We start from the raw sequence: 144,179 nt of genomic DNA, 5'->3' as shown, positions 1-144,179 counted from the left end.
TGTCATCTAGGCTGTAATGATAATGGTAGATTTATTTAATGCAAAATAGATGAGTACCTTTCTAACAGTAATATGCCAACATATTACAGGTGGCAGCAGGGAAATACATTTAAACTGCACAGTGCTTTCATAAATACTAAAATTACTATACTTTGTTGGATTTTTTTATCTACTGTTATTTTAGGGTCATTGATCTAATGTCTTGAAATCATATCTTGATCTATATGAGATGTCATAGACCCCATATTCAAATGTGATATATTTTCATATGAATCCAATTCAGTTCATATTTGTAACTCATTCAGGTTTACAATAGTACAATACGTACAGTATGTTAAAATATGCAGTATGCTATGCTTTTTTTGTTTATGCTAAAAGAGAGATACAAGAGACAAATAAGCTGCTTCTGTTTACTTCCATTTCATCAATTGTTACCTATATATTCCAGGTCAATGTTTAGCTGAGAGGATCCGTGTGATATCCAGGCAACTAGCATTTTCATTAGAACATAACAGGTTTCCTTTAAAAAGGTATGAACTTATTTTCACTAGAAAGTCTTCATTACATGACATTACTTTTTTATGGATCCATATGAGTAAAGGAGCATGGCTTACTGTAGAACGTATATAAGCCTAATTGATTATGTGAAAATTTTCAACAACTTTCATTGAGTTTTAAAAATTTGTATTTAGTATCTGATTCCCTTGCACTATGATTTGTCAGTTTACCTATTAGTTGTGCATATATTGAACTGTAAATAGTTGATCTGTACTGCATATGATTGAGTACATAAGATATATTTCAGGAAAAAGTTATCTGTATTAAAATATTACCAATACACAAAATGTTTGCATATTTACTAGTCTTTGTATCCTTCCCAGATGCAAAGATTTGTTATGTACGTATATGTTATCCTTTTTGATATTTTTATGAACAATGAGTTACTGGATTTTTGACTTTCCATAGGCCATAATATTTATGACAGCTAAGTGCATGTTATTTTAAATAAAAAAAAAAAATGTAAAAAATAGATCAGCATGTGCAATCGAAAGATCAAACCTGAATGGAAATAATTGTGTAATTGTTTGTATAGGCAATCCTGCTCATCTGTTTTTTTTTTTTTTTTAAATAATAATAATGAATAGTATTTGGAAATATTAAAAAAAAGTTGACACATTGTCTTAAATTCCGTTTTGTTGACAATATTCTGAAACAGGCTTTAAAGCTCAAGACACAAAGGAATGTAAACTGTGTTATAGTAAGCAAATGTACATTAATTACAGTATGCTATAGTTCAGTGGTCTCAAAATTGTGGGCCGGGTTCGGATGTTGCCCTTTGTTTGCCTTTATCTTGCCCTTGGGGCACTATTCTACCAATTGACACCAATGATGAAGCATCATTCCCCCTACTAACACCATTATTGGGACACTATTCTTCTCATTGATATCAACAATGGGGCACTATTCCTCCTATTAAAACCAATGATGGGGCACTGATGCATGGGCATTTTCTACTCCCAATGGCTACATTTTGGCCCCCTAATGCCTAAAGAACAGTCAAACCGGCCCTTTGCTTAGAAAGTTTGGAGACCCCTGCTATAGTTTGATCAAATCCAGTTAACCACTGCCGGACTGCCCGCCGCAGTTATACGCCGCTACTTTGACGTTAAATATCGGGGTTATAGCAGCAGATAGCTTATTTTTTTTTACAGGGTGGGCGGTCCTCTTTCTCATAAAGTGGTCCCAGCGACAGATTCACTGTGGGATCACTTTTATGGGCGGCAGGAGAGGTTAACCCCCCCCCCCCCGCTCTTGCCGCTTCCCTGTCATTTTCCTTGCTTACCAGAGCTGTCGGTAGTGGGGAAAACAATCCGGTCCTCTCCCTTTCTAGGCAGGAAATCGAGTGAGGGCATGCTGGCCTCCACTCAACTCTATGGCCTTGGAGGACTGGAGCAACATCATATGTTGCTTCCTCCCGATGGCCTTAAAGAGCCCATTTTTTTTCATGATAAAAAAAATGACTTTTTTTTTGCTTTTTTTTTAGTGTAGATGTGAGATCTGAGCTCTTTTTGACCCCAGATCTCACATTAAAGAGGACCTGTCCTGCCTATTTCTATTACAAGGGATGTTTACAGTCCTTGTAATAGGAATAAAAGTGATCAAGATTTTTTTTTTTAAAGGGACAGTGTAAAAATAAAAAATTAATATAAAATAAATAAGAAAAAAAAAAGTAAAGCGCCCTGTCCCTCCGAGCTTGCACGCAGAAGCGGTGTTCAAACCACAAATGTGAGGTATCACCAAGATCGTTAGAGTAAGAGCAATAATTCTAGCACTAGACTTCCTCTGTAACTCTAAACTTGTAACCTGTAAAAAATTTTAAAATGTCGCCTATGGAGATTTTTAAGAACCAATGTTTGCCGCCATTCTACGAGCGTGCACAATTTTTAAGCATGACATGTTGGGTATCTATTTACTTGGCATAACATTATCTTTCACATTATAGAAAAAAATTGGGCTTAGAACCCCCAAACATTATATATAATGTTTGGGGGTTCTAAGTAATTTTCTACCAAAAAATACTGATTTTTAACTTGTAAACAACAAGTGTCAGAAATAGGCCTGGTCCTTAAAGCGGAGTTCCTCCCCCCTTAAAAAAAAAAAAATAAAAGTCAGCAGCTACAAATACTGTTTCTTTAAATAGTTTCTGTATTCTTTAAATAGTAGAACTTACCTGTCCAGGGAGCCCGCAATTTACGTATCGGCTCTTGGGTGCCGCCGCCGCCATCCAGGGTAAGGGATCCTGGCAGTGAAGCCTTTCGGCTTCATTATTGGGTCCCTACTGCGCATGTGCAAAGAGCACTGTGCTTTGTAATTGGCCCAGCGGCGGAGGAAAAAGGAGGGGGCCGAACTTCCGAGGGATGGCGCCGCGGCGATGTCTCCCAGGAAGAGGGGAAGGGTACCTGTCAAAAACAGGTTCCCGTTCTCCCCTCCCTCCTGAAAGGTGCCAAATGGGTCACCGGACGGGGGGGGGGGGAGCAGATCAGCGGAGTTCCACTTTTAAGTGGAACTCCGCTTTAAATGGTTAAGATTGTAAATAAACAGGCTGCAAGGAGTTAACTGCTGATAAACCATAAGTGGTCCTTCCTGCCCAAACCTAAATTCAAGGATAGTTAACTGGGAATTACTTTTAATTCTGCCCTTTCTGCTTATGCTAGCCTTTTTATTGATATGTCCCAAAAAAGGCCAGAAAGACTTAACTAATAAATCAGAGGCGGTAGGAGAAAGGGGATGATGCATTTCCAATGAGATTGATGTTAACTGTCAATTACATTGCTCTAAAAACATTAGGGCTTAGTCAAACCAAACTGCAAACTAAAAGGAGTGGAGGCTGGTTTCCATTGTTATAGGGGCGGTGAGAAGCAGCGCTTTGTTACAATGCAAGAAACTGTTTATCTTTCTTATCTTTATTAACTGTCACAAAATAACATTTTATTTGCTTCTATGCAGTTGCATGCATTACAGTAACATAAAGTAACATGCAGTGTGTTGTAAAACACATTTATATGCAGCACACACAAACCCACCTCAACCTAAAGTAAGAATAGGGCACAGAAAAAAACAATTGTTTTCTCTGTGCCCTATTATTGATCCTGTTTTGATCTGTGAAGATCATTGCAGTTCAACTGATCTGCTGTGAACAAGCCCTTAAGGCCCGTACACACGTAACGATCGTCGGCATACAAACGTCGGCGGACGAAAGATCTGCCGATTGTACGCTTGTTAGTATGGTGCCTCCGACAGCCGTCAGCGCACATTCTGCGGACAAGAATCTGTCTTGCAAGCATTGAAATTTTTGTATGCCGACACCAGAACGGCAGATTGTTCGCCAGTCAGTACAGAAATCAGCCGACACACAGCTACAAATCCCAACACGCATGATCAAACCAAATGAGGTCCCGGAAGAATTTTCTCTAGTAAACTTTTATCCAGAAAGAACTTTCGGCTCGCGGCAGTCCAAGAAATAGGTGAAATGCGGAGTACATGCTCATCTTGATAAATGTGAGAAGAAGGAAGATGCTGCTCATAATGCCATACTTTTCTAATAAAAAGGCATGTGTTCTGTTATGATGAAGATAATGTTTGTATATTCCATCTGTTCTATCAAATTTTATAATTAAATAATTTGAACTCTTCACCATTTTTTTTTTTTTAACAGCAAAGATCTAACCATTGATATGACCCTTTATTCTTTTATGAATTAATGTATAAAACATATTTTTCAGGTTATGCACAATATTAAACATGTTAACAAATTCAGATAGGCCATTTTTTAGTTACAATTTTCTTTATTTTTTGGATCTCTGAAAAAACAAATGAAAACATCAATACTCTCCGTATAAAAAAAAAAAAACATAAAAAAGGTCCATTTGGACTAAATTAAATTAGAAACTGCCAAACAGGGGTAAAATAAATAATAGGGGGTTACAAAAATTAAAGTTGCTGGTAACTGTAATCAGGTTGCCATGAGGGCAGGTTTGGATCCTGCTGGCCATATTGCCACTGGCCATGTGGCATTTGGCGAGGTGGTGGCTGTTGTGGAGGTGGAGGGCATGGGTGCTCCTGGCATGCATGGCTGTGTTCATTAAGGATGCCGTTTTCAGCGTTTTGCAGCACATCCAGAATAATTTTTCTGGCATACTGACACTGCCTGAGGTCCACCTTATCTAAAATTTTGCCCGTCATGTTGCCGAAGGACTCATTGGCCTCCGGTTTGCGACGTAGGGCTATGGTGTCCTCCTGTATAAATTCATCGGTGATGTCGTCGATGTGTTTCCTCTTTTGCCTCCGTTTGGCAGGAGGAGGTGGTGGTGGAAAGAGTTACACAGGCTCCTCAGGCTCCGCAGGCTCCCCAGGCTCCTGGCTGCAACCTGCCCCCTCCTCAGTGACACTTCCCTGTTGATGAAATGAACAATTGATTAGAATGTTATAGTGTATATAAAAATGCATGTTTGTTATATTATTGTGAACAAATAGCAGACTTTACATACAGTGGCGTATCTAGGGTCTCCAGTGCCCTTGTTGAGGAGCTGTATTTGGCAACAACCCCCCCCCCAAGATCAATGTAAAAATGTAACCCCCCCCCCCAAAAAAAAATATAAAAGGGCATTAAATGTTTTTCATTTGTCCCTTGTTTGCCCAGTGTAGAGCTCTCTAGTGGGCAATCATTGTCTCAGGTGTGAAAAACAAGAAAGAGAGGGGTGAGAGATAGAGAGAGGGAGAGAAAGAGGGGGTGTGAGAGAGAGAGGAGGGGGGTTGCAGAGAGAGAGGGGCCTGAACTTGCAGAGGGCTTGATGTAGGGCATTAAGGGTGAAGCGTTGCAGGAAAACATGAATAAGGGAGCCACCTGCCTTGCTGACCCACAGTGAGAGACCAGAGACATGGAAGCAAGGATGGATGTATCATTTGCAGGAGCTGTTAGTTTGTTAGTTTGTTTTAAAAAAGGTTGAGCCGGAGTAATGCTGAGGCTACAGCAGTGTTTGTTAGGACCAGAGGTGTGCTGGGGATGCAGCAGTGTTTGTAAGACCAGAGGTGTGCTGGGGATGCAGTGAGAGGCAGTCTCAGTCTCCTGGTCTTTTGGCTCAGCTGCTCTCAATGTTTTACACCTGCATGAAGCAGCTCTCAATGTTTTACACCAGCATGAAGCAGCTCTCAATGTTTTACACCTGCATGAAGCAGCTCTCAATGTTTTACACCTGCATGAAGCAGCTCTCAATGTTTTACACCTGCATGAAGCAGCTCTCAATGTTTTACACCTGCATGAATCCGCCTGCAAACTGGGGGTTCTGGGGTGTGCAGGCTGAGTGGATTGTTCAAAAAATCATTAAAACAATGCCAATGTTTTTGCGACCCACCCCCCTTGGCCTGCGCCCCTGGCGGTTGCCTGTCATGCCAACCCCTTGCTATGCCAGTTTACATAAAGGGTCAATTATGCTTTAGCTTATAATTTTGTTACATGATTAAATTTTAGCAGACAATATATAGTGAAATGCCATACCTAAGTAAAACTCTCCTCCAGGATATCTTCATCCTGGCTTGGATCAACTGACACTGAGCCCTCTGCCGAAGTCGAAGGCAGTGTTGAGATGGATGGCCTCGATTCCAAGGTGTCTGCCAGGAATCGCAGGTTATCAAAGTACCACAGCCGTGGTACATGTACATTCTGTGCACCTGCTCCAGACTTGGTGGTATCCTCAATTTTCTTAACCTCCCGCCTGTAGGCACTGCGAATGCTGTTAATTTTTCGCCGTACATACTCCACATTTGCCCCAGGACAGACGGGCTTGTAGAAGGCCACTAGGTGTTCAATGGCCTGTTGTTTTAGTTTCTTATTTTTATATTCTGCCGACTTGACTTTCCACAAACAGGGCAGTTGCCTGAACTCATCAATGAAACTGATGAGAAAGTTGTGTGTGGTGTAATTGTCCACCATTTTGCAGGACAGTATATGCCTGCAAGACACAACACAACACAAAACATATTAAAATAGCATGTATTTTGGGACATAATAAAGATATTCATAGTAAAAGCTGTATAGGGCCCAAAACACACACTTTCTATTAAAATAGTCGTACCTTTGTTTGTGGGGAAAAGTCGTGATTCACCGCTCGATCGTGCTCCAACCCTCGATATTTCCGCTAGCGAATCGTCGGCCGAAAGATCTGGCGTCCTTTAAATACAGCGCATGCGTCAACTCCTCCTCCAGTGGCGGGCTTGTGCAGGGGTGTGTACGTGCTGAAGATCAGGCCTACATGCGACACACACACCTGAAGCAGTGGAACAATCTTTTAATCAAGAAGAATGTCTGAAAGATCTCAGAGTTCATCAAGTGGGGGCCGAAGTGATTGGGCCACCAGAAAATCAAGGGCTACACCCATGACAAAGCCAGAAATGGTGGAGATGGTCTCCATTTTAGAAAAAATGGACTATGATGGCAAGTTGGCAAATTACGACCGGCCCAATGCCAGGAAAGATGGCATCATGGATAAGGTGGTGGCCTGTTTACTAAAAAAATTCGGTGTGGAGCGATCGAAAGATCAAATTAGGAAACGGTGGTCCGACCTGAAACACCGTGAGCAGGATCAGCTGGGCCAAATCCATCGGATTTTGAAAAAAAGTAAGTTTTATTTATTTTTTAAAACATGCAATATGTTTTTTATAATTTTGTGTATGTTGTATTAACATGTCTAGATTATAATGTCTATGTAAAAAGTTAGATTACTCATTTTAGTTGTCATGTCGTGATTAGATCGATCTATTGTTGATGTTTTAGTATATGACATTAAAAGTCAGGAAGCCATAGTTAAAAATATATGTATTGTGTTGCAACGAACGTTCTTTCCTGCACGAATCTTCTCTGCAAACATTCCTATTAATCACAGATTATTAATCAAACCTTTAAATAGGAGAAAAACGAAAACTCTGTGCCAAACTATGGGAAAGGAGGAGGAGAGGTTTGGCAGCTCCATCGGCAGTTGTGGAAGAAGATGAGGACATGGGCCCAGATGGTGGCACAGATTCCACTAAAGGTAATTGGTTCCTATGCACAGTAAAACATTAATGTACCATATTTTTCGTAGATAACCATGTACATGTCTTCATATTTGTTACTAAAAGAGCTATCAAGCAGGGCACCATGTCCTAACAAATGTACCTCTTGTGACTTTTATGATATGGCAACTTTTTTGTACTATGTAGATGAAGACATTATTCCGGAAATAATCCTGGTGAAGCCAACAAGTGACCAGACACCAGAGCAACAAGAAGGTTGGTAGGCACAGATTTTTGTGTAGTGGGATCATAGAAATATGTGTATTTGCAATGATTGTTTAACCTTATATTCTTGTATTCCCTTACAAATTTACATTGCAGATGTTGCGTCATGCCAGGATGTGGCATCCCCAGCCATGTCAGAACCCCGATCTCCTGGCAACTTGGCAAGCAGCGTGGAAGCCACTTCCGAAACTGTGGAGGATCCAGGACCAAGTGTCAGAGAGCCAGTTGTGTACCCACGTAGGTTTTTTCATAATGATTTTTATCAGTGTTATTTGTAGCCTCCAATTGTCAACACTAGTTCCCTATGGGAGCCTCTTTATTTGAATTGAAGTGGCACCGTAAGTCGGATCAGGATGCTCTGACTTGCGGGGCCACTTGCGCTGTGAAGATTTTTGAGGGGGAACTACACAGACAAATTGAATAACCCACCGTGGGTGTCCCCCCCAAGTTCACAACCAGGCCTTTGGTGTGTGGTATTGAGTTTGAGGGTATGCCCACAACAAAAAGACAGCGTGGGTTACCCCCAAAACCCCTACCAGACCCTTATCCAAGCATGCAGCTTGTCAGGCCAGGAAAGAGAACGAGCAAGCGGACCAAACACCCCCTGGACCACAGCAGGACACATGCCCTCAACATGGGGGGGTTTTATTGCTTTGGGCCAGGGGGCCTCTGCACCGCACACCCAAAAGCACCTTGCTCCCATGTAGAGGAGGACAAGGGCCTCATCCCCACAACCCTGTCTGGTGGTTTTGGGGGGTCATGCGGCCAGGGGGTTCCTAGGACTTTGGAAGCAACCTTTAACAAAGCGTGGCCCCCAGATCCCAGACCCCAATCACTATGTGAATGGGTATGGGGTACATAGTACCCCTACACATTAACCACATAAATGGAAGTGTATGTGAATAACGACAGGAGACGTTTATGAAATGTTCTTAAAGATCTTCATCCAGTCTTCTCCACTCTGCTCTTTGGATCTTCTCCTCTCCAGTCTTCTGCTGTCCAATCTTCTGCTCTTATGTTGTCTGCTCTTTTGCCCTAGGCTCTTCTTCTTCCTCCTGTCCTCCTCCGATGCTGTTGCCGTGCATTCTGCCCGTCTCTGGTCTCTGCATCTTAATATATATACATGGCATTGCAAACCAAAATGCGTGATTTTGTGGACATGCTTGGCAAATTCTAAAAAAAAATTTTTAAAAGTTTTTAATGTTTGTATTGGGATGTTCCTGATGTTCAAAATTTTATATAATCTTTTATGCCAGTTTTATGACACTCAGATGTTAAAGAGTGTACCCAAGTTTGGGAAAAGCACTTTACAACACCCTAACCCTAACCCTAACCCTAACCCTGTGAATGTTTGATACTAAAACATTTTTACATTCAACAATGTGTGTTCAATTCTTTATTTCTTTGGGGGGTCGAGGTCTAAAGCTGTGTAAAGAAGCACTAAATGTATGATGGCTGTCCTATTCCCATATTTACATGTTAATGAAAGCATTTTGGACACTGCCATATGCGAGTTGCTGGAGGTGTCAATGAAATGTTAAAGATACCCCCAGTTTTAACGCATATCACAGTGCGATCTGACATTTCACACAGGATTGGATCACACAAGTTTGAACGACTGTGCGATCCTATCCTGATGCGGCTGAATAAATGCATCATGTGTGACTTTTGTGCGAGTGCAGTGCGAATTGAGCCATACAAACTGTATAGATGATTTTCGCATGAACATCTGATCGCATGTAATAAAGGAGCAGTGCGCTACAATATTACATGCCATCAGATGTGCAGTGTGAATTGAGACATATACACTTTGTATGGCTACATTCGCAATGAACACGCATACAAGTCACACATGACCCTTTATTTCGGATGTATCTGGATTGGATCGCACAGTGCTTAACACTTGTGGAATACAATCCTGTGCAAAAAGTAAGTGGCGGGTCACCCTTATGCAATGCTGGAAGGCTGCAAAGTGGCAGACTTCCCACATCGCATAAGTGTGACTCAACACTCAAGGTACTAGCAGTCCTAGGATTCAATATGGCATTGATATTGCCAGTAGCAATCAGTGTAGGGAGATCAGTGTAATCTATAGTGTATTGCTTGTTTGTTGCTCTAGTTCACTTTCCATTACCTATATATATATATAACACTTTGAGATGAACAATGATCAAGTTTCACATAACACTGAAATATCCTAACATTGGTGGGCAGTGAGAAGGATGTCATAAATGAACACAACATAACAGGTGTAGGTACGTTGTTAATACCCTAATGTATTATATGAAATATATAGTATGGGCACCTTCTGGACAATGACCACCAATGTAAGATGACATTAGATGAACCTTGGGTGTGACCTAGTTCTCAATGTGAGAGGGTTTGTGGAAATTTTATGGGGTGCAGAAGGCCCTTGTATTTACACCACTGGCTAAAAAATAACACATGGCCATCATCACTTTGGATCAGCTGGTGAAAGACTACAGCAAAGAAACCCAATGATGAATGTATTAACCCTTCCAAAGTCACACATATATAACACATGATTTACACCAAAAATTATGTTGGCCATATGTGCCCAAATTATTAGAATCCACAATACAGAATCATAGCAATTTTTGTTTAATGTGTTCTAAAATAATAGATCGCTGACATTTATCTTGTGTGTCAAATCTTTAACAACATTAATGTGTGTGTGACATTGATTGCTGCCATGACACAGCTCCTCTCCCCAAGAAATAGTCCAGATATTCCTGGCGGATCTGACGGGCCCTGTGTGATGCCAATCCTGACCGTCCAACTTGCATTGACGTCATGGACTCCACTTGGTCTGGAGGTTGGGCCTCTCCACTTGTACCTGGCATAGCAGGGTCTGTATCCAGTTGCTGCAAAACATAATTGTGTACATTCCTGCGTAGGAAGTTGTGCAAAATGCAGCAACACAAGACCACATTATCCACTTTGTACAGTGCCAGGTGTATGGACGTCAGTAATATCCAGAACCGGTTGGCCATTATCCCGAAGGAATTCTCCACAACTCTGCGAGCTCTGGACAACCGGTAGTTGTAAATCCTTTGGTCGGGGGTGAGGTTCCTCTGAGGGTAGGGCTTCATGAGATGCTCCCCAAGCGCAAAAGCATCATCTGCGATAAACACAAAGATCATACCCTCAACAGTTTGCTCCCTGGATGGCAGGTTCAGAGTGCCGTTCTTTAGACGACGAGCGAACTCCGTCTGCTCAATAACTCCCCCATCCAAATTGCGGCCATTTTTGCCAATATCCAAATAAATAAACTCATTGTTTGCATTAACTATGGCTAGCATGACTATACTAAAAAAAACCTTTATAATTATAATAAAATGTGCCGGAATTCGGAGGGGGGACAATGCGGACGTGCTTCCCATCAATAGCACCCCCACAATTGGGAAAATTCCACTTCTCCAGAAATTGAGCAGAAATCTCCAGCCATTGCTCTGCGTTTGAAGGAAACTGTGGGGAAACAAAAAAAAAATAAAAATTAGTGCTTGAGCACATCACATTATTAATTACACACACAGTTGTCTGTTAAATGCTTATGCAACTTGTTAAAAATATAAACAACAGGAAGGCAAACGTTTGGATTAGGGGATGTAACATATACATACATTTATTTTCAACCTCCTATTGTTCTTATATTGTAAAGGGCCATACACACTATAAGATTCTCTGAAGACTTTTTCCTGCAGATTTACCTTTTCTATGTAGTGCAAGGGCCTACCAGATTGCATAGGATTTGAAAGTGTTTGTTGGACCTCATATTATTTGGTTTAGGTAAATCGGAAGGATAAATTGTTCTGACAATCTTATAGTGTGTATGGCCCATTATACTCACCAGCTAGAGCAGAGATTTACAAACTATGGCCCTCCAGCTGTTGCAGAACTACACATCCCATGAGGCCTTGTAATTCTATGACATTCACAGACATGACTAGGCATGATGGAAATTGTAGTTCCTGAACAACTGGAGGGCCGTAGTTTGAAGACCTCAGAGCTTGAGCTTTGGTATATGCTGACTTTGAGATTTAGCATGTGGGTGGGGGATGGGTAAGTAAAACTGGGCATTTATACATCAATAAGGGCTTGTGGTCAGTGAAGGTTTTAACATCATTACATAAACATACACAATCATAGGTGGGAATGGATGGACTGATGTATTTTAGATAAATCATAAACTAGGTAATAAAACATTGGCCAAGGAATAATTGTTTGAGAAAAAGTAATAAAATGACCCAAATTAAAAATACTGTTAACAGGCAATGCGTTTAGGGACACATAGGAGAAAATGCTGGGGTGGTTAGTGGGTAATTTTATAAATGGTTAAGATAATCTACATCTTTACTACTATGTGCATGCGGACAGAGGGTAGTTTACAAATAATGGCCTGTGTCAATTGCTGTACATCCAAAAACCTAATAATTCTGGTGAAACAACTAATACATTTAATGTAAAAAATCAAACATACCTTGATATAGTCCTTCTGCAAGACCTTAATGATGGCAGAGCAGGTCTCAGGGATGATGACTCCAAGTGCTTGGGGGGAGATGCCTGTGGTGAACTTCAGATCCTGCAGGCTTCTCCCTGTTGCAAGATACCTCAACGTCGCAATTAAACTTTGCTCAGGAGTAATTGCAAGCCGCATACAAGTATCCTGCTTCAGAATATAGGGGGACACCAGGGCAAGAAGACGGTAAAAGATGGGATCCGTCATCCTCAAATAATTCCTGAAGTCATCAGGATTATTTTCCTGGAGCTCCCTCAGCAAGGACATATGAGAAAATTGATCACGGTTAAGCAACCAATTTTTCGTCCAGGAGGTCCGCTTCTTCTTCCTATTGCTCGTACGTCGTCAACACTAACGACAGCAACGGACGAATTCACGGTCGCCATAATAAATTCTCGAACGATGTCTCGGAAAATAGCGAAATGTCGTCAACCAAACAAATGCTACCGAAATCAGCGCGAGATGCCCAGAAGGGTCACGGCCAAACACTCACTTCCTCTTTTGTAGCGGCGAACGTGCGTGGAACGTAGTGACGTCATTTTCTGTCGGCAGACAAATGTCCTGGGCAAGTTTTGAGCACTTTTCAACAGACAAACAACAAACACGCCAGCCGCGAACATTTGTAGGACGTTCTGTCGGCTGACGATCGGTAGGTGTGTACGGGCCTTTAGTCACTGAGATATTCTGATCAAATGACTTGCCTAGTACATTTTGGGCTGTGAGGTTTTGGAATTGGGAAGGGTGGGACCAAACTTGACTTTTATCAGACAAGTCGAGCTTTATATATACAACTTCAGCTGTCTATATTACTGGATCTATTGATTGCCATAAAGCTTTCATCGAATGTAACCAATTCTTATGTATAATTTTGTTATTTGCTCAGTTTAAATTACCCAATGTGACATTTTTATAAAAAAATTTGCTTATATTATTCATCTTTTAAAAGATGGAAAAAGCAACCAATTTTTATTTTATGTACATGTATTTGCAAGACTTTGCTAGAGTTTATGTTCAAGTAATCTGAGCTCATATGTACTCATATTCAGTGAGACAGATAGATGTGAGTGTATTATAAGCCTTTTAGACATATTAAAATGACTGAATGACCAGAGAAACAGGAAATCAGCAAAGCACCTGCCTGGAATTTGCTGGGTCTTGTATGGACTCATTACTACAGCTGCACCTGCATTTATGAGGGGGAGGAAGACAGCTTCACTGCAGGAGAAAGTAACAATTGTATTTAAATCGGATTGATAGGGAACAGATCTCTCCAAATTCATGAACTGTTACAAAACATCTTGTCTATTTTTAAGATAGATCGTAAATCAACCCCTAAGTAATGGTCAGAGATGACACTATTAGGGGAAATTTTAATGTAGCTGCAGGATTTCTATTTCACAAACGCAAACTTCACAACAGCTCCAGAATAGAAATTGGACAGCAATAACTGAGCAATGTGCCGGATCGTTGGTGGGGGTCTGTATCCCCTGTGTTCTTTTGGCAGACATAGCACTCGGGACAGTGGTTTTCTAGGGAGGGTTTGTGGTAGATTAAATCAGTTACATGAAAGTTATAAAAAGTGTTTTGTCGCTCCAAGTGTACGCTACTATAAATAAGCCAAGAATCTATCTTATAAGTGAAAGTTATTCTTTTTTTTATCTCGTTTCCACAGTAAAACAAATCAGATAGTGACTTTGTAGGGTCATCCCACTTTTACTCTCTTGGTTTTGTTGTTGTTACTTGTAGGTTCCTTATCAGTTTTTTGTTAACAAGACAGGAAATTGGAAAGTTGTCTTCACATGTTCTTCCAAGACAGCTTTCATGCCAAGTCATTGTAACCTTATGCATGGAAGATACCTTATTCATTTGTGTTAAGGACATAATACAGTATAATAATTACTATATTTCTGCTGCATGGCTTTGCTCCGCTAAAAGGTCCTATTTTATGGATCTTTATGCTTTCAACAGCCTGGAGATGTGGAGGAATTACATGAATTGTAACATATTTGTGCCTTTTTTAGTGACATAAATTAGTAAGTCTGAACCAAAGAATGAGAGCTCTGTGTATTCCCTCTTATCTTTATAGGCATAAAACAGACATTACTGTGAACCTACATGAATATATTAGCTATCTCCTCTGGGATTCTGGTGATGGTAACTTTGATAGAAGGGTACTTGTTACCCAAATGGAAAAGACACCTAATCCTCCACCTGAACACCTAACATCTAATCCAACTCTGAAAATTATCTCTCAGTCCCCTTCAGACTTGAATAATTTAATTCAGCCATTAAGCCCCGGTTCACACTTATGCGATGCGGGAAGGCTGCGAATTCGCAGCCTGTTCCTTCATTGCAAACGCACCCCCGGCAGTTCACACTGCCATATGCGATACGCAGGGGGTGTCAATGTAATCTTAACGACACCCCCAGTTTGATCGCATATCGCAGTGCGATCTTGCAGTTTGCACAGGATCGGATCGCACAAGTGTAAACCGCTGTGCGATCCGATCCTGATGCGGCTGCAAAAAAGGGTCCTGTGCGTGTTTGCTGCGGGTGCGGTGCGAATTTAGCCATACAAAGTGTGTAATGAAGGAGCAGTGCGCTCCGACATTACATGCAAACGCCGCAGCCGCATGAATGTGAACCGGCTCTAAAGAGAACCTGTAAATGGAATATATTACAAATGAAAGTGGTCAGCAATACATAGGTACTTACACTCACCTTTCTGGCAGCCTATGTCTACTGCCTTCCTTCTGTGCCTCCATTACTATATTTAGCTTTCAAAACATCTTCTGAGAATCACTGCTGAGTCAAGTAGTGATGCTGAAGTCATGAAACCAGACACATTCCTGCAAGTGTCAAATGCTGGAGTCTTATGGAGGCTGAAATGGAGGCTTGAATCGCTGAACCAGATAAAAGGTAGAGGATATGGTAGAAGGTGGAAGACATGGACCAGTCACAGGTTCCTTAGTTTAATTTTTTCCCCTGAAAAGATTGCTTTAAAGCAAAAATGTACTCTGAACATTCAGACCAAAGTAACAGGTTTGTCCGATAGCCCAGGTCCTCCTATGCTGACACTTACCTTACCTGTACTCCCATGCCTCCCCATATGTTTGCCAGAGCCTTAAGAAACAGCCATAAGTAAGCTCTAGGTTGGACTAGGCAGGAGTATACCCAGACAAAAAACCCTCCCACTGCCCTCATGTGTCAGTGATCAGGCCTTGCAGTTACTTGCTCAGGCACACAGCATTACGATGTAGAATCACGTGGTCCCCTATACCTAGGAGTTTAGGGTATTTACCTGGGCTACACAGGAAGGCACGGCAATACAAGGAGAGTAAGTACTGTATAAAGGCTAAGCGTTTGAGTATAAGGAACAGTTTTATTGCCTGGGATTTGGTGTAATTGGTAAATACTCTCTATCAGTTGATAAAAAATTTAGTGCTGCTTGTAATACTACAATTTTCAATTTTGAAACTGCAAAGACAAAATGTAGTTTTTAGTGCCGATTGCAATTTTTAAATTTTTGCTCAATATTAAACACATTTTCTGGTATTTCCAAAGTTAGGCAACACATGCCTTCTGCATTCACAAAATCTTACAGAGCACATTTTATATCAGTGATAAATACACACTTGATTTAAAATTATTTCTAAACTGCAATTAAACTTAAAAACGTAGAATTGCACATTTTCATTAGATCCATAGATAAATGCACCTCGCCTTGTACATGTATTAAAGGCTTTAAATTGAAAGTGATTGTAAACCCTCATCTTGTAAAACAACCCATTCAGTTTAACCACTTGCTGTCCGCCTTATAGCGGATTGATGGCGGCAAAGTGGTTGTATTACCCTGACTGGCCATCATATGATGTCCAGCAGGATACAACTGGACCGGGGGGCACGCAGAGCGGCAATCGTTGCTGCAGTGTGTCACTCTGACACACTGCATCTCCGATCTCGGTAAATAGCCTACTGACATAGGCTCTTTACCATGTGACCAGCTGTGTCCAATCACAGCTGGTCACATAGTAAATAGGAAGAGCCGCTGATCGGCTTTCCTCAGTTTGTGCCTGACAGGCACGAGTAGAGGAGAGCCGATCTGCGGCTCTCCTGACGGGGGGGGGGGGTCTGTGCTGGTAATCAGAGCATTGATTACCAGTGCAGAGCAGAGCCACTAGAGCCACCAGGGATTGCCCACCCATGGCCACCAGGGATGCCCACCCATGACCACCAGGGATGCCTACCCATGGCCACCAGGGATGGCAATTAGGGTTCAGGGACCCTTTCAGTGCCCTCCCCATCAGAGCTGCCCATGATTGCCATCTATCAGTGCTGCCCACCAGTGCACATGATTGCAATCTATCAGTGCCCATCAGTTCCGCCTATCAGTGTCCATCAGTGCCATCTATCAGTGCCCATCAGTGCTGCCTATCAGTGTCCATCAGTGCCGCCTATCAGTGTCAACCAGTGCCCATCAGTGCCACCTATCAGTGCCCATCAGTGCTGCCTATCAGTGCCCATCAGTGCTACATATCAGTGCCACCTATCAGTGCCCATCAGTGCTGCATATTAGTGCCACCCAATCAGTGCCTGTCAGTGCGGCCTCACCAGTGCTTACCAGTGCAGGAAAAAACGTATCTATTTACACAATTTTATAACATAAACAAAAAAACTTTTTTTTTTTTCAAGCTTTTCGGTCTTTTTTTATTTGTGTAGCAAAAAAGAAAAAACCTTGCGATGATCAAATACCACCAAAAGAAAGCTCTATTTGTGGGAAAGAAATTACATAAATTTGGTTTAGGTATTCAAATTGCAACAGCGCTAAAAGCTGAAAATTGGCCTGGGCAGGAAGGGGATGAAAGTGCCCTGTATTGAAGTGGTTCAAATAAAAATGAAAGGCAAAACATGTGCGTATACTGTGGATGTAGAAATTATCCTGCAGAAGGATATTCTTAAGGCCCGTACACACGTACCGATCGTCGGCATACAAACGTCGGTGGAGGAAGGATCTGCCGATTGTACGCGTGTTAGTATGGTGCCTCCGACAGATGTCTGCGCACAATCCGCGGACAAAAGTCTTTCGTGCAAACATGAAAATATTTGTATGCCGACACCAGAACGGACGATTGTTCGCCTGTCAGTACACAATTCGGCCGACAGACCGCAGATTTGCAAGACTGGGCATGCTCAGAAAATAGAAAACACAGGGAAAGTTAACCATTACATGACATCACTTCTGCAGTCGGCGGACAAAATTCTTGTGCTGTCCTTGTGCTGTCTTTGCACTTTTCAGCAGACACCGACATCCCGGGGAGAAAAGAGGAACATTTGTAAGCCGACCATCGGTACGTGTGTACGGGGCTTAAGGGATTCAGTGTTGTTTGTATCATGATTGGACACCTGCAGTACAATCACAAATGAAGTCATCAGCTGGGCCTAAAGCTGGATACACACTATCCAACTTTTGTAGTTAGATTTCCTTCAGATTTACCTTTTCTATGTAGTGCAAGTGCCTTACAGATTGCATACAAATTGAAAGTGTTTAGGTTTGATCTCATATTATATGGTTTTGGTAAGTCTAAAGGAAAAAGTCTTCAGAAAATCTTATAGTGTGTATGACCCTTAAGGCTGGCCATACACTATACAATTTTCTTGTTCAACTTTCCTTTAGATTTACCAAAACCATGTAATATAGGGTCAAACCTAAACACTTTCAATTTGTATGCAGTCAGGCAGGCCCTTGCACTACATAGTTTAAGGTAAATCTAAAAAGGAAATTGAATAAGAAAATTGTATAGTGTATGGCCAGCCTAAGTCTTTCTCATTTTCTAGACAGAATTTTGTTGCTTCATTTCCACCTAATGATTCTCTTTATACTTGGTCTTTTGCTACAGAAAGATTACATGAATATTCTGGGGCATCCTTCACGCCTGCTTCTCTACGTAGCTTATTTTTGAGTCTCATTTTCATGCATTCATATGAATTTGCTTACTCACTTTCACTTTGCTTACTCTTGTGTTTACTTGCTGGAGTGCTACTATCGTTAACCATTTTCAGATTGATCTAGTTGCTGATCATATTTATCCCAACCACTTGAACTTCCCTGTGACCTGCAATGTTGACTTTTTTCTCATTTTGGCTTTAATCCATGGTACTCCTAACAACCTTTAATGCAAGATCTTTACCTGCACTTTTGATGACCGACTATCTTAGAACCATACTTGTGTTATGGCTACTTTGTGTGTGTGTGTTTTTTTAGTTCAAGGAAAACAAATGAAAAAAGAATGTACAACAATTAGTTCTACATATCATAAAGTAACACGGGCACGGGCTCAGCAGGTTGAATACACCAGAGCAGACCTGCGTTCATAAGTCTTACCAAGAAGGTGAGAGCACACCCTGGGTGTTTTTCCCACCTTGAAGTAAATAGGAAGAGGAATGAAGTGGCTTGTGGAAGGAAAATGCATGAAGGATAAAGAGTATAGAAGATACAGACTGAGGATGGAATTTATACACTAAGAGTGCTATATTGATGGGACTGATTTACATATGGAGAAGGTAATTGCATTGATGGCACTGTAAAAAATCTAGGTGGTGTAAAAAGAATTTGCGTGCAGCACCTTATAGATACAGTAAAATGTATATTTTATGAAATGGTTGTTTTATGTTTATATTGGTACAAATGAATAGTATATACAAAAGCACATATACAATATTGTAAGATAGAAATTAGGAGCAGAAAATGGGACGCATACCGACTGATGTCTGCTGGTTAGCATTATTAAACAAATAAGCGCGTACAGCACACACTGCCGTCCTTCCACCTGAAGCAGTATGATAAAGCGTTTTGCCCATAGCTAGGGTTATTTATAATGACCTGTATGATTAAGCCCTGCTATGGGTAAAACATGTTAGGGATATGGCTTCAGGTAGAAGAATGGTAGTGTCTGCTGTATGTGCTTGTTTATTTAAAAAAGCTAACCATAAGATACCATCTACGTGTGGCCTGTTTTCTTAGACCAGTCTTGAACTAGTCTTGTTACAACACTAGTCCGTACCAACAAGGAGGAAACACGTTTACTTTGGGGCTATAGGATGTGCTCAGATTGGTCGTCTAACTATAGAGAGTAGAAACACCACACTTAAAATTGTATATATGTTCAAATACATGCAAAACCAAAAAGTTTAATTACAAATCGTCTTAAATCTATTTTAAAAGGAGAGCTTAAGGAAAGATGTCCATGTCAGGCCACTAAAGCAATGATAAAGTCAGAAGACTTTGTTTCCAGGGGAGCCATGCTGCTAGAACTTCATATTCTTAAAGTTGTCAAATTCCCAAATGTCCTATACTGTCCTGTATACATAGGTTACCCTATCAGCAGATGTTCGTGATTTATTCAAACACATTTAGAATATATCTATGAAAAGCACACAACTGATAACCTATGCTTGTCTTTGACACTGTAATGTTTCTGGATTATTTAGCATTTGAAAAGTGTTAATATGTAGTTGCCTAAAACTCAGCAGGGTAGACTATACTAGTTTTTGTATAATAAAAAAAAAAAACTATGGTGTTATTTTAAGGCTTGATTCATACCTGAGGGATCTGGATTGGGGGCAGAAGTGCTGTGATTCTGCCTGTGAATGCAGAATTGCGAAAAATCATGGAATGTGTTTGGGAATGCCATTATTTCTTATTGCACCCCAAATACAGGGCAATTTTGCAGCGATTGTCGAGCGACAAATCGTGGTACATTCGTGGCAAAAATCGTGACCGAAAACGCTCCTGGTTCTTTGCCAAGATTTGGTACATGACCTTCTTTTTTGAGCATTTTTTGGAGTGGAGGGAGGCCCATTTAAATAAAATAAATGGTGCTGCTCCAAAAATGCTCAAGTAAAAAAAAAAAAGCTAAAAAAAACGAGCAGCTGCAGCTGTGTCTGCAGATTGCTCAGGTATGAAAGGAGCCTAAGGGCTCTTTCACACAGGCGGACCGTTCACATCCTGTCCGTTTTTTTGGCCGATCTGACAGGTCCCCCCATGCATCCCTATGGGGCATCGGATGTCAGCGGAGACATGTCCTCTGACATCCCATCCGATCCGTCAAATCTGGACGGATGGAAACCCTATTTTCCATCCGTCCAGCGGATTGGATCGGATGAGAACGGACCGACGGTCTGTTCCCATCCGATTTCCCCATAGAGATGCATGGGGAACTAACAGCTGTGTCTCCGCACACAGCGCGGAGACACAGCTGTCATTCGATCCCCCGCTGAGATAAACGGAGTCCGTCCAATGGACGGAGTGTGTGAAAGGGGCCTAAGAATACACATTTAAAGTTCCTAAAAATATTTTTTATTTCATTTTTTTACGTTTGCTATTCCATATATATTTCAGGCAGTATCATCACCATTTTAGGAGCCAAAGGTCTGATGTATGAAAACTTGCTACCAGGAATGTGGATTAGGAGTCTTGACTTCGGTCTGACTTCACTTACTGCAATTTAAATCTGGGTTACTGACTCAGAAGCCAGCACCTCACAACTATCATTTTTTTTAGAATACGGTCAGCAAAGGTAGCCATCATATTTTCTCAGTAAATATTTTCTTTGCTTGTTGAGAATTTTTAGGTTAATGTCTTTGAAAATCAATCTACTTATTTTAGCACATTAATTTTAGTGTTCTGTCACAGGACAACTGTCAACAAGGAGGTGAATGTTAGCCGAACCAAAATATTTTTTCTAATTGTCAAGAGGGGAGAAGCCTTAGGACCTGCTGGGGTTTATCTTCTTTCCGAATCTTAGAGAGATTTACCTGCACCCCCTTAGGCCCTTACACACAGGATGGGCTCCGTTGGAGCCTGCCTGCTCAGCAGGGAATCTGACCACTGATCCCCTCTGAGCAGAGAGATGGCAGGTCCATGTCTGCTCCCCTTATTCAGAGCAGACACAGACACAGCACAATCTCCTCTATGGGCAGTCAGATCTGTTCTGATCTAAATAAATAAATATTAATAAAGAAGGTTAAGGCTAGGACTTTTGTTAGCTTTTTATTGCTATATATAATGATAATGGGTCCCTACCCCCTATATAGGAGCAGTGTGTCTTACAGCTATAAATGCTGAAATATGTTGACAAAGGAAAAAGGACAAAAGTAGCACTCTCTAAATAAAAGTGCTAAATTAAATATAAATTTGACAACCAAAACGGTGCTGTGTGATATTCTTATAGAATAACCCAAGCAAAACACAAAATAGTTAATAAAGGTCCAAAAAAGTCCAAAAAAGGTTTTCAATAAAGTGCTTGTTGTTTAATAAATGTGCTTTCTGCAGTAAGTAAAGTGCTTAGTTGTGCAATATGGTGCCTTAAGTGCCAAACAAATCCTCCAATCAGTGCTCCTAAGTGACAACACTTCGCACACCAGAAAAATTTGACACAGGAGCCGAGTCCTGCTCTATGTGTCATTGGACACAGCAGCGGGTCTCGTGAGCGCGCACTGCACGGGTGCCCCCATGGAAAGCGGCTCTCCGTGGGGGCACCCAATGAGGAGGAGGAGCTAGGAGCGCCACCAGGGCACCCCAGAAAAGGAGGATCGGGGCTGCTCTGTGCAAAACCCTTGCACAGAGCAGGTAAGTATAACATGTTTGTTATTTAAAACAAAAAAAAAAAACCTTTACAGTGATTTTAGGCTGATAAAATATTACACTTACATCTTATCAAATAAAGTCAAGCTACGAATAAGAAATCAAGAACTCTGGTTTCCATTCCACCTGTGTTCCATAGATCGGAACAGATGCATGCCGGACGTACAACCCAACGTTTCATCAAACTTTTTGCAGAAAGTGGGGGTCCTCATGAATCTTGGATCATGGTATCCATCCATCCCAGTGGACCATCTCCCTAAAATGCAGCCAGACCTCCATCCTTGACGTCTTACATGCTGGTAAGCAGCCTGTGAGTGGGGTGTGCACCTGGCTGTGAAGTACTGTTTATTCACATTGGATTACTAAATTATGGCAACATATATACTTACCTATGGATTTTTTGCACTAAGCACTTTTTCTCTTTGATGGATTTCTTCTGGACGTTTTATATATATTTATTTGCACATGTTAATATTTGATCTATTTGTTTTTAAGTACTAATTTGTTTTATCACCTGATGGGATAAAATTTTAAGACATATCTGCTTGGATAGCGCAACACAAATATATTGATTGATTATATTTATATGTGGATATATAGTGAGTGCAGCTATCAATTATCAATTATTTATTATCACAATTCTGACACTTAATGCAACCATTTCTGATTTAAAGTGAAGGGAATGTTACGACTAACAGGAATCCCCATTGGAAGATTACCCTCAACACTTGTTCTGGCGACAACGTTAACAATTTGGATTACCTATAATTTCTTTATCAGGGATAATGGTTATTGGGACAAAAAGTGAGGGAAAATCTCCTTAACGGGGTCACAGACAACAATACAAATCCGATTGGTGCTAAATCCTAGCTATTCTGTCTAAAACTGAAGAAAATTTTTTACCTTTAGTTATACCTTACTTTTTGTGTAACATAATCTTTGTTCCGTTATCAAAATAGTTCTGAGACATCATTTAAAGCCCATTCACACTGCCACGACTTGTCAGCCTGACAAGTCGCGGTCGGTCGCGGTCCATTGAGTAGTACAGGACCCGTTCTAATAGGAGCGACACAAGTTGCTCCGCTTTAGAAAAAGGGTCCTGTACTACTTTGGGGCGACCTCAGAGCGACTTGCATAGACTTCCATTATGTGAAGTCCCTGCAAATCGCGCCGAAGTCGCGGTGCACAGCGGTACACACGACTTCACAGGTCGCCCCCCGAAGTCGTGTCGCCTCAGTGTGAACCGGCTGTTAGATCAATTTATGTACTTGTTGGTGTTTGTTTGTTTTTTTTTTGTATTTAAATATAACCTTTGCTTCTTTCAGTATTTGCTCTGTCAGTATTATTATTATTATTATCATAACTATTAATATTATCAGTTCTAGCAGATTAACATAATTCAGGGACAGACAAAGTAAAATAAATATTTAATTAACAAATAGAGAGAAAATAGAGGAAAAAAGAGCATCCCTAATGGTCATGGAATCATGATAGAGTAACATGCCTAAGTAAATAGTAATAGATAACATGCATACAGAGATTCTGAGCCATTGATTACTAATGTGGGTCTGCTGTTGTGCTTGTGTATGGTATAATAAACTGTTTACATAGAGATTCTTTGTTGCAGGTTCTAAATCTTCTGGAGCTGCCAGGTTCTAAGGTTTAGCTGCCAGCTGGCAGACACAGAGGTGCTTGTGCTGTATTTGATTGAGGTAATTAACAGCTGAAACTGTCAGAAGGTGACAGCAAACAGAGACTTTTTGCCCTCAGGTCACAGCTGGACTACAGCAACTTGTACCTGATTTAACAATAAAACTAATAATGACAGTCATATTACTTTCACATTTTAAAGACAACATGAATTTAATTGGCATTTATCTGTCATAGGGTCTTCAAATGGGAAAAAGAACATATTATGTATGTACGTGTAGGGTAAGTAAAGAAGATGTAACATCTTTCATAACCAAATGATTGATTTGAAACATTCACTTATAAAGTTCGTTTCAGGTCATTACACCATTCAGAAATGTCTTTTCATGAAAGATTTCTTCTGCACATATGTAGTAGTTATCTGGAACTTGAAACCACTCGATAGGGTTCTCATTGTGCCTAAAGATTTTATAAGAATGCAAACAGACTATAGCAGACTATAGGCTGCAGTTTTTACAGTGGGGATTGAATACGCAAGCTTAAATTTCCTGCATAATCAATCAAAATGGAAGTTGCAGCGCCACCTAAACTCAAAGAACGTTTATAGTATTTTTCATTTTTCTTAGATATACATATGTAAAAGAGACCACATTAAAGTTTAATTCCAGTCCAAACGTATTTTTCTAAGCTTGTGGATTTTAGGTTGGGCTGCGCAGGGACCATTTTCCACCTTCTCTTGTTGAGACCCACCACCTGGTTATCCTTAATTCGTGTTCTTGTTTTTATATTATATGTTATATGTACAGTGGGTACGGAAAGTATTCAGATCCCCTTAAATTTTTCACTCTTTGTTATATTGCAGCCATTTGCTAAAATCATTTAAGTTCATTCTTCTTCCTCATGAATGTACACATAGCACCCCATACTGACAGAATTGTTGACATTGTTGCAGATTTATTAAAAAAGAAAAACTGAAATATCACATGGTCCTAAGTATTCAGACCCTTTGCTGTGACACTCATATATTTAACTCAGGTGCTTTCCATTTCTTCTGATCATCCTTGAGATGGTTCTACACCTTCATTTGAGTCCAGCTGTGTTTGATTATACTGATTGGACTTGATTAGGAAAGCCACACACCTGTCTATATAAGACCTTCCAGATCACAATGCATGTCAGAGCAAATGAGAATCATGAGGTCAAAGGAACTGCCTGAAGGGCTCAGAGACAGAATTGTGGCAAGGCACAGATCTGGCCAAGGTTACAAAAAGATTTCTGCTGCACTTAAGGTTCCTAAGAGCACAGCGGCCTCCATAATCCTCAAATGGAAGACGTTTGGGACGACCAGAACCCTTCCTAGAGCTGGCCGTCCAGCCAAACTGAGCTATCGGGGGAGAAGAGCCTTGGTGAGAGAGGTAAAGAAGAACCCAAAGATCACTGTGGCTGAGCTCCAGAGATGCAGTCAGGAGATGGGAGAAAGTTGTAGAAAGTCAACCATCACTGCAGCCCTCCACCAGTCGGGGCTTTATGGCAGAGGGGCCCGACGGAAGCCTCTCCTCTCCTGTAAGACACATGAAAGCCCGCATGGAGTTTGCTAAAAAACACCTGAAGGACTCCAAGATGGTGAGAAATAAGATTCTCTGGTCAGATGAGACCAAAATAGAAGTTTTTGGCCTTAAGCGGTATGTGTGGAGAAAACCAGGCACTGCTCATCACCTGTCCAATACAGTCCCAACAGTGAAGCATGGTGGTGGCAGCATCATGCTGTGGGGGTGTTTTTCAGCTGCAGGGACAGGACGACTGGTTGCAATCGAGGGAAAGATGAATGCGGCCAAGTACAGGGATATCCTGGACAAAAACCTTCTCCAGAGTGCTCTGGACCTCAGACTGGGCCGAAGGTTTACCTTCCAACAAGACAATGACCCTAAGCACACAGCTAAAATAACGAAGGAGTGGCTTCACAACAACTCAGTGACTGTTCTTGAATGGCCCAGCCAGAGCCCTGACTTAAACCCAATTGAGCATCTCTGGAGAGACCTAAAAATGGCTGTCCACGAACGTTTACCATCCAACCTGACAGAACTGGAGAGGATCTGCAAGGAGGAATGGCAGAGGATCCCCAAATCCAGGTGTGAAAGACTTGTTGCATCTTTCCCAAAAAGACTCCTGGCTGTATTAGATCAAAAGGGGGCTTCTACTAAATACTGAGCAAATGGTCTGAATACTTAGGACCATGTGATATTTCAGTTTTTCTTTTTTAATAAATCTGCAACAATGTCAACAATTCTGTGTTTTTCTGTCAGTATGGGGTGCTATGTGTACATTCATGAGGAAGAAGAATGAACTTAAATGATTTTAGCAAATGGCTGCAATATAACAAAGAGTGAAAAATTTAAGGGGGTCTGAATACTTTCCGTACCCACTGTATGTATGTCTTTAGAGCATGCTTACACATGCCTTTTTATGAGAAAGAATTTGACTAATAAACATGCGTTTTTAACAAACCTGCTGTGTTGTACAATATTCTGATCATCTCATTTTGGCCTATAAAACCCCACTTTTTTCTTTCCTTCATTTTTTTGTGACATATATAGGGGTGCGACCTACCCTTTACAGTAATATTTTTTGCATCTATTAGGCCTATCTCAAATTCAAAGACTCTAGCTACACATATTGCCCTAGCCAGTTAAACTAGTTTTCTGTAATACGGTCCTGCCAGCATCCGGGCCTTTTAGTCTCTCATCAGAATTCTCATTATCCCTTCTGAGGGTATTTGTAATCCCAAAGGCAAGATAAAACCAGCAGGAACAAATGTCTAGAGGCTTCTCACCATTACTGTAGCCTCCAGTAGCTCTGTAGTCCCAACATAGCAATGTATTGCATCACATGGCTGTAAAATGCTGAAGCACCTAGAACTCTTGAACACTCTAGAACCACTGAAACAGTGGAACAATAGGTAAAATGGAACATCGCTAGCAATTGGTCTAGCGTTTTTTTTCTCTTTGCTGCAGCCTTTTGTTATACCCAGCTCACAGCACTGTAGCAAGTGTGACCTCTCTTTCTTTGCATTAGCTGCACATGGCTTCCAAGGTCTCTACCGGCACACAGAAACAGCAGCAGAAACCATCCTTTAATATTCATGTTGGCCTTGGCCAGTTTCCCCAGCACAGCACAGCACAAAGGAAACACTCTCCCTAGACAATCTCTCCACAGGACTCCTGGTGGCCACATTCCCTGATTTCTCACTCCTGTTGCCACTGAGCCCTTTCCCCAGGCTCACAACTGAACTTTCCGAGTTCTTGATTCCTGGGCTCAAGGTATTTACTCCCCAGGTACACTATTGTACCTCTGTGCACCTGTAGCTCTTTTCTTCTCTGACAGAAGACTTTCAACTTTATGGCTATGCAGCAGCCATTCACTAGCCCTATTTGCTTCAGAGTTGCCACGGCAGGCAGAGTCTGTGTTGCAGAGGCAGCTAATGGAGTCCTCTTCACTTTTTTCCTCTCTCTCACTGGACCCTGTCCTTGGTAGGGAGGGAGAAATAGTCTAAGCATCTGGGGATTGATACTCCATCGGTTGGCTTAAAGGGACACCTTTTTATTGTTTTCTGTGTCCTTGTTAAGAAGTGTTGCCCTCTTGGTTAGCCTTGATAAGAAAGTGAGAGGAAATTCACATTTTTACATTTGTGACAATCTAGAAAATAAAGGAGAAAGCTTTCAATAAGGACATTTGTTGCAGTGACAACACCCAAAGGTTGGATTTGTTCCCACTTTGGAAAGATTACTATCATGCTTTTGAGACAGCAAGTGAAAGCAACAATACAAAATAGACATTCTGAGTGAATAAACGTATCAATGTGTGTTAAAAGCAAGTGTATAGTTAGTTTATTGATTCATCCGTATTTTGATGATTACTGTCAGGAACCTGCCATTCCCTTTATGTATCTGTTGGCAGCTCTGTCCTCCTATGGCTTCCAGCCTGTAATTATGGCAGCATAAACAGGTATCTCCCAATATTTAGGTTTTTGTCATCATTCACTACCTTAAAGCGGAGTTCCAGCCTGGGAAAAAAAATAATAGTCAGCAGCTACAAATACTGTAGCTGCTGACTTTTAAGATAATGACACTTACCTGTCCAGGGACCCCACAATGTCAGCACCCCAATCTGATCTGTCCATTGGCTTTGGGTGCAGGCGCTGGCTTTGCATGTAAGGGAAACCAGCAGTGAAGCCTTCAGCCTTCATAGCCAGTTTCCTAGTGCGCATGCGCGAGTTGGGCAGTGCTTTCTGAATAGTCTTGTCATCTTCTGGGACACACAGGTCCCAGAAGGCAATGGGGGGAAGAAGGAGGACACAATAAAACCACGGAAGCGACGTACCTTGCTGCAGCAGAAGTCCTGAAGAAAACATGCCAAAAAGGTATGAAAAAAGAAATACGTACTTGTATTCCGGGCGCCCAGCTTGCCCCTTTCCTATTCCTTAACCTGATTGTTATGCTACTACTTGCTGTTCATGATGTCATTTTGACGTGTATTCATCTGTTATGCACCACTGTTACCTATTGGTATTGTTTTGTACTACATTCCTTCTGCCTTAATAAAAACCGTTTGAACAGAAAAAAGAAATACAAAAACGAGGGGGTGGGGTGTTCTTTTGTTCGAGACATTTTTGCCTTGAACTCCGCTTTAAGCTGGCTGCTGAGAGACTAACTGCCTAGCTCCTTTTATTGTGCATTAGCATTGTACCTATGTTCCTGAACTAATCTGCTACTCGCTTTGGCCTCCTTAGGCTTCATGCACACTGGATGTTTTTCTGCTGCTCCTAGGGGGTGTCTGGTCTTTTTTTTTTTTTCTCACCTCTAAACTCCCCTGCATGTTAGCCTATGTGCCCTTGCACAGTGGCAGAGGATTTTAGAGGCAAAACAAACCCCACTGCTGCAGTTAACTCATCTGGAAGTTTGCCCCCCCCCCCCTCTTCCTTCCCCTGCCTCCGGGCCATTCACAAAGCGCAACGTGCTTCGCGCAAGGCTTCACTGGCAGTTTCCCTTCCTAGAGATGGCAGTAGGAGCACCCGAGAGCCAATTGAAAAATCGGGTGGATTCATGAACAGGTAAGTGTCCTAATAGTAAAAGTCAGCAACTACAGTATTTGTAGCTGCTGACTTTTATTTTTTTCAGAAGGAGCCTGGAGCTCCTCTTTATAAAAACTGAAAGTATAACTCATAATATGATTTTTCCTTTATTTTAACTTAATGCTATTATTTTCATTTGTTCAGAAAGCTAAAAAAAATGAACAGTGTAACTACAAGAATTAAAGGTTATTATCTCTAGATAGCCTAGGTTGCTCTTGAGACAATGTTGTGAATTGCAGGTGTAGGGCTCCCCATACAATCTCTGTACGTGTGTCCAAATTGTTTAGGGCCCAATCATACCTATGGATTGTGGTTACTACAACACATGTAAACGCGCTGTACACCTGTTAATGCACTGCATTAAATTTTAATGGCATCCCAAAGGAATAAGCCAAGGCACCTGTGTTGCAGTGCATAACAAGGTACTGTAGTGTGCTTGTTACCAAAAAAACGTGCAAGCCCAACTTTTGGTCTATTGTGGCCAATTGGCACTCCATTTAAATGAATGAGCTTCCCAACACAGTTAACGCACAACATTATTAGGGCAATGTTTAATAGTGTAATGATTTTTTAAAGGTATTTTTCATCTTAATGATGAAGACTTCTATTTTTGTGATGGACTAATTAAATTACAAGCTGATGGCTTTTGACATGCTCTTAAGTCTCTGTGCCAGAACAAAAGTTAGTCTGTTGGCAAAGAGCTTGAATTATCTTCAATAAATGGGATGACATAACATAACCCGGTCAGCGTATAAAGTACAAGTTTGTGCACAATTGTATTACATTCTAATGGAAACTAGGATCATATAAAGGTGATTTAAAGGTCACTCTCGAAATAACTGAATTCTTTCGTTCATTTTAGTCTGAACTGTTTTTATGATGCTGCCGCCACCCCTCTGATAAACATTCACTTACGTTATTACATATTATCCTGGTCTGACAGTAATGCATACTTAATATGTCAGATGGTTAGATACTTAGCAATATAACAAAAATAGAAAGCTATTTATTAAAACATAGTTTATTATAGTCTTCAATGGAACAAGCATACGTTTTGACTAGGTATCAGCCACCTGTCTTTCCGTGACAGCAGCAATCAAACTAGGAAAGGACTAATATGCACTCTAATGCCTACAGGGAATATGTGTACAGGAGGTTAGAGCACAGATAAAAACACAGGTGTTTTTATTGTCCAATCATAGACTGAGATGAATTCTAGACTAAGCTTTATTGTTTAACAGCAGTGTAGTCTGCAGGGAGGTCCAATAGGTGGCTGTGCTGTCTGGTAGAGGTATTTATATCACAAATATATACTGTATATTTTAGCTTTGGTATTTGCCTGGAGTACAGTTTAATGCACATGGGCAAAGAATCAAAGGAAGCTAATTGCAAAATGATGCATAAGAAATCTGGGCTGCAACAGTAAAATGGTTATTGCGTGATTAGGCCAGTTAAAGCGGTTGTATACCCATTATTGTGACTTTCAATTAAAGTATCTATCCCAGAGTCCGTTATCTGTGTTAATTTTCATTTTTTCACTTACCCGCTTCCGTTCCGAAATATTGATTGTTTTCTTTATCATTACGTCACCCACGCATGTGCTTTAAACCCTAATTTTCCGGCAAGCTTATGCTGCTGGAAAAATAAAGGGTCTATGCTGGGGCTGCGCCATTTCCTATTTTAGACGTCAGCCCCATGATCATGCGAGAGTACGGAAGTAAGGAAGCAACAGGACCGGCTCCTATTCGCTGTATAAAGGTTTCCTTAGTAACCGTGAACCAAAACAAGGCTTGGATACGGTAAGTAATGCGCTTGCGTGGGATTACGGCCAGGGAAAAAGAATGAGGGCGGAAACAATGTACTGAACAAATACAGAAGACCTCAGCTGTGATGGCGGCGCTAAGGAAAAGGAAGAAGCATTCCAGAATGTAAAGGGGAATAAACCTATGCGCTACCACTAGAAAAAAGAGTGGGGATATGGAGGAGGCTAATTAGCAAAATTGAGCAATGGAGAACATTCCAGAATGTATTGATTTATCAAAGTAAGAACTATTTTCAGACATACTATTAGCGGCTTTGTAATTGAAAATATTTAATGTGAATGATATAAGGTTAAAATGTGGTATCAATGTCTGAGTTTACTACCGCTTTAAGCCAGATAAGGAAATTACTATATGTTTATGGGTATTTAGTGGACCCTGTAGATACCCCCTGACCAGAGAGGAAGGGGAGGGGGGAATCAATTATCTGGAAATTAGTTCTTTGGTGTACTGCAACTTATATAGTTACATAATAGATAACGTTAAAGACAATAGTCCATCCAGCTCAACCTGTGTAGGCAACTGTTCCAGTATGTAAGGTATCTGATCAGGGTGAAATCATACAAACACTAATTTATATAGATAGATGATCCGCACACCAGTAGTAGCTCATAAAAAATCTTCACTTTTATTCACAAACCACAGTACACAACTGCAGATGAGATCAGTTACTGATTAGGCCCTGACTGATTAGGCCCTGACTTTACTAAAGTCATTCACATCTCATTTAACAAATTTCATGCAGTGCTGTGGGTTTTGGAGGTGTTTCAGATTCGTTTTTCATACAGTATTTGTGCCTTGCAAATGAAAGATGTGCATTCCTGAAAATCACACCAAAAAGTGCAACAAATTAGATTTTTTTTTCAAGCACTGCACTAAAATACATATATGTGTATGCAGTGTAAGACATATCTGTAATCCAAAGGATACGAGGCGTTGATTTGATAACCCTGAAGCCAAAACACTCCTTGGCAGTTATTTAATATTTGCCGTCTCCTGATGTTTATGACCAGCTTAACACCAGGAAGAACATCCAAGCTTTAAAAAGCTGAACAGCCAAATGAGGTACTAATAAGTAGCTAAGCTACCATCAGAGGAACAGTTTGTGCTGCACAGAATAAGTGAAGCTTAAAATAAATACAGCTTCTCAACATATGCCTTGAAAAATAAAGGGCAAATCAAAATATCATTTTCATGCACAGCTAAACAGGTGTTTTAATAGAGGTCTTTAACCACTTGCCGACCAGCCGCCATACTTATGCTGCGGCAGGTCAGCTCTGTTCCCCGAAACAACATACCTGTACATCGTTTCACAGGATAGCTAGTGGGGGCAACAGGGGGAGCCAATTAGCGGGTCCAGTGGCCACGATGTCTGCCGGGCACCCGCGATCGCTCCCCGTGGAGACAGAACGGTGGTCTGCCGATGTAAACACGACAGACCTCTGTTCTGTCAGTAATGAACACAGGGATCCTGTGTTCCTCCTATTTAGGAACACAGGTCTCTGTGTTCATCCAGCAATCCCATCCCCCACACAGTTAAAAAGAACCCCCTAGGGACACAATTAAACACTTTGATTGCCCCTGGTGTTAACCCCTTCCCTGCCAGTGTCATTAGTACAGTAACAGTACATATTTTAGCACTGATTACTGTAGTAATGTTACTGGTCCTCCCCAAAAGGGTCAAAAATGTCACTTAGGTGTCTGATCTGTCCGCTGCAATGTTGCAGTCTCGCTAAAAATCGCCGATCGCCCCCATTACTAGTAAAAAAATAAATAAATAAATAAAAACGGCATAAATCTTTCCCCTAGTTTGTAGACGCGATAACTTTTGCGCAAACCAATCATTATACATTTATTGTGATTTTTTTTTAACAAAAAATATGTAGCAGAATACATATTGGCCTAAAATGATGAAAAAATTTGATTTTTATTTATTTATTTATTGGGAACGTTTTATAGCAGAAACTAAAAAATATAGTTTTTTTTCAGAATTGTCGCTCTTTTTTATTTAAAGCGCAAGCAATAAAAATCGCAGAGGTGCTAAAATACTACCAAAAGAAAGCTCTATTTGTGGGAAAAAAGGACATACATTTTCTTTGGGTTCAGCATCGCACGACCGCGCAATTGCCAGTTAAAGTAACGCAGTGCCGTATCGCAAAAAATGGCCTGGTCATTAAGGGGGTAAAACCTTCTGGTCCAGAAGTGGTTAATTACACCAGGATGTATTACACAACAGGCATGAAAGTTTCTTCTTGTACAGTAAAAAATAACAGCATCATTTTGAAATTCAGCGACGCTGCCTAAAAATCCCTATTGTGACTGTATTTGTCTTTTTATAACCTGTTTTCACCCATACTTCATATGATTATATTCTGCAGCCCAAATCCAATCCAGTAGCATTGTAGTTTTGCAACTGTAATGTAGTTTAGGATGTTTGAAAATACACAGCATAGCAATTTATAATAGAAACAACTATCAGCATTATAAATATATAACTGGGGAAATAGAGCCAATGACCCATTAGTTATACTTATTTCCTAATTGCAGTGGGAAGCATCCTGCATGTTTAAATAAATATTGTTAACTCTGACCCCTTGGTTTGCCAGAACTGATAAGACAATTGCTTGACCTATATGAGGCATGTATATTATGCGTAAGTATGAATACAGCAGGAAAACAGGAAACAATAAATCAGAAATTAGGGCACTGATTGTTGTAGCTAATTACATCAGTCCTCTGCTTAATTTCTCACTCTGTCATTTTAACCTGATTTTCCTTGCCAACAGACTTTCCAAATTGCACACATCAAGTACATGCAAAAATTACAAGGTTTAGTTACAATGACTGACAAATGAATGAGAGTGAGCCTAGGCTCTATTACTAAATGGTATCCCTGACACTCAGCAGATACCTGCAAGATTTCATTAATCTGCCATTTTGTTCCACACCATGTCGTCAAGCAGGTGCATTTAGCTTGACATTATCTCTTTAATAATGGCATGTGATTGGCTCAAGCCTTTTAGCAACGTCATCTTATTGGCTGATGACACAATCATCTGCTATATGATGGATGATGCTGCTAATTCAAATGTTTCAATAGCCTGGCAGATGTCAGATTGTAGGATTACAATCTTACATAACATGTACCCGACACTGCACTGTATTCTTTTCAAAGCAACATGTATCTAAAATGAATAGTATAACTCGTTTATTAAGTTTTATTATTATTTTCATTCTCTGCTGTACTCTAGCAGAATACATTAAACTATTCACTTCAAACCCTTGCCCAATAGAGCTTACAATTATTACATAATACATTATAGAAATTATGTGCATAAGTCATTTATTTTTTTAGAACCATTAACCTTGGTAAAGAATTTAAAACTTTTTTTTTTTTTTTTTAATTTAGCTAACAATTTTATTTTTAACAACTAAGGTGTAGCTAAATAATTGAAGACAACATATTAACCAGAGCCCTTCTATATTCCTTAAAGCGGTAGTATACTCCGCTATTTGACTTTTACCTACAGGTAAGCCTGCAATAAGGCTTACCTGTAGGTACAATTAATATCTGCTAAACCTGCACCGTTTAGGAGATATTCAACCTGCATGCAGCCGCTGACGTCAGTGGCGTTTGCGCTCTGAAGGTCCTGCGGACCATCAGAGCTCCTTGCTGGGCCTTGCCAGAAAGTGAAACTCCCGTGTCCATGCGCAGGATTGACGTCATCGCGGCTCTGGCCACTCACAGCGCCGGAGCCGCCAAACCCGGAAGAGACGCAGAGGGAACATGACGGCGCCCTCAGCGTTCTCCAGACGACCATGTCGAGGCTTCGTTCTAAGGTAAGTATTTCATAATGAGCTAGTATGCGATGCATAGTAGCTCATTATGTCTTTGTCCTGCAGGGTTTTTTTTCTTTTTCTCAAAGATACAACCGCTTTAAGTATTAATAATGACTACCATATACTGTAAAACTTTATTGTGAAAGTAAGTCTGTAATTTTCATATTGATGCTCCTATTTGTGTCATGGACGGCACAGTGGTGTAGTGGTTAGCACTTTCACCTAGCAGCAAGAGGGTCGCTGGTTCGAATCCCAACCATGACACTACCTGCCTGGAGTTTGCATGTTCTCCCTGTGCCTGCGTGCGTTGCCTCTGGGTACTCCGGTTTCCTCCCACACTCCAAAGACATGCTGGTAGGTTAATTGGATCCTGTAAAAAACAAAATGGCCCTACTGTATATATATATGTGAGTTAGGGACCTTAGATTGTAAGCTCCTTGAGGGCAGGGACTGATTTGAATGTACAATGTATATGTAAAGCGCTGTGTAAATTGACAGCGCTATATAAGTACCTGAAATAAATAATAAATAAATAAATGAAGAGAAAAGAGACAGAGGTTCGTGCAGCTGCAGCCATGATCCTGATATCATTTATTTAGCCGGTGATTCTGTTCAAAGTAAAAATAATCTGAGTTACTATACAGTACCAGGGAGCCCGGTACTGATACTACATCGGATAAACTGGACAGAGTGAGAAGAACTTCCATTGTTCCTCCTCCTCTGTGATGATTTCATCACTTTTCGTTAGTTGTTTACAAGCTGTTACTGGCTTGTAATGCCCCGTTCACACTGCGACGATCCGACTTGGGGGGGCGACCTCCGAGGTCGCGGTGCGAGCAGCGCGCCGCGACCTCGGAGCAGCCGGCACGGACTTCATAACATTGAAGTCTATGATGGTCGCTCCGGGTCGCCCCAAAGAAGCTCCGGACCCTTTTTCTAAGTCGGAGCGACTTGTGTCGCTCCTATTAGAACGGGTCCGCAACTTCCCTATGGAAGGCGACCTACGGCGACCTGTGAGGCGACCAGGTCGCCTCACAGGTCGCCCCAGTGTGAACGGGGACTAAAGCAGCTGATCAAAACAATCACATTTTGATCTGCTTCTTTGGAGGATAGACCCCAGATCTCTCCATAAACAGGACCTTTCAAGGCCCATGTTATCACAAGGGATTTTGTTTAGGCCTCAGGATAGCAATAAGTTCAATAAAAAAAAAAAAATAAAAAAAAGAAATGGCGTGAAAATTGTTATTTAAATAAAAATAGATAAATAAATAATGAATAATAAAAAAGTAAAGTTCCTCCTTTCCTCCATGCTCATGTGCAAATGTGACCATGCATGAAGGTCCCACACGCAAATGTAAAAGGTGATCACACAACAAATGTGAGATGTGAAGTATCGCCGTGAATGTCAGAGTGAGGGCAAAACTTCTAGCATCAGACCTCCTGTTTTCTTTTCAAACGGGTAATCTGTAGAGGCTTTGGAAGTGTTGCCTTGGATAATTTAATGTACTATAGTTTGTTGCCATTGCATGCCTGTGTGCAATTTTAAAGCATTACATGTTAGGTATCTATTTAGTCAGCATAAAATCATATTTTTTTTTTACAAGTATTTTTGAGTATTAAATTGTATTTGTATGCACTAAAATTCATGAAAGTGTATTTTTTCCTGAAAATTTTCATTTCATAAATTGCTGCGTAAATATTGTGCAACATAAAAAATTGCAACAAAAACCATTTTATTGGCCAAGGCCTCTGCTTAAAAATATATATAATGTTTGGGGAGGGGTCTAAATAATCTTCTAGCAAAAAAAATGCATTTTTTACTTATAAGAGAAATGTCAGAAATGGCCCAGAGTGGAGGTGGTTAAACACAGGATCTTGCTGCATGTGTGAACAAGCAGGATTTGAAAAATATATGGTCTTAGCAAATATTTTTTCTTCATTTAAACTGAGATCCTTTGTAGAATATTAGTTTCCGAATTTAAACATCTTGTTTTGCAAATATAGTATAGCATGTAGACTACTTTGAATTTAACATAGGGAATTTCTTCTCTATCTTTAAGTGCTTTTAGTTTGGTGTTCAAGGCGGCTTGTTGGCCAGGGAATTGAACTCGGTCTATGTGGTTGGTTATCCACTAGGTCAATGACTCCATTATTCCCAGCTCTTTTAAGATATTGTGGGATGGGAGACTGTGCTTCATCTTCATCCCATGCTTATTCATTTACCCAGCCAAAAATCCAGATATTTTCTCCCAGAAAGAGATTGTCTTACCTATTTTTGGAAACACCAAGAAAAGTTCATAAAATAACTAATCTAAAAGATAAAGTGGAACAGCAACTTGGTGTACAAAACATTTAGAACATGTGTTTATTGATTTTAGGAACAGGTATAAATAGCCAACAGACCCTAACATAACATGACTGCAATTTTGAAAAAAAAAAAACAGCCAAACTATGCTGATGTAGAAATAAAAGAATTTGCAAACTATTGTGTGCTCTAAAATGTTATCTCAAGGATGCCTTCTCACAGTGACACAGAGCGCCACACACACAATTAAATCCCACACCAATAATAGTGATATTATTATTGAACACACAGACACTGGTATCACAATCTCTGTAAAGCTATGAATTCTTAGTTAGTACCAGAAGCTGCTTATTAATTTTTTTTTTTTTTATTGTGTTATCTCTAGGCAGCAGAGATGTATAGTAACTAAGTAGAACTACTTCACTACTGTACTTAAGTACCGAAAGGCGGTATCTGTACTTTCCTAGAGTAGAATTTTTTTCTCCTACTTCCACTTTTACTTCACTACATTTTTTCGATGATTTCAATACTTCTACTCCGATATTTTTTTTTTGTGCTGCATAGTTACTCGTTACTATTATAAAAATTACCACTGCCAGAACAGTAGATGGTAGGTTTCATAAAGCTCAAAACGTGTGTATTATCAGCGCATACGAAAATAAATGCTACTGTATGTATAAATAAAAGCTGCATTTGAAAAATAATAAAAAACAATATGATGTTCAAACTTTTGACTTCTTTCTTTAATAACTACATAACACAGTACTTGTACTTTTACTTTCAGTACTTGAGTAGCAATTTTTTTTTCAAAACTACTGGTACTTTTACTTTCAGTACTTGAGTAGCAAAATGTTTAAAAAAACTACTTGCAATACTTAAGTACAAAAAATGTTGAATACTTTAGTACTTCTACTCAAGTCACTTTTTGATCGAGCACTTCCACTTCTACTCAAGTCACTTTTTGATCGAGCACTTGTACTTTTACTCAAGTATGGGTTTCGAGTACTTTATACAACTCTGCTAGGCAGCCAGTGCATAGAAATAATTACAAAGGTAAAAATGAAATACAAGAAAGACAAAGGGTATACAGAGGTTTGGCTATTTGCTATAATGATGTAGCACCCTCCTAGGTAGGCGCTAGAGAGAAAGTATTGTTTTGAGTCCTGTCTGCTTACCAGAATCAACAACTTAACCACTACTGTAAAGCAATAAGTTAATACTGGTTTTGGGATGCAGGCCTCTACTCCTTTCACTCTTTAGAACAAGCAGGCTAAGTCTCTGTACCTCTTTTTCCTTCATTGCTGTTAAACCACTGTTCACATATCTACTGCTTTTCCAAGATTTGGAAACTCCCTATCCTCAACCCCTACACTAATGGTAGGGAGAGTAATTCTGCAAGCATGTGTCTTTTCCTAACAAAACACAACTCTGCCCCTGATTCATTTCCAACTTAAGAGCCTCCCCATAACTCACATCTTGAGATTTATAACATGCTTGTGTCCCAATGATGGCTGATGCAAACTTGTAGGAGATCTTTGCCTAATCAGACCCAGGCTCCTGCAAAATGATGCCAGAAATCCATATCAGAGGACACATTTGTCCTTTTCTGGATTTCCCTTTAGGATTGACCTCAAAACCGCAATCACCTGACCTTTTTATTGACAATGTTTTACAAAAGAAACAGTTACCAGGACAAAGGTTTTATACCACCTACCCTCACTCCCTGCTAAAAATGGTAAGTATCTTCGGGGGTATGCTCCTCTAGGGCATTAACATTAGCTTGCCTCCTTCTCAAAGACCTTCTTCTCTGGGGCATTAGAATTAGCATGTGTGATCCTCTGGTATTTGATTCTTAGAATTAGCTACATGTATTTGACTAATGTTTTTATCTGTATTTAAAGATCATTTTTCTGCCAAAACAGGAGTCTCCATTAACACAGCACTTGCTCTGGTGACAATTCTAACATTTTGGATTACCTACAATTTCTGTATCAGGAACAATGGTCATTGGGACAAAGAGAAGGTGAATCCCCCCCTTGAGAACACAGTCAGTAATACAAACTTAACAGGGTGTATAATCCTTACCTACTCAATCCAAAACTAAACATAAAAAGTGACTATATGTATATTTAAAGCTAAAGGTTATGAGGAGGCCAACTTCGAATAAAAAAATAGAGAATGGACTGGCCTCTCCTTCTAAGAAAAACTTTTTCCCAGTTTGTCTTGCTGACTCACTGGCAATATTGCTTTCTGAGTTACTAACCCAGAAATATATTGATCAGGAGTTCAGATATCAGTCTGATGTCACTTGCTGCATGCTTGTACCAGGTCATTGGCTCAAGAAGTACTAAAACTAGAAACAGCCAAAAACTGGAAAGAGGGCAACAATGGCAGCACAGTTCTGAAAACAGATAAGCTATGGCAGCACAGTCCCTGCATATAAGTTGAGGGCTGATTTGTGTATTATGCAGTTTACCATAAAGTGAATTTTAATGCATGTTTTTAAGTTCAGGTTTATGTTTAACAAAGCACTAGCCTTCTAGACATTGTCACACATGGCAGCCCATAGATGAATAAGATGATTTTGAATTAAGCTTGGTACACTTATTTGCAGGGGGGGCACATTTGCTTTCGGGGGGAGGGGGGGGGGCTCTCTTCTCTAAGTGGGGGGACGATTTCTACAAGTGGCTTGCACTTCTGATTCTGCAGAAATCATCTCAACGTGTCATCTAATCATTCTCTGTCTCTCCACAGGTATGTGTCCAACTTTGCGTGCAAGCATTCAACACTAAAGACTGTACCTGCGTTTTTCTAGACTTTGTTTTAATGTGGTATGTGTCCAACTTTGCGTGCAAGCATTCAACACTAAAGACTGTACCTGCGTTTTTCTAGACTTTGTTTTAATGTGGTATGTGTCCAACTTTGCGTGCAAGCATTCAACACTAAAGACTGTACCTGCGTTTTTCTAGACTTTGTTTTAATGTGGTATGTGTCCAACTTTGCGTGCAAGCATTCAACACTAAAGACTGTACCTGCGTTTTTCTAGACTTTGTTTTAATGTGGTATGTGTCCAACTTTGCGTGCAAGCATTCAACACTAAAGACTGTACCTGCGTTTTTCTAGACTTTGTTTTAATGTGGTATGTGTCCAACTTTGTGTGCAAGCATTCAACACTAAAGACTGTACCTGCGTTTTTCTAGACTTTGTTTTAATGGGGTATGTGTCCAACTTTGCGTGCAAGCATTCAACACTATAGACTGTACCTGCGTTTTTCTAGACTTTGTTTTAATGTGGTATGTTTATTTGTTTATCTAGCTGTAGACTGGTGCTGCTATATGCTTTCTTACCTTAAATTTATAGCCATTACAGCCTTTAACCTTTAGAGGTATCCCCCCGGTTATCTGTGGATCTTTCTGAAGTGAAACCCAGTGCCAGCTAAGCAGCCCTAATTTATCAATTCCTGATTGCTTAATTGGATAAGCCCCCACCCCAGGTCTAAGAGTATATAAGTGCAGCATCACTTGGGGACAGCACATTTGCAGGGGGGCACATTTGCTTTCGGGGGGCTCTCTTCCCTAAGTGGGGGGACGATTTCTACAAGTGGCTTGCACTTCTGATTCTGCACTTCAGAGAATGCACAAAGTGAATGAACACATGAAAGGCTGAGATATACACCACATATACTGCAGGTGATCTTTTTTTCCCCCCACCTCTTCATCTCTAATCTTGTAAAATGCACTCTCTGCCACTTCTTCTGACTGTCCTATCCTCCATCCTTAAATTCTCTCTACATCACCCCTCTTCTCTACCCCACAGCTTATATATATCACCCTCACTTCTGTCCTCACCTTATTACTGCACTCACCATCTCCTGCTATTTCTAAATCCACATGCACACAAATCCTCCAGGACACTGGGGCATGTCCCTTCATATAAATCACACTCTCATATTACCACCCTCACCTTTCTGCTTCTCCTGGCCTCTGGAGACATATCCCCAAACCCTGGGCCTCCATCTACCCATGCTCAATACACCACCTACCCTACACCCTCTGGCTGCAGCCGCACTCAGCACAATCTAGTTCCAATCTCTCTTCTTCCCAAGACCAGACTCCCTTTCTCTTGTGCCCTCTGGAACGCCCGCTCTGTCTGTAATAAACTCACCTCTCTCCCTGATCTTTTCATCGCTAACTCATTTAATCTACTTGCCATCACCGAAACCTGGCTGCACGAATCAGACACTGCGTCTTCTGCTGCCCTATCCCAAGGTGGTCTTCTATGGACTCACTACCCTAGACCCAATGGACGCAAGGGAGGGGGTGTTGGGATCCTTCTAGCCCCACATAGCTCCTTTCTGGTAATTCAGCCGCCTCCCTCTCTGTCACTCTCCTCATTTGAGGTACACTGCATTCGTCTTTTCTCCCCTGTCTCTCTAAGGATAGCTGTGATCTACCGCCCACCTGGACCAGTATCAACCTTTCTTGATGACTTCTCTGCCTGGCTACCATACTTTCTCTCTTCTGAAATCCCCACAATCATTCTCGGCGACTTCAACATCCCTATTAATACTAACACTCCTACCACTTCCAAACTTCTCAATCTAACTTCCTCCTTTGACCTGAAGCAATGGATACATGCTTCTACTCACTCTGAAGGCAATATCCTTGACCTTATTTTCTCCCACCTATGCACTCCGCACAACCTTTCAAACATTCCTTTCCCTCTCTCTGATCACTACCTTATTAGTTTCACTCTCTCCCTCTCCTCCACCTCCTCTCCCTCCAGCTACCGTACAGTTACCCGCAGAAACCTACGCCATCTCAACCCTTCTCTTCTCTACTCTGCTACCGGCCACCTCTATGACAAAATTGCACCCCTGTCCTGCACCAACCTAGCCACTTCTGTCTACAACGCCTCACTCTTAGCCTCCCTAGACACACTGGCCCCCCTCACCACACACCGAATCAGGCCCCGACCCCTTCAACCTTGGCAAACCGATAACACTAGAAGTCTGAAAAAGCATAGCCGTGCTCTTGAGCGCCTATGGCGTAAGACTCGGTCTCAGAAGGATTTCAAACAATATAAATCCGCCCTCCAAAAATACAATTCCAGTCTCCACACTGCCAAACAGACCTATTTTATCACTCTCATTAACAGCCTGTCATCACGCCCCCGGCAACTCTTCGCTACCTTTAACTCTCTACTCCGTCCTCCACTACCCCCTCCCACCGACTAGGAGATCGTTGCTGTTCAGATACCTTCCTCCATGCCTTATGCTTCATGCCCACAAGTGCGATCATTACTTCCCTCATTCAACCCCACCACTACAGACGAGGTTGCTAAACTACTTGCTAACGTCCACTTAACAACCTGCCCCCTGGATCCTGTTCCCTCACAAATGCTACGGTCACCTTCTGGTCCTATTCTACGCTCTCTAACCCACATCTTCAATCTCTCCCTCTCTTCTGGCATCTTCCCCAACTCTCTAAAACATGCCCTAGTCAGCCCCATACTTAAAAAGCCCTCACTGGACCCAACCGATCTGAACAACCTACGCCCTATTTCCTTGCTCCCCTTTTCATCCAAACTCCTCGAACGTGTAGTCTACAACCGACTGTGCGACCACCTTGCCGAGAATAGCCTCCTTGATCCCCTTCAGTCTGGATTTCGGCCTCAACACTCCACTGAAACTGCACTCCTAAAGCTGACAAACGATCTGCCAAAAGCAGAACGGCCAAAAGCAATGGACACTATTCAGTACTCCTACTTCTGGACCTTTCTGCTGCCTTTGATACGGTTGACCATCCCCTCCTCAAAAAACTCCATGCCTTTGGTCTCCATGACCGTACTCTTCACTGGTTATCTTCCTACTTATCTAACCGCACCTTTAGCGTTACCTACAATTCTACTTCCCCCTCTCCTCTTCTCTTCTCTGTTGGAGTCCCCCAAGGCTCTGTTCTTGGACCCCTCCTATTTTCAATCTACACCTCCTCTCTAGGTCAGTTGATAGCCTCCCACGGCTTCCAATACCATCTCTACGCTGACGATACCCAAATCTATCTATCCACTCCTCAGCTCTCTCCCTCAGTCTCCTCATGTATCACTAATTTACTATCAGATATATCGGTCTGGATGTCTCACCACTTCCTCAAACTCAATCCATCCAAAACCGAGCTTATAATTTTTCCTCCACTGCGTGCCCCTTCTTCTGATTTCTCCGTCAATATCAATGGCATTACCATCAGCCCATCCCCACATGCCAGGGTCTTAGGTGTTGTCCTGGACTCTGAACTCTCCTTCAAACCCCACATCCAATCGCTGTCCAAATCTTGCCGCCTCAGCCTCCGCAACATCTCCAAAATACGCCCCTTTCTAACCAAAGACACAACAAAACTCCTAGTTCACTCCCTGGTCATCTTGCGCCTCGACTACTGCAATTCCCTTCTCATTGGCTTACCTCTACACAGGTTATCCCCCCTTCAATCCATCATGAATGCTGCCGCCAGACTCATCCACCTCACCAATCGCTCAGTGTCCGCTGCTCCTCTCTGTCAAGCCCTCCACTGGCTTCCGCTCACCCAACGAATTAAATTCAAAATACTTACAACATCTTACAAAGCAATCCACAGCCTAGCCCCCAGCTACATCACCAGCCTCATCTCAAAATACCAACCTAATCGCTCTCTTCGTTCCTCTCAAAACCTCCTGCTCTCTAGCTCACTCATCACTTCCTCCCATGCTCGCCTCCAGGACTTTTCCAGAGCCTCTCCAATCCTATGGAACTCCTTACCCATGTCCGATTATCTCCTACTCTATTAGCTTTTAGGCGATCTCTAAAAACCCTCCTTTTCAGAGAAGCCTATCCTACCAACCCCTAACAAATGTACCTCCTTTTCTCCATCAACCCATCCCCCACAGTTATTGCCTTTTGTTTCACTTGACCCTCCCTTCTAGATTGTAAGCTCTAATGAGCAGGGCCCTCTAGTTCCTCCTGTTTTGAACTGTATTGTAACTGTATTGTCTTCCTTCACATTGTAAAGAGCTGCGCAAACTGTTGGCGCTATATAAATCCTGTATAATAATAATAATAATAATAATAATAATAATACACACAGTCCAAAAATCATCAGGTTCAGCAGGAACTGGACGACTTCCAGTAAGTGTGTACAGCTCTCCTGCTTGACAGAAGCTGGTTAAACGACCGGCTTTTGTTGCAGCAATCTGCTGAAAAGCCAGCATCCGATCAGTGCTTGCAGCAAATGGCTGCGAGCATTGATCAGTGTATTTTGGTGCAGGGGAGTTCTCCTGTTAGAATACAGTAGCACATTGAGGATGATCGCCACACCAACATCGCTTGTGTTGGTACAGCGATCTGCCATTTTTTTTTTTTGTTTGTTTAACCCGCTTGGTTCAACTAAAAAAAAAAAACTTGCAGTGTACCCAGCTTAACTTGTTATTTTTAATGTTTACCTACAGTACTTATTTACAATACAAAGATTATGCACATAGCTAGTGTATGCATATATATACAGTACTTTATAATATATTAATAAGGTGAGGATATGCAGTGAATAAACATGACAAATAAATATGTGTGAGTGTGCAGCCTGTAGTCTGCAGTCTGTCAGTGACACTGGCAAACTGTTGTTAGGTAACCCCAGTTATGTAATGCACACTCACTTTACTGCATTACATGCTAATTGGACCTCAGATTAATATCACTATTTTTTTCTACCATCACCAGGGCCATTCTAAGTGTCAGACCTGTGAAATCACTGTGATAAATTTCCTAGGCTGTTCATTCTTAGGGCACACACAATATTGTATGTGCATGGGACGTGCTTTCAACTGTCAGCTCCTATTTATGTGGCACCTCTGTGTCTTCTCCACTAGATTCCATACATTTCTTAAATGGTTGCCTCTAATTTATTCTAACCAACACAAATGTCTAATCTAAATCTCTTTGGTCCCTAATGCCACAGATCAGCAGTTCACAGTTCAAAGGGATATCACTGACAAGAGCATAGTACATCTCCAACACTTGCCTAGCTTCTGTTCCAGTAACATAAACTGGAAACACTCCATCAGGAGCCTAGTGCCTTGTTTTATTGTATAAGTCACAGGTGTCACAATAAAACAGATTCAATGAATTATTTCCTGCTGCTTAAAGACAAAAAAACAAAAACTTAACTCGTTTATAACTACAAACTTCTCTTGACAAACCTTAAAGTGCCAAATGTGGTTTCCATTTGCCGTTTTGGGATTTATTTGTGTGTGCCAAAGTTCAGGTGTGCCAGTTCTTTGTAATAAGCTATTTGGATGAAAGCTTGGCTAGCTCAAAGGATTCTGATGTATTTTATTGCTGCCTTTTAAGATTATTGTTTAGAAATACCAAGTCTAATTTTGAAATCAATTAGCCATGTGGTCTGATGAGGTGTTGGCCCAGCTCAAGTTCACACCCGCTGTCCTCAGATTATTGTTAAGTTAACTCAGGTCCTGTAATGCCACAACACGTACAAGCATCTGGCCTGCACATGTTTTATATATTGACAAAAGGCAGCTGAAATTTCACTGCCAAAGCACACATGAAAATAAAATGAAGATTGTTAGCTTTGCTGCTGTTTTTCTCCCTAAAATAATTTATTATATTATCTGTCTAGCACTTTATCTCCATTTATGTAGAGTGATCCACATATGCACAGCTGAATTAGGCTCCCTGGGTGCTTTGGAAACTACATTCAAAGTCGCTATTAGTTCATTATGTTGTCTGACAGTTCACGTTTATGCCCTATCGGCATGAAGCATGGCGGTGCTTTTGTCAAGTTACTATGTAATAAACATCACTTATCCCTTCATCTGCTGTGCCTGGGTGGCAGTAACAGTAACTGTTAAAAGCAAGAAGGTGTTCTACATTGTAGTGAACAAGCCTACCAATGCATAAAATAAAGCAGATTCTTAATAATATCCTACTGATGATAAGCATCCTGATAGTTTAGCCTTTGTTTGCAAGTGAGAAAATATTTTTTCTCACCTGTGTGGTCAGCAAGGGCATGATTACGCCTTAGGGACCAGAGTTAAATAAAGTTGGTGGTCTAAACACAGTCACCTAAAGACCACACACATGCTCTGCCAGTGTTCTGCAGCAACTGGCAACCTCTATTGTAAAGGACCTCATTAAACTTTTCTGCCTGGCCACAAACATTAGAAATTGCAGTGACATTTGTATTAAGCTGTTTACTTGTTTTCTTTGAAACATGATCTGGGCTTGGGATTAATGTTTTTGAGAAAAAAAAATCAGTATGCAATTGATTTTTCCATTTGCAGTTGAAAAAAATAATGTACAAAAAATTATTTATTTATTCCATATATTTATATAGCACGGAAAATTTACGCAACAATTAAAAAATAAATATATAACTATGGAAGAGGCAAATATTTTTCAACTTGTTTTATTTTTTTATAAAATATTCATAAAGCCATGACTAAATTAATAGTTGGGAGACTATATTAGCTCATATAGTGGTATATTTACAGTATAAAAGACTTTCACACATGATTCACTCAGCTTTCACCTAGAATTCATACATTTTTACTAAATAGGTTAAATTGTAAAAATAGTGAGTTAGTGGTTAGCACTTTTTGCAACACCGGGGTCCCCCGTTTTAAACCCAGTCAGGAGGAAAGTATCTGGATGGAATTTTCCTGTTGTGTGTTTCTTTACGTGAGTTGCCTTCATTTTTCTCCCAGCTCCTGCTTGTGTGGGTTTGTTCCTCCCACATGCAAAAGACATGCTGGTAGGTTAAAAGAGAAGTGCTGGAAAAAAAAAATCAATCCTTCATGCTCACCTAGGAGGTGAGTTAAGTATTGGTCCGATGTTGCCCCTGTCCTCCGTTGGCTCTTCAGTGAGCAGAGAGCTGGTGACTGTCAATCACTCGCTATCTGCTCTGCTCCTCCAGCGAATGTGAATGTTATAAGACTTACTGCTTTTTTTAAATATGCCCCCAAAGTGTTATATATTTGTAAAAACAATTCTTCTTTGGAAGATATATGGGAACTGTACCCCAAAATGTTCCAACACATCTCTGTTGCTAGTAAGAAAAGTAGAAAACACTTGCTGACAAAGTCAGTGCCAAAACAAGCAGGCCTGGCTGTGGCATTAGCAGTCTTTATAAAGCCCTGAACTGATACAAGAATTATCACTGACAAAAAAAAAAAAACTATATATATATATATATATATATATATATATATATATATATATATTGCTAAAAAAAATTGAAGGTACACTTTTTGATCAGAGTATAGCATCAATTCAATTAAACTCCTGGGAAATTGCTCTAGTAAGTTAGGTAGCAGAGGGGGTTGTTAATTAGTTTCAGCTGCTTTGGTGTTAATGAAATTAACAACAGGTTCACTAGATGGGCAACAATGAATAAACCTTCAAAACAGGAATGGTTTTACAGGTGGAGGCCACTTAATTTTTTTTCCTACTCATCTTTTCTGCCTGTTTTTCACTACTTTTGCACTTGGCTAGGGTCAGTGTCACTACTGGTAGCATGAGGTGATACTTGGACCCTATAGAGGTTGTACAGGCAGTCCAGCTCTTCTAGGATGGCACATCAATACTTGCCATTCCCAGAAGGTTTGCTGTGTCTCCCACCACAGTCTCAAGAGCATGGAGGAGATTCCAGGAGATAGGCAGTTACTCTAGGAGAGCTGGGCAGGGCCATATAAGGTCCTTAACCCATCAGCAGGACCAGTATCTGCTCCTTTGTGCAAGAAGGAACAGGATGAGCACTGCCAAAGCCCTACAAAATGACCTTCAGCAGGCCACTGGTGTGAATGTCTCTGACCAAACAATCAGAAACAGACTTCATGAGGGTGGCCTGAGGGCCCAATGTCCTTTAGTGGGCCCTGTGCTCAATGCCCAGAACCGTGGAGCTAGATTGACATTTGCCATTGAACACCAGAATTGGCAGGTCTGCCACTGCCACCCTGTGCTTTTCACAGATGAGAGCAGGTTCACCCTGAGCACATGTGACAGACGTTAAAGGGTCTGGAGAAGCCGTGGAGAACGTTATGATGCCTATAACATCATCATGACTGGTTTGGTGGTGGGTCAGTGATGGTCTGGGGAGGCATATCCTTGGAGGGATGCATAGACCTCTACAGGCTAGACAATGGCATCCTGACTAGGGATGATTGAACGGGTCGGGGCGACCATCGGTTTGACCCGGACATTGGGTGTTTGAAATTCGGCCGAATTCCGAACTTTTTGCAGTAAAAGTTTGGAATTTGGGTCACCCGAACCGCCCAAAATGCAATGGGACAGGAAGTGGGCTTTAAAAGCCCATGATTGGCCCAGAAACGTCAGTAAAAGCCAATGAGGGGGGCAGGAGTCTGCTAGGAACGTGATTGAAGTGACTACGGGGACCAGATGCCAATCAGGAGTGAATACACCCCCCAGTATATAACATAGCCCCGCCTAACCTCTAGCACTGTAATACAGAGGCTTTGGAAGAGACTGGAAGCATTTGTGTTTCTCCTGCTGTGTTAAACAATGTTTGCTGCATAGCTGATTTCTTGTAAAGCTCCAGATCAGCAGAAGAGCAGTCAGCTTACAGAAAGATTGTCAGTGTAGTTAGAAATACAGCGATTGTGCTGTTTGAGTTAGAAAAAAAAAATTTTAAAGGGACAGTGTCAGTTAGAAATTATCTTCTGCTGTATGGAGCTGTTCTTTTAGTGTGAGGAAAGGGATATGCAGTGTAGTTAGGGTACTATATACCACTATAGTTAGATTCAATAATCTAGTTTTTGTAGGGATAGTTTTAAGTGTCAGGGTTCCCTCTAGTGAGCACGTTGCACTGCTGATATATCTACAGCAGGTATACGTTCTTGCTAGTCAGCTATTGTGCAAAATACATTTCAGTGATACACACATCTGCTGTATTTAGCCACAACTTTGGGTCGCATAGCAGTGTGCGTATTGCAGGTGATTTTCACATTGCTCACAGTTGATAAAGCCTCAGTGACAAGTTAACGCCTGTTCTTGTTGTAAGCGTTAAGTCCACTGCAAAAGGCTTTGCTACTCTGCGTCACACACATCTGCTGTATTTAGCGACAACTTTGGGTCGCATAGCAGTGTGCGTCTTGCAGGTGATTTTCACATCGCACAGTTGATAAAGCCTCAGTGACAAGTTAACGACTGTTCTTGTTGTAAGCGTTAACTTGTTCCCATCCGCGCTACAGCCTATATACGGCTGCAGCGCGGACTCGAATTTTCGGGAGGCCGTTTTTAAACGGCCTCCCAGTGACACGCCCCCCGCGCGCTCCCGCAGATCGTGGTGAATGGCCAATCACAGCGGCCATTCACCACGTGATCGGACCATCCAATGAGAGATGATCTCATATGTAAACATATGAGATCATCTCTCATCGCCGGCGCTCCTTCCTCACACGGAGACTGCAGTGTGAGGAAGGAGGGGGAGCCGTCAGCCGCCGGGGACACAGAGACATGTAATCAGGGCACTGATCACCAGTGCCCTGATTACTAAAAGGTAAAAAATGCCCCCAACAGTGCCCACAGTGCCCGCCATCAGTGTCCCCCATCAATGCCCACAATCAGTGCCCATAGTGCTTCCAGTCAGTGCCCATCAGTGCCTGCTCATCTAGGCACTGATGAGCACTGACTGGCAGCACTATGAGCTCTGAGTGTGGGCACTGATGGTGCTGCCCATCAGTGCTCATCAGTGCCACCCGTCAGTGTCCATCAGTTCCATCCGCCAGTGCCCATCAGTGCCGCCTCTCAGTGCCCATCAGTGCCGCCCGTCAGTGCCGCCTCTCATTGCCCAGCAGTGCCACCTCTCAGTGCCACCTCTCAGTGCCCAGCAGTGCCACCTCTCAGTGCCCAGCAGTGGCGCCTATCAGTGCTCATCAGTGCCGCCTATCAGTGCCGCCTATCAGTGCCGCCTATCAGTGCCGCCTATCAATGCCGCCTATCAGTGCTCATCATTGCGGCATATTAGTACCTCCTCATCAGTGCCCATAAGTGCCACCTCATCAGTGCCCATCAGTGCAGCCTATCAGTGCCCATCAGTGCAGCCTCATCAGCGCACATCAGTGAAGGAGAAAAATTTATTTTCAAAATTTACTCGCAGAAAATAAGAAAAACTTTTTTTTTTTTTTCAAAATTTTCTGTCTTTATTCTTTTTTTTTGTAAAAAATAAAAAACCCAGAGATGATGAAATACCACCAAAAGAAAGCTCTATTTGTGTGAAAAAAATGATAAAAATTTCATATGGGTACAGTGTAGCATGACCGCGCAATTGTCAGTCAAAGTGTGACAGCGCTGAAAGCTGAAAATTGGCATCTACAGTGACCCAGGCAGAGAAAAGTGGTTAGTCTTCTGCAGTTGGCAGAGCAAATAAAGATGACTCCATGTCCACCTCAAGTCCTCCCTTAGACCCAACTTCAGACATGGCAGAGGAGTCAGCTGAGCTGTTTGACCACAGTGTCAGCTATCTACTCCTGCCTGATGCTCAGTCCTTTATGGAGTCTGATGTTGGATCTGAGGTTCAGGAGGAGGCAGAGCAAGCAAGAGGGGAGAGCAGATGGCCCACTCCATCTAAGGCCGGACCTGTTGTCTCCCGGGCCACTATACAAACCTCTTCTTGCTGGGCCTTTTTTGAGACATCTCCTGCAGATTGAACAGTTGCGATCTGCAAGATTTGTCATAAGGGAATAAAACGTGGCTATAAGGTCAACCACTTGGGTACAAGCTGCCTAACCAGGCATTTGACAACCCACCACTTGGCCCGTTGGCAGGAGCATTTGAAGAACCCGCAAAAGGGCCAAAGATCGGTCAGTTGGCCTACTAGTCCTTCTCGCGCTCCTCCTCGTGCTCCACCTGCACATCAGTCTGTCCCTGCTATAGTCACTCGTCACCTGTTGGCAGCCTCCAATGACAGGAATGATGATATAGCACGCAGTGTCGCATCTACCTCCAGCACACCACCAGCTGTAACATCTAGATGGAAAATTTCGATTCCACACATGCTGGAACGGAAAAAAAAAAGTATACTCCCCGCCACCCACATGCCCAGCGTCTAAACAGTAGTTTGGCAAAACTACTGGCTCTGCAACTCTTACCATTTAACCTGGTAGAGTCTGCTCCCTTCCGCAACTTTGCAAAATGTGCAGTTCCACAGTGGCAGGTGCCAAGTTGGCATTACTTTGCCCTTAAGGCCCTGCCATCCCTATACCAACATGTGAAAGGCAATGTAGTGTCATCCCTGGCCAAGTCAGTCAGCCGTAAGATACACCTGACGGCTGACACTTGGTCAAGCAAACATGGGCAGGGACGGTACATTTCTGTCACTGCTCATTGGGTGACACTGCTTGCCAGCGGAAGGGATTGTGGCCAAGGCTCGATGCTGCAACCAGTATTGCCCCCATGTCTGCAAACAGCTGGTGGTGTCGCTGATCTGGGGAGATCGATCACTTCTACCCCCTCCTGCTCCTCCTCCTCATCCTCCTCCATGCCCTCCTCTGCAGAATGGTCCTTTGAATATGATGAGGTACCACGTAAGCGTTCAAAGGGCTATTCTATGTCTCAGGCCAAAAGGTGTCACGCAGTGCTGCAGCTCGTGTGTCTAGGGGACGGACAGCACACTGCCCCTGAGATTCTTGGGGCTCTGCAGGCACAGGCCCAGAGGTGGTTGACACCACGTCAGCTGCAGCCAGGAATGGTGGTTTCCGATAATGGGTCAAACCTCCTGGCCGCCCTTCGGCAGGGAAAGTTGACCCATGTGCCATGCCTTGCGCATGTCCTGAATCTGGTGGTACAGCGGTTTTTAAACTCGTACCCGGGAATGCAGGATGTGCTAAGGATGGCAAGAAGGGTGTGCAGTCACGTTTGGCCAAAGTGCAGCGTGAGTTTCACCTGCCGGTACACCTGCAGCGCGAGTTTCACCTGCCGGTCTGTGACATGCCCACCCGCTGGAACTCCACCTTGGCTATGCTGCAGCGCCTGTACACGCAGCAGAGGGCCCTCATTGAATATCTCTGCGAGTACGGCACCAGCACTGGCTCAGCGCACCTGGGCTTTTTTTCGCCACGGCAGTGGCTTTTGATTAAGGATGCATGCGCTGTCCTCTCGCCATTTGAGGGGGCCACAAGGATGGTCAGCCGGGACAGCGCATGCATCAGTGACACCCTACCGGTACTGTTTTTGTTGGAGCACACTCTGCGTGGCATTATGGACAGGGCACTGGAGGCAGAGCAGCAGGAGGAAGAGGAGGACTTCCTTGCCTCTCAAGGCCCCCTTTATCCTGACCCCATTATGCCTAGCTCCCAGAGGCCCGAGCAGGATCCAGGGGTGGAAGAGGAGGAGGACGATTCTTCGGGAACTTTTGCGACAATATCTGTCACTGGGTTGGCAAGGTCTGCTTTTGTCATTCTCCCCCGGATGCAGTGTTCCTCTAGTGCCCCACACACAGCATGCTGATGCTTGCAGCCAGAGAGAACTCTCAGCTGTGCAGTATTTCCCTGGGCTGAGGTGGTGGGCAGGGCGGGGTGTGTGGTCAAAAAATTCTTTTTTTCAGATCCTCAGAGAGTTCTTTGCCATGAGGTGCCATGTTGAACTTCCAGTGATCAGTATGAGAGTGAGAACGATGACACCACATTTAACACACCTGCTCCCCATTCACACCTGAGACCTTGTAACACTAAGGAGTCACATGACACTGAGAAGGGAAAATGGCTAATTGGGCACAATTTTGGAAATTTCACTTAGGGGTGTACTCACTTTTGTTGCCAGCGGTTTAGACATTAATGGCTGTGTGTTGAGCTATTTTGAAGGGACAGCAAATTTACACTGTTATACAAGCTGTACACTCACTACTTTACATTGTAGCAAAGTATCATTTCTTCAGTGTTGTCACATGAAAAGATATAATAGAATATTTATAAAAATGTCAGGGGTGTACTCACTTTTGTGAGATACTGTGTATATATATATATATATTTCTATATATTTGAAAATTGATCAATCCTAATGTACTGATGGCCTATCTCACTTCTTGATGCCCTTAACCACTTAAGCCCCGGAAGATTTTACCCCCATTCCGACCAGGGGGTATTTTGCGATTCGGCACTGCGTGACTTTAACGCACAATTGCGCGGTCGTGCGATGGTGTACCTAAACGAATTTGGCGTCCTTTTTTTCCCACAAACAGAGCTTTCTTTTGGTGGTATTTGATCACCTGTGCGATTTTTTGATCACGCGCTATAAACAAAAAAAGAGCGTCAATTTTGCAAAAATAGCAATATTTTTCACATTTTTTTATATGAAATTCCCCAAAAAAAAAATTTAAAAATCAAAATTTTTTTACTTTTTCGGCCAATTTGTTTTATGCTACCTATGTTTGGTAAAAAAAAATCGCAAAAAGCGTATTTTGATTGGTTTGCGCAAAAGTTATCGCGTTTACTAACAAAGGGAAAGATTTCTGTCATTTTTGTTGTTTTTTTTTTTAACGTGTAATGGCGGCGATCTGCGATTTTTTTTGCGGTACTGCGACATTGGGGCGGACAGATCGGACCCTTGACTGACATTTTTGACACTTTTGGGGTTACCAGTGACATTTCTACAGTAATCAGTGCTATATATATGCACTGTTACTGTAAAAATACACTGGTAGTGAAGGGGTTAACTTTATTTGGGAGGGAGGGGCTGTGTGTATCCCTAGGGGCATGCTTTCTACTGTGATTGGCTGGGGCTTGAGCTGTATGGACACTGATCAACGGATCTACATACTAGATCCGAGTGATCAGTATCCTAACAGCAAGGAGAATGACAGGTGGCTTGTTTACACAAGCTGCCTGACATTCTCCCTCTCCCCCACCGATCGCTGAGTGACCGGCGGACATCGGGTCCGCCGGTCACACGCGCGGGGGGGTCCGTGACCACGCGGGAGCGGGAGCGCGCCTCCGGGGGCGCGCGCTCGCTCCCTAGACCCTCACAAGCTAGTGACGTAGCCCTACGTCACTTTGCCTGTGAGGGGTTGACTGCCGACGTAGATCGGCGTTAGGCAGTCGGCAAGTGGTTAAATGACCTATTTTTGGAAAGTAGACAGTCTGAGGTATTTACTAAGAGGCATGGTGAGTTTTTTGAAGTTATCATTTTTTACCCCAATTGTTTGGTCAGTCAATCAGCCGATGGACCCGATATCCACTGGGACCCACCAATCGTTCATGATAGAGGCAGAATGGCGGTCTGCCTATGTAAACAAGGCAGATCACCGTTCTGTTAGTATAGAAGATAGAGATCCTGTGTTTGTGCCAGGCAGGGACACGGATTTCTGTCTTCCCACAGTTAAAGCACCCCCACACAGTTAGAAAGCACTCCCTAGGGACACATTTTGCCCTTTGATCGCCACTGATGTTAACCCCTTCCCTGCCAGTGTTATTAGTACAGTGGCAGAGCATTTTTTTTTTTTTTTTTTGCACCGATCACTGTATTAGTGCCACTGGTCCCCAAAGAAGTGTCAAATGTGTCACTTAGTGTCTGCCGCAATGTCGCAGTCCTGCTATAAGTTGCTGATCACAGCCATTACAAGTAAAAAAAAATCCTATAGTTTGTTGGGCAAACCAATATCAATATATAATATACTATATACAACCAATATCAACATCAATATACGCTTATTTGGATTTTTTTTTTTACCAAAAAACATGTAGTAGAATATATATTGGCCTAAACTGATAAAGAAATTCAATTTTTTACATTTTTTTTATTGGATGTGTTTTATAGCACAAAAAATGAAAAACCACAGGGATGATCAAATACCACCAAAAGAAAGCTCTATTTCTCGGAAAAAGGACATCAATTTTATTTGTGTACAGTGTTGCATGACCGCGCATTTGTCAGTTAAAGTACGCAGATCTGTATTGCAAAAAATGGCCTGGTCATGAAGTGGGGTAAACCTTCCGGAGCTGAGTGGGTAAATTGCTGGTAAACTACTGCTTTGGCCACCTCCTTCTGTTTGTAAACAAAGCAACTAGGAATAGCAATCACCTATACCAGAAACTTATTCTAGATTAGAGTGTTGTATAGATGGTAATGACGGACTCCCACAAAAAAGGCGTATGGTTTGACCCAGCTATACATATCTGATCTTTATCCTTGATGAGGTTCTTATATGGATGTTGAGGAAGACCCCACAAAAAAAGAGTGTGGGATCGCCCCAAATTCCGTACCTCCCCGGAAAAGCATTTTGTTGATGAGGACAAGGGCTTCTTCCCCTCTACCCTGGCCCAGTGGTTTGGGGAGTTTGTGGGTGGGGAGCTTATCAAAATTTGAAAGCTCCATTTACTAATAAGGGGCCCCTCAGGTACCAGCTCCCCATGTGAATGAGTAAGAGGTACAAGGTTCCCCCTACTTATTCACACACACACAAAAAAACGGAAAGTGTAAATAAAGATACACACATTGTAAAACGTTCTTTATTAAAGAGGTGATGGTTACAATGACTACCACATTGTGGATGAGAATAGAGAGAAGAATGTGTCTAATGGGTTAAAAGGCCATTTCTGAAGGGCAGAAAGAACCAGATTGCCACAGAAAAAAAATTATAAAAGACCCTCTATGTTATCTGCACATTGGAGAGGTATTGACCTTTAAAGGGAAAGAAGAGCATAGTTTAAACATGCACACCATATCTTCACCATAACACTCCACAAGGAGTAATGGACTTTATTGGTGGGTGTACAAAATTGGGACCATCAGACACACATTTGCAGATACTAACTCTACAGGATCAGAAAAATAGCATGGTACACTATGGAAGGCAATATCAGAAGCAGAGATAGGCAAAAGGTCAGGACAGCTGGCAAACAAGTCTAGACAGATACAAGCTTAAACTGATGCTAAAGTCTGAGTTTTTTATTGTATAAAAATAGCAAATAGGTTATACTTACCTGCTCTGTGTAATGGTTTTGCACAGAGCAGCCCTGATCCTCCTCTTCTTGGGTCCCTTTTCGGGACTCTTGACCTCTCCCTCCTGCTGAGAGCCCCCACAGAAAGCAGGTTGCTATGGAGGCACCCAAGCCGAGCCACAGCTCATTGTGTCCATTCAGACACAGGGCCACGACTCGGCTGTGTGGCGCCCGCTACTGTTTTTTAACCAATCAGGAGGGAAAGTCTTCTACAACATTGCTGGATCGAGATGGGCTCAGGTAAGTATTGGGGGCTGAGGGGGGCTGCTGCACACAGAAGGTTTTTTATCTTAATGCATACATTGCATTAAGATAAAATACCTTCTGCCTTTACAACCACTTTAAGTCAGTAAAATAGAGAGAAAGCTATGTAAGAAATAACATGGACTGGGACTAGAAAATGTATCTAATGCTCAGGCAACAGATGTTGGTTTGAGCACAGCTAAATAACAGGTAGGAACTTGTCCTGTAGGTGCTGTATAAACAAACAGATGAGTTCTGGTAACACCTATACTTCCCAATGCTGGAAGAAAATGTGCCAATAAAACCACAAGTAGTAGATATATTTTTCTGCTGATCTGTGACACAGATTAGGTCTTATTAAAAAGAGTAAGAAGCCAGCAGTCTTTAAACCAGATAAAAAGGGCAGAGACCTAAGCTTTGATTGTTTGCTTAGAGCCAAACATTGGTCTCGACCCAGCCACTTTCCCATCCTCCACTACTAATTGTTTTATGTTTTAAAGATTTTTACTATTTACGTATTCGCTTTTTTATTTATTCCAATTATTATTTTTTATTTATTTTTTCTCATAAGGTCATCTCTCCCCTTTTCTTAATCAAACATGGTGTTACCAAAATCCCTTGGTGCCCAAGAGCTGCCTACCAAACATCCAGATGCCATAGATGAATATTATAGGAATAATATTTACAAAAGATTTTGAGCATTAAACTGTCACAAACCTCAAGGTTTCAGCACCACCAATTGGCTACTTTAAGCAAACGTGGGCAGGGATAGCATGCTGTAAGCAGTGTATTTTGGTTTGTGCTGCCCTAGGCAAGATTAAAATCAGATGCCCTACCATCTAAATTTGTCCCACACCTTCCTGTTTAAGATCCACCCCTTCATCTGTAAACTCCCCAACTCTTCACAGCTCTCAACTCTTCCCAAATTTCCCCCTTGTTCTTAACAAATTTCCATATTCATAACCCCCCCTCGCCCCACTCTTCACAGCTCTCACCTCTTTACAACCCCTCCCCATCCTTCACGAATCCCCCCTCCCACTCTTCACAGCTCTCACCTCTTCCCAAATTTCCCCCTTGTTCTTCACAAATTTCCTTATTCACAACCCCCCCTCCCCCCACTCTTCACAGCTCTCACCTCTTTACAACCCCCCATCCTTCACGAATCCCCCCTCCCACTCTTCACAGCACTCACCTCTTCACAAATTTCCCCCCTACTCTTCACAAACTCCTGTATTCACAACCCCCCCCCCCCACACTCTTTACAAATTTCCCCCTTGTTCTTCACAAATTCCCATATTCACAACTCCCCTCCCCCCACTTTTCACAGCTCTCACCTCTTTACAACCCCCCCATCCTTCACAAAACTCCCTCCCACTCTTCACAGCTCTCACCTCTTCACAAATTTCCCCCCTACTCTTCACAAACTCCCATATTCACAACCCCCCTCCCCCCACTCTTCACAGCTCTCACCTCTTTACAACACCTCCATCCTTCACAAATCCCCCCTCTTCATAGCTCTCACCTCTTCACAACCTCCCCCATCCTCCACAAATCCCCTCTTCACAGCTCTCACCTCTTTACAACCCCCCTATCCTTCAGGAAACCCCCCCACTCTTCACAGCTCTCACCTCTTCACAACCTCCCCCATCCTCCACAAATCCCCTCTTCACAGCTCTCACCTCTTTACAACCCCCCTATCCTTCAGGAAACCCCCCCCACTCTTCACAGCTCTCACCTCTTCACAACCTCCCCCATCCTCCACAAATCCCCGTTTCACAGCTCTCACCTCTTTACAACCCCCCTATCCTTCAGGAAACCCCCCCACTCTTCACAGCTCTCACCTCTTCACAACCTCCCCCATCCTCCACAAATCCCCTCTTCACAGATCGTACCTCTTTACAACCCCCCTATCCTTCAGGAAACCCCCCCCCCACTCTTCACAGCTCTCACCTCTTCACAGCCCCTCCACTCTTCACAAGTTCCCCCCCCTCTTCACAGCTCTCACCTCTTCACAACCTCCCCCATCCTCCACAAATCCCCTCTTCACAGCTTTCATCTCTTCACAAATTCCTCTATTCGCAAATCCCCCCCCCCCATTCTTCGCAGCTCTCACTTATCCACAGCCCCCCTTTCCCTCCATGCTCTTACCTATTCACAGAGGCCCCCCCCCCACTGTTAACAGCTCTCACCTCTCCTCCTAGAACCTGCTAGTCGGCGCAATCTCCCGCACTGATAGCTGACAGCAGGAACTGAGGTCCGGGCACATCCTCTGAGAAGAGTAGAGGGAGGTCAGAACCCCCACTTTCTCTCATCACCCCAGAGTGCTGCTCATAGACCAGCTTTTGAAGAGGCAATGGAGGGGCTGTAATGTGTGTCCCAGGAGAGGGCGTCTGCATTGTTTGCCTTGTTTGCCTTGCGGCAGATACACCCCTGGCTGTAAGTAAAACACTTTTAAGTGAACATCCAGAATTCAAGGCAGGACAGCCTTTTTATATTGCCACAGATGTGTATACCTATGGAGTGATCTTGCTATGGCTCTACTTTGGTTAAAAATGATGTTCTACTCAAACCAAATGGAACTCTTGATCTAAAGAGGATTGATGTGGATGCCAAAGCAAAATGTCTTTTATCCAGCTTACTTTGTTGTGGTGATCACATTAGGGGCAAGGCAGATCAAAGCTCATGACATTTTTGGACTGTCAAAGCAGACATTGCCTCTTTGCCTGACAAAGATGAAAGGTTTAATGAGAATATTCCAGCTGACTTTTCTTAAACAATCCAATGCTTGTGGCAAAATCGCCATTTTTGTTGAGGAAAAGGAAACAACAAAATATATTTTATACAGCTCATTGTGTAAGGCCTAAGTGTGTTTAGGCAGCTACTGAAAAATTTACTGTTTTTACATTCATTTTTAAATAGTTTTATTACGTTGTGTCTTGTTATGGTAAGTCATACCAATTAGTAATGGCATAAAGAGTCTCTAAATAAAAAAAATGAAGGTACTACAGAGGATACAGCAGTGTTAAATTGTTCAGAAGCAATGCAATGAATACCTCCCTCAAATCTCCTAAACTGATAAACCTATTTCAAATACCTTATTTCTATCACGTTATTTATAGCAATTCTGTGATTGTTAATATTCCTATTTAACTCTGAGCACAAAGGTTGGAGACTAGTAAAGATGTCACTGAATCCAGGAGCTTATTTTCTTCCATAGGAATCTGCAATCTCAATGCATTAGGCACAGGACCCCTTTATCAATATATAGCTACGGGCACACCATAGGCCTGTGCAAGGGGTGTGTCGGGTGTGCCTGGGCACACCCTATTACAAGGGCAGCTCCAGAGGGGTAGGGTGCTTGGGTTCAACCCCATCTCTGCGACAATATCTGTCACTGGATTGGCAAGGTCTGCTTTTGTCTTTCTCACCCGGATGCAGTGTTCCTCTAGTGCCCCACACACAGCATGCTGATGCTTGCAGCCGGAGGGAACTCTCAGATGTGCAGTATTTCCCTGGGCTGAGGTGGTTGGCAGAGCGGGTATGTGGCCAAACTCTCCCTCATACACACTCATATGTGGCTGCTCTGGTTGATAGAACAGCTAAAACTGAGAAGGAGGTGGATCAGAGATGGCAACCCGAGAGTCCTCTTCTTCTAGCCATGTGTTAAGTGGCTGATGGGGAGAAATTTACCTTTTCCCTGTAGTAATTCCCTTCATGCTTTATCTGTGCTGCTTAAACCCTTACACTGCACATGAAGAACTGGACAACTTCTCCCAGCCCTCCCACCACACACTGCTCACTGATTGTCCTCACCGCACACTGCTCACTGACTGTCCTCACCGCACACTGCTCACTGACTGTCCTCATCGCACACTGCTCACTGACTGTCCTCACCGCACACTGCTCACTGATTGTCCTCACCGCACACTGCTCACTGACTGTCCTCACCGCACATTTCTAACTGACTGTCCTCACCGCACACTGCTCACTGACTGTCCTCACCGCACATTTCTAACTGACTGTCCTCACCGCACATTTCTAACTGACTGTCCTCACCGCACACTGCTCACTGACTGTCCTCACCGCACACTGCTCACCGACTGTCCTCACGGCACACTGCTCACTGACTGTGCTCTCCGCACACTGCTCACTGACTGTCCTCACCGCACACTGCTCACTGACTGTCCTCACCGCACATTTCTAACTGACTGTCCTCACCGCACACTGCTCACTGACTGTCCTCACCGCACATTTCTAACTGACTGTCCTCACCGCACATTTCTAACTGACTGTCCTCACCACACACTGCTCACTGACTGTCCTCACAGCACATTGCTCACTGACTGTCCTCACCGCACATTGCTCACTGACTGTCCTCACCGCACACTGCTCACTGACTGTCCTCACCGCAAATTTCTAACTGACTGTCCTCACCGCACACTGCTCACTGACTGTCCTCACCGCACATTTCTAACTGACTGTCCTCACCGCACATTTCTAACTGACTGTCCTCACCGCACACTGCTCACTGACTGTCCTCACCGCACACTGCTCACCGACTGTCCTCACGGCACACTGCTCACTGACTGTGCTCTCCGCACACTGCTCACTGACTGTCCTCACCACATACTGCTCACTGACTATCCTCACTGCACACTGCTCACTGACTGTTCTCACCACATACTGCTCACTGACTGTCCTCACCGCACATTTCTAACTGACTGTCCTCACCGCACACTGCTCACTGACTGTCCTCACCGCACATTTCTAACTGACTGTCCTCACCACACACTGCTCACTGACTGTCCTCACAGCACATTGCTCACTGACTGTCCTCACCGCACATTGCTCACTGACTGTCCTCACCGCACATTGCTCACTGACTGTCCTCACCGCACACTGCTCACCGACTGTCCTCATGGCACACTGCTCACTGACTGTGCTCTCCGCACACTGCTCACTGACTGTCCTCACCACATACTGCTCACTGACTATCCTCACCGCACACTGCTCACTGACTGTCCTCACTGCACATTGCTCACTGACTGTCCTCACCACACACTGCTCACTGACTGTCCTCACTGCACATTGCTCACTGACTGTCCTCACCACATATTGCTCACTGACTGTCCTCACCACACACTGCTCACTGACTATCCTCACCGCACATTGCTCACTGACTGTCCTCATTGAAAATTGCCCACTGACTGTCCTCACCACACACTGCTCATTGACTATCCTCATCGCACATTGCCCACTGACTGTCCTCACCACACACTGCTCCCTGACTATCCTCACCGCACACTGTTCACTGACTATCCTCATCGCACATTGCCCACTGACTGTCCTCACCGCACACTGCTCACTGACTGTCCTCGCCACACACTGCTCACTGACTGTCCTCACAGCACATTGCTCACTGACTGTCCTCACCGCACATTGCTCACTGACTGTCCTCACCGGACACCGCTCACTGACTGTCCTCATTGCACATTGCCCACTGACTGTCCTCACCGCACACTGCTCACTGATTGTCCTCATCACACACTGCTCACTGATTGTCCTCATCGCACACTGCTCACTGACTGTCCTCACTGCACACTGCTCGCTGACTGTCCTCACCGCACACTGCTCACTGACTGTCCTCACCGCACATTGCTCACTGACTGTCCTCACCACACTGCTCACTGACTGTCCTCACCGCACACCACACACTGACTGTCCTCATTGCACATTGCCCACTGACTGTCCTCACCGCACACTGCTCACTGATTGTCCTCACCGCACACTGCTCACTGACTGTCCTCACTGCACACTGCTCACTGACTGTCCTCACCGCACACTGCTCACTGACTGTCCTCACCGCACATTGCTCACTGACTGTCCTCACCCCACACTGCTCACTGACTGTCCTCACAGCACATTGCTCACTGACTGTCCTCACCGCACATTGCTCACTGACTGTCCTCACCGCACATTGCTCACTGACTGTCCTCACCGCACATTGCTCACTGACTGTCCTCACCGCACACTGCTCACTGACTGTCCTCATTGCACATTGCCCACTGACTGTCCTCACCGCACACTGCTCACTGACTGTCCTCACCGCACACTGCTCGCTGACTGTCCTCACCGCACACTGCTCACTGACTGTCCTCACCGCATACTGCTCACTGATTGTCCTCACCACACACTGCTCACTGACTGTCCTCACCGCACACCACTCACTGACTGTCCTCATTGCACATAGCCCACTGACTGTCCTCACCGCACACTGCTCACTGATTGTCCTCACCGCACACTGCTCACTGACTGTGCTCTCCGCACACTGCTCACTGACTGTCCTCACCACATACTGCTCACTGACTATCCTCACTGCACACTGCTCACTGACTGTCCTCACCGCACATTTCTAACTGACTGTCCTCACTGCACACTGCTCACTGACTGTCCTCACCGCACATTTCTAACTGACTGTCCTCACCGCACATTTCTAACTGACTGTCCTCACCGCACATTTCTAACTGACTGTCCTCACCGCACACTGCTCACTGACTGTCCTCACCGCACACTGCTCACTGACTGTCCTCACCGCACACTGCTCACCGACTGTCCTCATGGCACACTGCTCACTGACTGTGCTCTCCGCACACTGCTCACTGACTGTCCTCACCACATACTGCTCACTGACTATCCTCACCGCACATTGCTCACTGACTGTCCTCACTGCACACTGCTCACTGACTGTCCTCACCGCACACTGCTCACTGACTGTCCTCACTGCACATTGCTCACTGACTGTCCTCACCACATACTGCTCACTGACTGTCCTCATCGCACATTGCTCACTGACTGTCCTCACCACATACTGCTCACTGACTGTCCTCACCACACACTGCTCATTGACTATCCTCATCGTACATTGCCCACTGACTGTCCTCACCACACAATGCTCCCTGACTATCCTCACCGCACACTGCTCACTGACTATCCTCATCGCACATTGCCCACTGACTGTCCTCACCGCACACTGCTCACTGATTGTCCTCACCACACACTGCTCACTGACTCTCCTCACAGCACATTGCTCACTGACTGTCCTCACCGCACATTGCTCACTGACTGTCCTCACCGCACACCGCTCACTGACTGTCCTCATTGCACATTGCCCACTGACTGTCCTCACCGCACACTGCTCACTGATTGTCCTCACCACACACTGCTCACTGACTCTCCTCACCACACATTGCTCACTGACTGTCCTCACCGCACACCGCTCACTGACTATCCTCATCGCACATTGCCCACTGACTGTCCTCACCGCACACTGCTCACTGATTGTCCTCACCACACACTGCTCACTGACTCTCCTCACCACACATTGCTCACTGACTGTCCTCACCGCACACTGCTCACTGACTGTCCTCACCACACACTGCTCACTGACTGTCCTCACCACACACTGCTCACTGACTGTCCTCACCGCACATTGCTCACTGACTGTCCTCACCGCACACTGCTCACTGACTGTCCTCACCGCACATTGCTCACTGACTGTCCTCACCACACACTGCTCACTGACTGTCCTCACCACACACTGCTCACTGACTGTCCTCACCGCACATTGCTCACTGACTGTCCTCACCACACACTGCTCACTGACTGTCCTCACCACACACTGCTCACTGACTGTCCTCACCGCACACTGCTCACTGACTGTTCTCACCACATACTGCTCACTGACTGTCCTGACTGTACTGACATTTTGCTACAATGTAAAGTAGTGAGTGTACAGCTTGTATAACAGTGTAAATTTGCTGTAGTTTCAAAATCACTCAACACACAGCCATTAATGTCTAAACCACTGGCAACAAAAGTGAGTACACCCCAAAGTGAAAATGTCCGAATTGGGCCCAATTAGCTATTTTCCCTCCCCGGTGTCATGTGACTCATTAGTGTTACAAGATCTCAGGTGGGAATAGGGAGCAGGTGTGTTTAATTTGGTGTTATCACTCTCAGGCTCGGTTCACATATATGCGATGCGGAAACCCTGCGAATCCACTGCGGGTTCCCGCATAGCATTTAAATCACAGGCAGTTCACACTGCCATATGGGAATCACTGGGGGTGTCAATGCAAAGTAAACAACACCCCCAGATCAGTTTGCATATCACAGTGCAAACTGACAGTTCAGACATGAATCGGATCCCATTGGTGTGAACCACCATGCGATCCGATTATGCTGGGGACCCAAATGCATGTTCTGTCCCAATTTGATGCAAATTCAGCCATACAACCTGTATTACTGAATTTGCATCATAAACAGACATCGCATGTGATTTTCAGAGCAGTGTGCTCCGAATCACATGCAATGTCTGTCATCGCTATAGTGTGAACCAGGGCTTACTCTCTCATACTGGTCACTGGAAGTTCAACATGACACCTTGTGGCAAAGAACTCTGAGGATTTAAAAAAAGAATTGTTGCTCTACATAAAGATGGCTTAGGTTATAAGAAGATTACCAAGACCCTGAAACTGAGCTGCAGCACAGTGGCCAAGACCATACAGCGTTTTAACAGGATAAGTTCCACTCAGAACAGGCATTGCCATGATCGACCAAAGAAGTTAAGTGCACGTGCTCAGCGTCATATCCAGAGGTTGTCTTTGGCAAATAAACGTATGAGTGCTGCCAGTATTGCTGGAGAGGTTGAAGGGGTGGGGGGTCAGCCTGTCAGTGCTCAGGTGCATGGCCGTCGTCCCAGAGGGAAGCCTCTTCTAAAGATGAGGCACAAGAAAGCACGCAAATAGTTTGCTGAAGACATGCAGACTAAAGACATGGATTACTGGAACCATGTCCTGTGGTCTGATGAGATCAAAATAAACTTATTTGGTTCAGATGGTGTCAAGCGTGTGTGGCGGCAACCAGGTGAGGAGTACAAAGACAAATGTGTCTTGCCTACAGTCAAGCATGGTGGTGGGAGTGTCATGGTCTGGGGCTGCATGAGTCCTGCTGGAACTGGGGAGCTACAGTTCATTGAGGGAACCATGAATGCCAACATGTACTGTGACATACTGAAGCAGAACATGTTCCCTTCCCTTGGGAGACTGGGCCGCAGGGCAGAATTCCAACATGATAACTACCCCAAACACACCACCAAGACAATCACTGCCTTGTTAAAGAAGCTGAGGGTAAAAGTGATGGACTGGCCAAGCATGTCTCCAGACCTAAACCCTATTGAGCATCTTTGGGGCATCCTCAAATGGGAGGTGGAGGATTGCAAGGTCTATAACATCCACCGACGTGATGTCATTATGGAGGAGAGGAAGAGGACTCCAGTGACAACCTGTGAAGCTCTGGTGAACTGCATGTCCAAGAGGGTTAAGGCAGTGCTGGAAAATAATGGTGGTCACACAAAATATTGACACTTTGGGCCCAATTTGAACATTTACACTTAGGAGTGTACTCACTTTTAGTGGTTTAGACATTAATGGCCATGTGTTGAGTTATTTTGAGGGGACAGCAAATTTTCATTGTTATACAAGCTGTGCACTCACTACTTTACATTGTAGCAAAGTGTAATTTCTTCAGTGTGGTCACATGAAAAGATATAATAAAATATTTACAAAAATTTGAATACTGTTCATGCTGTTTCACAGAATATAAAGCTCTGCTATTTTCTTTTTTTAAATACAATCCTTGTGTGATATACTCCAAAGACATGCTGGTAGGTTAATTGGATCCTGTATAAAATTGGCCCTACTATGTATGTATGAATGTGAGTTGGGGACCTTAGATTGTAAGCTCCTTGAGGGCAGGGACTGATGTGAATGTCTAATGTATATGTAAAGCGCTGCGTAAATTGACAGCGCTATATAAGTACCTGAAATAAATAAAATAAAAATAAAAAATAAATATACCCCTACAGTGCAGAGGTCTCCCTCATATTATTTTCTCTTTTGTTCTTAGCCTGTACTTTTAAGCTATTTTATCTATTGGTTGAATGTTCTTCAACTCTTCTGGTCAAATATTCCTAAGGCTATTTTCTCTTAGGACTGAATACAAGGGAATGTTAAAGTTACCCTGCAACATGTAGAAAATTATATTTTACACATTTTACAAACATTTCAGGTGTTCCTGACTTTTGTGCAAATAGTGAGACATTTCTAAATAAACCCTAATTGTTCAAAGCTGTTGGTTATTTGTAATCTCGCAAGAATATATACAGTAGGAAGTAAAGTCAGCATCAAAGTAATAAGATTCTGAACTCTGTTGTTGTTAGTGAAATATGATAGCTACAGAACAGAGTTTACACAGGCAATACAAGTGTTTATGTATGTATACTGTACGTGATTATGTTAAATTATTATTATTATTATTATTAGGTCACAGAAAATATTTAAAGAAAATTGTAAAATTAAATATTAGATTTTTTTTTTTTTTATAAACAAAATTATTGTGAAAAGGAATATTAAACAGCTGATTGTAGCTTGGAAATCCTCTTACACTAGCTTGTATTTTTATAAATGTCAATCTTCAGACATGCTTCACTGGTGCATGGCTCTAAGTGGCTTTATGTTACTGTTGCTCACTCCATCCATTGAGATACCTGTTGTTCAGTGTCATCATGCTAAAGAATAGCTTAGTGAGGTCAGCAAGGTCAGAAACAGAAGAAAGGAATTTGGTTTTATGGAAGACCTTTTACACCAAGGGTATCAGACATTATTTAGTTAATAACTCCAGCGTGTTACTGGTATGCAGGTTATCTTCAAACAAACCGCTCTTGCCTCCATCGCACAGTCCAGACAGTCCATGGAACTTCTGATATGACAATGTCTCACAACAAAAATGTTTATACTGAGAAACGAGGATATGATGGCTTTAATACAAATTGGAAAATTTAAAATCAAAGTAAATGCCTACAAAATATGAAGTGAAACCAATAGAATCTGCTGTGCAAACTTCCCTCAGCTTATAAAAACAATAGTATATACAGTATACTGTAAAAAGATAACATTACTCACTAAGGGCCGGTTCACACTGGGGCGACTTGTCAGACGACTTGGTCGCCTGACAAGTCGCGGTGGGTCGTCTGCCATTGATTAGCTCAGGACCCGTTCTAATAGGAGCGACACACAAGTCGCTCCGACTTAGAAAAAGGGTTCTGTAATACTTTGGGGGACCTGGAGCGACCTGCTTTGACTTCAATGATATGAAGTCCGTGCATGTCGCTCCGAGGTCGCGGTGCGCGCTGTGCACCGCGACTTCACAGGTCGCCCCGGCAAGTCGGATCGCCTCAGTGTGAACCGGCTCTAAATCAACATGTTAATTAAATAAACATGTATTTATTCTCTTATAAAAACAAAGGTTACATATAAAGTATATACTGTAATTAATATAATGTTGTCAGCAAATACAATTTTTAGTGACATCAGACAGACATACTGTATAACAAATAGAAATAGTAGGAAACCAAAAATCAATCCTAAAGATGCAACCTTTTATGCTGTATTATTAGCCACAGGTGTAATGAAATCTATTAAAGCAAAAGATTCACACAACTGAAATTAGATAGTGTGTTCCACTAGAAAAGTTCCAGTTAATTGCAATTTAATTATATGTAGGCATAGCAACACAAACCCCCATACATTTTTTTGTATTCTGTTAATTGCACTGCCCAGGTGGACCTTTTAAAAATTTGAATAAAAGTAAAGATCAGTTATACATTGAATGGGGAAATGTTTACTTTGCTAATAACATTTTGGTAACTTTACAAGAAATATAATTATTTCATCACTACTTCTAAACATTTTTATATAAATGGTATTATGTTCAATGTACAGTGGGTACGGAAAGTATTCAGACCCCCTTAAATTTTTCACTTTTTGTTATATTGCAGCCATTTGCTAAAATCATTTAAGTTCATTCTTCTTCCTCATGAATGTACACATAGCACCCCATACTGACAGAAAAACACAGAATTGTTGACATTGTTGCAGATTTATTAAAAAAGAAAAACTGAAATATCACATGGTCCTAAGTATTCAGACCCTTTGCTCAGTATTTAGTAGAAGCCCCCTTTTGATCTAATACAGCTAGGAGTCTTTTTGGGAAAGATGCAACAAGTCTTTCACACCTGGATTTGGGGATCCTCTGCCATTCCTCCTTGCAGATCCTCTCCAGTTCTGTCAGGTTGGATGTTAAACGTTGGTGGACAGCCATTTTTAGGTCTCTCCAGAGATGCTCAATTGGGTTTAAGTCAGGGCTCTGGCTGGGCCATTCAAGAACAGTCATGGATAGGGTTGAGCGGACACCTAGATGTCCGTGTTCGACGGGTTCGGCCGAACTTTAAAAAAAAGTCCGGGTCCGTGTCCCGGACTTTTACCGAACTTTTCCCGGACACCGAACCCCATTGAAGTCAATGGGGACCCGAACTTTAAGGCACTAAAATGGCTCTAAAACACCAAAGGAAAGGGCTAGAGTGCTGCAAATGGCAGCAAAACGTAATTAAGAGCATGGCAAGTGCTCTGCAAACAAATGTGGATAGGGAAATAACTTAAAACAACAAAAAAAAACAGAAAAATAAAACAATGTTCTTCTTCATCTCTGAAGGACGAGGCCCATATGGAGTAGGAGGGAGGTTGAGGTGGTGGTGGATGTGGCGGTGACATAGGCGTGCGCACAGGGTGTGCTGGGTGTGCCTGGGCACACCCTAATCACCTAGGGCACATAGCATTGCCAGTGAGGAGATGGGAAAGATCTCCCTGGGACCTGCTCTGCTCTATTTCTCCTTGCCTACAGGTACATGGCCCCGATACATTACTCTCCCTGCTGGCAAACACATGCATGTGTATTTCAACTTTGGGGTGCACACCTTAATGCAATAGGCTGCGCACACCTATGGGCGGTGTAGGTGGAAGCGGCGGTGGAGGAGGACCAGGGCCGGATTAACAGCATCATGGGCTTGGTGCTGAGGATTTTGAAGGGCCTTAAGGGCCGTGCCTTGCCATGCACCCAGAGGAGGAAGGGTGCAGCCATGCATGCCTAATTCAACATGGGATGCTGTCTCTGAAGCCCATAAACACATCCATGCATCGCCAACTGTCCCTCCTTGTCCGGCCTTCACGCTGTGTGGGGAGGTTCTGAGGGTGCTGCCTGGGGAAGCGAGCATAGAAGCCAGACTTCTGTGTTTACAAGTGACAGAAGAGCGGTAACAGTGAATATGGCCAACCCGGGGCCTATATAAAAGGTAGGGGCCTGGAGCTGCAACTCCAATAGCCCCTACATTAATCTGGCCCTGAGGAGGAGGACGAGGTAGCCAACACTGCTTCTTTTCAAAAATTTTAAATGAGGGTACACCCCAAAAGAGTGAGAAAGAGCAAAAATGGAACAATGGGTGGGTAAGGCCGGTATCCATTGCTATTCTGCATAAGGTACGGAAAAGTCCCGTGGGATCCATGCCTGGTTCATTTTAATGAACGTGAGCTTGTCCACATTGTCTCTGGACAGGCGGCTGCGCTTGTCTGTTATAACGCCCCCAGCCGTGCTAAATACCCGTTCAGATAATACACTGGCTGCAGGGCACGCCAGCACCTCCAAGGCGTAAAGGGCAAGCTCAGGCCATGTGCCCAATTTGGAGACCCAGAAGTTGAAGGGGGCAGACCCGTCATTCACTACATGTAGGCGTGTGCACACATACTGCTCCACCATGTTGGTAAAATGCTGCCTCCTGCTAAGACGTTCCATCTGAGCTGCTGGTGCTGCTGTTTGTTGTGGCGTGCTGACAAAGCTTTTCCACATTTCGGCCATGCTAACCCTGCCTTCTGAGGTGCTGGCGGTGCCCTGGTTGCGTTGGCGACCTCCTCCTCCTCCTCCTCTGCCTTGTGCTTCCACTGTGGCCCCGCTGTCAGATGGGAATGCCAGCAGCATGGCGTCTACCAGCGTGCGCTTGTACTCGCGCATCTTGCGATCGCGCTCCAGTGAGTGAATTAAGGACGGTACGTTGTCCTTGTAACGGGGATCCAGCAGCGTGGCCACCCAGTAATCAGCACAAGTTAGAATGTGGGCAACTCGGCGGTCGTTGTGGAGACACTGCAGCATGTAATCGCTCATGTGTGCCAGGCTGCCCAGAGGCGACGAAAGGCTGTCCTCTGTGGGAGGTGTATCGTCCGTGTCCTCTGTATCCCCCCAGCCACGCACCAGTGATGGCCATGAGCTGGCCTGGGTGCCACCCTGCTGTGAACATGGTTCCATCTCCTCCTCCAGCTCCTCCTCCTCCTCATCCTCCTCATCCTCCAGAACTGTGCCCCTGCTGGACAATTGTGTCCCTGGCGTTTGTGTGTGCAGGAACCCACCCTCGGAGCCCCTTGCGAATGACTGCCCTGAAAGCCTTTGAAATGTTACCTCTTCATCCTCCTCCTCCTCCTCCTCATCCTGTGCCACATCCTCTTCCATCATCGCCCAAATTGTTTTTTCAAGGAGGCATAGAAGTGGGATAGTTAAGCTGAGAATGGCGTCATTGCCACTGGCCATGTTGGTGGAGTACCCAAAACAGCGCAACAAGGCACAATATATGCAAATGTCAAATATGCAAACTATGCCGCAATTTAATGTTTTTTACACCAAAAGGGTGTGTATTGAATAGCGGAATAGGATAAAAAACTGTGTATCTCACACGTACAAACACAGACTAGGCCCGATTAAATTTTTTCCTACCCTAAAGGGAGGATGAGGAAGAGGAGTATGGAACATGCAGCACCCTCAAATCTTCAGAAGTATGAGATGAACCCCAAAAACTTGGAAAGGTGGATCTCTCTCACACGTACCAACACAGACTATCCCCCAATTTAACTGATCCCCAAAGGTTTTTGATTAAATAGCGGAATAGAAAATATGATCCAAAAAAAGTGTATGTATATCACACGTACACAACCACACTAGGCCCCAATTACTATTGTTTGTACCCCTAAAAGGCTAGATGAGGAGTAGGGGGGGTATGGAACAGGCAGCACCCTCAAACCTTCAGAAGTATGAGATGAACCCCAACAACTTGGAAAGGTGGATCTCTCTCACACGTACCAACACAGACTATCCCCCAATTTAACTGATCCCCAAAGGTTTTTGATTAAATAGCGGAATAGAAAATATGATCCAAAAAAAGTGTATGTATATCACACGTACACAACCACACTAGGCCCCAATTACTATTGTTTGTACCCCTAAAAGGCTAGATGAGGAGTAGGGGGGGTATGGAACAGGCAGCACCCTCAAATCTTCAGAAGTATGAGATGAACCCCAAAAACTTGGAAAGGTGGATCTCTCTCACACGTACCAACACAGACTATCCCCCAATTTAACTGATCCCCAAAGGTTTTTGATTAAATAGCGGAATAGAAAATATGATCCAAAAAAAGTGTATGTATATCACACGTACACAACCACACTAGGCCCCAATTACTATTGTTTGTACCCCTAAAAGGCTAGATGAGGAGTAGGGGGGGTATGGAACAGGCAGCACCCTCAAACCTTCAGAAGTATGAGATGAACCCCAACAACTTGGAAAGGTGGATCTCTCTCACACGTACCAACACAGACTATCCCCCAATTTAACTGATCCCCAAAGGTTTTTGATTAAATAGCGGAATAGAAAATATGATCCAAAAAAAGTGTATGTATATCACACGTACACAACCACACTAGGCCCCAATTACTATTGTTTGTACCCCTAAAAGGCTAGATGAGGAGTAGGGGGGGTATGGAACAGGCAGCACCCTCAAACCTTCAGAAGTATGAGATGAACCCCAACAACTTGGAAAGGTGGATCTCTCTCACACGTACCAACACAGACTATCCCCCAATTTAACTGATCCCCAAAGGTTTTTGATTAAATAGCGGAATAGAAAATATGATCCAAAAAAAGTGTATGTATATCACACGTACACAACCACACTAGGCCCCAATTACTATTGTTTGTACCCCTAAAAGGCTAGATGAGGAGTAGGGGGGGTATGGAACAGGCAGCACCCTCAAACCTTCAGAAGTATGAGATGAACCCCAACAACTTGGAAAGGTGGATCTCTCTCACACGTACCAACACAGACTATCCCCCAATTTAACTGATCCCCAAAGGTTTTTGATTAAATAGCGGAATAGAAAATATGATCCAAAAAAAGTGTATGTATATCACACGTACACAACCACACTAGGCCCCAATTACTATTGTTTGTACCCCTAAAAGGCTAGATGAGGAGTAGGGGGGGTATGGAACAGGCAGCACCCTCAAATCTTCAGAAGTATGAGATGAACCCCAAAAACTTGGAAAGGTGGATCTCTCTCACACGTACCAACACAGACTATCCCCCAATTTAACTGATCCCCAAAGGTTTTTGATTAAATAGCGGAATAGAAAATATGATCCAAAAAAAGTGTATGTATATCACACGTACACAACCACACTAGGCCCCAATTACTATTGTTTGTACCCCTAAAAGGCTAGATGAGGAGTAGGGGGGGTATGGAACAGGCAGCACCCTCAAATCTTCAGAAGTATGAGATGAACCCCAAAAACTTGGAAAGGTGGATCTCTCTCACACGTACCAACACAGACTATCCCCCAATTTAACTGATCCCCAAAGGTTTTTGATTAAATAGCGGAATAGAAAATATGATCCAAAAAAAGTGTATGTATATCACACGTACACAACCACACTAGGCCCCAATTACTATTGTTTGTACCCCTAAAAGGCTAGATGAGGAGTAGGGGGGGTATGGAACAGGCAGCACCCTCAAATCTTCAGAAGTATGAGATGAACCCCAAAAACTTGGAAAGGTGGATCTCTCTCACACGTACCAACACAGACTATCCCCCAATTTAACTGATCCCCAAAGGTTTTTGATTAAATAGCGGAATAGAAAATATGATCCAAAAAAAGTGTATGTATATCACACGTACACAACCACACTAGGCCCCAATTACTATTGTTTGTACCCCTAAAAGGCTAGATGAGGAGTAGGGGGGGTATGGAACAGGCAGCACCCTCAAACCTTCAGAAGTATGAGATGAACCCCAACAACTTGGAAAGGTGGATCTCTCTCACACGTACCAACACAGACTATCCCCCAATTTAACTGATCCCCAAAGGTTTTTGATTAAATAGCGGAATAGAAAATATGATCCAAAAAAAGTGTATGTATATCACACGTACACAACCACACTGGGCCCCAATTACTATTGTTTGTACCCCTAAAAGGCTAGATGAGGAGTAGGGGGAGTATGGAACAGGCAGCACCCTCAAACCTTCAGAAGTATGAGATGAACCCCAACAACTTGGAAAGGTGGATCTCTCTCACACGTACCAACACAGACTATCCCCCAATTTAACTGATCCCCAAAGGTTTTTGATTAAATAGCGGAATAGAAAATATGATCCAAAAAAAGTGTATGTATATCACACGTACACAACCACACTGGGCCCCAATTACTATTGTTTGTACCCCTAAAAGGCTAGATGAGGAGTAGGGGGAGTATGGAACAGGCAGCACCCTCAAACCTTCAGAAGTATGAGATGAACCCCAACAACTTGGAAAGGTGGATCTCTCTCACACGTACCAACACAGACTATCCCCCAATTTAACTGATCCCCAAAGGTTTTTGATTAAATAGCGGAATAGAAAATATGATCCAAAAAAAGTGTATGTATATCACACGTACACAACCACACTAGGCCCCAATTACTATTGTTTGTACCCCTAAAAGGCTAGATGAGGAGTAGGGGGGGTATGGAACAGGCAGCACCCTCAAACCTTCAGAAGTATGAGATGAACCCCAACAACTTGGAAAGGTGGATCTCTCTCACACGTACCAACACAGACTATCCCCCAATTTAACTGATCCCCAAAGGTTTTTGATTAAATAGCGGAATAGAAAATATGATCCAAAAAAAGTGTATGTATATCACACGTACACAACCACACTAGGCCCCAATTACTATTGTTTGTACCCCTAAAAGGCTAGGAGTAGGGGGAGTATGGAACAGGCAGCACCCTCAAACCTTCAGAAGTATGAGATGAACCCCAACAACTTGGAAAGGTGGATCTCTCTCACACGTACCAACACAGACTATCCCCCAATTTAACTGATCCCCAAAGGTTTTTGATTAAATAGCGGAATAGAAAATATGATCCAAAAAAAGTGTATGTATATCACACGTACACAACCACACTAGGCCCCAATTACTATTGTTTGTACCCCTAAAAGGCTAGATGAGGAGTAGGGGGAGTATGGAACAGGCAGCACCCTCAAATCTTCAGAAGTATGAGATTGTGTTCACTGTACCCCACAAAGATTGAGTTCACTGCACCCCACAATGATTGTGTTCACTGCACCCCACAAAGATTGTGTTCACTGCACCTCACAAAGATTGTGTTCACTGTACCCCCCAAAGATTGTGTTCACTGCACCCCACAAAGATTCTGTTCACTGTACCCCACAAAGATTGTGTTCACTGCACCCTAAAAGGATGTTGTTCACTGCACCCCACAAAGATTGTGTTCACTGCACCCTAAAAGGATGTTGTTCACTGCACCCCAAAAAGATTGTGTTCACTGTACCCCCCCAAAGATTGTGTTCACTGCACCCCACAAAGATTGTGTTCACTGCACCCCAAAAAGATTGTGTTCACTGTACCCCCCAAAGATTGTGTTCACTGCACCCCAAAAAGATTGTGTTCACTGTACCCCCCAAAGATTGTGTTCACTGCACCCCACAAAGATTCTGTTCACTGTACCCCACAAAGATTGTGTTCACTGCACCCCAAAAAGATTGTGTTCACTGTACCCCCCCAAAGATTGTGTTCACTGCACCCCACAAAGATTCTGTTCACTGCACCCCACAAAGGATTTTGTTCACTGCACCCCAAAAAGATTGTGTTCACTGCACCCCAAAAAGGATTTTGATCACTGCACCCCAAAAAGGATGTTGTTCACTGCACCCCAAAAATGATTTTGTTCACTCCACCCCAAAAAGATTGTGTTCACTGCACCCCACAAAGATTGTGTTCACTGCACCCCAAAAAGATTGTGTTCACTGTACCCCCCAAAGATTGTGTTCACTGCACCCCACAAAGATTCTGTTCACTGTACCCCACAAAGATTGTGTTCACTGCACCCCAAAAAGATTGTGTTCACTGCACCCCAAAAAGGATGTTGTTCACTGCACCCCAAAAAGGATGTTGTTCACTCCACCCCAAAAAGATTGTGTTCACTGCACCCCACAAAGATTGTGTTCACTGCACCCCAAAAAGATTGTGTTCACTGCACCCCAAAAATGATTTTGTTCACTGCACCCCAAAAAGGATTTTGTTCACTGCACCCCAAAAAGGATGTTGTTCACTCCACCCCAAAAAGATTGTGTTCACTGCACCCCAAAAAGATTGTGTTCACTGCACCCCACAAAGGATTTTGTTCACTGCACCCCAAAAAGATTGTGTTCACTGCACCCCAAAAAGGATGTTGTTCACTGCACCCCAAAACGGATTTTGTTCACTGCACCCCAAAAAGATTGTGTTCACTGCACCCCACAAAGGATTTTGTTCACTGCACCCCACAAAGATTGTGTTCACTGCACACCAAAAAGGATTGTGTTCACTGCACCCCAAAAAGATTTTGTTCACTGCACCCCAAAAAGATTGTGTTCACTGCAGCCCAAAAAGATTGTGTTCACTGCAGCCCAAAAAGATTGTGTTCACTGCAGCTCACACACAGAAAAATGGATGTGGATCACTGACACCTGCCTATCTCCAATCCCACACCACACAGCAATATCGATTGTAGTTTGTAGAACACAGTTTCCCTAAAATTCAGCAGACTCTGTCCCTAACAGGATTGAGAAGAGATCGTAGATCAGGATTGAGTGCAGATTCACCCCACCCCCCACACAGCAATATCGATTGTAGTTTGTAGAAGACACTGACCCTATAATTCAGCAGACTCTATCCCTAAAATGCCTACAACTCGCCCTGCCTAAACACTCCGACCTGTCCCTCAATTCTATCCGGACACAAATGGTTTTTTCCTGCCTATCTTTCCCTAATCAGCAGCCAGCACATTGATGTGTGCTCTGTCCCTTAGCTAAGCAGCAGAATGACGCTGCTGCGGCGGCTGCCTCGAACTTATAAAGACTTGGTCACATGCTTCAGACGGCCAATCACAGCTACTAAGACATTTGCAGGCATGGCTGGGATGGCTTAAGGCACACCAGTTAAACGATTGTTGATTGGCTGTTGAAAGCCCGCCATGAAAAGAGCGCCAAAGCATGCAAAACCCGGAAATAAAACGACCGAACACGGATTTTTACCCGAACATACAGTAAAGTGTCCGTGTCCGTGTTCGGGTAAAAAAAATCCAATTATTCGGTACGAACACGAATAATACAGTCCGTGTTCGCTCAACACTAGTCATGGAGTTTTTGTGAAGCCACTCCTTCGTTATTTTAGCTGTGTGCTTAGGGTCATTGTCTTGTTGGAAGGTAAACCTTCGGCCCAGTCTGAGGTCCAGAGCACTATGGAGAAGGTTTTTGTCCAGGATATCTCTGTACTTGGCCGCATTCATCTCTCCCTCGATTGCAACCAGTCGTCCTGTCCCTGCAGCTGAAAAACACCCCCACAGCATGATGCTGCCACCACCATGCTTCACTGTTGGGACTGTATGGACAGGTGATGAGCAGTGCCTGGTTTTCTCCACACATACCACTTAGAATTAAGGCCAAAAAGTTCTATTTTGGTCTCATCAGACCAGAGAATCTTATTTCTCACCATCTTGGAGTCCTCCAGGTGTTTTTTTAGCAAACTCCATGCGGGCTTTCATGTGTCTTACACTGAGGAGAGGCTTCCGTCGGGCCACTCTGCCATAAAGCCCCAACTGGTGGAGGGCTGCAGAGATGGTTGACTTTCTACAACTTTCTCCCATCTCCTGACTGCATCTCTGGAGCTCAGCCACAGTGATCTTTGGGTTCTTCTTTACCTCTCTCACCAAGGCTCTTCTCCCCCGATAGCTCAGTTTGGCCAGACGGCCAGCTCTAGGAAGGGTTCTGGTCATCCCAAACGTCTTCCATTTGAGGATTATGGAGGCCACTGTGCTCTTAGGAACCTTAAGTGCAGCAGAAATCTTTTTGTAACCTTGGCCAGATCTGTGGCTTGCCACAATTCTGTCTCTGAGCTCTTCAGGCAGTTCCTTTGACCTCATGATTCTCATTTGCTCTGACATGCATTGTGATCTGGAAGGTCTTATATAGACAGGTGTGTGGCTTTCCTAATCAAGTCCAATCAGTATAATCAAACACAGCTGGACTCAAATGAAGGTGTAGAACCATCTCAAGGATGATCAGAAGAAATGGAAAGCACCTGAGTTAAATATATGAGTGTCACAGCAAAGGGTCTGAATACTTAGGACCATGTGATATTTCAGTTTTTCTTTTTTAATAAATCTGCAACAATGTCAACAATTCTGTGTTTTTCTGTCAGTATGGGGTGCTATGTGTACATTCATGAGGAAGAAGAATGAACTTAAATGATTTTAGCAAATGGCTGCAATATAACAAAGAGTGAAAAATTTAAGGGGGTCTGAATACTTTCCGTACCCACTGTATATTTTTAAATATAAAATCGTCAACTGAGATTTGGCTAAAAGCTGGAGTAAAAAAAATATATTGTGGATTTCTTGTCCACATTTCCACTCCAAAACTGAGAAGAGCAGGTTTATCATAAAATGAAATCTGAAAGTAATAAAACTGGTAAACGAAATGACACACCCGTTAAACCAATAGCAAAGTTGTGTTAAAGAAATACAAATGGACATAAAGAGAAGAGAGGAGACATGTATTTTAATGTATGACTCATTAAAAAGATATATTAACCACTTTACCACCGGAGGATTTTGCTGTCTTACGTCCAGGCCACTTTTTGCAATTCGGCACTGTGCGACTTTAACTGACAATTGCGCGGTCATGCAACGCCGTACCCAAACAAATTTTTTTTTCCCACAAACAGAGCTTTCTTTTGGTGGTATTTGATCACCTCTGCGCTTTTTATTTTTTGCAATATTAATAAAAAATAACAATATTTTTCTACTTTGACAGTTAAAAAAATATCCAATATATTCAATTTTTGTCATATATTTAGGCCAAAATGTATTAAGCTACATGTCTTTGACAAAAAAAATCTCAATGAGCGTATTTTTAATCGCTTTAAGACCGGAAGATTTTACCCCATTCCTGACCAGGCCATATTTTGCGTTTCGGCACTGCGTTATTTTAACAGACAATTGTGTGGTCGTGCGACGCTGTACCCAAATAAAATTGATGTCCTTTTTTTCCCCCACAAATAGAGCTTTCTTTTGGAGGTATTTGACCACCTGTGCGATTTTTTTTATTACTTTTTGCGCTATAAACAAAAAAAGAGTGACAATTTTGAAAAAATAACAAGATTTTTCACATATTTTTTATATGAAATTCCCCCCCCAAAAAAATGTTAAATTCAAAATGTTTTAACATTTTAGGCCAATTTGTTTTATGCTACATATTTTTGGTAAAAAAAAATCACAATAAGCGTATTTTGATTGGTTTGCGTAAAAGTTATCGCTGCTACTAACTACGGGAAATTTATGTCATTTTTATTGTTTTTTTTTACTAGTAATGGTGGAGATCTGCGATTTTTTTTTTGCGGGACTGCGACATTGCGGCGGACAGATCGGACCCTTGACTGACATTTTTGACACTTTTGTGGTTACCAGTGACATTACTGCAGTAATCAGTGCTATAAATATGCACTGTTACTGTAAAAATGACACTGGCAGGGAAGGGGTTAACTTTTATTGGTGATCAAGGGGTTAATGTATGCCTGGTGCTTACTAACGTGTGTGGGGGGAGGGGACTGTGTGACACAAGCACAGATCGCAGGTTCAGCTATGCTGAATCCTGCAATCTGTCACTGAATGTCACTTAGGAGATCCGCCTGCTTTGTTTACACAAGCGGGCGGATTTCCACACTCGATCCCCGACGATCGGAAGAGCAGCGGTGATCACCGCCGCTCATCCCCTGCCCCGACTCCCGCTGTGAAAACAGCGGGAGCGAGCTTCCGGCGGCCACTTTGCCGCAGTACAATCAACGTCACCGGTCGGCAAGTGGTTAATAAAAATCAAATATAAAATTTAAATTATAAAATTTGTCATGAATCGGAAGAGCCTGTGGCAGCTTTACCAAATTATTATTTAAGTTCCCCTTTCTGGCTATTAAAAAAAGGTTACTCTTAAGGCCCCCCCATGTGAAGCCTAGGTAAAGGTCACATTGTCTGTGGCTAACAGTAGCATTGTTGATGTTTCAGGTCTTTAATGACTACAGAAAGTCTGTTGGTTTTAATAAGACAGACCCTGGCTGGTGAATTTGCAGTGAAATTAGAGGTCCAACAAAAAATAAACAATCTGCAGCACTATTAAGCAGAATGCCAGTTGAGAAGTGAGAGTGATGAGCAGATATAGATACCGTTGTGTAGTAATGTGTTTTTTTCCTATGCATGAAAAAGTTTAAAAACATTTTAAAACATCTATTTACAGAACTATTTATGTAAAACAGGCTCTGCTCTTGGTGCATATTGGGAAAGCTAGAGTTTACTTACTTACTTGCCCATGCCTGCTGATTATGATCACCTTTCTTAATTTTCCTCCTGCCCCATTTGCCTCCTGACCTGAATGAAAAAGCCCATTGGAAGCACCAATTACACTGTTACCAATGCAAAAGTTCGCTCACTAAATTGCTTAGGTAAAATTTATTTTGAAAAAAATAAATGAATAAATAAAAATAAAAATAATTTTCTTATTTAAAGGGTGTTTTTTTTTTTTGGGGGGGGGGGTACATTTGTTTATTATATTTAGTATTGTTTGTATTTGTGTTTACCCCTTTTTTTGGTGTGGGTTTTTCAGTAGAGAAACTGTAAAATAAAGTGACTGATAAAGTACCACTTTATTTTTGGTACAAAAACAAGTAAAGAATTTTTGAAATTAGCTACTTACTCAGCACAGTAGTGGGGGAGTCAGTGGAGAGAGCAGCATGTTTAAAATACCCAGAAGTATTGGGCATTTCACATTCTCACTGACAGGCAAACATAGTAGGGCAGGGGTACAGAATAGCATGAGCAGTGCACAGTTTCACTTTTAATGATGACCTATTTTAATTCTATACCTAAAAACATAGTACAATAGTTCTATTAAAGTAATTGTAAAGTCTTTTTTTTTTTTTTTTTTTAAATAACAAACAAGTTATACTTACCTGCTCTGTGCATTTAGTTTTGCACAGAGTGGCCTGGATCTTCCTCCTCTTGGGTCCCTCTTCTGTGCTCCTGGCCCCTCCCTTCTGTTGAGTGCCCCCACAGCAAACAGCATGCTATGGGGGCACCAGAGCCAGCTCTGTTTCCTTTCAGACATGGAGCCGCAACCCGCCCATCCCCTCTCTTTCCTGAGTGGCTGACTGACTTTGATTGGAGTCAACCGTGCCATGCTGCTGTCTTAGCCAATTATAAGGGGAATCCTGGGCAGCTAAGACACTCCTGCAACATCGCTGGATAGAGATGGACTCAGGGGGGCTGCTGCACACAGAAGAGTTTTTTTTATCTTAATGCATAGAATGCAATAGGATAAAAAACATTTTGCATTTACAGCCCCTCTAGAGCTTGCTTTTGAATATATGCAAACATTTTGTAATTTTGCAAAAGTTCAAATTGAAGAGCAATTTAATCATTATTTCCATTCAAACTATGCCATCAAAAAAACATCCTATTTTGTGGAACCAGAAAGTATTTACAAATGCATCTGTTTTTATTTAGGACAGCTACTAAAACAATGACGGCTTTGCATTAAAAGGTTGATGTGTTTGGGTGGGTTTGTTCATGGTTGGCTGTTTAATTAAGAAGTATATAAATCATTTTTTTTTTTTGGTTTCCAGGACTCTAATTGATCTAACTTGTGCCACCTGCAAAGACTTTAATAAGTGTAGTTGGCTCTTAATAGGAAGTAGGTGCCTGATCACTGGATGAAAAGGGTGGTGAGCCAAAATGGTAGATGGTAAACTTTTAGCAGCTATCACTTGTCTTCTTATACTCGTTAACAAATCATATCAAAGTGCACATGAATTCAACAGCAAAATTAATAAAATTATATTCCAAGATTTTTTTTCTGTTTAAAACCTTCAAAATTATTTTACTGTATAAAGAACAAAGCACAGGAAACTGCATTTCACTCATCTGAGCGAAAAGTAAATTAACATGTAACTTTTTTCATAAATATACCTGTAGCACCACCCCCGCAGGAGCTGCTGATTATATTATTGGGTCTACACCCTGCCTAACAACCCAATCAAATTGGCTCGATCCCTCCTCAGGCACAACTGACCCAGAATAGGACTGGACTATCAAATAGATACACAGGTTGGAATACAATACTTCACTATGCAACAATACCTTGTTACCTTCTTGAATAGTAGTCCTTCTGGGTGACACAATGGAACAACGCACAAGATTGTAATTAACCAAACTTAGTTTACTATATATCAAATTGAATAGGGGAGATACAATACAATACAATACAATACAAGTCCATAAAAGGTTATTTAAAACAGCTTTAAAAAGGTAAAAGAATACCCCCACACTCCTCCTGCATTAAGGCTAGACACAGTACCAGGTAGGTGGGCCTATCTGAGTCCCTCCCCCAGAGTTCTCTTCTTTCTTGTTGATCTTCGCTAGCAAGGTTATTGAATAGAGCTCATTTGTAATCCAGATTAGGAATAAAGATCAAGAGAGAGAAAACAACGAGCTGTTAGTTGTCACCGCAGGGTGTCTGCGTAACTGAGCAATAACTTCTGCGAGAGAGATAAGCCTCTGGCGACTCCTTTACAGACCTTATTGTTTGTCTATGAGTCTCCTGAGAGAGTATGGTGATAAACCCCGGGGTTTTATCACCTCCTGCTGCGCTACCGCTATCTGTAGATAAAACTGTCTCTTCAGCAGATAAAGTCAGTTATTGGGCATGTGCCCTCTCACCAACAGAAGTTTCTCCTTCGCGCGCTTCCACTGCGGTCTCAGTCCTTTGGCTATATGCCAGCCGCGCGGGGTCCTTCTGGCGGATGACTTCCGGTCTCGGCAAACAGCAGTATGACCTCCAGGAATGTGCCTCGTGCTTGAGATGGGGCGGTTCCACGTCGTCCCTCCAGGCTAAAAGGCTCTGGCCCAATATCCAGTGTCAGTCCTTCACTCTCGCTCGCTGGTTCCTCAGAGTCCAGCGCAGAAAGGCCCCCCCCCCCTTCGCGCGCTTCTCTCTTCCTTTAAATAACCTCCCCCATAGTGCCGTGCGGTGCAGCCGTGCACCCTGGATCTTGCAAAGCAGCCTGGGAGATGTAGTTTCTTCATCTTGTGAAAAGGAAGTCACAGCCCGGGAAATTCCATGCAGCTACCACTAGAGGGAGCCTAGTTCCTGGATCTTGCAAAGCAGCCTGGGAGATGTAGTTTCTTCATCTTGTGAAAAGGAAGTCACAGCCCGGGAAATTCCATGCAGCTACCACTAGAGGGAGCCTAGTTCCTTCCCACATATCAAACAGTGTCTTTAGGCATGTTTAACCCCGCTACACACTCCCCCCACTTGAGAAACTTTGGTCCCCAAAGAGGTCAACAGTATGTACCCTAGTGCATAGGTTGGCATTATACAACAAAAATATTAACATTTTGCTGAAATAAGTCAATCTGAATACATCCAATTTTGTATTCTAATAGCAGTGCAACAGTAAAACGATAAAGTGCAATTAATAAACAAATAAGTGATTTCTACAGTGTTAATATAGTGCTGATTTCTAGTGCTTTTATATAGTGCTCCTTTAAAAAGCACATGTGCCTTTGCAATTTCTTAAACACTTACATCTTAAAGTTTGTGTTGAAAAAAAAACATCAAAAGGTGAGAAAGAGAAAAAACATATAGTGAGGTCAGAGCAACAAAATGTGCGCAAACATTAACTCACAAAGTAAACCAAATTGTGAACATCAAAAACTGTGCTTATTATAATGGCCAAACCCAATATCCTTATGTACAAACTTAAATGCAAACGTTTTCTACTTCAATACTTTGTTCTCATGATCTCTCACAGACCCCCCAAAACTTGGGTGGCTTGTACAGTTGTGCCTGGGGGTGAGCTAGGGTTGTCCCCCACCAAATCTACAGTGGAGGAACTAGGCTGGTCAGGAGATCTTTTGGAGGTAAAAACAGCTTCTTCCGAACATTCACCCAATTGATCATAGGTCAGTCTCTTAGGTGGGTGAATGACTCTCCTTTCCCTCTGTTCCCGTGGAGGCATGCTCTCAGAGGTGCTAGGATCAGGCACTTCTGAGGATTCTTCAATGTCCCCCTCCTCATGTTCCAACACAGAGGAACCTGATGGTTCAAGAGAGGTCAGTTCTTCTTCAGAGAAGGGTGCAACCTCCTCCTCAGGATCTTCATCCTCAGCTGCTTCTTCTGGAAGCATATGAAAGGGTATGAATTCAGGGGCTTCTGCCCGAAGGGCTCCTCTATCAGCCAAGTCAGATGAAGACAGGGAGGCAGGTGTGGGTTCTGGCAACTGAGATGACCACAACCAGTCGGGTACCTCCTCTTCATCTTCCAAATCTTCAGATGGAGAACTTCCCTCTCCCTCATCTGGGAGCGTCGTCTGAGATCTGGTAACTGGTCTGGACCGGCGAGAAGTCGAAGGGGCCTCTGACAAGTCTTCCACAGGGGGCATACGAACCGCTTCAGAGAGAGGCAGCAAATGGTTCCGATGCCAAGCCTTCAATGGACCCACACTTCCTTCAGGCCGAATTTGGTACACAGGAAGGTTTGGCAGTTGCTTGCAGATAACATAAGGTTGGGACTTCCAGCGGTCTGCCAACTTGTGTTTTCCCGGGACACCCAAGTTTCTCAACAAAACCCTGTCCCCTGGTTGCAGGTCATGGATCCGAACTTTTAGGTCGAAATTTTTTTTATTCCGCAGTCCACGTTGATCAGATGTGGCCTGAGCCTTGTCATAGGCCGCTTTCAGACTCTTCCGCAGTCGGTCCACATATCCTCTATGCGATGCTGAAGAGGTATGATCAGGCGAAATGCCAAAGGCCAAATCCACTGGCAACCGAGCCTCCCTTCCAAACATCAGCCGATAAGGGGAATATCCAGTAGCATCACTGACAGTGCTGTTGTAGGCATGCACAATGGCAGCTACGTGCTTGCCCCAATGCTGTTTCTTCTCTGAGCTCAAAGTCCCCAACATATCCAAAAGAGTCCTGTTAAATCGTTCAGGCTGGGCATCCCCCTGTGGATGGTAGGGAGTGGTTCTAGTCTTTTGAATGCCTAACATATCTAACAGTCTCTTGATCAGTCTGCTTTCAAAGTCCCTTCCCTGATCAGAATGGAGGCGTTGTGGTAACCCATAATGTACAAAGAACTTCTCTACAAGAACTTTGGCTACCGTTGAGGCCTTCTGATCCCTTGTTGGGAATGCTTGAGCATATCTGGTAAAATGGTCTGTTACCACAAGGACATTCCCCTGGCCACTCAGATCAGGCTCTAAGCAAAGGAAATCAATGCACACCAGCTCCATGGGTCCCTGACTTTGTAGATGGCCCATTGGGGCTGCTTGACGTGGCAGAGTCTTCCTCTGTATACACCGGACACAAGAATGACAGTATCCTTCAACTTCGGCCCTCATACAAGGCCAGTAGAACCTGTCCCTGACAAGCTGAAAGGTTCTTTCGGGCCCCAGATGGCCATGATTATCATGAAGAGCGGCCAGAACTCCCTCTCTGTATTTAGCTGGTAAGAACAGTTGCCACTTCTCCTCCAGATCTTCAGATGGACCTCTCCGGTAGGCCACTCCTTCTCTGATCTGTAACCGGGTCCACTCTCTATGCAACAGACGGGCCCCCTGAGGGGAGTCAGTTAGAAGCAACTCAGGGCTCTGGATCTCCAGGGCTTCCAAGAGAAGTTTTCCCAAAGGGTCTTCCAACTGCTCCTTCCGCAAGTCCCTTTTGGACAGCCGGGGCAAACCCTCCCCTTCAACTTGGGTCACCTGGCAGTAGCATTTGGGTACTCCAATAGCCGAAACCCCAATCTCTTCTGCTCTTGACCCTCCTCGGGATCGAAATTCAGTTCCCTGATATAGGGCACGCACCCCTTCTGGAGCCAAATGAGTCCATTCTTCCGCAGGTTCCTGTGGAACATGCAACCTTCTGGATAGGGCATCTGCATCCCTATTTCCGATTCCTGGCCGATACTTCAGGCTAAAATTGAAGCTAGAGAGGGCAGCCAACCATCGATGTCCTGTTGCATCCAGCTTGGCCGTAGTCAACAGATAGGTGAGGGGATTATTATCTGTCTTGACAATGAATTCAGCTCCGTACAGGTAGTCTTTCAATTTGTCAACCACTGCCCACTTCAAGGCCAAGAATTCAAGTTTGTGAGTAGGATAATTCCTTTCAGCAGGCAGTAGGCTTCTGCTCACATAGGCAACAGGTCGCAGATGACCCTCATGCTCCTGATAAAGTACCCCCCCCAGCCCATCTCGGCTGGCATCAACATGCAGTTCATATGGTTTTGTGGGGTCCGCATAGGCCAACACAGGGGCAGTGGTTAGGGTTTCCTTCAGCTGGACAAAGGCCCCTTCGCATTCCGGGGTCCACTGATCCTGGATGGATTCCTTAGCCTTCCGGGGGCCTATGGTGGACTTCGCCGGCTTTACCAACTCAGGGACATCATCTTCTTCATTCTTCAGGAGCTCATTTAGGGGTCGGGCAATCTGGGCGAACCCCTCCACAAACCTCCTGTAATAGGAGCAAAAGCCCAAGAATGACCGGAGTTCGGTCACATTTGTGGGTCTCGGCCAGGAAGCAACAGCATCCAGCTTGTCCGGGTCAGTGGCCACCCCTTCTTCAGACACGATATGGCCCAGGTAATGGACCGAGGACTGATAGAATTGGCACTTCTCAGGAGAAAGTTTCAGACCTTCTTCATGTAGCCTCTTCAAGACCTTTTCCAACCTCTCCTCATGTTCTTCTAAAGTTCTGCCAAACACGATAACATCATCCAAGTATACCAGTACCTCTATCAAATTCATATCTCCAACGGTCCTCTCCATCAGCCTTTGGAAGGTAGCAGGGGCCCCGGACAACCCCTGAGGCATGCGATTGAACTCAAAGAACCCCACAGGGGTGATGAAGGCTGTTTTCTCCCGATCTTCAGGGTGCATGGGGATCTGATAATACCCACTCTTTAAGTCCATCACACTGAACCACTTCGCCCCTGACAGACTCTGTAGGGCATCTTCGATTCGAGGAGTGGTATACTGGTCTGGGATGGTTCTTCTGTTCAGCGTTCGGTAGTCGATACAAAGCCTCAAAGATCCATTTTTCTTCCGGACTACCACTATCGGGGAAGCATACGGGCTCCTGGATTCTCGGATAATCCCGATCTTTTTGAGCTCTGCCAGCTGTTGACGTAGATCTTCTAAGTCACCTAAGGGGACTCGCCGGACTCTCTCCCTGAAAGGCTTGTCCTCACTCAGGCGGATCTTATGAGTGGCGCTCCTGGCACATCCCACGTCAAACTCGTCCTTAGAGAATATTTCCCTACATCGAGCAAGTTGTGCCTTGGCCCTCTTCACCCATTCCGGCGGGAGGGCAGCGTTTCCAGAGCAAAGCTCCTCTATAACCGCTTCACCCTGTTCCTTTTCTTTGAAATCAATGGGGGCAACTGGGGTAGCCGGGTTGACTTGGCCCAGGAGCACTCTAGCCGGTACCTTCACTGGTGTAATAGAGGTGTTTCTGACACTCACTAAAACCCTTCCACGGTTTTCCTGTAACACCTTCAAAGGGATCACCTCAGGGATCACTTCTATCCCTCTCTGTCTCTCCTTTTGACCTGATTCAAAGATAATGAAGGGACCCGGCTGTTGCCATGTGAGTTTAACAGAAGCCTTAAAACAGGCCACCTCTCCTGGCTGTAAGACCTTTTCTGCTCTATCCAGCTTCCAGAGTCGTCCAACTCCTTCTGCGGGGGTCTCTTGCTCCAACACTAATCGTTGGTAGGCCTGCCGTAGCATGGGATGGATCCTTGGCGCCTGAGCATCTTGTCCCTGGACCAGTTGTATCAGAAGGCGCCTTACCAGGTCAGTGTTTGTTCCTACGATGAGAGAGCTTTTGTTGGCCCCTGGTGGACGAGGACAGACCACCGCTAAGGTGTCGAAGGTTTCCGCTTCACCAGCCACTGATGGATCAAAGGTCAACTTGATTGGCAGATACCCGTCATAGGGAAAACTTTGGGTCCCAATACCCCATATCTCCAGATCTTCCAACTTCTGCAAAGGTAGATGGGTAAGATATTTATCATAGAAGTCTCTATACAAAAGAGTCACCTGGGCCCCTGTGTCAAGGAGGGCTCTTGTGTAAATTCCTTCCACCTGAACCGAGACCACTGGGGAGGGCCCGACCAAGTTAGTTGGGAATTCTCTTGATGTAGCCTGGTTGTCTGATTCAGTTCTCTGTACCCTGGCCCTCTTCTCCTTTTTCTTCCTTGATCTGGGCCCCCGCTGAACCCGGTGTGCATTGACTTTCCTTCCCTCAGTAACCCGGAGTCTAGAACTGGGGGTATTATATTTGGGTCTGACCCCCTGACTCAGTTTCCCTGATCCTGCACCACTTCTGGAGTCCCTTAAGACTGGCGGACACCCGGTTGACTCCTTCACCGGTGTCCTCTGAAGTTTCCCGCTGGCTCGCGAGGTTTCGCGGCAGCATTTCCTGAGCTGGGACATACCCTTCTAACATGCCCAACTCCCCCGCAGTTGAAACAAGTTAACAATCTTGCAGGCCGTGGCTCTGGATCTGTGCTGAGACTAACAGGTTCATCTGGCCTCTCCGATATACTCCCCTTGGGTAGAGTGGATACCTGACCAGTCAGGATGGACACCATTTCTATCAACTGAGACACTTGGGTCTTTAGGAGTTCAACTTGAGAGTCACCCTCTTCCACACTTATCACTCCAACCCGGGCAGTTGAGTCAAACTGCCGACTTTTCTTCTTGTTGTCCAACATAACCTCTTCCTCTCTGACCGTTCGAATCAGATCGGGGTATTCTAGAATGCCGCCATCTCGACGAGTTCGTAACAGTATGGCAATGGGATCTAAAGGTTGAGCCCCTTTCAGAACCTGTCGTGCACGAGTCTCATCTATTTTCCGGTGGTCTATTCCTTTCTTTAACAGAATCTGGTGGATAATCCTATCCAGACGTTTAATGAATTCGGACAACTTCTCCCCCTCTTCTTGATAACAGTGGTCCAACTGGTAGAGAAGTTCAGCCGCGTTCTCCGTCCGACCAAACACATCTTGCAGAATGTCCAAATAATCCTGTGCAGTGCAGTTCTTCTTGCTAAGCTTTAGATTACGTACAGCCTCTAATGCAGGTCCCCTTAAACTCTCTGTGATTCTCTGCTTCTTGTGCTGTTCTGGTACCTCCCATTCCTCCAAAGCCTGAGTGGCGGTATCTAACCACTCTTCGAACCCATCTTCTGCTGAAGGCACAGGCTGTTTCCCAGAGAATGTCCGGAGCTTCCTATATCCAGTCATCAAATAGCTCGAGGAGTCCCTACTACATTTTGCCACAATCTCCCCAAGAACAGCACACAGTTCTGAGCTAAAAGTCGACAAAGGTGATGACTCAGGATGCCCTTCTTGGACACCTTTTTCTTGGCTGGATACCCCAGGGGTGGTGGATGAGGGACCCGCAATAGGAACTCCTGGATGTATCAGGAAAAGTTCTGTTTGGTCAGTAGTTTTTACACTGTTTCCGTTGAAATAATCAGGGACCCCCTTCCTCCACTCACACAGTGCATACGTGTGTGGGACAGTGGTGTCAGTTTTCATGTCAATCACCCAAAATTTCCTGTCTGTGGATAGTGCCCTCAAAACAGGGAGGAGCTTTTCTTCAGTCCAGGCTTCTCCCTTGATTTCAACCACCAGGCCATTTTCCACTATGACATTCTCTTCCTTGCACCACTCAGCAGCAGCGACAGGATCCATTTCTGCGTGGGAGGGGATTCTATGGCTGAGAGGGTTGTATTGCAGGACTGTAGAAATCCCGGACGAGCCCCCACGTGTAGCACCACCCCCGCAGGAGCTGCTGATTATATTATTGGGTCTACACCCTGCCTAACAACCCAATCAAATTGGCTCGATCCCTCCTCAGGCACAACTGACCCAGAATAGGACTGGACTATCAAATAGATACACAGGTTGGAATACAATACTTCACTATGCAACAATACCTTGTTACCTTCTTGAATAGTAGTCCTTCTGGGTGACACAATGGAACAACGCACAAGATTGTAATTAACCAAACTTAGTTTACTATATATCAAATTGAATAGGGGAGATACAATACAATACAATACAATACAAGTCCATAAAAGGTTATTTAAAACAGCTTTAAAAAGGTAAAAGAATACCCCCACACTCCTCCTGCATTAAGGCTAGACACAGTACCAGGTAGGTGGGCCTATCTGAGTCCCTCCCCCAGAGTTCTCTTCTTTCTTGTTGATCTTCGCTAGCAAGGTTATTGAATAGAGCTCATTTGTAATCCAGATTAGGAATAAAGATCAAGAGAGAGAAAACAACGAGCTGTTAGTTGTCACCGCAGGGTGTCTGCGTAACTGAGCAATAACTTCTGCGAGAGAGATAAGCCTCTGGCGACTCCTTTACAGACCTTATTGTTTGTCTATGAGTCTCCTGAGAGAGTATGGTGATAAACCCCGGGGTTTTATCACCTCCTGCTGCGCTACCGCTATCTGTAGATAAAACTGTCTCTTCAGCAGATAAAGTCAGTTATTGGGCATGTGCCCTCTCACCAACAGAAGTTTCTCCTTCGCGCGCTTCCACTGCGGTCTCAGTCCTTTGGCTATATGCCAGCCGCGCGGGGTCCTTCTGGCGGATGACTTCCGGTCTCGGCAAACAGCAGTATGACCTCCAGGAATGTGCCTCGTGCTTGAGATGGGACGGTTCCACGTCGTCCCTCCAGGCTAAAAGGCTCTGGCCCAATATCCAGTGTCAGTCCTTCACTCTCGCTCGCTGGTTCCTCAGAGTCCAGCGCAGAAAGGCCCCCCCCCCTTCGCGCGCTTCTCTCTTCCTTTAAATAACCTCCCCCATAGTGCCGTGCGGTGCAGCCGTGCACCCTGGATCTTGCAAAGCAGCCTGGGAGATGTAGTTTCTTCATCTTGTGAAAAGGAAGTCACAGCCCGGGAAATTCCATGCAGCTACCACTAGAGGGAGCCTAGTTCCTGGATCTTGCAAAGCAGCCTGGGAGATGTAGTTTCTTCATCTTGTGAAAAGGAAGTCACAGCCCGGGAAATTCCATGCAGCTACCACTAGAGGGAGCCTAGTTCCTTCCCACATATCAAACAGTGTCTTTAGGCATGTTTAACCCCGCTACATACCCTTAGCATAAATAAATATAGAAAAGGCTGAAACAAATTTTAGGACAGGACGGTAAATGTAAAAGTGTATATAAAGCCATTTTTTTTTCAAATGTTTTTATTGAAGAAAAAATTGGAAATATCTTAAATTTGTACGAGCAAAAGATTAGTACCAGTACGTGATACATAGTCCATACACAGATGGTTAAGAAGAAATGTAAAAGGAATGAACAAAACACACTGTGAAAGAGGCTCCAGTCAATGAGGCAACAGTGGAGCTAGTGCTCATTTTGCTTAAAGCTTTGCGATTTGGAGAATTAAAAAAAAAAAGAAAAGGGGAAATGGGATGAAAAAAAAAACAGGGGGGGGGGAACCACCAGAAGAAGAAGGACTGAGATGTGTCTCTGATGAGACTTAAAGGAGTTTCTATTTATAGAAGCAATAAGGACTCATCAAAATTAGGTGAGAGATAGTATGTCACCCAAAGGGTCCAAGGGGCTTCAAATATAGCCATGTATAAGACAGAAGCATAGCCTCTTAAGTAAACTGTGTAACATTTAATAAAACAATGTATAAAAGCACTTTCTTCCTGGTAAGTGAAGTAAGGCACATCAGGGAGTCCTGTGATGGTAAGTCTCTGTGCTCGCTGGATTGCTGTTGAAAGTACTTCATTCTGCCTGGTCTCCTGTAAATGCCGATCGTCGGCTCAATGTGTGACTGGAACAGAATGGAGGGCTGGAACACACCTGGACTGCAGCGATGGGCATGTGATGTCCCTTGAAATAATGCAACGCATTTTCAGAGAGTACGCTTTGCCGATAGTAATGACAGACGGGCTCCTTCTTCAAGCTCTTAAGCTTGGGAAAGAAGCACATCTCTCATTACAATTGGCAGAAAGCATGCTCGGAAATGCGTGCATTCTAGTCCTCCATCCTGTACCAGTCACACAATAAGCCGATGTTCGGCGTTCACAGGAGACCAGGCAGGATGAAGCACTTTCAGCAGCAATCCAGCGAGACTCACCATCACTGGACTCCCTGATGTGCCTTACTTTACTTACCAAGATGTAAGTGCTTTTATACATTGTTTTAATAAATGTTACACAGTTTACTTAAGAGGCGCCTCTGCTTCTGTCTTATACATGTTCCCGGAGTGTACTTCTACTTCCCTTAAGAGGCTTGCCCTAAGCTTTGAACTGTTTACTACCACAGCAGGATTACCATCTGTATTACTGTAGAGACTTGTTTTTCCCTACCCACTACCATCCACTGCCCCCCTATAGACTACCTACCCTTAGACTGATGTCCCCTTCATTATCACTGATTAATAGCTTGCGCAAAAACCATTTCACTATATTCTAATTTATCCGCTCTGTCTGTAATCTGTCATCACCTGCATCGGTTTTTCAGCTTCTTTGACCTTTATAACATCGATAAGATTCATTTTTTTTGTTGTTGATTGGACTCTTTCCATATATGTTTTATGTAAAAAAAAATTTATATGGACTCACTTTACATAGACTCACAATATTTTCACAGTTATATGGGACATTTGTGTGGTCTATTGATTGATCCATTTGTTCATTATTTTGGGTCACACTTAATCCCACTCCTCTTCCTTGTTCCCGGGATCAGTGGCCTGAGGTGAGTCTGTAATTAAGCTCTGTAATGTGTCTATGTTACCTCCTTGTAGCTGCTGTAGGGGGCTTCCCGCCAGCGGGTTGTCCTCCCCCATTCCCAAAGCGCGGGGGTACCACGATCCACCACCACCTTCTCTATAGCCAGCCTGTCACTGGGAACCGCAGTGAAGAGACCATGGAGGTCTGCTGATCGTGCAGCCATCTTCCCGGGAGGCCCTGAGGAGTGCTGCCACTTTGGAGGCATCCTGTAGGGGTGAGTATCTGAAGCTGCTAGCCGCAGGAGGTATATCTGGCTCGGGGTAGCAGAGCTCCGGGCGTGTGCTTCCTCGCTCCTCACTCCATCTCAATCCATCTCAATCAGACCACTCCCTCCTGTCTCCTATCTCCCTCTTTAATCGCGATATTAAGATACTAGCGAAAATCTTTTCTACTTGTCTTAATCCTATCGTAGGCATTCATAAGCACTAAGTGGGTTTTCTTTCTACCTGCTTGGCAGGTGAAAACATAACCGTGTGGTCCTTCTAGCACTTACTGCACATTCTGGTAATTCCCTTGTGTTTTCTGTCTTTAGACATTAGAAAAGCCTTAGACACCATCTCCTGGCCTTATCTTCATTTCACACTTCAACATTCGGGATTCAGATGCATTGCCTTACCCAGATTGCATCACTTTATTCCAACTCTACAGCTTGTGTATGTTACATGGGCTACAGATCTGATCCCTTTCCTATTAGAAGAGGCAGACAACAGGGCTGTCTGCTTTCATAACACTTCTTGCCCCCTTAATCCGCACCTATCCCAGGGCTTGGAAATTGGCGGTCATCATTACAAACTCTGCATGTTTACAGTTGATGTCTTACTCTTCATGACATTTCCGCTGATCTCTACCCCAACCTTCTTCTTTTAAACATATGTCAAATTAAATCTTATTAAATTGGAATAATAAATATTGATTTGCCATTCATCGACAAATTGGAAAGGGATTTGGGAACACGAAATAAGGATTTTCACTTGGGAAAAAGTTTAAAACTAATATATAGTTCTACAGTAGACATGAACACAGTCGAAATTAATTATAAATGTATTGCAAGATGGTATATTACCCCCCGACAAAGCCCATAATTATCAAAAAGAAAAATCAAAAAACTGTTGGAGGGGCTGTCTAGAAGTAGGTACAATGGCCCATCTTTGGTGGGATTGCCCAAAAATGTAAAAGTACTGGAAGGAAATCCTGGGTCTAATTAAAAAAATCATGAAAATAAAAATCCCGGAAGAACCCTGGTATTGCCTATTCCATGGTATCAAAAATTCCGTTAGGCAATATAAAGTAACACTAATACCCCATCTGATGAATGCAGCAAAAGGACTAATCCCGCTATTTTGGCAAAAGGAAAAGGTCCCGACTATGGGAGATTGGGTACAAAGAGTAGAGAGAATAAGAACACTAGAATACCTAAGGGAATGGGAAGAGGATGAAATAGAGGAATGGGGTGACATATGGGAAAATTGGAAGGAGTTTAAGACAACAAGAGAGTACACTAAATGGAGTGGAGAAAAAGAGAAAGATAAATAGTATGGAGAAGGGGGGGGGGGGGCAAATAGGGAGGAAAAAATAAGGGAAGGGATAAGTTATACTATTGGAAAATTTTGACTTACTTATTGACAAAAGTTGCCTTCAAAGTCCCGTCAAGAGTAATTTTGGTCCTTTGGTTATAAGATAAAGGGATGGTGGCAACCACACCCAGAGTCACACAAATAGATTAAATATACTGTGTATATATCTTTACTTCTATAAATGTTATTATCTTGACTCCCAGTGGCACAGTTTTTCTGGATATGTAAATAACAGCACTGTGAATTTCAAACATGACCTCATAATGTTTGCTTTTCTCTTGATTTACAGCAGTTGGTGACCTCGCTACTGTTTATTAAAAGCTGTTGATCTGTGCCCCTGTTTGTGTTGCATGTTATGAGCCCCATGTATCATTACAAATCAAAATACCCTTTCAGTATGTTTGCTGAAGCTTGTTAAATTAATAGCATTGATTGCTAACAAATTCTAAATAATAAACATAATTATGACCCTTCTATAATTTAAAAGCTGTTTTATAATGTCTGTGAGATAACTTTTAGCCAGGTGTCATGCAACAGCTGTTACTATCACACTAAGGGCTGAACAGAACTAAAGTCAATCAGCATGATGCATTTAGGATTTATTAGAATTGCTAAAAGCATTTTACAGTATGATAGATATAGTCAAAGGTGAATTAGGTCTTGCTTTCCAGAAATGGAAAAAAAATAGCATCATATTACCAAAATGTCTGCATATTATTGTTATTAATATACAGGGTTTATATAGTGCCAACAGCTTTACAAGAAGGGCAGACATTACAATTAAAATACAATTTAATACAGTAGGAATAAGAGAGCTCTGCTCGTTAGAGCTTAAAATCTAAGAGGGAGAGTCAAGAGACACAAAAGGTAATAGCTGTGGGGAATGGGCTGGTAAAGAAAATAAATGTACAATTGTTAAGTGGGGGCAGAATAGGCCTCTCTGAAGAGATGAGTTTTCAGGTATTGTCTAAAAGTGATTAGAGTAGGAGTCATATAAAACCAGTAGATAAGGATTCTCTCCACAACAAACAAATGCAGGGATCCAGTTCTATGGAAATGAACATGGTATATTGAAGAAAGTCTGTAGGTTGGCTTAAGATTTTTCCCATTTATGTATACTTCATACAGTATTTTCCTAGATTTTAAAGTAACCATAAAACTTAACTGAATAATTTTTAATGCAAAAGCACCATGTTTTATTTAAAAAATACAATTTCCTTGATGCCTCGTCAAAGAGCATACACGCATATGCAGCCTCACTGAAGTGGTCCTTTTTCAGTGGTGCTACACATGTGCATACCTGTGTTTGTGCTGGCAGTATGCTGCATAGTACACTCCAAGCGTGGAGATCAAGCTGTCACTGACAGCTCAAGGTCTTGTGCTAACAATCAAGAGCTGGGAAGACCAGCTCTTTATCACATAATCGCTGTGATAGTGTGTGATTGGCTATCACAGTGATCAGTAAATATACAGCCTGCCCCTGTATTTTCTTCTCTTCAGTGGAGAAAAATATACATTGTTTCTCTTTCTCCTTGCTAAAGGAGAAAATTAAAAGAAAAAAGTCTGTGGAAAAATAAATACAGCTAAATCAGGGTTAGATCTAGGACACTGTCAGGGTCAGTCTTGGGGTTAGGATCAAGTCAGAGTCAAAGGTCAGTGACAGTGTGTTTTAGGTAGGATACAAATGCATAATGCACACTATTGTTTATGGCCCCCACTATGGGTACAAACAACCAATAATATACATATCGGTAGTATCACTGTGATCATCAGGCATTATTAAAATGTATTATGGGTTGTACTTTGGTGGTAGGTTTATTATAATGGCAAGAAAATTTGTAACAGAATTCCTCTGGATGGTGACAAAGGTAGACCATGCCTTTGTATTGCGTGTTAAAATTGTTTACATATACTTTAAGTGTTTGAAAGATAAAACTCTCTCAGCACTTTGTGTATTGCAAATAACAGAATAAGATTACAGTCCTTTCAGAAAATCAGCAGATCTTTCTATAAAAAAACATAATTTTGTGAAGTTCTTATGGTTGTAGTGAGCACTTGCAGATACAGATATTTAAATACTTATCAGTTTTTATGCAATATTCATTTCTTGATATCTCATTTGTTTATTCAAGGACAAAATAAATAAAAGCATATAAATAATAATTGCAATAACCAACTGTATATTGTATAACTCTGAGAAGGAAAAAACCCTCAGATATTAGTAGGTATGTTAGGTGTAACAGGTGTGTCAGTGTGAGGCCCTGTTACTGTGTAAAAGAAGGTCAAAAGACATTGGGTTCACACAAATGCAAAGTGCAAGACTTCTTTTTTTTTTTTTTTTTACTGTTTTTACATCTTTTTCTGGGTTTTGGAATTCCCAAATTCAGCTTTGGAGTTTGGAGATTTCAAAGTGCTTTAGCAGGGAAGAAATCTTCAACCCAGTGTCCAGGTCTTGCAGGAGATCAGCAGGTTATGAGTGCAGGTGCACACAGCCCTTATAATGAAGGACTTGGGCATAGTTCAGAGCTCCCGTTAGGAGACAGGTGTCCCTCACCCAATAGCCAGGGACTAACCAGTAGGTTTGAAGCTGATACCTGAGTGGCAGTGCTGCTGAAGCGAGAGCCAGGCTCACCATTTTTCTGTTATCTATATTTAATGGCAAAAATCCACTGCATGGGCAATTGTTTTTTGCTGAACTGTAAGTTTGTTTACTAAAAGTGGGTTGGCAAGCCTTAAAACCACAGTTCAGACTGATTTGGACTCACTGAAAAAGCTACTACCACTGAGCTAACAATCCCTCAATAATACTCAGGAAATAATGAAGACATTTATCCTTCATGTTTGCGATATGTTGCACATTGAGGCTATTCATGACCAAAAGTACAACGTTTGAATATTTTTAACTTTTTTATTTAATAAAATGCATTTCTTCACAATGAAATAATACTAATGCAGTACATTGTTTTTTGTCTAACAAGAGTGTCACAACATGATATTTTGATATCAGTCACTATACACTTCACCATCAGGCATAAGCTTTAGGATGGGTGCCAAAAACGTAGGGTCCCCATCTCAAAAGAACAGTCCAGGGCTGACAGCTACTCACATGTTCCATGATTCCCGAAAAATGAGTGCCGGCAATTTGGCTAGTTTTTGTGACCTTTACGAATTCACATGATAAAAGTTAAATTTAAAAAAGCAGCTGGCTTAAATAGAAAATATCCAAAAAAACATTATTTACAAAGAGTAAAATCTGAAAGTGTCATTTATATGCTTAGTGACTCCTCTTATTTGAAAAACCCTTTCTAGGGTTATATTATTGGGAACCTTCCTGCATTAGGGATATCAGCCTATATACTGTACCTCATGTGCAGGATTGGATACAGTATTTTTATTTTTTATTTTTTTTTGCATATCTCTGGCAGAGTGGATTTTTAAGATCGCCACTGTTTGATCACTCATCTTAGGCATATCAGTAATAGCAAAGTTACCCAAACCTGGATTTCCTTCTCTCTCCCATACTTTAATAGACAGCAGTCAGTTATTTTGACACACAGATAGGGCAGAGCAGACAATACTCCGTTAGACATAAACATTTAAAGATGTTACGTTGCATATTATCATTTTTCCCAAAATGAGGAAACAGAAAAATGGATACACTACCACACTACCATATTTAGATAATTTAATTGCAGTATATATAGAATATTTATTTTATATAGGAGTGCTTTAATACAATTGCAGCACTGCATCATCACTTTATCTGAAAACTGTAATACACATAATGTTTGATAAGCATTTTTCAAAAGTGTTAAAATACTGATGTAGAAGGTTAGTAGTTCTAGTAACAATTGTCTGCTAACTTATATTGCAAACTAGCTATAAAGAAGCCAGAGTACAAGCATTACAATGTTTCTCTTCAAACAGTCTACTGTCATGTGACCTCCGTTCATCTGACATCATTACTGATACAGCTTTTGGTAGCATAGCATCTAATTAGAGCTCCCAGCCATAGTGGAGCCAGACTAAGTAGCCTAAGTGAGGTGGCTAAAGAAAATTAATTTATCATGCTACAAGTAGGTGAGTGTTCTAGCTAAGAGGTTTTGTGGAGGGCTTGATTTGAAATTGTTGCTGATGCTGTAATGGGAATCCACATGTTTTTAAAGACCTGACAGCCTTAGAGATGTAGTTAACAACAATGACAGATAGGGAATGGTTCCAGACACAATAACTTTTGAATGACCTACTTACAAAAAATTTCGTATTTGTCCTTTTTGTTCATCAACTTTGTATCAGGCATGTTTATAGGCATTGCTGTTTTGAATTATGTATTAGAAAACCAACACAGCTCAAATAACTATATAAACATCAAGGTAAAGCTTATCCCTATACCTAAGTGCTCATGTCCAGCACCAGAGAGATTTGTTTTTCTTCATGAGGGATACAGTTGAAAAGAATGGACAACCTTTTAAAACTCTCTTCACCCATGGTTATCCCAATCCATCCATTTGACCAATTTTACAACAAATCTTTTGAGATTGACAGATTTTCTCATAATGGAAACAAATTTTTAAAGACAAATCAGGGAGTGTATAGTCTTCTTTAGTTCACACACTAGTATTTGTACATCTCTTTTTTCTCGAAATGCATTTCTAGAAGTATATACTGCTAAATGATAATTTTCTAAGGGATATCTGTGTTTGGTTAGTCAGACGAGCACTCCCATTGGGCAAAGAATATGTTTTATTTTCTTATAGGGAAGCTCTAGTTTTATTACAGTTGTGATTTTTCAATATTTTGTGATATATGAGCAGATTTATTTATTGATTTGCAAAAATTAAAGGGGGAGCTACAATGTATTTTGTATTAGATACATATGTAAACAATATCTTATAATTTAAATTATGTTAACATTAAGTATTACTGTTTTAAAACTCTTATGCTTGTGTATAAATGTAGACAGAACCGCCATTGTTGCTTATTACATATGAAAGCTCTATTCCCATTTAGCAGTTATGCACAACAACTGCTTCCCACTGTTAATTTTTCTCTTTGCAAGTCTAGGACATGATTCACTAAAAGAATAGAGAATCTTCACTTTCAATACTCAATCATACAAATGAGAAAATTGTGAAAAGATTTTACTTTGTTCAATTGGATGAATAAAATGAACATAGCTTTACTTTGATAAGTGAACACAGGGAATGGCCATGCGAGTGAACATTTACTAATTTGTATATGAACTGCAATATCAAAGGTTTACAGGCTTGTTTTTTTAAAGGGTAAAAATCTTAACTCAATAAATGGAGTGAAGATTTGCTTTTATCTATTTGTGTGAAAAACAAACTCACAAGTTTGTTTGTTTATTGCATCACGTGCATGATTAGGTATTCAAAGTGAATACAGCTACAATTTTTTGAATGAGCATTGCCAATTCCTTTTCTTTTTTATATTTGAAAATGCAGATTTATTTTCCAGGTAAAAGAGCATCTTAACAGCAACCAGGGAAGCATAGAAAATGGAATACTGAAGACCGTTTTGGGAAGCCTAGACATTTTGTAATAGAGGTAAGGATGTTATGTATTATGGTAAGAATATAAGGTATTATGTAAACAGATTCTTGCAATCTAATGGTCCCCCACCTAGGTAAATGTATAAAGCTGTCCACAGAGCAGATCCAAAAGTCAGTCATACTACAGACTCAAAAGTACAAAACAAAACAGCATAAAAATAACATTATTGCTGTGCAAAAATCCATGGACATTAACAAATAGCTGGCTGATAATAGAACATAACTACTAAATGGATCGTTCATGTAATGTATTATGGTAAGAATATAAGGTATTATTTAAACAGATTCCTGCAATCTAATGGTCCCCCACCTTGGTAAATGTATGTATAAAGTTACAAACCTGTCCACAGAGCAGATCCAAAAGTCAGTTGTACTACAGACTCAAAAGTACAAACAAACCAACATAAAATAACATTCTTGCTGTGCAAAAATCCATGAACATTAACAAATAGCTGGCTGATAATAGAATAGAACTACTAATTTGATCATTCATGAAATGAAATTAAAATTCCAAAACCACTCCAAAAATAGGTGTTTATTGGGTATAGAAGTAGCACAACACAGCAGAACAAAGCAGCAACATTAGGACCATAACCATCTTTACAAATAACATACATGATTTTTGTACTACAAAGCAGGCCTGGTTCAGGTGAGATGAACTTTGCAAAGTGTAACCTGCCTTCACTTTGAATACCCAATCATGTGTAAAGGAAATTTAAAAAAAACACATGATTGTCTGAAGTAAAAACGGTTTCATTTAATGTACTGAGCCCAGTAAACATTCACTACTGCTTTAGTAAATCAACTCCAACGTCTAATGAAAAAGCTAGAGATAAAAAATTGTAGAAGATGTGTGTAAATCCCAAGATGGCCTGTACATAATTAAAAACCCTTTAGAAGGTAAAATGAGTAAATATGTATTGAAACGGTTGTCTGGAATTCTGCTCTGTTTTTTCTGAGATTTTGATTTTTTTTCATAGGTTCAGTTTCTAATACAAATATGTCTACCACAAAAAGCAGATTAAACATATGTAGTTCATGTGGAGTGGTCCCTATTGTGCCACATCCCAAATGTAAAATCAGAAAAAAGAATGGGTTCCCCTATAGGTGGGACTTTTAAGGCACTAATGTTTCAGAAAATACACATAGGTAAAAATAACAAATGTCACTTTATTAAATGTAATTATACAAACAATTTTTAAAACATGAAGAATGGCAGCGGGCAAAGTTGGATATACATCACATTACAAAGTGAAGCGTTCACCATGGGACCCCCATGAATAAACACCCGACGCGTTTCGGAGACACACTCCTTCTTCAGGGGTGCCTTGGGAGGGTGGTCTGTGAATGATCAATGCAATTGTATATATTATACATGTTGATAAATTCAATCTTACAAGAAAGAATAATAAAGTCAAAAATTATGCACTTACATGGTTCACTGTAATGGTTAAAACGAAAATGCCTGCCTGCACGGCTAAAAAACAGGACATGAACGATGCCAGCGTGGGTTTATGGTAAGCCAGTTAGATTTACTAGAATCGGTTTCAACCAGAAAAGAAGGAATTCTTTTGATTTGTAGAGTTGGAATCCAGTCAAGATTGCTTGCTCCCAAACCAATATATCAGTCTGGGTGGGGACAGCTGAAATCCCAAAAAGAGGCAGTCCTGCTGGGCATAAGCCAAAAAAGGGTTCGTGTTAGACAATATGTCATTTGGCCAAGTCTAGGGACAGAGACAGAAAGCCCCAACACCAAGAAAAGGGGGGGGGGAAGGAAAAAATTCTATCCGAGGATCGCCTGCTAATATGGGTGACAAATTCTGTGAAGTGAAAGAGGTAATCCTGGAGGCCTCCCTGTTCCTCAAAACATGCCCAGTAAAACATTAAGTATAAGAAAAAGAAACATATGTATATAATACAATTGTTTCTCTGTATCAGTGTTGCAACTAACTCGGAAACAGAGGGGCCAGCAAGGATACATATCACAGAACAGAGTTGTCCAAAAGGAAATTTGTAAGTGAAAATACCTTTTTGAGTCCAGACTTGGCCAAGAAAATCAAACGACAAAGTAGATGTTGCTCCACGCTCGGCAAAGGAACATATGAGTCCGACGCCGGGCGTGGAGTATAAATAGAGAGATTTTAATCAGCTGTGAGCAATCTCAGCTGAACGGCTGTAGCGTCCAGCTGACCGCCAATAGGATTTCCTGAGTCACATGGGCCGGAACCACCCCCTAATGGAAGAGATCCGGCGGAAGTGAAGAATTGACCTCACCGCCGGAAATGATCCGGCGGAAGTGACGTCGGCCCATGCGTCTCACCGACACGGCTCGGACTTCCGCCAACGTTGAGAGCGTCGGACGGAGTCCGTTGGGCATGCGCAATGGGATTAACCCATTGTCCAATGGTAAGGGACTACTGCCATCATTGGCGGACGTCACAAGGTGGCGTTCGCCTTACCGTGCCGGGCTGTACCCATAGCATTAACAGAGAGAGTGGCTCTCTGCTAACAAAACTTGACAAAATATAAGGATTCATATCAAAAATGTATATTACCGATCTATTAAAGACACTGTAGTAATTCAAAACATGTCTATATATAGATTGTCAATCATTTAAACAGGGGTAAAGAGAAAACAAAAAACAAAAAGTTGGCATCCATAATTCCACGGAGGCAGGTAGATGTTCCTGTGAAAATTACAAAACAACATATTTAGTACGATAAGGTAATCACACAAATTAAATAATAAAGGGAAAAGAGGGAAGGGGGAGATAGGGAAGGAAAATAAAGAAAAAAGGGGAAGAGATGTTAATAAATGAAGTGGGTATATAGACAGACTCATTATATTGTAAGGTCTTGGTAAGGTTGGAATTAAAAATAAAAAGAGGGTTCCCTTTATAAGGCAAATGATGGAGCAGGATATATAACATGGGGGGCAGGAGAGAGGTTGGTTAACTCTCCATGCCTCCTGAAGTGAATCCCTCAAGGAATGGCTTGAATGAGATCATCTCATTTAGGCCAGGAGGCTCTGTGGCCCTCAAACGGTAAATCCACCGCAGTTCAAGTTGAAGTAGGGTCTTGTTCCAGTCCCCCCCTCTTGAACTGGGGTGGACTCTGTCTAAAATCAGAAATTTAATTTTTGGAAAAATCCCTGCGTGTACCAATCTGGTATGTCGGCCAAGTGGGAGATCTGGGTTGCAGGTTTGCATACTTTTTATGTGTCTATTGGCCCTTTTGGTGAAGTCCAGCTTTGTTTTGCCAACATAAAAGCAACCGCACCCACAGAGAAGTAGATAAACCACCCCGTGGGTGCGGCAGTTGGCAAAATGCTGGGGTACAAAGGTTTGCCCATTCGGGAGAGTGGGGTTTTTTTTGGTCAACATAAATTTACAGTATTTGCAGGCCCCGCATATAAAGGTGCCTTTAGCCTTGCATGGATCTCTCCCATTATAGGCTGTATATTCGCTGCGTACCAATTGATCTTTCAGGGCAGGGACTTTTTTGAAGGTAATCTGGGGGGTAGGAGGGACATGTTTGCCTACGATGGGATCGAGGGACAACAAGTGCCAATACTTCCCCACAATTTTCCTAACATCAGTGTGTTGTTCTGAGTATTTCATGATCACTCTTAATGTTTGATCGATTGGTCTTGTTGTGTTTGAGGTTATTAGTGAAGTTCTATCTTGCATCAGGGCCTTTCTATATGCCTTTTTCAAGGTGGTAGGGGGGTATCCTCTGTTTAAAAGTCTCTGTCTCAGGTCATCGGCTGCCTTTTGAAAACTAATAAGATCTTTGCAGTTATGCCTAACTCGAAGGTATTGTCCATAAGGAATGGATTGTACCAGTGTAGATGGATGAAAACTTGAGGCGTGGAGGATGGTGTTGCCAGCAGTGGGCTTGCGATAGAGCCCACTGTGGAGAACACCATCCTCCCCCCTGGTGACTGTGACATCAAGGAAAGTGACACAAGAGATGTCATATTGCATTGTAAAGGTCAGGTTGAATTCGTTTTTGTTGATACGGTTCATAAAAGCATCAAGAAGCTCGGCCGGTCCATGCCAAAGCATGAACACGTCATCGATGTATCGGACCCATAATCTAATGTGGTCCGTATACATCGAGAGCATATCATCATTTAGAAGGGCTTGTTCCCACTCCCCCAGGTACAGATTGGCGTAGGATGGGGCACAACATGTGCCCATCGCTACGCCCTGCACCTGGAGGTAGTGGGAACCATCAAATGTGAAAACATTATGAAATAATATGAATTGTAAAATAGACAAAATAAACTCTCCGTATGCATCCAGAATTTGATTTTCTATTAATGTGTGTCTGATGGCCGAAAGGCCACGATCATGGGGAATGGAGCTTTAAAGTGCCTCAACGTCTATTGTGACTAGGAGACACTCATCTGGGATCCATATATTTTCAATTCTTTGTAAGAAATGTATCGTATCACGTACATGAGATGGTAGTTGTGTGACCAGTGGTTTCAAAAAAGAGTCGATAAGTCTACTAGCGTTGTCTGTTAGAGAGCCTCGCCCTGAAATAATAGGGCGCCCTGGTGGATTAGTGGCGTCCTTATGTATTTTGGGGAGGGCATAAAATGTCGGGGTAATAGGAAAGGTTGTGCGTATAAATTCCCATGTGTGTTTGGGAATGACTTCGTTTAAGTAGGCAGTATCGACCAATTTGTAAAATTCGAGCTGATATTTATTAATAATATCAGCTGGAATTTTCCGATACCAGTTATGATTCCTCAGAATCTTTTGGCACATAGTCACATAGTGAGCATTATTCATGATCACCACGTTCCCGCCTTTGTCAGCCTGTTTAATGGTAATCAAATGGTTAGTTTTTAGGTTTTCAATGGCCTGTCTTTGATTGAATGTTGTGTTTGTTTTGGTAGGTTTTTTAATATTGAGTTTTTCAATATCTTTTGTTACCAAGCTGACAAAGGCGGCAACGTGGGGATTAGAAGTATAGGGAAATTTATCTGACTTTTTCCTCAATTTGAAATCATCTCTTGTATGTATGGGTTTTTTAGAATCTGAATCGGTCAAAAGGGACGGTAAATCAATTCTGTCAATAAGGTCCTCGTTTTCCTCTAATAAAGAGATTAGTGTGTCTAATATAGGGTCTTTGTCAGAATGTATGATATTAGATGGATTCTCTTTGTTGAAGAGGATTTTGAAATTCAATTTACGAGCAAAAAGATTTAAATCTTTAATAAAATCAAATTTGTCTAGCTTTCTACTTGGGCAAAAACTGAGGCCTTTTTTAAGAACATCAATCTCATCTTGGGACAAACAGTGATCTGAGAGATTAATAATTGAAAGATCAGAAAAAGGAATTTCAGTGGTAGGTGCTTCAAGGGAAGGTGGTGCCGTAGGTAAGTTTATAGGGGAGTGGTGGGAGTGAAGGTTGGTGCTCGTGCATGGATGAGCTCTAAAAAAGTAGTGTCTTGTAAATTAATTGTGGAGGCTAAAGAAACAGGTGCTGGGTTCAAATTAGAAAGAGATGTGTTGGCATCAGAGTTTGTGCTTTCTTGGGGTGTATCAACATTGTGATTTGGTTTCTGTGTTGTGGGTTTAAATAGGGATAGGTTTGATCCTGTGTCGTGTTGAACATTTGTTTTTTTGGAGGATTGTCTAAGCTCGTGTTCTTCATGATGGGCCCGTTTAGTTGTTTTTGGTTTAGGCACGTTTGAAGGGCCATTTCTAGAGACATTTTTGGAAAGAGGTTGAGGAATAGAGGGACGATGTTCCTTTTGTGTCGATGGGAGGTGGAGAGATTTGTTTGTATTCCATCTATATGCTTTGTTTTGGTCAAAAGCAATGGTGTCACGCGCTAGTTTTTGTTGTTTTTTTATAACAATATTGCGATTAAAAACCTCTAAATGGTCTTTAAGCTGTTTTTCTTTTATCGAAAACAGTTTGTGGGATTTATATTTTTGGAGCTTTTGACAGAGATTGGTAATTTCAATATCTAGCTTAGAGGCGCGAGTGCTATACTCTGTGATGAGAAGAGTCATCAAGGTGGCTGAACATTCACTCAAAGTGTGTTCCCAATTAGTTTTGAACTCAGGACTCAGGTCCTCAAGAAGAGGAAACACCTGCATTCTGAGGCCAATTGGGTTTGTCTTATTTTTAATGTAGTCCTTAAAAGATTTAACATGCCAAAAATACGCGGACTTTTTTTCAAGGGTTTTGGATAACTGAAAAAATAGTGTAGACAAATCAGCTTCTACATACTCTTTATCTCCAAAATCTTGTAAATATCCAGCCATCAGTGATTCCCACTCGTCGCCTACATACACAGACATGTCTATATCTCACAGAGAAAGGGGAAAAAAGAGATTGAATCAGAGGGAAATGTGTGTGATTACACAAAATTGTATACAAAGTTATTAACAAAATTGAACAGAATTAGATCACTAACGTGGTCAGAATATATTTGTAGATTTAGATTGGGAAAACGCCACATGAACAAAGACGGGGAGTGGTATTTACTACCTGGATAGATTAAACATATGTAGTTCATGTGGAGTGGTCCCTATTGTGCCACATCCCGAATGTAAAATCAGAAAAAAGAATGGGTTCCCCTATAGGTGGGACTTTTAAGGCACTAATGTTTCAGAAAATACACATAGGTAAAAATAACAAATGTCACTTTATTAAATGTAATTATACAAACAATTTTTAAAACATTAAAGGATTAAAGTGTTTGATATACGAGACATGTTAATAAAGTACCGACATCCCAGTTGAATACTCAATATGTGGTAGAGAAGGACTACCAAAAGAAGTGGATGAGGGCTCGAGGTGTTCGAGCCTTCATCCAGAAAATACATGAAGAGTCATGGAGGAGCATAGAGAGGAAAGAAATGTAAGAAGGGGAAAAGAGCGAAGGCTGGGTAAAAAAAGGGGGGACAAGAAACAGAAATAGGAAAAAAAAGGAAAGGGAAGGGAAGAGAAGGGGAACAGGAAAAAAGGGGGAAGAGAAAAAAGTATATAGACAGAAAGAAAAGAGAAGAAAAAAGAAGAACAAAGGGACAAAAAATAAAGAATGAAAAAAAAGAAAAAGAAAAAAAAGAGAAAAAGAAGGAAAAAAAGGGAAGAAAAAAGGGGGGAAGAAGAACAGAACAGAGTTCCAAGAAAGAATATGAATGAGGGCTGGTGGGATTTTAATGGTACCGTAGAAAAAATCATAAAAAGGTGATAAAATCAAGTATTTTATTTATACATCATTAAAAACCAAGTAGGGGAAAACATTTGTATATGTATAAAAACATATCAGCGAATACAAACAGTACAGTGATAAAGGTACAGACAATAGGTGATGATAAATTTATAGCTCATCCGGTGTGCAAGACCTCGGAGAATTAACCCAACATGTTTCGCAGCCTGTGTAGGGCTGCTTCTTCAGGGGTCTGTAACATGCTAAATAAGAGGAGAGTTTTAATAAACCTATGTAGAAACAAAACGAATAGTGAATAAACAAATAAAATACAGTACAACTTAATGGTTAAACATGCACATGCGGCTCCTGTGTTTACAATGCACAGCCCATCACCACAAAACATCACCCGGCAGTGCACCAAGGAGGGAGAGAGCCCAGGATCCCCACAATACGTCTTACCCACGGATGTGGAGGAGAAATAAGACAAGGATAGTCAAATGGCGTAAGTATTGTGAGCCAACCGAGGTACCTCGAGGGATACCAGTAGGGTTCAAAAAGAGAGAGCACACCAAAAATTTCCAAAGGTATATCCAAGGAAAGTGTTTGCTAGGGCAAGTAAAGGTAAAAATAGAACTTGAAAGGCAATAAATTTACCTTTAATGGTATTGAATTATATATGGCTCGATAATGAGACCGAGTGATTTGGAACCCTAAAGCTCCTATCTCTAAAGAAAGAAATATAGAATATATTAAGAGGCATAACTGATCCTGACAAAGAAGCAACTTAGAAGGACAAAAAACGAAAGGAGGGGAAAAGGGGACCAGAGAATATGGAAAGGAGAGAAAAAAAAGGGGGGATAAAACAAAGGGAGTAACACCGGGAAAGAAAGAGATGGGGAGAAAGAATGGAAAGGGAGACAAAACACACAGCACGCGTAAAAAAGGGGAAGAGAAAAAGAGAGTGGAAAAACAAAAGGGGGGGGGGAGAGGAGGAAAAACAAAAAAAGGGGAAGCAAATGAATAAAAGGAAAAAGACAAGAAAGAGATGGCTACCTTACAGAGAATGCTGATAAAGTATGGAGAGGCCAATTGAGGAAGAAGCAAACAAGCGTCTATAGCTGCAGTGGGTGGTGTCTAATTGTCATGCTCGTACTGAGGTACACCAGAGGGAACCACCTATAGGTATCCAGATAGAGTTGACCAAGTAGCACAGAGCATCTAAAGGGAAGATACAAAAGTAGTTTGAAATTGAGACATAGCCTCGGGGTTCGTGTGATAGCAAACCTCCAGGCATGGCCATCAATCAGACAACAGACCTCCGGGCATGACAAGCAACACGTACTTACCCACATATTTTCAGATGGAAAGCATGGCCTTCTCACAAGGATGTAAAACGCCAAACCTCCCGCTTATATACTACCTCAACCCGACGCCGGACGCATGTCATAGACATGCGCCGCAGCGTGGGTCAGATCCTCAACGATGCGCGCACCGGAAGCGCGCATAGTGCTGCACTAGACTCGGCCGCATCACGCAGCCGCGTGCAGCCATGGAGAGCGGAAGTGGAGGTAATCATACCTCCACATCCCGCACCTCCATCCGAGGATCACACATCCGTGGGAAGCGAGAGGAGGAGCCAAGGCTCTCCAACCCATAGCAAGGGCAAAACAAACCAGGCGATCAGAGAGGTGGATGAGCGTGCATTGCAAATGGAAACAAAAGGAGCAAAAGAGAGGCATGTGAATGGATGACACACAGACAAAAAAAGGAATTAACATATAAACAACAAAGTGTATAAAGTCATACACCTAGTGCAACAATCAATGAAACATATATGAAGCACTACATTAAGCAATAACGTGGCGATCCGTGGCTGGGAAAAAAGGGGAGGACGAAAAGAAGGAGGGGGGGGGGGGGGGAAAGGGAGGAAATTGCAGGAGAGGAAGGGAACCGTCACCAGCCAAGGACCGTCACGCTGTGTACAGTATAAAGTATCACAAATTACCTTTCCACAAATACATCAACAACTTGTGGAAATGGCCACAAGGGTCCAAAATGAGGATTGGTCAGAAATAAATCATGAAGAAAATAAATGAATATAACTCCCAGGGAGTGGTTGTCAAAAAAAGCCTTACAAAGGCGCAATTCCGTCTATGGAATGAGCAGGTTTTTTGGTTTTTATTTCTCCCAGAGTCTTTGTGGCCCCATCTCATGACCGCCAGGTGAAACAAGGGACCAACGTGCAAGGGGTCGGGGTCCCACCAGGTGTGAGTGGAGTAGTGTGTTTGAATATAAGAATATAAGACAGTTTCTATCCAAGGAATGGTTTGTAGGTTAAAACCTCATTTATTCCTGGGGGTTTGATAGCATCCAGCAACTCAATCCAATAGGTTTCTTTTTGTAAGATGCGTTTGTCCCAATTACCCCCACGGGGGTCTGGGGCAATGACATCAAGGACTGTGAATTTCACAGTTTTATTATTGTATCCGTGATGCAAACCAATGTGTCTGGTAACACTCGTTTGTATGGTTCCGCCGTCAGAGTGGTAAATGTGGTCCCCAATACGTTGACTCAGCTTGCGAATCGTCTTACCGACGTAGAAGGCCCCACATTGACAGGTCATCAGGTAAACAACACCTTGCGTGTTACAGTCGGCAAAATGATGAGGCCTAAAGTATCTACCATTGGGTAATCGGACCTTAGATCCGCAACAGATCCAGGGACATTTGTCACAGGATCCACAGGGATAGGTGCCTTTTTTTAAGAATTGGGGGGTGTTGTATGGTCTGTAGTGACTTTTAGTCAAGCGGTCACGAAAGGAAGTTGCGCGTCTGAATACCAGATTAGGTCTGGTACCTAGATATTTGGCCAAGGTATGATCCTGGGTAAGGATAGGCCAATGTTTGCTGAGAATCTTACGCAAAAGGTTATCATGAGCAGAGAAGGTAGTAATAAATCTAACATTTTGATTGACCTGTTGGTTCTTGACTTTGTAGAGAAGTTCAGTTCTCGACCAGGACTTAGCCCGATTGTATGCTTTTCTGAGCAATTTTCTAGAATAGCCCCTCACAAGTAGGCGTTGTTGCAAGTGTTTGGCTTGTATTTTAAATTTGTGTTCCGTGGAACAATTCCTGCGGAGTCTTAGATATTGGGCATAAGGAATGCTATTTATCAGGGGGGTGGGATGGGCACTTGCTGCGCATAGGATCGTATTGCCAGCACTAGGCTTGCGATAAAGATCGGTATCAATAGATCCATCTGGCAACAGGCTGATCTTCACGTCCAGAAAAGGAATCTCAAATTTATTGAAAGAATAGGTGAATTTTAGATTCATATTGTTATGATTTAAAGCTGCAAAAAAGAGCATCAGATCCTCTTGAGTTCCCGTCCAAATAATGAGCAGGTCATCAATGAATCTGTGCCAGATGAGTATATAAGGCAGCCATCTGTCCATATTTTCGTCAGAGAAGACCAGTCGTTCCCAACCGCCAAGGTAAAGATTGGCGTAGGAAGGTGCGCAGCAAGTGCCCATCGCAACCCCCTGAATTTGCAGGTATATTTGATCAAGGAAGGTAAAATAGTTTCTGGTGAGTATGAATCTAAGGAGTCTGAGAACAAACTCCATTAGAGGCCAGGTAGTATGGTCCTGCTCTTTAAGGAAGGACTCAGCCATCCGGATGCCCTGGTCGTGCGGGATACTTGAGTACAGGGCCTCAATATCTATGGCAACGAGCAGGGCATCCGGAGGGACATGAATCTCTTCCAAGTGTTTGAGCAGGTCAGTGGTGTCTCGGATGTAAGACGGAAGTCTCACAACATGTGGTAACAGAAACGAGTCCACATACCTGCTGGCATTCTCAGTGAGTGATTGGTTTCCTGAAACAATTGGCCTACCGGGGGGGCGCTTAAGGTTCTTGTGTACCTTAGGCAAGGTATAAAAAGTCGGGGTCTTGGGGTGTTTGGTATTCAAAAAATTATAAGTGTCTCTGTCAATCAAACCATCGGTGAAGGCATTTGAACATAATGATTTAAATTCATGAATGAAGTCCTGAATAAAGTCAGAAGAGATAGGAAGGTACCAATCTCGATTATTCAAGACCTCAAGGCACATGGTTTCATACTGAGAAGGGGACAGAACGACGATGTTACCACCCTTGTCAGCTGGTTTTATCAGAATATCTTTATTGGTTTGAAGTTGCTTAAGAGCCTCTGTCTGCTCAGGACTTAAGTTGCTGGGTATGGAAGGCCACGTCGTTTGTTTGATTTCCAATGATACTCTTTGGACAAACGCCCAGATGTTGGGGTTAGTCGTCAAGTCGGGGAATTTCTCCGACTTGGGCTTGAACTTGCCGACCTTGGAGGAAGAAACCAAGGCCGATGAGTTCGTTGCCTGGGAATCAATGGAGTCTATAAAGGAGCACACTTCGGTGTTGCCCTCTTCATAAAGAAGAACCAGGTCTCGAAGTGCTCGGTTTTCTGCCATAGTGAGGTGCTTGGTCTGCTCCGCTAGTTGTTTCTCCAGCATTTTTTGTTTTCTGTCATCGTCATAAAGATATTTAAAGGTTAAATTACGAGCGAATAAGTGCAAGTCTTTAATAGTTTCTGACGAATCCAAAGGCCTGGCAGGACAGAAACCTAGACCGAGACCAAGCACCTCCCTATGAGCAGTCGATAATGCAAAGTCAGTCAAGTTGATGATATTGAAGTCGTTGGAAGCAGTGGAATAATTGTCTAGTGAGTTTTGGACTTTATGTAAGTGTCCAGATTTCCCTGTTTTGCATTTCTCGGAGTTTGAGGGTTGGGTAACCCTAAAAAACCATCATCTGTGGATGTGGATGCAGAATCGTCAGAGGGTGTGGTGGGTGTCAGACTTTTGTTTAGTATTTTTTGTAAAGTGGGTGCTAAGTTGGTCATGTGAGTAGGTGTTTTTAATTGTGCATTAGTGTCCGGTTTTTTCTTGCTATTTCCATGAGATTGTGTAGGTGAGGGGCCTGTGCTACCTCGACCTCTTTTTTGTGATTTAGTGCGTTTATTTGGAATAGAGTGACCTTGTCTAGAAAGTTGTGAAGTATGTGAAATGGAACTAGAAAGTGAAGAATCGGATTCCAAAACTTCATCTGTGCGATTCGAGTGGTGTTTCGTGTGTGTTCTAACATTCCGTGATGTACGTATTTTACTGTTCCATCTGTAAGCATAGCCTTCAGCGAAGGCTTGCTTGTCCTTTTGGAACTTGTTTTGTTTTTTCACAATAATTTCCTTATTCATAACTTCCAATTTATTTTTCACTTCCAACCAGTTGGAGGAAAAGGTTGGCAATTCAAAAATATGTTCAAATTGGGTATTCATTGCATCAACTTCTTTATCCAATGATATCATATCCAACTTGTACTGGACTACGAGTGATTTCATTAGATCTGTGCTGCATTTATTGAGGATTTCTTCCCACTCCTTTTTGAAACTCTCAGAGGGATCTCTGAGAGTAGGGAGGGTATGAATTCTCAAGCCTTGAGGGCTAATGTTATCATCTATGTATTTTTGAAAAAACTCGATGTGCCAGTACAAGTGTGATTTTCGCTTGAGCAGACCTTGCATTTTATTCAAATATATTCGGAGGTCTTCCTCTGCTTTAGTCCGAGATCCACATGTGGATTGAATACCTGACATGAACCCCGTCCAAGCCACACCAAGCAGGTCCATGATTCCCAGCAGCACAAGGTCTCGAGGCACCCGCGGACAAAAGATGGCAATGACTCAAATAAGAATGGAGAAAAAAAGGGAGAGAGGAAAGAAAAAATTGTTATGAGTAATTAGACAACCACTGCATGGGAGAGTTCAAAAAAGAGAGACCAATAACCTTAACAGTTTAGACTCTAAATAGAGCAAATATTGCACAATGTATTAGTTCAAACACTTCTGGCACTAAGCCAGAAAAAGAGGGCGCCCTCGGGTGTGTTATCCACCCTAAATTAACAATAAAGGATTAAAGTGTTTGATATACGAGACATGTTAATAAAGTACCGACATCCCAGTTGAATACTCAATATGTGGTAGAGAAGGACTACCAAAAGAAGTGGATGAGGGCTCGAGGTGTTCGAGCCTTCATCCAGAAAATACATGAAGAGTCATGGAGGAGCATAGAGAGGAAAGAAATGTAAGAAGGGGAAAAGAGCGAAGGCTGGGTAAAAAAAGGGGGGACAAGAAACAGAAATAGGAAAAAAAAGGAAAGGGAAGGGAAGAGAAGGGGAACAGGAAAAAAGGGGGAAGAGAAAAAAGTATATAGACAGAAAGAAAAGAGAAGAAAAAAGAAGAACAAAGGGACAAAAAATAAAGAATGAAAAAAAAGAAAAAGAAAAAAAAGAGAAAAAGAAGGAAAAAAAGGGAAGAAAAAAGGGGGGAAGAAGAACAGAACAGAGTTCCAAGAAAGAATATGAATGAGGGCTGGTGGGATTTTAATGGTACCGTAGAAAAAATCATAAAAAGGTGATAAAATCAAGTATTTTATTTATACATCATTAAAAACCAAGTAGGGGAAAACATTTGTATATGTATAAAAACATATCAGCGAATACAAACAGTACAGTGATAAAGGTACAGACAATAGGTGATGATAAATTTATAGCTCATCCGGTGTGCAAGACCTCGGAGAATTAACCCAACATGTTTCGCAGCCTGTGTAGGGCTGCTTCTTCAGGGGTCTGTAACATGCTAAATAAGAGGAGAGTTTTAATAAACCTATGTAGAAACAAAACGAATAGTGAATAAACAAATAAAATACAGTACAACTTAATGGTTAAACATGCACATGCGGCTCCTGTGTTTACAATGCACAGCCCATCACCACAAAACATCACCCGGCAGTGCACCAAGGAGGGAGAGAGCCCAGGATCCCCACAATACGTCTTACCCACGGATGTGGAGGAGAAATAAGACAAGGATAGTCAAATGGCGTAAGTATTGTGAGCCAACCGAGGTACCTCGAGGGATACCAGTAGGGTTCAAAAAGAGAGAGCACACCAAAAATTTCCAAAGGTATATCCAAGGAAAGTGTTTGCTAGGGCAAGTAAAGGTAAAAATAGAACTTGAAAGGCAATAAATTTACCTTTAATGGTATTGAATTATATATGGCTCGATAATGAGACCGAGTGATTTGGAACCCTAAAGCTCCTATCTCTAAAGAAAGAAATATAGAATATATTAAGAGGCATAACTGATCCTGACAAAGAAGCAACTTAGAAGGACAAAAAACGAAAGGAGGGGAAAAGGGGACCAGAGAATATGGAAAGGAGAGAAAAAAAAGGGGGGATAAAACAAAGGGAGTAACACCGGGAAAGAAAGAGATGGGGAGAAAGAATGGAAAGGGAGACAAAACACACAGCACGCGTAAAAAAGGGGAAGAGAAAAAGAGAGTGGAAAAACAAAAGGGGGGGGGGAGAGGAGGAAAAACAAAAAAAGGGGAAGCAAATGAATAAAAGGAAAAAGACAAGAAAGAGATGGCTACCTTACAGAGAATGCTGATAAAGTATGGAGAGGCCAATTGAGGAAGAAGCAAACAAGCGTCTATAGCTGCAGTGGGTGGTGTCTAATTGTCATGCTCGTACTGAGGTACACCAGAGGGAACCACCTATAGGTATCCAGATAGAGTTGACCAAGTAGCACAGAGCATCTAAAGGGAAGATACAAAAGTAGTTTGAAATTGAGACATAGCCTCGGGGTTCGTGTGATAGCAAACCTCCAGGCATGGCCATCAATCAGACAACAGACCTCCGGGCATGACAAGCAACACGTACTTACCCACATATTTTCAGATGGAAAGCATGGCCTTCTCACAAGGATGTAAAACGCCAAACCTCCCGCTTATATACTACCTCAACCCGACGCCGGACGCATGTCATAGACATGCGCCGCAGCGTGGGTCAGATCCTCAACGATGCGCGCACCGGAAGCGCGCATAGTGCTGCACTAGACTCGGCCGCATCACGCAGCCGCGTGCAGCCATGGAGAGCGGAAGTGGAGGTAATCATACCTCCACATCCCGCACCTCCATCCGAGGATCACACATCCGTGGGAAGCGAGAGGAGGAGCCAAGGCTCTCCAACCCATAGCAAGGGCAAAACAAACCAGGCGATCAGAGAGGTGGATGAGCGTGCATTGCAAATGGAAACAAAAGGAGCAAAAGAGAGGCATGTGAATGGATGACACACAGACAAAAAAAGGAATTAACATATAAACAACAAAGTGTATAAAGTCATACACCTAGTGCAACAATCAATGAAACATATATGAAGCACTACATTAAGCAATAACGTGGCGATCCGTGGCTGGGAAAAAAGGGGAGGACGAAAAGAAGGAGGGGGGGGGGGGGGGAAAGGGAGGAAATTGCAGGAGAGGAAGGGAACCGTCACCAGCCAAGGACCGTCACGCTGTGTACAGTATAAAGTATCACAAATTACCTTTCCACAAATACATCAACAACTTGTGGAAATGGCCACAAGGGTCCAAAATGAGGATTGGTCAGAAATAAATCATGAAGAAAATAAATGAATATAACTCCCAGGGAGTGGTTGTCAAAAAAAGCCTTACAAAGGCGCAATTCCGTCTATGGAATGAGCAGGTTTTTTGGTTTTTATTTCTCCCAGAGTCTTTGTGGCCCCATCTCATGACCGCCAGGTGAAACAAGGGACCAACGTGCAAGGGGTCGGGGTCCCACCAGGTGTGAGTGGAGTAGTGTGTTTGAATATAAGAATATAAGACAGTTTCTATCCAAGGAATGGTTTGTAGGTTAAAACCTCATTTATTCCTGGGGGTTTGATAGCATCCAGCAACTCAATCCAATAGGTTTCTTTTTGTAAGATGCGTTTGTCCCAATTACCCCCACGGGGGTCTGGGGCAATGACATCAAGGACTGTGAATTTCACAGTTTTATTATTGTATCCGTGATGCAAACCAATGTGTCTGGTAACACTCGTTTGTATGGTTCCGCCGTCAGAGTGGTAAATGTGGTCCCCAATACGTTGACTCAGCTTGCGAATCGTCTTACCGACGTAGAAGGCCCCACATTGACAGGTCATCAGGTAAACAACACCTTGCGTGTTACAGTCGGCAAAATGATGAGGCCTAAAGTATCTACCATTGGGTAATCGGACCTTAGATCCGCAACAGATCCAGGGACATTTGTCACAGGATCCACAGGGATAGGTGCCTTTTTTTAAGAATTGGGGGGTGTTGTATGGTCTGTAGTGACTTTTAGTCAAGCGGTCACGAAAGGAAGTTGCGCGTCTGAATACCAGATTAGGTCTGGTACCTAGATATTTGGCCAAGGTATGATCCTGGGTAAGGATAGGCCAATGTTTGCTGAGAATCTTACGCAAAAGGTTATCATGAGCAGAGAAGGTAGTAATAAATCTAACATTTTGATTGACCTGTTGGTTCTTGACTTTGTAGAGAAGTTCAGTTCTCGACCAGGACTTAGCCCGATTGTATGCTTTTCTGAGCAATTTTCTAGAATAGCCCCTCACAAGTAGGCGTTGTTGCAAGTGTTTGGCTTGTATTTTAAATTTGTGTTCCGTGGAACAATTCCTGCGGAGTCTTAGATATTGGGCATAAGGAATGCTATTTATCAGGGGGGTGGGATGGGCACTTGCTGCGCATAGGATCGTATTGCCAGCACTAGGCTTGCGATAAAGATCGGTATCAATAGATCCATCTGGCAACAGGCTGATCTTCACGTCCAGAAAAGGAATCTCAAATTTATTGAAAGAATAGGTGAATTTTAGATTCATATTGTTATGATTTAAAGCTGCAAAAAAGAGCATCAGATCCTCTTGAGTTCCCGTCCAAATAATGAGCAGGTCATCAATGAATCTGTGCCAGATGAGTATATAAGGCAGCCATCTGTCCATATTTTCGTCAGAGAAGACCAGTCGTTCCCAACCGCCAAGGTAAAGATTGGCGTAGGAAGGTGCGCAGCAAGTGCCCATCGCAACCCCCTGAATTTGCAGGTATATTTGATCAAGGAAGGTAAAATAGTTTCTGGTGAGTATGAATCTAAGGAGTCTGAGAACAAACTCCATTAGAGGCCAGGTAGTATGGTCCTGCTCTTTAAGGAAGGACTCAGCCATCCGGATGCCCTGGTCGTGCGGGATACTTGAGTACAGGGCCTCAATATCTATGGCAACGAGCAGGGCATCCGGAGGGACATGAATCTCTTCCAAGTGTTTGAGCAGGTCAGTGGTGTCTCGGATGTAAGACGGAAGTCTCACAACATGTGGTAACAGAAACGAGTCCACATACCTGCTGGCATTCTCAGTGAGTGATTGGTTTCCTGAAACAATTGGCCTACCGGGGGGGCGCTTAAGGTTCTTGTGTACCTTAGGCAAGGTATAAAAAGTCGGGGTCTTGGGGTGTTTGGTATTCAAAAAATTATAAGTGTCTCTGTCAATCAAACCATCGGTGAAGGCATTTGAACATAATGATTTAAATTCATGAATGAAGTCCTGAATAAAGTCAGAAGAGATAGGAAGGTACCAATCTCGATTATTCAAGACCTCAAGGCACATGGTTTCATACTGAGAAGGGGACAGAACGACGATGTTACCACCCTTGTCAGCTGGTTTTATCAGAATATCTTTATTGGTTTGAAGTTGCTTAAGAGCCTCTGTCTGCTCAGGACTTAAGTTGCTGGGTATGGAAGGCCACGTCGTTTGTTTGATTTCCAATGATACTCTTTGGACAAACGCCCAGATGTTGGGGTTAGTCGTCAAGTCGGGGAATTTCTCCGACTTGGGCTTGAACTTGCCGACCTTGGAGGAAGAAACCAAGGCCGATGAGTCCCACCCCCTGATAAATAGCATTCCTTATGCCCAATATCTAAGACTCCGCAGGAATTGTTCCACGGAACACAAATTTAAAATACAAGCCAAACACTTGCAACAACGCCTACTTGTGAGGGGCTATTCTAGAAAATTGCTCAGAAAAGCATACAATCGGGCTAAGTCCTGGTCGAGAACTGAACTTCTCTACAAAGTCAAGAACCAACAGGTCAATCAAAATGTTAGATTTATTACTACCTTCTCTGCTCATGATAACCTTTTGCGTAAGATTCTCAGCAAACATTGGCCTATCCTTACCCAGGATCATACCTTGGCCAAATATCTAGGTACCAGACCTAATCTGGTATTCAGACGCGCAACTTCCTTTCGTGACCGCTTGACTAAAAGTCACTACAGACCATACAACACCCCCCAATTCTTAAAAAAAGGCACCTATCCCTGTGGATCCTGTGACAAATGTCCCTGGATCTGTTGCGGATCTAAGGTCCGATTACCCAATGGTAGATACTTTAGGCCTCATCATTTTGCCGACTGTAACACGCAAGGTGTTGTTTACCTGATGACCTGTCAATGTTGGGGCCTTCTACGTCGGTAAGACGATTCGCAAGCTGAGTCAACGTATTGGGGACCACATTTACCACTCTGACGGCGGAACCATACAAACGAGTGTTACCAGACACATTGGTTTGCATCACGGATACAATAATAAAACTGTGAAATTCACAGTCCTTGATGTCATTGCCCCAGACCCCCGTGGGGTAATTGGGACAAACGCATCTTACAAAAAGAAACCTATTGGATTGAGTTGCTGGATGCTATCAAACCCCCAGGAATAAATGAGGTTTTAACCTACAAACCATTCCTTGGATAGAAACTGTCTTATATTCTTATATTCAAACACACTACTCCACTCACACCTGGTGGGACCCCGACCCCTTGCACGTTGGTCCCTTGTTTCACCTGGCGGTCATGAGATGGGGCCACAAAGACTCTGGGAGAAATAAAAACCAAAAAACCTGCTCATTCCATAGACGGAATTGCGCCTTTGTAAGGCTTTTTTTGACAACCACTCCCTGGGAGTTATATTCATTTATTTTCTTCATGATTTATTTCTGACCAATCCTCATTTTGGACCCTTGTGGCCATTTCCACAAGTTGTTGATGTATTTGTGGAAAGGTAATTTGTGATACTTTATACTGTACACAGCGTGACGGTCCTTGGCTGGTGACGGTTCCCTTCCTCTCCTGCAATTTCCTCCCTTTCCCCCCCCCCCCCCTCCTTCTTTTCGTCCTCCCCTTTTTTCCCAGCCACGGATCGCCACGTTATTGCTTAATGTAGTGCTTCATATATGTTTCATTGATTGTTGCACTAGGTGTATGACTTTATACACTTTGTTGTTTATATGTTAATTCCCTTTTTTTGTCTGTGTGTCATCCATTCACATGCCTCTCTTTTGCTCCTTTTGTTTCCATTTGCAATGCACGCTCATCCACCTCTCTGATCGCCTGGTTTGTTTTGCCCTTGCTATGGGTTGGAGAGCCTTGGCTCCTCCTCTCGCTTCCCACGGATGTGTGATCCTCGGATGGAGGTGCGGGATGTGGAGGTATGATTACCTCCACTTCCGCTCTCCATGGCTGCACGCGGCTGCGTGATGCGGCCGAGTCTAGTGCAGCACTATGCGCGCTTCCGGTGCGCGCATCGTTGAGGATCTGACCCACGCTGCGGCGCATGTCTATGACATGCGTCCGGCGTCGGGTTGAGGTAGTATATAAGCGGGAGGTTTGGCGTTTTACATCCTTGTGAGAAGGCCATGCTTTCCATCTGAAAATATGTGGGTAAGTACGTGTTGCTTGTCATGCCCGGAGGTCTGTTGTCTGATTGATGGCCATGCCTGGAGGTTTGCTATCACACGAACCCCGAGGCTATGTCTCAATTTCAAACTACTTTTGTATCTTCCCTTTAGATGCTCTGTGCTACTTGGTCAACTCTATCTGGATACCTATAGGTGGTTCCCTCTGGTGTACCTCAGTACGAGCATGACAATTAGACACCACCCACTGCAGCTATAGACGCTTGTTTGCTTCTTCCTCAATTGGCCTCTCCATACTTTATCAGCATTCTCTGTAAGGTAGCCATCTCTTTCTTGTCTTTTTCCTTTTATTCATTTGCTTCCCCTTTTTTTGTTTTTCCTCCTCTCCCCCCCCCCTTTTGTTTTTCCACTCTCTTTTTCTCTTCCCCTTTTTTACGCGTGCTGTGTGTTTTGTCTCCCTTTCCATTCTTTCTCCCCATCTCTTTCTTTCCCGGTGTTACTCCCTTTGTTTTATCCCCCCTTTTTTTTCTCTCCTTTCCATATTCTCTGGTCCCCTTTTCCCCTCCTTTCGTTTTTTGTCCTTCTAAGTTGCTTCTTTGTCAGGATCAGTTATGCCTCTTAATATATTCTATATTTCTTTCTTTAGAGATAGGAGCTTTAGGGTTCCAAATCACTCGGTCTCATTATCGAGCCATATATAATTCAATACCATTAAAGGTAAATTTATTGCCTTTCAAGTTCTATTTTTACCTTTACTTGCCCTAGCAAACACTTTCCTTGGATATACCTTTGGAAATTTTTGGTGTGCTCTCTCTTTTTGAACCCTACTGGTATCCCTCGAGGTACCTCGGTTGGCTCACAATACTTACGCCATTTGACTATCCTTGTCTTATTTCTCCTCCACATCCGTGGGTAAGACGTATTGTGGGGATCCTGGGCTCTCTCCCTCCTTGGTGCACTGCCGGGTGATGTTTTGTGGTGATGGGCTGTGCATTGTAAACACAGGAGCCGCATGTGCATGTTTAACCATTAAGTTGTACTGTATTTTATTTGTTTATTCACTATTCGTTTTGTTTCTACATAGGTTTATTAAAACTCTCCTCTTATTTAGCATGTTACAGACCCCTGAAGAAGCAGCCCTACACAGGCTGCGAAACATGTTGGGTTAATTCTCCGAGGTCTTGCACACCGGATGAGCTATAAATTTATCATCACCTATTGTCTGTACCTTTATCACTGTACTGTTTGTATTCGCTGATATGTTTTTATACATATACAAATGTTTTCCCCTACTTGGTTTTTAATGATGTATAAATAAAATACTTGATTTTATCACCTTTTTATGATTTTTTCTACGGTACCATTAAAATCCCACCAGCCCTCATTCATATTCTTTCTTGGAACTCTGTTCTGTTCTTCTTCCCCCCTTTTTTCTTCCCTTTTTTTCCTTCTTTTTCTCTTTTTTTTCTTTTTCTTTTTTTTCATTCTTTATTTTTTGTCCCTTTGTTCTTCTTTTTTCTTCTCTTTTCTTTCTGTCTATATACTTTTTTCTCTTCCCCCTTTTTTCCTGTTCCCCTTCTCTTCCCTTCCCTTTCCTTTTTTTTCCTATTTCTGTTTCTTGTCCCCCCTTTTTTTACCCAGCCTTCGCTCTTTTCCCCTTCTTACATTTCTTTCCTCTCTATGCTCCTCCATGACTCTTCATGTATTTTCTGGATGAAGGCTCGAACACCTCGAGCCCTCATCCACTTCTTTTGGTAGTCCTTCTCTACCACATATTGAATTTTTAAAACATGAAGAATGGCAGCGGGCAAAGTTGGATATACATCACATTACAAAGTGAAGCGTTCACCATGGGACCCCCATGAATAAACACCCGACGCGTTTCGGAGACACACTCCTTCTTCAGGGGTGCCTTGGGAGGGTGGTCTGTGAATGATCAATGCAATTGTATATATTATACATGTTGATAAATTCAATCTTACAAGAAAGAATAATAAAGTCAAAAATGATGCACTTACATGGTTCACTGTAATGGTTAAAACGAAAATGCCTGCCTGCACGGCTAAAAAACAGGACATGAACGATGCCAGCGTGGGTTTATGGTAAGCCAGTTAGATTTACTAGAATCGGTTTCAACCAGAAAAGAAGGAATTCTTTTGATTTGTAGAGTTGGAATCCAGTCAAGATTGCTTGCTCCCAAACCAATATATCAGTCTGGGTGGGGACAGCTGAAATCCCAAAAAGAGGCAGTCCTGCTGGGCATAAGCCAAAAAAGGGTTCGTGTTAGACAATATGTCATTTGGCCAAGTCTAGGGACAGAGACAGAAAGCCCCAACACCAAGAAAAGGGGGGGGGGAAGGAAAAAATTCTATCCGAGGATCGCCTGCTAATATGGGTGACAAATTCTGTGAAGTGAAAGAGGTAATCCTGGAGGCCTCCCTGTTCCTCAAAACATGCCCAGTAAAACATTAAGTATAAGAAAAAGAAACATATGTATATAATACAATTGTTTCTCTGTATCAGTGTTGCAACTAACTCGGAAACAGAGGGGCCAGCAAGGATACATATCACAGAACAGAGTTGTCCAAAAGGAAATTTGTAAGTGAAAATACCTTTTTGAGTCCAGACTTGGCCAAGAAAATCAAACGACAAAGTAGATGTTGCTCCACGCTCGGCAAAGGAACATATGAGTCCGACGCCGGGCGTGGAGTATAAATAGAGAGATTTTAATCAGCTGTGAGCAATCTCAGCTGAACGGCTGTAGCGTCCAGCTGACCGCCAATAGGATTTCCTGAGTCACATGGGCCGGAACCACCCCCTAATGGAAGAGATCCGGCGGAAGTGAAGAATTGACCTCACCGCCGGAAATGATCCGGCGGAAGTGACGTCGGCCCATGCGTCTCACCGACACGGCTCGGACTTCCGCCAACGTTGAGAGCGTCGGACGGAGTCCGTTGGGCATGCGCAATGGGATTAACCCATTGTCCAATGGTAAGGGACTACTGCCATCATTGGCGGACGTCACAAGGTGGCGTTCGCCTTACCGTGCCGGGCTGTACCCATAGCATTAACAGAGAGAGTGGCTCTCTGCTAACAAAACTTGACAAAATATAAGGATTCATATCAAAAATGTATATTACCGATCTATTAAAGACACTGTAGTAATTCAAAACATGTCTATATATAGATTGTCAATCATTTAGGCTACATTCACACCTGAGCGTAGCGTTTTTCGCGCGTTTTTTACCGCGATTTTACCGCGATTTTTGCGGCGTTTTTTACCGCGATTTTACCGCGATTTTTACCGCGATTTTTGTGCAGGCGTTTTTAGATTGAATAGAGCTCAATGGAAAACGCCTGTAATCTGCCCAAAAAGAAGCTCATGTACTTTTTTGAGCGTTGGGCGTTTTGTATACAGCGTCAAAACGCTCAGATGTGAACAGGGGCCATTGAAATGAATAGGATTTGTCTTGTTGGGCGTTTTGAGAGCTGATCCTAGAGCAGAAAAACGCCCCAAAAACGCCCCAAAATGCCTAGATGTGAACGGAGCCTTAAACAGGGGTAAAGAGAAAACAAAAAACAAAAAGTTGGCATCCATAATTCCACGGAGGCAGGTAGATGTTCCTGTGAAAATCACAAAACAACATATTTAGTACGATAAGGTAATCACACAAATTAAATAATAAAGGGAAAAGAGGGAAGGGGGAGATAGGGAAGGAAAATAAAGAAAAAAGGGGAAGAGATGTTAATAAATGAAGTGGGTATATAGACAGACTCATTATATTGTAAGGTCTTGGTAAGGTTGGAATTAAAAATAAAAAGAGGGTTCCCTTTATAAGGCAAATGATGGAGCAGGATATATAACATGGGGGGCAGGAGAGAGGTTGGTTAACTCTCCATGCCTCCTGAAGTGAATCCCTCAAGGAATGGCTTGAATGAGATCATCTCATTTAGGCCAGGAGGCTCTGTGGCCCTCAAACGGTAAATCCACCGCAGTTCAAGTTGAAGTAGGGTCTTGTTCCAGTCCCCCCCTCTTGAACTGGGGTGGACTCTGTCTAAAATCAGAAATTTAATTTTTGGAAAAATCCCTGCGTGTACCAATCTGGTATGTCGGCCAAGTGGGAGATCTGGGTTGCAGGTTTGCATACTTTTTATGTGTCTATTCGCCCTTTTGGTGAAGTCCAGCTTTGTTTTGCCAACATAAAAGCAACCGCACCCACAGAGAAGTAGATAAACCACCCCGTGGGTGCGGCAGTTGGCAAAATGCTGGGGTACAAAGGTTTGCCCATTCGGGAGAGTGGGGTTTTTTTTGGTCAACATAAATTTACAGTATTTGCAGGCCCCGCATATAAAGGTGCCTTTAGCCTTGCATGGATCTCTCCCATTATAGGCTGTATATTCGCTGCGTACCAATTGATCTTTCAGGGCAGGGACTTTTTTGAAGGTAATCTGGGGGGTAGGAGGGACATGTTTGCCTACGATGGGATCGAGGGACAACAAGTGCCAATACTTCCCCACAATTTTCCTAACATCAGTGTGTTGTTCTGAGTATTTCATGATCACTCTTAATGTTTGATCGATTGGTCTTGTTGTGTTTGAGGTTATTAGTGAAGTTCTATCTTGCATCAGGGCCTTTCTATATGCCTTTTTCAAGGTGGTAGGGGGGTATCCTCTGTTTAAAAGTCTCTGTCTCAGGTCATCGGCTGCCTTTTGAAAACTAATAAGATCTTTGCAGTTACGCCTAACTCGAAGGTATTGTCCATAAGGAATGGATTGTACCAGTGTAGATGGATGAAAACTTGAGGCGTGGAGGATGCAGATGGCACTTAGCACACAAGCAAAGTGCAAAAAGGGAATAGATAATATTCTAAGTGCATGGGTTCTTTTTTTTCTTTATTCGTGAATATTTTACTTGGAGGTCCAGCTGCACTCATAACAGCTTGTTCCATTAGGACAAGCTGACCATGGCATATATAATGGGTGTTCTGATTCAAAAGGTTCGATCTTATGTAATTTCACACTCCATTTCATATTATTGCTTGAATTTATTTTTCAAATGTTTGGACATTTTCTTTTGTACTATATTTTGTGTCTATATTTTGTAAAGGAGTGCTTGTTTTTTTTTTGTGGTATCGGTGAGCCAGCACTTTAAAACAATTGTCTAGTGCTTACCATTCAGCATCTTTTGATAGTCAAGTCAACACAAAATAATTCTACAGCACTTAAGCTAACCTTTATCTTCATCACACCACATGCGTCTAAATGTTACTTTTACAATCTCATTGTTCTTTCATCTGCCATGTAGACTAGAAGGTGTTTCTGCTCTTCATGTTATCTTGTGTTCCTACAACACAATATGAGGATTGTTCTAATGATGGTCATACTCAAACACCTCATCAACACTACATGTAACTTTTTATGTACCAGAAAACTTCACTGTTAATGAGTATTGGGCTGATTATAAACAGCCTGCTATTAGGAGGAATGAAATCAGGTTTTTGAGCATTGTTTGCAATAAGGGTCCTTTTACAAGGCACATTTGTGTCCAATCAGTTTTTATCTCCATCACAAGATGCAGAAATTATAGACCAATGGTAGGTCTGTGGGAAGGAAGATAAAAAAAAGTGTGCATCCATTTGCATCTTTTACCTCAGATTCATTATGCTTAGGCCTGAAAATCCAGAAAGGAAGCAAACCTTTCCCACGTTTTTTTCAGACCTAGATGGACTATGAGGTAACAGGATGTAAATAGCTGCATGTTCCCTTACATCCAACTGCCCAATGACTAAAGTTAAGCTTCCATTCCAAATACAACATGTGCACCTCTGTTACCATCCAAAAATAATTGCAGGGGCTACTAGTACTCTGATGACTCCTTTTTTATATTTCCCAACCATTTTGGCATGGATAAATATACCCTTTAAAGCTGTTAATGTACAAACTCTTCCAGACTTGTAAAAAAATACATAACACGATTTAAACAAACTTTTAGTCTAATTAAAAATCATAACCTAAAGGTAATAAGTCACAGTTCATAAATATGAATATTCAGCCTCTAATATAACTTTGCAAAGTTAACTAATAAAATATTCCCTCTGATTCCTACTGTAATATATGGTATTGTAGTTGAACTGTCTACCCTCAAGTTGTAAAGCCCTGCGTAAACTGTCGACGCTATTAATTCTATACAATAATAATAATATTAATCATAATATTCATTCTTACTTTACTTACTTTGTATGGACCTGACATGTTATTGGAGCATCACATTAAGTATGATAGTTGTTATCTTTCAAATGCATGACCTCACATACTGCACACTGAAAAGATGGAAGCACTGAAGTTGATTTATTAAAGGAGTAGAGAATGTGTGTGTCACAAATTAATGTATACTTAGCTTAGTTACTGGATATTTGTACACTGCCTACATAGGACTGTTCTTATGCTCACTGTAGTGTACAAACCTCCATCGCTTATATGAATTACACTTAGATTGACTCCATATAACCATTTAAAGTCTAAGTTAGTAAAGAAAGAAAAGAAAACCCAGCACAAGGGACATTATTTACAGTCAATGCTGCGACCTGTCCCTTGTGCTGATGGCTGAAGAATTAGTTGAATATTTATCCTCTGATCCCACCCGTTACCCCCTCTGCCATAATCTTCTAGTACAGTGGGAGTTAATAGAGACAATGGTCCTGTCATATGCGCTCATCAAAAGTTCTGACTATGCCCACCCTTTCTGCTCACCTCCTCCATTTATAGATGCTGTACTATAGCTGCTATGAATGACAATAGATCTGTGAATGGAGGAGGCCCATTCTCCAATCATAAATTACTTATCATTCATAGAGGCAATAGTACAGCTTCTATGAATGGAAGAGGTTGTTGAAAAGGACAGGCATAGTCAGCACTCCTGATGAGTGCATATGACAGGACCCTTGGCTTAATTAATCCCAGTCATACCAGAAGATCAAAATTTCAAGGAAAGGCAGGATTGGAGGAAGGAATATTTTAAAAAATTATGTAGCCTTCAGCAAAAGGGATATATCACAACAATTGTAAGTAATGTCCCTGATTTTTTAAAAAACTTTTGTCACCTTTTGTGAGTTCATGCTCATGTTCAAAGAACTGTGCATGCACACAGAACAGTCCACAGAACTGTGTACATAGTTAGAGCCATGCATGCATCTACCCATCACACATGCAAATGAGCATGAGTGTGCTTATGAACATTTGAATAGACTTGGGTGCCCAGTGACCTATTTAAAGCACTGTAAGAATCAAGATCATTGCTAAGTGGTCGTCAGCTCATGTGGCCCGTGGCCAGACCTTGCGTGTTTCTTCTTCCCAGTATCTAAATAAGTTAGGGCATCTGCACAGCATATGAATAGGAGTCCCAGGTGAGCACCCACACCTTGGACACGAAGCATTTGGACATTGCTCATACCAAAAAAAAATTGTGGTGTACAATATACTGTACCATATGAAGTATAAAAAGTTGCGTCAATTTTTGTGACAGGTAAAAAGGGGTTAAGGGATTAGATCCCACAAATCCTCCACCCAACGTTCTTTTTCATACAAGATTTCTCTCCCTATTTAATGTCGCCTGGTGTATACTGGTATATAACTCTGATATTAGCCCCTTGTCAAATTGACTATTGCTAAAATTTAAAGAAGAGAATCATTACTCAAACCTAACAGAATTTTTTTAATCTAAACTGCAAAAGCATTCCCCAACTGTAAATACTGGTAAAAACATTGATTCTCAAGAAAATATTCTTCTTTTAAATCCTGAAAAGATTTCAACATCGAAGAGGTAAATAATTGAGAAAGTCATGTAATCCCCCTTTAGTTTCCAATTACTAACAGTATCTAAGCCCCTAAAGTGATATTAAATGCTTTATTTTTAAAAAATACCAAACAAGTCATACTCATCTGCTTTGTGCAATGGTTTTGTACAGAGCAGCCAACATCCTCCTTTTCTTGGGTCCTTCTCTGGTGCTCTTGGCCCCTCTGTCCTTGCAAGTGCCCCCAGAGCATGCAGCTTGCAATGGTGACACCCAAGCAGGCACGCTCCCGAGCCGTGGCTCTGTGCGCATTCACACACAGAGCTGCAGCTCAGAACCGCCCCCTCTCTATTCGAGGAGGGTCCCCAGAAAGCTGAGGCTTTCAAGCACTTCGCTAGATCGAGATGGGGCTTGGGGATGCTGCACAGAGAAGGTTTTCTACCTTCATGCATAGAATTTATGAAGGTAAAAAAAAAAACTTGAACCTCTAGAATCATGTTAAGCTCTGGTGGGTTTTTATTGTCCCAAATAAGAAAATAATCTGTATATCCCCTGTACTGCAACAATAAACGCACCATCTGACAAAATACAATGGTAAATGGATTGTAGGGTTCTGTAGGAAAATGGTAAAGGAAAGCAGGGACTTTAAAGGTGTTGAGCTCCCCCCTCAGGTACTCCTAGATCACAACAGTATAAAACTTATAAATTGTAGAGTTTTGTGGATCAGATCTTAACGAAGTCGGGTAAATACCCAGATATTTAAATATTTTAATATTTTGAATATACCTGGCACTAGTAGGCAGAGCTTAAGGCGTCTAATGGGAGAGAGGAAGATGTATTCTAAATAATAGTAAGGAACCAAAATCGTTTATTATATTCATTGCTGCTATTAATGACTGACAGGTATCTCCCATAAATTGAAGAATATTGCTGGCGTATAAAGAAATGTATTCCTCATGTTCCCATCGCCGAAAGCCCTGGACATCTCTTGTTGTTCTAACAGCTATAGCTAATTGCTGTATTGCTTGGTCAAAAGCAGGAGTGACAATGGTCACCCCTGCCTCGTCCCCCTTTCCAAGGAAAAATAAATCTGAGAGTTCATTATTAATCTTATTAAAAAAGAATAGCGCACACATGCAAAAGAAATTACCAAATTTGAAGACAATCCATAAATAAAAATGGGGATTTGGTCCCACCATATGGCCATATAGTGCTCAAGCCCACCACTACGTCAAAGTACCCCATTATCAGTGGGTCCTACACTATCCATGAAAAAGAGATGAATCCAGCCTTTCTAACCCTTGGAGACAACACTCCTTGCTGGGAAAGATGTGCAAATGCACTACAGGGGACTCCTCCTATATCCACTTGATAGTGGACACTGATGGAGTACAGGTGTGTGTGGGGGGTGGGGTGGGTTGCTCAACCTCGGTAGTCTGGTCAGACCGAATACATAATAAACAAGAAAAAAATTTGGGGGAGCATACCCATGTATTTCTAAAGCTGGTGCAGCTATGAACCAAAAGACATGTATATTAAAAAAGAATAGCGCACACATGCAAAAGAAATTACCAAATTTGAAGACAATCCATAAATAAAAATGGGGATTTGGTCCCACCATATGGCCATATAGTGCTCAAGCCCACCACTACGTCAAAGTACCCCATTATCAGTGGGTCCTACACTATCCATGAAAAAGAGATGAATCCAGCCTTTCTAACCCTTGGAGACAACACTCCTTGCTGGGAGAGATGTGCAAATGCACTACAGGGGACTCCTCCTATATCCACTTGATAGTGGACACTGATGGAGTACAGGTGTGTGTGGGGGGTGGGGTGGGTTGCTCAACCTCGGTAGTCTGGTCAGACCGAATACATAATAAACAAGAAAAAAATTTGGGGGAGCATACCCATGTATTTCTAAAGCTGGTGCAGCTATGAACCAAAAGACATGTATATTAAAAAAGAATAGCGCACACATGCAAAAGAAATTACCAAATTTGAAGACAATCCATAAATAAAAATGGGGATTTGGTCCCACCATATGGCCATATAGTGCTCAAGCCCACCACTACGTCAAAGTACCCCATTATCAGTGGGTCCTACACTATTTCTAAACTTTTCCTTCTGCCCACCCACCCTACTTTGGGCATAGAGAAAAGAGCACTTCAACCACCATATACGGACTTCACCTATCTAGGACTCTTTTTTTGGATTTTTAAGTCACTGAGACTGCACATTGATCTGGATCCATTTGCTGGATTATTTAAACGGACACTTTTTCTATATATTTTTTTATTATCTTTCTACTGCCAGTTTTGCACTGATATATATATACTGAGGAATCCGTTCACTCTTGCACCTTTGCACTTATTTATTTATTGGCAGTCATTTTTTTATATATTCTTATCACTTATATTTATTGGCACGTATAAGAGCATACTTACCTATTGTCATTTTATGGTTACACATGCATTATTAATTTTTTCACTTATATTTATTGGTACTTTTTGGAGCATACTTACCAATTGTCATTTTATGGTTATATATTTATTACTGGACAACATTTGATCATTATTTAATTTTATATCACCTCACTTTTTGCATTCACCTTGGCACCACTTTTTGCACAATTTGCACGTATGAGATTTATTTGCTGATGTAATTTATATAAGGTTTTTATGTTTTAGAAATTACACAGAGACCTGTTCTGATTTTATACAGGTTTTGTCATTTGATATCAGATTTTAGTGGATTACACACAGATTCTAATTTATTATACAGACTTCCATATAAAACCTCACTAGAAGCATAGTAACCAACAAATATATTCCCAAAAACACCCCACCAAGCAGCGCCAATCACTTCCTTCCTCCTTCATATTAAACGCTCTATGGCTTAGCTTGTGCACATCCTCTTTTAGTAGAGAAACATATACTCTAAGGCATCAATGTGAGTGTTTAGGGAGGATTGACAGTTTTTAATGGCCTCCATGATCTGGGCCAGAGTCGGTTTCTCTACCCACTGCAATGGTTGGTCCGCCTCTAGAGGCACATCATCTACTGACTTTTCAGGCCCCAGGAGTAAATCTGGTGAGCCTTGTCAGTCCCCACCTCCCTCCTGCCAGGGCTCTACAGGAGCTCGCGAGGCACTACTCCCAGGAGTCACGCTGTAGCTGCCATCTTGGGTCCGCTGGGAGGATGGGGCCAGATGGTTCTCTGAGGATGGCGGGACATCCTTACCGTACTTCACCATGTCAGGTGTAGTACAGGAGGATATGGGATTGATTGAGGTGAGTTTCAGCCCTCAGCGGCAGCTCTGCAGGATGGAAGTCAGGATCAGTGTATGGCACGGATCGAAGAGATGCTCCTTACATCCCGGAAGTCGGACATGCTCCCTCAGATGTAGTAAATATTAACATTCGTTATGTACATACAATGCTTGTTATAATATGATTCTTGTTATATTTTTGCATATATATTATGTAACTGATGAAATATGTACGTTTTTTACAGACTGCTCTTGGAAGCAGCGGCAGATGTCTTGTGTGTGGCTACACATGTGTCGCCATTCCCGAGATGTGGGCATTTGGTCGGCACCGTTGGAGATGGGCATATCCCTAGAGTGGATGTGTCCTACATTGTAGGGAAGGTTGTATGCCTGGGACTCCACCTTGCATCATCAGATCACTGATCGATGGCATGAGCCGGGTGGGCCCCCACTGTCCTCTGATGCTGGCTGCTCTGCCCATCACTTCCAGGAATGACAGGATTTGCATCGGGGCATGGAAGTGACGTGATCCAGCGTCCTTGCTGCAGGACGCGGTCATGGCTGGCGTCACATTAGGACGCTAATTGCGGGGCAGAGGGGATCATATTTAGGATACTTGGTGTCAGACGCCACGAGGACTCAGCACTGGGGACAACCAAATATACTGACCCAGATACAGAAGGTAGGACTTAAGGGGAGTTTTCTCTTGGCACTCTATCCCAATTAACTTTAAAAAGATGAACTGATATACCATTATTTATTTTACCTTAGGGCACTTAGCTGAATTTGGATGTATTGACTTTTTGAAAAAATATTGGCTGGGGAAATACATTGATAAACCCGATGCAGGGCCCGCTTAATGAGACCATTAGGCCCTTTGTTTTGAATATATTGGGGCCTCAATTCAGCATACGGCTGTATCCAGATAATATTTTATAAAAAGGTACTTTTAACACCCCTAAGGTAGTGTATAGCTCATGGTGCCATTAAGAGTAGGGATGATCGAACTTTTGAAAAGTTCGGTTCGACCAGAACACCCGAATTTCCCGAAAGTTCAGTTCGGATTCCCGGACCCCATTGAAATCAATGGGACCCGAACTTCGGGAATCAAAAAACACCATTTTGAAGCCCTAAAACCAAATAAATGCCCCTAAAAAGTGCCTAGGGTTCTGGGTCATGCCCCAGGGACTATGAATCAGGCAAAAAAAAGTAATTAAAAATTGTCGTTTTTGATAGAGAGCCAATTATTGAAAAAATTATTTAAAAAAAGAAATGAGATTTCTTTGGATTTAGTGTCTGGGGGGGTCTAAAAAGTGTACCTGTGAAGTTTCAGCTCTGTAGCATGTCTAGAACCAGAACTATAGCATGCCAAACTTTCAAAAATGACTTTTTTGCTTAAACACGCCTTTCTTTTGCTCCTAATCAACTGCACAGCCAATGTATATGATGGGGACATAATGCAGTGCACTGGGAACAAGATTAGCAGTGGACTTAATGCTTACAACAAGAACAGGTGTTAACTTGTCACTGAGGCTTTACCAACTGTGCAATGTGAAAATCACCTGCAAGACGCACACTGTTATGCGACCCAAAGTTGTCGCTAAATAAAGCAGATGTGTGTGACGCAGAGTAGCAAAGCCTTTTACAGTGGACTTAACGCTTACAACAAGAACAGCTGTTAAGCTGTCACTGAGGCTTTATCAACTGTGCGATGTGAAAATCACCTGCAAGACACACACTGCTATGCGACCCAAAGTTGTCGCTAAATACAGCAGATGTGTGTATCGCTGAAATGTATTTTGCACAATAGCTGACTAGCAAGCACGTATACCTGCTGTAGATATATCAGCAGTGAAACATGCTCACTAGACGGAACCCTGACACTTAAAACTATCCCTACAAAAACTAGATTATTGAATCTAACTATAGTGGTATATAGTACCCTAACTACACTGCATATCCCTTTCCTCACACTAAAAGAACAGCTCCATACAGCAGAAGATAATTTCTAACTGACACTGTCCCTTTAAAAAAAAATTTTTTCTAACTCAAACAGCACAATCGCTGTATTCACTCCTGATTGGCCTCTGGTCCCCGTAGTCACTCCAATCACGTTCCTAGCAGGCTCCTGCACCCTCATTGGCTTTTACTGACGTTTCTGGGCCAATCACGGGCTTCTAAAGCCCACTTCCTGTCCCATTGCATTTTGGACGGTTCTGGTGACCCGAATTCCAAACTTTTACCGCAAAAAGTTTGGAATTCGGCCGAATTTCAAACACCCAATGTTCGAGTCGAACCGATGGTCGACCCGAACCGTTCGATCATCCCTAATTAAGAGTATATATAAACCATGTTTGTTATATAATTCTAGGCTCTAGTTCTAGGTGAGCTCTTTTGAGCCCACATTAGTATAGGAGCCTCTCTCTTCCATCGGAATCAACATAATTCACGGTCTTTGAAATCTGAATAAGTGGATTGCCAGATGTGATAGTGGCTATTAGTAAGGGCCCTTTCGTTATTAATAGCATGCATCTATAGGATAAACTAAATAGAAAACATATAATCATTCTACAACATTATAGGGTGGGTTGTCCCCTATCTGAGGTCTCTCCTGTGGTCCCGGCTCCCACCCAGGGACAGTTATGTGCATGTGGGACTGCCGCTGGAGGTGGGTTGTGTTTCCGTCTGATAATAGCCAGAATAGATAACTTTGTATAAAATTAAATAAGAACATTGTCATCTATATATGATCGTAAAAGATGTACTCTCTCCCCATAGATGAGTACTATGTGGTCTTCTCAGTCCTGATGAAGCATTCTGCGAAACACGTTGGCATTGGAAGATCTCAAATTTATAATGCTCCACTATTGGCTTTATATCTGCATGCTAATCTCTATGGGTTTTTCTTTTATAGAATATAGAAGTTCTAATATTTAGTTTATTTACATTTTTTATTCTTTCGAAAATAAACCTTTACATTTTACCTAACTTTGTATGCTCCTCGCACTGGCCTGAACAGTCTGAGGCCTTTTGCTCTTTTTCTCCCATATGTATACAATACGGATGATGGGCATTATATTATTGATATTTCCTTAAATATATAACGTTTTTCTGATAGCATTACCTCAATTTTTGACTACCAGTTCCAGATCTTTAGTAGTTTTCTTAATGTTAGAAACTTGCTGTAATAAAATTGCCTAGGAAAAGCTTTAAGGGAGTCCCATGCACACATTTAGCAATGATTGTGCTAAAGATATATACATTTTCATATTTTTAATTTTCTTGTTTATTTTTTCAAAGGTTGTGGTGTATTTTTATTTTTATCCACATGATGGTGCTTGATATGCATTGTAATTTTTGCTGAGATGCTTGGTCTTTGAATTAACATTTTGCATGTTGCCAGCATATTACATTTTTACAACAGGGGGCACCTGATATGTGTATATTCACAATCACGGTCATGTCGAGGATGTTTTCCCTTGATGGGGTTAACAAGACATCAAGCCTAAGTGGTTCAGTCTAATTGGATGGCAATTCTCCCTATGTTGCTGAGTATAAATAGATGTCAGTAGCAGTGTGTGTTCCATTTCCTCTGATTAGATCACGTATGATGAAACGCGTAGGGCGGAGCCAGAGCACATGCCACTTCTCATGCATGGAACAACCGTGGCCATCTTTGTTTTGGGAAAATGGACCATACATGTGATTTGAATCATTTGCATCACTTCGACTGTAAGTGTATTTGTCCTTATTAACCACTTTAAGACCGGGCCTATTTCTGACACTGTCAGAGCTTACCTTGGTTGGGGTCTTTAGCGCAGAAATGTACGCTCACCCTTGCAGATATCCACAATCCAAAGGGACCAAGTAAGGAAGCTACCTGGGTTGTGAATCTGTTCACGGGGGCTTGGCAGAAAAAGTGCTCTAACTAGCAGTACCGGCAGGAATACAAACGGAAGGATAGTCTAGGAATAACTATAGTCAAAGGAAGCCACAAATCAGGATAAACACAGAGCGGAGACAAGGTGAGAAGCCGGAGTCAATCTTGAAAACAAACCAATCAGCTTCCAAGTTTTATTGTCAAAGCTTAATTGAAAAAGCTGAAATTAGAAGCTGATTGGCACAGCTGCACCAGATTGCAGTAAATATCCCCCTTTGTTACTTCTTACTTCCCAGTCTATCAAAAAAAATAAAAAATTAAATGCTCCCCTTATCCACTTCCTGCCCAATGCCGTCATATGACATCCTGGACTTTGAGTGGAGATATCTGAATGATGCCTGCAGCTGCATAGTGGGTGGACAGTGTTTGGTAAACTGTTATTTGGTTGGTGACTAAGCATGTTGGTCTGTTAATGGTTAACAACGGTTCTGTTTGGTAATAACCACTTCAGCCCCATAAGGTTTTACCCCCTTAACCACTTAAGGACCAGCCCTATGTCTGGCACTTGTGGCTTTCAAGTTAAAATCAGTATTTTTTGCTAGAAGTAAAATTGAGATCGTTGCAATACTTTATGCCACACCGCATTTGCGCAGCGGTCTTACAAACACAATTTTTTGTGAAAAAATACTCTTTTTTGAATTAAATAAGAAAATACTAAAGTAAGACCAATTTTTTCCTATAATGTGAAAGATAATGTTACGCCAAGTAAATAGATACCCAACATGTCATGCTACACACCCTCGTGGAATGGCGACAAACTTTGGTACTTAACCACTTGCCGACTGCTCACAGTATATTTACTGCTGCAGTCAGCCCCTCACAGGCAGAGCGACATAGGTCTACGTCGCTAGCCTGTGAGGCTCTGGGGAGCGAGCGCGCGCCGCCGGAGGCGCACTCCCGCTCGGTCACGGACCCCCCCGCGCGTGTGACCGGCAGACCCGATGTCCGCCTGTCACTCGGCGATCGTCAGGGGGAGGGAGAAAGGCAGGCGGCTAATGTAAACAAGCCGCCTGTCATTCTCCCCGGTGTAGAAACAATGATCACACGGTTCTACTATGTAGGACCGTTGATCATTGTTCCTACACCTCAAGCCACAGCCAATCACAGTTAGAGTTACGCCCCTAGGGACACACACAGCCCCTCCCTCTCAAATAAAGTTAACCCCTTCACTGCCAGTGTATTTTTACAGTAACAGTGCATATGTATAGCACTGATTACTGTAGAAATGTCACTGGTAACCCCAAAAGTGTCAAAAATGTCAGTCAAGGGTCCGATCTGTCTGCCGCAATGTCCCAGTCCCGCAAAAAAAATCGAAGATCGCCGCCATTACGCGTTAAAAAAAAAACAACAAAAATTACAGAAATCTTTCCCTTTGTTAGTAAACGCAATAACTTTTGCGCAAACCAATCAAAATACGCTTTTTGCGATTTTTTTTACCAAACATATGTAGCATAAAACAAATTGGCCTAAAATGTTAAAAAATTTAGATTTTTACATTTTTTTGGGGGGAATTTCATATAAAAAAATGTGAAAAATATTGTTATTTTTGCAAAATTGACGCTCTTTTTTTGTTTATAGCGCGTGATCAAAAAATCGCACAGGTGATCAAATACCACCAAAAGAAAGCTCTGTTTCTAGGAAAAAAAGGACGTCAAATTTGTTTAGGTACAGCATCGCACGACCGCTCAATGGTCCGTTAAATTCACGCAGTGCCGAATCGCAAAATACCCCCTGGTCAGGAAGGGGGGAAAATCTTCTGGGGCTTAAGTGGTTAAAAATCTCCATAGGTGACGCTTTAAAAATTTCTACAGGTTAATAGTTTTGAGTTACAGAGGAGGTCTAGGGCTAGAATTATTGCTCTCGCTCTAATGATACTTCACATGTGTGGTTTGACCACTGTTTACATTTGTGGGCGGAGTTTAAATGTGTTTTTCTTTTTTTTTTTTACATTGTCCCTTCAACATTACATCCTTTGTAATAGAAATAAGCAGGGCAGGTCCTCTTTAATGTGGGATCTGGGGTCAAAAAGACCTCAGATCTCACATCTATACTTTAAAAGCAAAAAAAAAAAGTCATTTTTTTTCAGCATGAGAAAATTGGGCCCTTTAAGGCCGTTGGGAGGAAGTGACGTATGACACCTCTCCGGTCCTCCAAGGCCATAGAGTCAAGTGGGGGCCATCTTGCCCTCACTCGACTTCCTGCCTGGGACATGGACAGACCAGATAATTTTCCCTGCTATCGACAGCTCCGGTAAGCAGGGAAAATGACCAGGAAGAGGCGGGAGGGGGTCACCTCTCCCGCCACCCATAAAAGTGTTTCCGTGGTGAATCCGCCACTGGGACCACTTTTATGTGAAAGAGGACTGCTCGCCCTGTAAGAAAACAAGCTATCTGCTGCTATAACCCCGGTATTTAACGTAAAATACAGACGTAAAATTGAGGTGGGGGTTCGGAAGGGATTAATGACCAGGCCAAGGCCGACAGTTTTGAAAAAAAACAAAAAAACATTTAAACTTTATGCTATAAAACATTCCCAATAAAAAAATTTAAAAAATGGAATACTTTTATCAATTAAGGGCAATATATATTATGCTACATATTTTTGGTAAAAAAAAAAAAAAAAGTGTATATTGGTTGGTTTGTGCATAGATAGCATCTACAAACTATGGGATAGATTTATGACATTTTTATTTTTTTACTAGTAATGGCAGTGATCAGCGATTTTTAACAGGACTGCTATATTGCAGCAGACAATTTTTGGGGACCAGCAACCAAAAGGGGAGAACAGTGCTGTCCGGATGTTGGTATTATCAAGATGGTGATGAAAAAAAACGTTTATTGGAGAAATAGTAAAATACAATTAAAGTAAAAAAAAGCCAATGGATGCTGTTACTGTACCAAACTGGTATGTTGCGATGATGATTATTAAATGACTGCTGGGTCCATTGGGTGAAACATAGCTGAACCGCTGTGGATGGAGATGCTGGTTGGAAGGGCCGTGAACAGGCGAGAGGCCGCATGACGACACCGCGACTCAGAAACACAGGACGGAAGTCTCATACCTGGAAGCATAAACCATCATCATCAGAACATACTAGTCTGGTACAGTAATAGCATCCATTGGCTTTTATTGACTTTAATTGCGTTTTACTATTTCTCCAATAAACAGTTTCTTGCATTCATCGGCTTGTGTATCACCATCTTGATAATTCCAACATCCGGACAGCGCTGTTCTCCCCTTTTGGTTGTTTGTTGGATGGTCATTTGCACTAATCCTGATGGTTGCACCAATTTGGTTTAGGACCATTTACAGTACAGGTGCCACAGTGTCAGCGCTGGAACTCTTGTTGCACTTTTTGGGGACCAGTGACACCAATACAGTGAAAACAAAATGCACTGTCACTGTTCTAATGACTCTAGCAGGGAAGGGTTTAACATTAGGGGTGATTAAGGGTTGTGTGGGCTCCTAGGGAGTGCTTTCTTACTGTGTGGGGGTGACCTAACTGGAGAAAGACAGGGATCCGTGTTTCTGCTTGTGTGAAACACAAGATCTCTATATTCCTCTTTCTGCCTCTCCTCTGAACGTCCAATCACAGCGGGAACAGGTCGCCAGCGGGGCGCGTGCCCCAGACCCAGAGCATGAGGAGGGCCACCCTGCCGCAGTATATCTGCATGAGGCAGTCCTTAAGTGGTTAAAGGTTAAAGTTAATTTCATAATTAAAATTGTTTTAAACTCAATAAAGGGGCCGCAACCTAAACTTTTCCACAATCTTTGTTGTGTGTTTATTTTATTACTTAGGTATGTTTCTTATGGTATGATGGGTGTTAATGGGGTGTAGAATCCCATAGAAGTTTACATTTTTTCATAGTAAGGAATGTAGATGTCATAAAACTATAATACATTAATGTTATGAGGTTAATTTAGATTAAATGCGTGCTAAATAAATATATAAGTTTGATTGTTTAACTTTTAGAACTACCCTAAGCTCAGCTGTAGTTTTATTTATTTCTGTACAGCAATTCCGGTAACTGAAGCATTTGTTATTTATATGTGACATGTTGCTTAATTGTAGCAGCACTAAAGAAGTGCAATAGTAAGGCATGAATACTTTAGCTGATAATACGTCAGCTTTTCACCTACAGTACTAGAGTTCAAGACCACTTTACTGCCTTAAGTGAAATTAATTTGGCAATGTCAACTATGTTCTCAATTGATAATAATCCATGTAATAAAGATGCCAGACATATTTTGTCCATCTTTGGTGTGATTTGTGTCAAGTGCAAATCCCACAACTTTGAAACATCTTTACATTCTTGTAGCAGGGATTTAGGAAGCAAATATTGCTAATGAGCTCTGCAAAAGTAAGAAGTGGAAATTCTGAACGTAATTAAGTTGTAATGGAAATAAAAATGAATGTAACAGCAGACATTAAAATGAATCAGTCCCAGCTATAAAAATGTAGCAATGTTTTCAATTTTAAATGCATCTATTTACTGATGCCGGACTGAAATCTGTGCAAAATCATATAAATTATATAAAACATACTAGTTATTATTTATTCTATTTGTATTTTTCCATAGTAACTATTAACCACTTTACGTCCAGCCGCCGCAGATGTACTGAGGCAGGCTGGCTCTCCCAGGCAAAGTCCCGTACATGTACGGCGCTCACCTGGGAGGAGCTAGGGGGTGAGCAGCACCGCCGGTGGCGCACTCCTGCCCCCGCTCGTCAGCGGGGAAGCTGGCGCGAGTGTCAGGCGGCTCAGATGGCCACCAGACACCATCGATCTCTCCCCACTGACAGAAAAGGACGGGGAGAGATGGCCACCAGACACCGGCGATCTCTCCCCACTGACAGAAAAGGATGGACGGCTGATGTAAACACAGCCGTCCGTCCTTCTCCCTGACATGATCACAGAGGCAATGCGATCCTTCTATATAGGATCGCATGTCTCTATGGTCATCTCACAAGCCAAACCCCCCCACAGTTAGAATCACTCCCCTAGGCTTACATTTAACCCCTTGATCACCCATAGTATTAACCCCTTCCCTGCCAATGTTATTATTACAGTAACAGTGAATATTTTTAGCACTGATTACTGTAGTAATGTCACTGGAACCCCCAAAAGTGTCAAAAATGTCAGTTAGGGGTTCGATCTGTCTGCCGCAATGTCGCAGTCCTGCAAAAAATTTCCGATCGCTGCCATTACTAGTAAAAAAAAAAAACAATAAAAATGACATAAATCTTTCCCGTAGTTAGTAAACACAATAACTTTTGCACAAACCAATCAAAATGAACTTATTGTGATTTTTTTTACCATAGATATGTAGCAGAAAACAAATTGGCCTAAAATGTTAAAAAAACTAGCTTTTTACATTTTTTTTTCGGAATGTTATATAGCAGAATGTAAAAAAAATTTGTGTTTTTTTTCAAAATGGTTGCTTTTGTTTTGTTTATAGCGCAAAAAATAAAAATCGCACAGGTGATCAAATACCACCAAAAAAAAAAGCTCTATTTGTGGGGGAAAAAAAGGACGTCAATTTCGTTTGGGTACAGCGTTGCATGACTGTGCAATTGTCCATTAAAGTCATGCAGTGCCGAATCACAAAATAGGGCTTGTCATTAAGCAGCAAAATCTTCCGGTCTTAAAATGGTTAAGATATAAATATGGTAGATTTGATAGTTGAATTTTAGGCAAACTAAAATAAATTATGCTGATATAATATATATAAAGGAGCTGTTTTTCCTGCCATATTCCTCTTCATATTTTGGTCTAGATTTGCAGAGCCTTGCCATAAAGCACAGCCCTGTCTGGAAGGCCAGGAGATGTGATTCTTTTCTACTGCAGTTCTGTTACACATGATAAAGGTCTTCATCCCACCCCCACCCTGTGACTGAATGGTAAAGGAAAAGCAGCAAACTGATAAGCTAATTTCTCTTTAAGCCTAAATTCACACTGGTGCGATGCAGACACCACATGTAATTTGCACAGGAATCGCACCACATTCCTGTGCACATCAAATGCACATTTTTTTATGGGTGAAATCGTGTTCACACCCATACAATGCGATTCCGGCAATCGCACTGCATCTTACAATCTGTTTCGGATGTTTTTAAGATAACATTGTCATCCGCAGCAGATCACATGGACGCCATACGATTGCAATGTGGTATGGGAAACACACAGGATTCGCTTAATTTCCTGCATCACATAAATCAGTGATGGCCAACCTTGGCACCCCAGATGTTTTGGAACTACATTTCCCATGATGCTCATGCACTCTGCAGTGTAGGTGAGCATCATGGTGTGAGGTTCTGGCACTCTCAGTGCCTCCTATCACATTTATTCCGGGTGATTTCCATCTACCTAGACAGAAGAAACACATATAGGTGTGTTTCCCTTTAAGGCTGAAGCTGTCATCACCCAGCGCCGGACTAGATGGCTATTTAGGGCGTCGGTTCTCACTCACATGTGTTCGTTCAAACACCAGTACCTGGAGACTAATCTTGCTTGAAGCTTCCATGCTTGCAAGCTCTCCTCGCTGACGAACCTCGCTGCGCTGATCCCTGCATCCTGCTACTGGATCATCCGCATCTCCTGAGCGATCCTTCGGCTATCGCTATTAGTGCTAAGTACCCCACAGGGGAAATCTCTATAGACTTGTACTAGGCTTACACTATTTAGCTCTGCATAGCAAGGACTGTCTTTTACATCTGCATAACTAGATTGCTAGCTCTTGAGGCTACTGCTACTATTTCCTGCACTGGGTTGATCTCTCCTGTATGCACCTGCTACTCTGTCATCTGTTATCATACATGATCGCTAACCCTTCCTGCATCCATCTGCACTGTCTCACCTCAAGTGTCTGTCACCTACCACTTCCACTCAAACCTATCCCTAAGACCTTTATCATTGTCTTACCACATGTACATAAAGTCACACTAGGAACCAGCTTAATTACTGTGTGTATTTACTGGCTGAAATAAGACCTTCCATACATGATGAGTCATTGAGGTTGGGATTGGTATCTCAGCATATCTCCTACATGACTACTGACGTGGAACTACTTCTGCAGCTGAAAATCCACACCTTATAAGAAACGCAAGGAGCGTTACACATGGGTAATGTAGTTCCAAAACATCTGGGGTGCCAAGGTTGGCCATCACTAACATAAATGACCAGTGCTTTGCTCTCTCCTTATATTAGCAGGTTCTTTGGATTGCAACACTACTGACTTCCTTGTGATGCTTCTTCCACCCTTAGTCTTAGCCCTGCTGTATAGGGACTCGCCTCTTGACTAAAATTCAGGTACTTACATTACTAACATTACATTATTCACAATAGAAAATTGAAAACATGTTCAATGTTTAAAAACTGAGAAAATTTACAATTTTAAGAAAAAAATAAGGTAATTTTGAAATTGATGGCAGCAACACGTCTCAAATAAGATACAAAATACATTTAGGAATACTGTATATTAATGAATACAGATCTAAATTAATTATTCTATATCTCCTGGAGTTCAGCTTGAACACTCTAGAAAAATATTTTGTCAAAAATAACATCAGTGTTTTTTTTCATTTGAATGTGAAGTAACACTTAAAAGAAGTGTACTACCCGCGCCTGGTGTTTAAAATAAACTAAATATTACAATATAAAAGTTATAAAGGTAACAGCAGCAGTAGTAAAAAAAGGTTTTGTGAAAGAAAAGGTCTTTGAAAACGTCACCGGATGTGACGAAACGCGTCAGCGTGGAACGCATTACGTGACGTACACTGAAGCGTAAGCCGGAATTACCTCCGGTCGCCACTCTGTATGGTTGTACATTAATGTCACAGGAAATTTTAGCCCATTTTGCCTACAATTGCCAATTATGTTAATTGGAAAACCTGCTTTTATGGGAATAAAATCTTTTAAAAACCTTATCCCACTATCTGGAGCTTTTTATTTATTTTACCCATCTACTGTATGCTGACACATGGAGCGGTGAGGAGGAAATTATCACCTGCATATCCAGGAGGCACCACAAGGGGACCTACCGTGGCCCTGAGTGCCTAAAAGCGTGATTGGTCTCAATATCATATGATATATGAGACCCATTACATCTGGTAAGTCACCCATCTTTTAACATACCACAGGATAAAGGAAACCAGCACCTGCACTTTTAAGAAAAGTCACAATAATTGTGGAAAATATCACTGAGCACCTTCACTTTATAATTCACTTTTGAAGAAATCCTTTTGCACTGAAGAAAACCAAAAATTGGAACTTTCGCTGTCACTCGCTAATTTAATATCACGTGATGAACTTTTAAATATATATTTATTTATTTATTATATGCAATTTATGTCACAATATTGATTCATATGTCACATCATTTATTTATTTATATTATCTTTATTTATCATTTAAAAATATTGATCACTTTTATATATTGTTTTCACAGTAATTTGCACATTTTTGATATTTATAAACATCAGCACGCGCTGTAGACAGTCCAAAAAATAGGACTATTTTCTTTCACAAAAAGTTTTTTTCTTTTATTCAGTTTTGACTTTTTTCACATATTTGACATTTCTACTATTTGCAATGATGGATTCATTAATAAGTGCGAAATGTCAGAAAATCTAATGAAGTTCTAATGTTTCTCCCAATCTGAAAAAAAAAAATGTCTGGTGTTGGGCTTTAAAGTGTTAGTTCACCTTTACAGAAAATCTGTAAGGTGGCTTTACACCGGACCCCCTCCCCACCCCCCGGTCCCGCAGACTGCCTCAATCCCCCGCTGTCAGACATTGAAACTCCACTTCACTGGTCTGAGGATTTAAAAACCTCGTGGCTTTTTCTCCTCTCCTTGCAGTGCTGACAGTATATGTTAGACGGTTCTGATTGGTCAGGGCCATCCATGTGAGTACTGACTAAGCAATATGGACACAGGATTAAGCCACAGAGCTTTTAAACCCTTGGACCAGCGAAGTGGCTTTTTGATGTCTGACAGTGGGGGGATCATGGCAGTCTGGTACATAGGGACTGTATTAATCAAATAGACACATATTGTCAAATAGACTAGAAATGAGGAGAAAACTCAAAATAAGGAGTGCAGACAGAAAAATCTTAAAGAGGTTTTAATTTGTCCACACTCTAACCAAAACTAAAAAAGTTGTCCAGAGTTGGGTTTTATAGTGTATGTAAAGTCAAAATTGTTTTCAGTTTTGGATGAGTGGGAAAAACATAAAACCCTTGTCAGTTTATTTTTTATATACAGTTTTTGTAACATTTGGCAGATTTCTTCTCACTTCCTGCCCTAGAGATGCAAAAGAAAGTGAGCAAATCTCTCCCAAATGAGAAAGAGACAGTTCCCTCTTTAAAAGTTGTCACAGCAAGAAGTGCCCCAATAGAAGATATACCCTAACCTCATGTCATGGTGAAAAATGTAAAACTTCAATCTCCCTGTGCTTTCTGTTTTAGTGAAATTTAGTCACATGACAAATAGAGAGTGACAACTTCCCCAGTGGGGACACACAATTGACTGTTGTTTTAGCCACACTCTACTCTATCCAAAAAAACTCTATGTGAGGCTATGATAGTCTTTTAGAAAAAAAAAACTGTTCCCTCCAGCTGGATGACAAACCCATTTTCTTTGAAATTGGGTAGGTATTATGGCATACTCTTTACAGGTGATGGATAGGAAAAGCATCAGATTTATAGGCAGATTGGGTCAGTGACTGCAGATTGGCTATCCAGAAAGGATATGCATAGTAGGATGGTTACTTGTTAGCCTATATCCCTATCTATTCTTATACTCATGAACTATAGTTATCAAGTAAAAGAAAAGAACAAAGTAAAAAGGGCAAATTATGTAACATTTTCTCTAAAGGAAGGAGGGCCAGCAATGCCAGCCAGGCTATACTGAATTTCACAGTGATGTTGGTCTAACATTGTGAACATGCTAAAAGGAAGGAGGAGCAGCAAGTAGACATTACACTCAAGGGCATAATGGAGAATGGGGAGGGTCTTGGATTGATGACA

General features: G+C 42.3%; 1 long non-coding RNA gene across 1 annotated transcript; it reads right to left on the bottom strand.

Moving 5' to 3' along the window:
• Positions 1-48,808: 48,808 nt before the first annotated feature.
• On the bottom strand, positions 48,809-132,289 carry LOC309545115. The gene is made up of 2 exons (XR_014224874.1): positions 131,948-132,289; positions 48,809-49,002 (listed from the first exon to the last, which is right to left on the bottom strand). It is a non-coding gene; the product is annotated as an uncharacterized lncRNA (long non-coding RNA).
• Between the last annotated feature and the right edge of the window lie 11,890 nt (positions 132,290-144,179).

The sequence above is a fragment of the Pelophylax lessonae genome (assembly GCF_965119305.1).
Source record: "Pelophylax lessonae genome assembly, chromosome: 1".
NCBI lineage: Eukaryota > Metazoa > Chordata > Amphibia > Anura > Ranidae > Pelophylax > Pelophylax lessonae.
Note: the sequence above shows the minus strand (reverse complement) of the source record. Positions and strands in the feature narration are given on the sequence as shown.